Raw genomic sequence first — 144179 nt, 5'->3', positions numbered from 1 at the left:
CAATCAAATGTTAAAGAGAGAGACGAAGAGTAAGACTCCTTTAGTAAAAAAAAAAAAAAAAAGGTCATTTTTAATGTAGAGTGGTCCTTATTGATGAGAAAGTGAGGAAGATTCTGTCAGCCCACATACATCTATTTACAGCATTCATGTCAAACTATCTATCATTGTAATTAATGTGTGCTGAACACTAGAGGTAACTGGAGATAACCATAGAGAGCCAAGAAGTATTTTTTCAAAAATCCTCTCAAATCTAACTTATTTTCTATTAGAATCATGAGTGACAACTATAGAAAAGTAGAAAAAAAAAGAATCAAATTAATTAGTAACTAGCTAACTAGATAATTAAAATGACTAGAGTAAGCCATAAGGCTCATAGTGATTTTTTAAATTTTAATTTTTATTAGTACATGTTTGCAGTGCATAATAATGGATCACGTTCATCATGAGGAGTTGTTGGTCCATGCACATAACACATCTTAATTCTTTGTTTTCATCCCCTTCCCCATCCTTTCTCCCCCCTCCTTCAGTCCTTTGGTCCCTTTTCCTCTTGCTTCCACTTTACCCTCTTATAAAAGATCTGTCTCCCTGTTTCCTGTTACCTTTCTTTTATTTTTCTCTTTGATTTACTTTTATTTTGGGGTTCTCATATAAGAGAAATCATGTAGCCGGGCATGGTGGCATTTGCTTGTAATCCCAGCACTTGAAAGGTTGAGAATCACTGGGAGTTCAAGTCCAGCCTGGGCTGCATAATGAGTTCAAGGCCAGCCTGAATTACATAGTAAGACTCTGTTTAAAAAGAGGGAGAGAGAGAGACAGAGAGAGAGAGAGAGAGAGAGAGAGAGAGAGAGAGAGAGACCATGCAATATTTAAGCTTGTGTATCTGACTTATTTAATTTAACATTTTTATCTCAACTCTAAATTTTCATTTCTTGCTTGGCTAAGTGTAACTAGTGTTGACTACATAGCTAGCTAATTATAATAACTACAATAATTACAGAAAATTAAACCTCTAAAAAACTCACTATTTTCAAATCCAACTTCTTATTTCTTGTTAAAATAGCAAATGAGAAGTATAGAAAACTAGAGACAGATAAGTTATATAATCAGTTGGCTAGTAACAAGCTAAGTAATAGCTAGATGCTAGAGACAAACAAAATAATAGAAGTCTAGAAGATTGAGATCACATACTCCACTCAATATTAATAGCTCCATTTTTAATAACAATGGGTAACTAGATATAAGCAGTGATAAATAGGTAAATACTTAACAAGAGGAAGCCCTCAAATCTGAAAAACACATTTCTCTCAACTTTAACTCATTTTATTTTATGAATGTTGTTCATGTCTGGATTTCCATATTGCCATAGCATGTCTCCTATGAGAATACCCTATTGTTGCATTGTAAACCCTCATGCAGGGTAAGCAGGGTAAACTTCACCCTACCCTGACGCAAAAGATCCATTTCTTCACAGGACAGCCATTTCCAAAGTTTTTGCTCCACTACCACTTGAAGTCTAAAATTTCTAGATTAGTGCTCAGTGGTGGTGAGCCACAAAGCATTGTCCTATTTACCAAAAAGAAGGAGATGAGTCATGTGGAAGAAGCCGAATCAGCCCGCTGCAGACAGGCAGGTCTGTGCACATCCTGCCAGGTCTGTGCACATCCTGCCGAGGTCCCCAGTCGCGCAGAACACAGGCCAAATCAGCCCACTGCAGACAGGCAGCCACCTGATTCCACATTAACAAGGCGCAGAGGACACCAGGCCACCAGACCAAGGTACTGAGTCCCACTGTTCCCGGCCCAGAGGTAGGGGCTTCTGAGCCATCGTCCCACTGCTCCTGGTACAGAGGAAGGGGCTTCCAGGCCACCATCCCTCCGGCTGCTGACAGCCCACAGGAAAGGGCTTTTGGGTCACCATCCCTACCGCTGCTCCCGGCCCCTGTCCCACCTCACCCACCTCAGAGGAGATAATCCGTACAGGCCCTAACAGCCCCCCACCCCAGTCGAAATGAGAAAACACATAAATAAGTCTCAAAACCAGACTTCCAGATCACCTACAGCAACCCCAAAAGGAAATGAGATGGAACACTCTGATACTCAACCACCTGGACCCACTGAACTGGCAACAAAAGGGGATCTGGAAAAGTGAAATCAGAAATAATTTCTCAGATAAAAGGAGAAATTGTGCCCTTAGTGCAAGACATGATTAATAAATCTAGAGAGGAGCTCAGGAATATGATGGAATCCCAACATGAGAAACAAATGAAATCCATAAAACAGATGCAAATAGAGTTCTAGGACATGAAAAACTCCATTGAAAGTCTACACAGCAGAATCAGCCACTGTGAGGACAGAATTTCAGATATAGAAGATAAGATTGCAATTAGTGACCAGGAAAAGAAAAATTGCTTCAAAATTGTAAGGAAACATGAGAAATCAATCCAGCAGCTACTAGATGATGCAAAGAAGAACAACATAAGACTGATTGGGCTCAATGAAGAAACAGGAGAGAGTGGAGATGACAAAAAAATCTCTTCACAGAAATAATGGCAGAAAACTTCCCAAGCAGGGGAAAAGAGCTTGCCATACAGATAAGTGAGGCATACAGGACTCCAAATAGCCTTGATCAAAAAACATCTACACATAGGCATATAATTGTTAAGATTCCAGAAACACAACAGAACAACAAAGTTCTCCAAGCAGTCAGAGAAAAGAAACAAATCACATACAAAGGAAAGCCCATCCGAATCACAGCAGACTTTTCAACACAAACCATCAAGGCAAGAAGAGCTTGGAGAGACATATTCCAAGCCCTAAAAGAAAACGGCCTCCAACCCAGATTGATGTACCCTGCAAAACTATCTTTCAAAATGGAAGGAGAAATAAGATACTTTCATGACAAAGAGCACCTTAGGAACTTTGTGAATACCAAACCAGCACTACAAAGAATTTTGCACAATATCCTAGAAACAGATATTGAGGATCACAACCCCAGGAAGCAAAGCAGAATGAACCCATCTGGCATGACAAGAAATTAAATGCAAAGGGAGAGAACGCAACAAAAAGAAAAAGTCATGGCAATGACAAGTCACTACGTTTCAGTTATAACCATCAATGTTAATGGCCTCAATTCACCAATCAAAAGAAATAGACTGGCAGAATGGGTCAAGAAGCAAAATCCAACAATATGCTGCATACAAGAAACACACTTAATTGCAAAGGAAACTCATAGACTGAAAGTTAAAGGGTGGAAAACAATACTGCATGTGACAGGAACCCGAAAAAAAGCAGGAGTAGCTACCCTCTTGGCAGATCAAGTAGATTTCAAACTAATACTGATTAAGAGAGATGAAGAAGGACACTACATCCTTGTAAAGGGAACAATCCAACAGGAAGAGATGACAGTCATAAATATCTATGCACCAAACACTAGTGCACCCAACTATATAAAACAAATACTAACAGACATGAAAAGTCATATATGCACTAATACAATTGTAGTGGGGGACCTCAACACCCCACTGTCACAAATAGATAGATCAACTAGATTAAAAAAAAGTAATGAAATACTAGAACTCAATCGAACTCTTGAACCAATGAACTTAACAGATGTTTACAGAGTCTTCCACCCCACAAAATCAGAATGCACATTCTTCTCAGCTGCACATGGGTCATTCTCTAAAATAGACCACATACTCACACATAGAACATGTTTAAGTAAGTGCAAAGGAATTGAAGTTATCCCCTGTATATTATCAGACCATAGTGTGATGAAATTGGAGATCCATAGCAAAAGAAACTCAAAAAATTTCATAAACACGTGGAAATTGAACAACACATTTCTGAAGAACCAATGTGTCATAGAGGAAATTAAAGAAGAAATCAGACAGTTCCTTCAATTAGATGACAATGACAATAAAACATATCAGAATCTATGGGACACAATGAAAGCAGTCTTATGAGGGAAATTCATAGCAGTGAATATGTGTATTAGGAAAACAGAACGAGCCCAATTAAACAACCTGATGCTGAACCTCAAGCTTCTAGAAAAAGAAGAGCAGGACAACCCGAAAGCTCATACAAGGGAAGAAATTATAAAGATCAGAGGAGAAATCAATCAATGGAGACTAAGAGAATGATACAAAAAATCATTGAAGCCAAGAGTTGGTTCTTCGAAAGAATCAACAAAATTGATAAACCTTTAGTCAAGCTTGTCAGAAAAAGGAAAGAAAAGGCCCAAATCCATGCAATTAGGAATGAAAAAGGGTGAAACTACAACAGACCCAGCAGAAATCCAGAGGATCATCAATACCTACTTCCAGAACCTATACGCCAATAAGATGGACAACACAGAAGAAATGGACAGATTCCTAGATACATATGAATTACCAAAGTTGAATGAAGAAGACCTAAAATTTCTGAACAACCCAATATCAACCAAGGAAATTGAAAATGTAATTAAAAACTTATCACCTAAGAAAAGCCCAGATCCTGATGGCTTCACTGCTGAATTCTACAAGACATTCAGAGAGGAACTGCTGCCGCTACTGTTTAAACTCTTCAATGAAATTGAAAGGGAAGCAATACTCCCAAATTCATTCCTGGAAGCAAGCATCACCTTGATCCCCAAAGCAGAGAAAGACCCAACTGAAAAAGAGAACTATAGGCCAATCTCACTAATGAACATAGATGCAAAAATCCTTAATAAGATACTGGTAAACAGAATGCAAAAGATTATCAAGAAGATCATACACCCTGATCAAGTGGGATTCATCCCAGGGATGCAGGCATGGTTGAATATATGAAAATCAATCAATATAATACACTATATCAATAGAGCCAAGGACAAAAACCATATAATTATCTCCATAGATGCAGAAAAAGTATTTGACAAAATCCAACATGCATTTATGATAAAAACCCTACACAAAATTGGAATACATGGTCTCTACCTCAAACTGATAGAAGCCATCTATGAAAAACCAACAGCCAATATCATACTAAATGGTCAAAAACTGAAATTCTTCCCACTAAAATGAGGAAAAAGACAAGGATGTCCACTATCACCACTCTTGTTCAATATAGTTCTGGAAACATTAGCCACAGCAATTAGACAAGAGAAAGAAATAAAAGGAATAAAGATGGGTAATGAAGAAGTCAAATGGTCATTATTTGCAGATGACATGATAATTTATATAGAAGACCCCAAGAACTCCACCAAAAGTCTTCTAGACTTAATAACCAAATTCAGTCAAGTAGCTGGTTACAAGGTCAACACACAAAAATCAATAGCTTTCCTCTACAGCAATGACAGACTCACTGAGAGAGAATTAGGGCAAATAATTCCTTTCACAATAGCATCCAAAAAACTGTAATACCTAGGAATCATCCTAACGAAAGAAATCAAAGACCTCTTCTCTGAAAACTATGGCACTCTGAAAAGAGAGATTGAAGATGATATCAGAAAATGGACAGACATCCCCTGCTCCTGGATAGGAAGGATCAATATAGTGAAAATGACCATACTTCCAAAACTGCTATATTGATTTAATGCAATTCCAATTGAGATCCCAGCAGCATACTTCATAGACCTCGAGAAAAAAATCCAGAAATTCATTTGGAACAAGAAGAGACCCAGAATAGCAAAAGTGATTCTAGGTAACAGAGACATGGCAGGGGGTATCACAATCCCCAACCTGCAACTCTACTACAAAGCTACTGTGATAAAAACAGCATGGTACTGGCAAAGAAACAGGCTTGAGGACCAGTGGAACAGATTAGAAGATGCAAAAACAATGCCAGACACACTCAGCCATCTCATCTTCGACAAAGGAGCCAAACACCCTCACTGGAGGAAAGGTAGCCTCTTTAATAAATGGTGCTGGAAAAATTGGGCTTCAACTTGCCAAAGATTAGAACTAGACCTGTATCTCTCACCATGCACTAAACTAAAATCAAAATGGATTAAAGATCTAAATATTAAAATAGAAACTCTGAACCAGTTGGAACAGAGGTTAGGTAGAACCCTTGAAGACATCGGTGTAGGAAAAGATTTTATGAACAAAGCCTCAGTTGCCCGTGAACTAGCACAAACAATCAACAGATGGGATCTCTTCTTATTAAAAAGCTTCTGCACAGCAAGAGAAACCACCAGCAGTGTGAAGAGACAACCCACAATGTGGGAAAAAATCTTCACCTGCTCTTCCTCAGACAAAGGTCTACTATCTCGAATCTGTAAAGAACTTAAAATGATCAGACTTCCTAAATTTAAAGACCCAATCCAAAAATGGGCATCTGAAATGAACAGACATTTCTCAGACAGAGAAGTAGAAATATCAAAGAAATACATGAAAAAATGGTCAACATCACTTGTCATTTGAGAGATGCAAATGAAAACAATGCTGAGATTCCACTTCACTCCAGAAAGAATGGCTGCTATCATGAAATCAACCAATAACAAATGCTGGAGGGGCTGTGGGGAAAGAGGAACCCTGCTCCACTGCTGGTGGGACTGTAGACTGGTGCAAGCACTGTGGAAATCAGTATGGAGAAACCTCAAAGAACTAGGACTGGAAGTCCCATTTGACCCTGCTATTCCACTGCTGGGATCTTCCCCAAAGAATTAAAAGAATCATACCACAGTGATATATGTGCACCCATGTTCATAGCAGTGCAGTTTGTAATAGCTAAAACTTGGAAACAGCCCAAATGCCCATCAACTGGAGACTGGATCAAGAAAATGTGGTTTTTTTTATAAAATGGAGTACTACTCAGCCATAAAAAATGAGAAATTAGAGACATTTATAGCTAAGTGGATGCACATTGAGGCAATACTCTTAAGTGAAATAAATAGGCCACAGATGTGTAAATACCAAATAGTTTCTCTGGTGTGAGAAACTGAAAGTGTAAATAAGGACTAAACGTATAATAGGTCATGTGAAATAGGAAGAAAAGGGGCAAAGGGGAAGGAAGTGGGAGGGCTAGGGGAAAGGATAGAAGGGAATGGGATTAATATGAGAAAATTGAAAAATAGGAACAAAATCTTTGTAAATAGGGAGGAACAGAGGGGTTGAAGGGAGGGCTGGGCAAGTGTGAAAAATAAGAACCAAGAGAGACTATGTAAAGGTGCAAATTTCCAATGATGCATGTCATTATATTGTATACCTAAAATGTACCAATTATTAGAATGAATAATTGATAATGTAAAATAGGAAGAAAAGGTCCAAAGCGGTAGGGGTAGTGGGAGGGGCAGGGGAAAGGAAAGAAGGGAAAGGAAAAAATGATGAGAAATGGAAAAAATGGAAATAAAGTGTTTGTAAATAGGGAAGGGTGGAGGGCGTGAAGGAAGGGCTAGGAATGGGGAAAAAATAAGAACCAAGATGCATCATGTAAAGGTACAATTCCCAATGAGAAGTGTAATTGTGTTGTATACCTACAATGTACCAATAAAAGAATTTAATACAAAAAAAAAAAAGAAGGAGAAGTTGCAGAAACACAGAACATATCTGAGGTATAAAGAGAGCCAGGTAACCAAATTGATGGTAATCATTCTAACAGTGCAATTACACAAAGCACATCAACAAGTAACAGAAACGCAAAGCAAAATCAGTTGAAGAAACTGGCCATTGTGACACATGCCTGTAATCTCAACATTCTGGGAGCATGAAGTGGGAGGATCTCAAGTTCAAGCCCAGCCTGAGCAACTCAGCAAATCAGTAAGACCCTGTCTCAAAATGCGAATTTTTTTTTTTTTTTGTACTGGGGATTGAACTCGGAAGCTCGTGCTTGCGAGGCAGACGGCAGAACTACTGAGCTAAATCCCTGGCCCAATATGAGAAATTAAAAAAAAAAAAAGCTGAGGATGTAGCTTAGTGCAAAGGCCCTGTGTTCAACCCTCAATACCACACACACACACACACACACACACACACAGAAAGTCACTTGAAGAAAAAAGAAAGTTACTGGTTTATATAACTGAGAAATCCAATGCACATTGAGGCGATACTCTTAAGTGAAATAAATAGGACACACATGTGTAAATGCCGAATAGTTTCTCTAGAGAAAATTAAAGTGTAAATAAGGACTAAAAGGTATAATAGATAATGTGAAACAGGAAGAAAGGGGGCAAAGGGGAAGGGGAAGTGGGAGGGTTAGGGGAAAGGAAAGAAGGGAATGGAATTAATATGAGAAACTGAAAAAATGGAAACAAAGTCTTTGTAAATAGGGAGGGATGGAGGGGTTGAAGGGAGGGCAGAGGAATGGGGAAAAAATAAGAACCAAGAGAGATTATATAAAGATGCAAATTTCCAATGATGCATGTAACTATATTGTATACCTGAAATGTACCAATAAAATTAATAAAAAAAGAAATCCAAGGTAGATCTGGAATACCTAAACCAAACACTTAAATGATAACATTAAAAATATCTCTGTCCATCTTTACCTTTGCTCTCTTTTGTCGGCTTTATTTTCTTCTACTAAGATAGGGTTTTTTTACGTATGGCAGGAATGATTGGTTGTGACGTATTTTCTTCTTCTAGATTTATGACCTGACAAGCAAGACCATTTTTCTCTAGCTCAAAGTGGAAATTTTCAAGAAAGGGGTCTTATTGGGTAAGGTTGGCCACATATTCAACCCAGAGCAATCAATGTAGTTAGAGAAACTGAGTTCCAAGTTTGGAGTATTCTGGGTCAGAAACACACCTTTGTTACCAGTGAGGTAGGGCATTGTGATTAGCAGCTGTTCTACCAGAATCACACTGAATAAGAGGAGAAGAAGTTCCCAAAATATGTAGGAGTGTGGGACAGACAAATCAAGATATATCAACTATGGGATATAGGCACTTGTATTCTAATTTTATGAGCAGAAAGATCCAGATTCAGACTAATATTCAGATGTTCTCTAGGGGTTTGCTACAGATTGGAACTAAGCCTATTCTAAGCTACTATCTAGTAAAGGATATTTCTGCCATTAAAATCTTTGTCACATAATCATCTGTAATGAAGACAGCAATAGGCATGGTTGGTATTGAAGATACAAAAGTGAAAAACATATTTGATGTACAATGGAATATGCTTGATAGAGATATAATATGTGTCAGACATTCAGTGAAGGTGTTAAGGCTACTTGCATAATTTGCTATACCAGGTATAAAAATGAAGTCATTGTTCAAAAATTTGGAAACAATGTAAAGAAGAGAATTGTTATGAGTAAGATACCAAAGATAAATCTTTTAGATTCAGGAGATGAATTTGGGTCATAATTGGAGACTTACTGGTCATGGAAAAAACATGGAACAAGACATTTGCATAAGGATGTCTATTTGCCCAAACTACTTTTGAGAGAATTAAATTTCAGGACATTATAGCTCCAAGTCTGTGACACATTCATGCTCAAATATGTAATTATAAAGGCTCATGTACAAAATGGTGCTGGACACATTAAAATATATAATGTGTATCAAATGCTTAACACAATGAGTACATATTAAATGTTCCACCAATAGTTCTATCATTATTAGTATTGTGTGGATGGTATAATATCAGGAATTTTATATGCATGATGTAACAATAATCTTGTCTTGACAGAAATCAACATTCTATTTTAAATGATTTCCTACAAAACAGAAATGGCCACTGTGGAGATGGAATTTAAACAGGTTTATCTGAATCCAAAATTTATGTTCTTTTTATGCCCCATGCCACATGTTGAATCTTAGTAGTATCCCATGAAACCTAGAAAGAATAGGCAATATTTAGTCTATTTTTGATGATAATTGTGTGACCCTTTGTAGTTAACATTTGGGATTCCTTACAAGATGAGAAACCTAATGCTCAGAAGGTAAAATTGACATTTCTGAAGTTTTTCATTGAATTGATGCTGTCCCTAGATCTGTACAGAATAGGATGTTCTATTCAATCAAGCAAAAACATTGCAGGACATCACATTATTACTAAAGTTAACTGAGAATCCCACGCTGTTCTATTTCTTAATAAAATACAAGGTTCATGAATCTGTGAAAGATTTCAGGGCTAATACAAAGAGTAAAGTGTCCGACCTGGCTTTCACATTGTGCCTATTGAGTCAGAAAGGTAGTTCTCTCTATCTTCTTTCTAAATTTGTATCAATTTGTGTGTCTCTTAGAGACCCAGGTAAGAGAAAACACAGTCTAGGAAATGGTGTATTAAGAGGTATGAGACATCAATCCTGGACAGTGATGGCACTGAAGCTCCAATAATAGTTATGGAACTGGAGTGAGAAGTAGAAATTAGTAGGCTGGTTCTCTGCAGTAGAGAACTTGAATTTATAGGTTTGAAATTAAGTTAAACATTTTGGCAGAAATCATCATTTCAAACATCTTGGAAATAGTCTAATAGTTACCTGAGGATGAGGACATCGTCTTGACTTCATGCTTAGAGAACCAGGTTCTGAATCTTGCATACCTGTTGCTGCCTTAGGGAAACCTTTGTAGAATCTCAGATGATTGATATATGCTTGCCAATATGCTGAACCACAGTGCTTCTGGGTCCATAGAATACTAGGGTCCTATCACATATATAGATATTGCTAGGGAGAAAAATATGTATGGGGGTCAAAATATCTGAAAAATAGACATTTAAATGCTCAATAGATTTATTGTTTATTACAGACTTCTCAGAAGTTGTAATAAGATGAATTGTCTTATAAATCTTATGAGAAAAATCTAGAATGAAGTGTATCCAAATATATTTGACAAGGAATTCTTTCTGATTTTTTTTTAAAACTACATAATAACATTTTATAAAAAACTAATATGTTTAAAGAAATACAGTTTAGGGAATGCTAGTCTGGGGTAGCATAGAAATAGACAGATACAAGTCAATTAGTGTCCATACTGGAAGGTTAAAGTGCTATCAGAAGTTTCTAGGACCCAACCCAAAAATTTCTAAATTAAGCCAGGGAGAGCTTAATACAAGTGCTTTCCTAACCAGGAAGCAGGTCTGACAAGAATTTTTCAAGCTCATGAACAAGGGTATCTAAAGAGAGTCCTGTGAACTCTGGGCCTACATGGGCTACCTGTCCTTGCTCTGCTCCTTTCTGATGCTGGGTTTTCTTGGCCTCTGAAATACACTTTTGTTCTCTCAGACTCACAAGCTCTTTCCTACATTCTAGCCTTCATGACATTAACCCTGACTTCTTGCTTAATTCTTGTCAGACTCTTCTCCTGGGGAACTTTCAGTGATTAAATAATAAATTATAGTTAGTTAATGAAATCACACGTTTTAGGAGGTAAATTAAATTACATATGTAAAACACTCAACACAATGTTATATGACATATACCTCGTAATGTTAGCTCTTAAATAGATAATGCAAAAATCTCTAACAAAATCTTCCATCCATTCTACATTTTTGCTCTTTATTTTGGTATTACTTGGAGTTTTCTAAACCACAAACAAGTTGACTTCATTGTGGTGGCACACACTTGTAATCTCAGCACTCAGGAGGCTGAGGCAGGAGGATCGCCACAAGTTTAAGCCCAGCCTGGACTACATAGTGAATTCAAGGACAGCCTGAACTGCATAGTAAGACTCTGTCTCAAAAAACCAAAAAGAAAAAAAATGTAAAGTAACTAGGCCAGACACAAAGAAACCAGTACCGTATGATTCCACTTATGTGAGGTACCTAGAGTATTCACAGAGACAGGAAGTAGGATAGTAGTTGCCAGGGCATGCAGAGAGGAGGAAGTAGGAAATGAGTGTTTAATGGGTATAGCATTTTAGTTTTGCAAAGTGAAAAGAATCCTGGAGATTGGTCACACAAAAATGTAAATGTATTTAATATTACTGAACCTAACAATTAAAATGGTTAAAATGGTAAATACAATGGTAAAATTCTCTGACTCTCTTTTTGTCTCCCATTCAATGTCTTTTAAACACTGCAACTGCAATGCTGAATCTGACCACAGTATTTCCTAATTATTTCTAGCGGAGAAAATGCAGTCTTCCAACCTAAGTGTGGTGGTGCACACCTGTAATTCCAGCACTCAGGAGACTGAGGCAGAATGATCGCGCTCCCCCCACCCCCCGCCCGAGTTCTAGGTCAGCCTGGGCTACATAGTGAATTCAAAGTCAGCCTGCAGTGCACAGCAAGATCCTTTCTAAAAAAGAAAAAAAGCAGTCGTCAGCCTGACATGCAAGGCTCTTCATCTAAACACCTACTTAGTCCCACCTCCTAACATTTCCTCATTTTGTACTTTTGACCCAGCCATCCCAAACCACTGTTATTTTGCAGAATGTGGTATTCTGTGATTTCTGTGAGTTTGTCTTTGCCTAAAATGCTTTCTTGGAGTACTTCATCTGCCTGCTGAATGCCTCATCCTTCATGACTAGGCTTAGCACCTGCTTTCTGGAGCTTTTTTTGACCAGGCAGAACACTGCCTCTTTTGTCCCACACCCTACCTGATAGAACACTCTATCACCGCAGGGAGCATGCAGCATTGCAATGGTTTGTTTAAATGTTTATGTCTCTCAGTGGACTGGAAGAACCTCAGGGCTCATTCATTTTTGTATTCCCAGAATTTAGAGCACAGTATCTGCACTATCCAGGACTTGGTTAGTGCATGGTGGTTGAGTGAGTAAATTAACGTGGAAGTACAAACACAGACCTGAGAATTTCTACCTCCAATTCCACTATGGCTATCAACAAAAATTCTGAAATTAAAACATAAGTTCTCTAAACAAGCTATGTGCTGTCAGTGCAACAGGCAGAGCAATACTTGCTGGTGGAAAAGAAAAGGGGTGGGTAGCCCCAAATGTTTAAGGGTCTCTGCCTTCCTTCCTCTTTCTTGTTCTTGAAAAGCCAAACTCTGTCATAGAGCCCAAGTTGTTCTCTTTCACATTCCCTGACTGAGAAAGGATTGGGTGTTAGGGCAGGGAGCAACACTGGGGAGGAGACATCCAGGAAAGGAGCATTTATTATGGTCTTCTTAGGTAAAACAACTTTATTCTTCATGGAGATGTTACTATGTCTAATGTACAATAACTTTTGCTGTGGTGGCGCTGGGGATGGAACCCAGAGCCTCCTTCATGCTGTACAATCACTCTACCATGGAGGTAAAGCCCAGGCCATTATGAGCAATACTTTACTTCAAGCATATTATGGGTTAAGTAGACTTGGGTTGGACTGGTTTGGGAATATGCCCATAATTTATAACATTGTTTATGTGGAAAAATTGTTTCTGAATTCAAATAAACAAACCTTTGGAACTTAACTTGAGGACTTCCTGAATTCTTTTTGGAAATACATCAAGTATATCAATAGAAATCTAAAGATATATGAAAATGAAGAGTTTTGATTAGGAAAAAGTGACCGTGACAATATTTAGTTGTACCATTACAGACTTTATGGCTTGATTATACCAATCCTGCTCTGTAATGCTCAAATTCTCCATTATTGCAACTAGTTTTAAATTCTATAACAAGGCAATTTTACTCAAGTTGAAAACTGCAAGTTTCCATTTTAACCCAGTATCATAAAGGTACAGCATCCAATATAGCCCAGGTTGTGACACACAAGATGCCTGCAACTTGTTTCAGGATGCTAGCAGCCTATAAAAGTGACACAACCTCTCTCAAGCATTTTTACAGAAAAATCTCAGACCACGAAAATAACTCACTGACTTACAGTTTGTCACAGGATGAAATATTCCCTGAAATAAAGCAGTCTTCAGTAGGACCCTCTCTGTGTAAACAGATGCATCTGAAAACCCGTATGACCTAACTGGTTATTTTTGGCCATTTCCCTTCCCATATCTAAATGTTTGTGATATATTGCTATGCAGTTGAAGGCCGCAAGGCAGTATGCATGATTTGAGAGGAAACGGTTCATTTACTGACACTTCATGGAAAAGTGGAAGAAGGAGGATTAAAGAAAACAGATGAATCTAAAACTCCTTCTAAGAATCACCCATTTTCCTGTTAGAAAAACGATCATGAATATCTATCAAATATTAATAACAGTCTGTCAATCACACCCAACCCTACCTCTCCTTGTTTTCAAAAGCTTGTCTTCATATTGTAAAAGTAGTTTTTAACTATTTCCCAAGTAACAGAACTATATTGGTGTTATGTGTGACTAAAATGTGTGACAGGTTGTTTGGATTATAATTCCAAGGTCCCAATTATGACCTACTAGCTAACATACTTTTTTCTTTCAATAGAGCCTTGTCTCTACATAATGTCAAACAAATGGTAGGACACTAAACAAATGAGCTGATTCACTAATCTGTGGAGTATCTCAGATTGTGCCTACACCATAAGTTGGCAACTTGAAATGCTTGTGAGAGGTACAGTGAGGCCTGCCCCATGGCAACGTGGTGCTGATGAGGGCCTGTCGGGGCCATTCTCCCACATCTTGTCTCGGTACACAGCACTGAACATATTTGAACACATTCATTTGCTAAATATTTACAAGAATGAACCCTTAAGAAACACTTTTAGATCCTTCTGAGCACTAAATTCACCGAATTTTTTCCTAATATAATTATCTGATTCACACCCATTTAAGCTACTCAGATATCAACAATATTTTCTTAAATGTTTCTCCATGAATATCTTAGGATATGGTAAATTAGGAGCATTATTTTGTTTGAGGACTCAGACCAGGGCTGCATTCAAAGAAAGCAATATATTAAGGGGCTGGCAGAGTAGCAGTGGGTAAAGGGCTGAAGTGTTCTGAGAAGGTGAAAGAGAAGATTTGAGGCTTGGGCCTTGCTTACCACTCCCTCTGCCACCCCTACCCCACAGCCCCAGTACTGAGGATTGAACCCAAGGCTTTCACACTGAGCTAAATCCTCAGGCTTTTTTAATTTTTTATTTTTAGCTAGTAGGGCCTTGATATATTACCCAGGCTGGTTCAAACTTCTAATCTTCCTGCCTCAGCCTCCCAGAGTGCTAGAATTATAGGTGTGTGTTACTATACTAGGCTGGATCTTACTTTTTAAAATGAGAAAAACTTGTCTTGAAAATCTGCTTCCCTCTATTTCTGAATTCATTCTTTTATCTTTTCCAAACTCAAAACAAAATGTTCACTGACTCACTGTCCAACCTTACCCCTCTTGTCCCTTCCTATAAACGTTTCTAGCACTTACTCACAATTAGCATGGACACACTACTAATACAGATGGTATCGTGGCTTGTCTTTAACACTAGATTATAATCAACCTAAAGAGAGAGTCCTTGTCCTTTTCTTGGAATAGCTGTACAATACTGCACATCTCTTTTCTTTCTGCTGAATGTTTTAACTCTCTCTTCTTTGGCTGGGAAAAATGTCAACAAAAACATGACTGTTAGTCAGCTTTTCATTGCTGTTACAAAATTCCTGAGAAAATCAACTTTAAGGAAGAAAAGTTCATTCTGGCTAATGGTTTTAGGGGTTTTAGTCTGTGGCCAGCTGGCTCCATTATTTCTGACCTGTGATAAGGTAGTATATCTTAGAAGATGAGTATAGCAGAAGAAGCTGCTCGTCCCATGGCAGCCAGGAAGAAGTTCACCTGGGGACAAGATATAGTCCCTAAGGACATATCCTCAGTGACCTACTTCCTCCAACTGGGCTCTACCTCCTAACAGCACATTTACCTGTGAACTCATTAATGGTTTAACCCATTGATGAAGCTGTATCCAAAGGATTTAATCACCTCTCTAGTCCTTGTCTCTGAAAATCACTATTTTGGATCAAGCCTTTGATACATGAGTCTTGGAGAACATTTCATTTTTAGACCATAACATTCTGCCTTCCTTAAGGCTTAATCATCAACCTTCTTATTTTGTTAATCTATTCCTTTCCCTAAGTGTTAACATTTAACTCTCAGGATTTCAACTATCATCTGTGAAGATGATCTCCAAGTGGCAGTCTCCAGCTCTGATATTGCTCCAGAATTCCAGTCCTACCTCTCAAAAGTGACTGATGACACAGATGATCTGCCCTCATCTCATACCTGAGAACAAAATTCTCCTCTAAATCCCAAAATGACTTTTCTTCCCTATGCCAAGATTTCTATTAATGGAGTACAAGTCTTCAAATTATCATAAGTTCAGTTTATTTCACCAAATATTAATTAGGTACTTACCATGAACAAGATGTTGAGTACAGAAATTTTGCTCTCTTCTATATATCTTCTCTCTCATGACCTGTCAATCTATCCTGAATTTCAGTAAGTTTTTCCCTTGAAATTTCACTTATATCCTAACTTTTCCCTCTATTTTCTTTGCCAAACACTCCAAGAGTTCTAGGACTGGAGATCTTATGCCTATGTCAGATTGCCTTCTGACTCATCTCCATGCTAGTGTTTCTCCTTCTTCTATTTTAGTGGTTCTCAAACTTTGCTATTAGGAATACCTTAGGATCTTTTTAAAATCTTAAGTCCCTGGCTCTATCCTATGCCATCAAATCAGAATCTCCAAGGTTAGGAGCCAGGCATCAGTAATTTGTGAAGCTGCCCAGATGATTTTAATATGCATTCAAGTTTGATAACTGGTGTTTATTATTTCATTCTACTCACTACTACCAGAACATCTACAGACTCTTGCTTTCGTTACATAACTTATTAACTTATTGGCTCAAAAATTTTTTTTGTCTTTCTTTTCTTCTTCTTCTTCTTCTTCTTTTTTGTGGTACTGGAGATTTAACCCAGGGCCTTCAAACTGACAAACTGAGCCTCTTTTTGTATTTTATTTTCAGGCAAGTTCTTCCTAACTTGCAGAGTTGTCCAGGCTGGGCTCAAATTTTCAATCTTCCTGCCTCAGTCTCTCAGAGTTCTGGGATTACAAGTCTGCACCACTATGCCCTGCTTCAGAAACCTTTATTATCCCCCATTGAACAGCTTCAAAGCTCTACAGTCTCATTCAGTACTACCTCAGGGAACTTGAGCTCCATGACCATTTATTTGCTGGAATGCCTCTTCCTTGCCTATCCAAGTTGTACTCATCTTTCAAGATCTAGCTTGTCCAAGAAGCTTTTTCTAAGGAATCCAGACCACAATGAATATCTCCCATCCAGACACCAATAACCCTTTTTTGCCTATATAGTCCTAAATATCATCTTGTATTGTAGTAATATTTTCTGCTTATGTAGTAATATTTTCTACTCATTTTCCAAATTAGTTCATATGTCCTTGGGAACAGAGTCTATGCCTATCATGTGCTCCCACTATATTTAGTATAGTGCTCCAAACATTCAAAACAGTCAGAGCCAGGGATGGTAGAAAATACCATAGTCCCAGATGCTCATGAGGTGAAAGCCAGAGGATCATTTGAGCCCAAGAGTTCAAAACCAGTCTGAGCAACACAGTGTGACTCTATCTTTTAAAAGATGAAAAAGACAGGGCCAGGGATTTAGCTCAGTGGTTCCACTGCCTGCCTTGCAAGCACAAGGACCCGAGTTCGATCCCCGGTACCAAAAATAAAAAATAAAAAGATGAAAAAGACATTCAATAAATATTTAGATTTATTGATATCAATCCTATCATAAAGGATGGTTCAATCAACATGTAACTAATTTTATGTACTTGTCATGTTATAGTATAATAAAGTAAAATAATATCTTAATTTTTTCTACTTTTCCCAGTAAACAAGTTGACAGAAAATGTGACATCACTTTCAGATGAGGCTGCTTTCTTTGAATAGCTCCTGAGTATAGCAAAAACATGTAAACATACTGTATTGCAGGTGCAGAGAACAGAGACCACCTGGGGAGGATTTGTGTGAGCAAAAAGGCTTTTTATTCCACTTGGGTGCGAGTGGGATGAGTCTGAAAAAAAGAGTCAGCACTCCTCCAAGGGAGAACAAAGGCTTTAAAGGGGAGATGGCTGCTGAGGGTTGGTCCAGGGAGGAGTTACTGCCTTGAGGAATTTGGGGGGTGGAGAGAGTGTGATCACTCTTCTTGGAGCAGGTGGTGCAGGTGTAATCAAGTTTCCTGGAACTGAGGAGTTGGGACATGGTGTCTTGTCTTTGTTCTTCTCTGAGGTTTCGTATTGTGTTTGCCAGGAATGGTCTTACCTATCAGGCGTGACACATACTGTATATAATAAAGCTCAGGAAAGCTATTAACAATTCTACATCCCCTATTCATGTGAGGATTCTAGTTCCATTTATCAAATGTTATGGCTTGTGTTTAGATGTTCCCCCTAAGCCTCATGCTTTTTCAGAGGTGGCTGAATCTAGAGTGTGTCATTGATTCATGGTGAGGCTAGGCCCAAGGGCACTAGGTTTAAGCGGGTGAGTGCTACTCACCCTAAGTAGTCTAAATAAGATAAATGGGGAAGAAAGATGCTGTCAAGGTCCCTTGTTGCTTTTGCTACCTTGTGAGCACCCTGAACTGCTTCTCCTTTGCAATGCCCCTCTGCCATGTGCCACTCTGCCTTGGAGCCAGCCAATTATGGACTGAAATCTGCACAGACTGTGAGCTAATAAACCTTTTCCTGTTAATTTAGGGTGTCAGGTATTTTGTCTCAGCAATGAGAGAAAAATAACTGAGACATTAAACAAAGACAGAAAGATTATTCTTTTATTCTGAACCTTCCTTCTGGACTTCTCTGGGTCCAAGGCTATAAATGCTAATAGAACTAGAGAAAAGAGAAAACCCTCCCACTGGACTTCTGTGCAGTGGATCATAAAGTCAATCTGCCAGTAATGATTTCCACATTCAGAAATGTGGAAATGGTTCATTTATAACTAGAGGTGTCTGTGGTATTGTGTAAAGAGCAAGACACCCAGAGTTAGAGGGATCTGTCACTTCCTGGTCTTTTGACATTAAGTAAATCACTGAGCCTCTCTGGTCCTCATTTTTTCACCAGCAAAGTTGGATCAGTAATAAATAACATAGTGATTTGGGGGTTATTAAATAAGACATTACATGTGACTATCCCTAGCACATAGTACTCAATAAATATTAGCAAAATTGAACAATGCTAAACCATGTTATTTGCAAACTTAGAAAAATTGCAAGAATGAAATAGCATAAGTACCCACACAGTCTTTAACCAGATTCTACTGTTAACATTGTACTCAACTTGCTTTGTCATTTTTATCTGTCTATTTTTCTAAATTCCTGGGCCATTTGAGAGTAAGTTGTTACATTATGGCCCATTGTCCCTAAATGCTTTGATTTCTTAGCTGTAAGGATATTTCCTAACATATCAAAGTACAGTAAACAACTTCAATAATATTAAGATTCAAACGGGGCCGGGGATTTAGCTCAGTGGTTTCACCGCCTGCTGTGCAAGCGCAAGGACCCAAGTTCATCCCCGGTACCAAAAAAAAAAAAAAAAAAAAAAAAGATTCAAACAACATTTTATCTAAACTATCATCTGCTTTCTAGTTTGGTCAGTTGACCCAATAATGTCCTCAATAGTATACTGTCTCCCTCACATACAGGACCCTAAGGTGAGGTGATTCATTCAATTGTCATGTCTCTTTAGTTTCATTTAATTTGAAAAATTTCTACAGCAGTTCTTTGTCTTTTATTATAATGGATGTTAAATAAATTTTAAAATTGAAAAGGGTTGTTTCACAAAGTAGATCAGTAAAGTTCGTAGGCTCTGATATCTATGTTCTACGGCTGAATTAGAATCCTAGTTCCACAGAGTAACTTCAGGCAATTTACTTAATATCTCTGTGTTTTAGCTTTCCCATGAAAAATAGGGTTAATCAAATCATGTTTACTTTACCAATTACAGAGTTGTAGAATTTTGGATTTCAAATGGTCTTAAACCTGGACATAATGGTGCACACCTATAATCCAAGTACTCTGGAAGGTCAACACAAGAGCAGTGTAAGTTCAAACCCAGCCTGGGCAATTTAGTAACTTAGCAAGACCTGTCTCAAAACAAAAAATAAAAAGGGATGGGATGTAACTCCATATGAAAGTCTCAGGTTCAATCTTCAGCACAGCTAAAATGAATGAATGAATGGCTTAAAGAACTTGAGTTCTTGGGGCTGAGGGTTTAGCTCAGTGGTGCCATTGCCTGTCTCACAAGTGCAAGATCCTGAGTTCGATCCCTGGTACTAGAAAAACAAACAAACAAAAAAAGAACATGAGTTCTTAGTTTTTCTTTGTATCACAGGCCTTTGAGAATCTCATAAAAAGTAACAGAGTACCCCCTAAATGACACAGTAGTGTGTTGAACGGTGGCTCCCAAAAAGAAATATTCATGTCTTCATCCTCTGAACCTGTGACCCTAATCTTGATTTGAAAAAAGTTTTTGTAGGTGTGATTAAATTAAGGATCTTGAGATAAGATCATCTTGGATAATTCAGGGAAGGGGATGCTAAATCAAATAGCAAACTTCCTTATAAGAAAACACAGAGGAGACTGGGCATGGTGTTGCACACCTGAAATCCCAGCATTTCGGAGGCTGAAGCAGGAGAATTGCTGTGAATTTCAGATCAGCCTGGGCTACATAGTAAACTCAAGGGCAGCCTGAACTGCATGGAAAACCCTGTATTGAGAGAGAGAGAGAGAGAGAGAGAGAGAGAGAGAGAGAGAGAGAGAGAGAGAGAGAGAGAGAGAGAGAGAAGGAGAGAGAGAAGGAGAGAGAGAAGAGAAGAGAAGAGAAGAGAAGAGAAGAGAAGAGAAGAGAAGAGAAGAGAAGAGAAAAGAGAAGAGAAGAGAGGAAGAACACAGGAGAGATGGGAGTGGTGGCACATACCTTTAATCTTAGCATTCTGGAAGGTGAGGCAAGAGGATAGCCATGAATCTGAGGTCAGTCTGGGCTACATAATGAGTTTGAGTCCAGCCTGAACTACATAGTGAGACTCTCTCAAAAAACAAAAACAAGAAAAGAAAATATAGAGGAATCAGAAGAGGAGAAAACAATGAAGATGGAGGAAGAGATAGAAATGATAAGATCACAAGTGAAGAAATGCTGGCAGCTACTAGAAGATGGAAGAAGCAAGGAACAGGTTCTTCCTTAGAGCCTCTGGAGGAAGCTTGAGCCTGCTGGAGCCTTAATTTAGATTTCCGGCATCCAGACCCATGAAAGAATAAATTTCTGTTGTTTTAAGTTGACAACTTTGTGGTAAATTGTTATGGAAGCCACAGTAAAGTAATATGCACATATTTACTCATGGTGTTGTAAATTTCAGTTAGCTTGTAGATCCTAAGTTGAGAAACTTTGCTGTACTTTATCATTCACTGATCAGGAACCAGATACTTAGGTAGAGCCACAGGTAGGTATTAAAGTAGGAGGAAGGCAGTTTTATGGTATCAACCCAAAGGCCTGCTGTGGGATGAGACTTTGCTGAATGTCAGGGAACACAGCCACAACTGCTAAGCCTAGTAAATTAAGGAATAGGAAGTTTTTCCCTGTACTCCATCAGCTTGTCAGTATTTTCTGCTTCTTTAAGAGCTCTCTTTTCCCCACCCCTAATATTTGCAAGCTAGAGAAAATAAACATAGTCACACTGAAAGAATTTGAACAAAGAGCACTTTAGAAAGGAAAGTAAGCAAACCTTATAAAAAGGGAGTGGGTATGCCATTTGTCCAAGTAAATTAAGAGATTGAAAACATGACCATTCAAAAAAGATTGTGTAAAACTTTTTTTTTCCTGAAAAAATGAAGTGGGGGAGAAGAAAGTGAGAGCATGACCATGGCAGAGATCAAACCTGAGGGAATATTTGTGATCTCCTAATTTAAAAACCAGGAAATGCTGCTAGGGATTAAGGCTCACTCTTTGGGGCCTTGTAGTTGGTTGAGTTATGCCCCTAAAAAGATTTGTTGAGGTCTTAATCTCCAATACCTGTGATGTGATCTTATTTAAAAATTGTCTTTCTGATGTAATTAAGATGATGTGCTGGAGTGAGCCCTAACCCTAAATATGGCTAGTGTCCTTCTAAGAGACAGAGAGAAAGAAGAATACTATGTAGAGACAGAAACACAGAGAAAGAAAGTAGAGGCAGAGATTAGAGGCAGAATTTGGAATGCCAAAAGTCAAAGAACACCTGTGGCTACTAGAAGCTAGAAGAGGCAAGGATGGATCCTCCCCTTCAGGTAGAAGCTTCACAGTGAACCTGGCCTTGCCAGCACCTTGATTTTGTGCTTCTGGCCTCCAGAACTGTGACAGAAGAGATTTCTATTGTTTTATGCCACCTAGTTTGTGTGACTTTGTTATGGCAGCTGTAGGAAACAAAAACAGCCTTTCATTTAGATATCCAGGACACATTTACTAAATAACTACCATATTCCAGGCACTATGCTAGGTCTTGGGGAAATACCAAGACAGGTCCTTTTCTTACTTCACAGCTAACTTCAATTTTCTACAATAGATTAGGCCATTTCTAGGCCCCAAAGATGCTCTCCCCACACTATGATGTAGCAACCCCTCTATTTTTTTGTGTGTTATTAACTCATATATAGAGAGTATGTAGGTGCTCTAAACACCAGCTTTCTCCTGGCAATTTTGACTATTCCATTTATCCAAGAAAACAGTTATTCACACAGCTTCCCTTCCTTCTGTGATCCATCTCCAGAGAAAAGGAATGAAGAGATGAAAAGGAAAGATTTCAGGACAGCTTCAATTTTGTTTCCTGCCTGTATATTTCCTGGTGAATTAATTTGTATTCTTAATGACATCTCCCCTCCTTTCAAATGAGGATATCCTCATACACTTTATAAACGTCTGTTCAGAGACCACACTGTGGCACTGTTTCATTCTCAGAATTTAATAAAATGCACAGTTCATTTTATGTCACAATATGAAGCTGTCACATCGCAGTTTATTGTAGGAGGAATGTATATTTAGGACTGATTAAATGTAAACCTCAGGGTTGGAGATGTAGATCAGTGGAAGAGCATTCACCTAGTAAGCACAAAACTCTCCAAAAAGTCAGCCTCAGTGACAGAGTTCACTTAGGTGTTAGACTCTTGCTGCCACCTCCATGGTAAGCCCTTAGCAAATTGATGAAGTAGGCTGTATTTGTCCACCCCCATCTTCATAATTACAAACCTCATTTCCTTTCTTCTTTTATATTTTGTGATGCTGAGGACTGAACCCTGACCTTGAGCATGCTAAGCAAGTTCTCTACCACTAACTACACCCCCAGCCTGATCCTCCATTTTCTATCATAATCTTCCCTCTCTCCTCTTTCCACTCCTAGTAAGCTGCTTCCTACTTTAGGTCTTGTGATGGTTGATTGATTGTGTTACTTGAGTAAGTAACACCTAACTAAATTGGCTCAGCATAGTTCTGGGTTTGGAAGATCCACCTAGGGAGGATTGTCAACAGAATGATATAAAAGGGAAATGAAGAAGGAAGGATTGCTTCTGTCTTCTTCAGAGGAGCTTTAGCGTTTGCTTTCACACTGGATGTCATCTCCTGGCTTCCAGCGCAGACCCTTCAGCCTTCCATCACAGACCCTTTGGCCTCTTGATACACACTGGCACGGGACACTACACTGAGCTCTAGGCCTTCAAAGGAATCCTTCGGATCCCCAGTGTACAAACAGACTTTCTTCCATGCTTGACTCTGTGGGTGGCCACTGTGAGCCAATTTTGTAAATTCTTATATATTTGTATATCTTGTATTAAATCTGTTTTCTCTAGAAGCAGTGACTGATACAGGTCCTGATCACATTCTTCCTTTGCTTAGCTGTGGTAACTGAACTATATATATGATAAGATACTGATAGGAGATTAGAGTATGACAAAAGCTGGCTTTGGAAGTAGGCATGACTTGTTAACTACACGAACCAGGACATATGCACAGAACAGTTCCCAAAGCCCTGCATGTGGACTTCTCCTGAGAACTTGGGCAGGTTTTCAATAGGATGGCCTAGACCTGACGTCAGCCTGAGGTGTGGAATCTCAGCACCACCTTTCAGGGCCTAGATGTAGAGGTTCTCATATGTTTCCTTGAGATTTAGACACTATAAAAGAAAGGCAGCCATGAAGAGCTGGTGCTATCGTGACTTTCCACAATAGCCAATGCTGTGTTTCCCAGATGTAGTGTGTGTTTTTATCTTTGTTCTTACCCCCTTTTCTCTTTACTCAGCCCAAGCTTGCTCTGCAGAGCCAGTTTCTCTCCCACTCTTCACTTTTACTTTCTTGAATAAACTTTGCCACTGCTTTTCATTTGTTTCATTCAATTCTTTGTTCAAGATGAGAAGAACCTGGAATCCAACTCTGGAAGAAGAGGTAAACAACCCCAAACCTGGTAATGTTAAGTTGGTGAGCTACTTTTTAGAAGCAAGCTACTCAATAACAATACTATATGGTAAAGTGTCATCTTGAGTTATGCCCCTCAGAATAGTAGTTTCTTTTTAAAGGAGGATATCTTAGAGATCAGAATTAAAAGGAATTTAGCTCTGATAATAGACTGACATGGAGTAGGTGAATCCTTTGAGGCAGGGATCTTGAACCCTGTCATGTTCATTCATTCATTTCCTGCAGACATGTGTTAGGCATATACTCTGTCTGATCATGCCACACATTTTCCTTCACACAGTGCATTATATTCTTCACAATAATCTTGTGATGTTGACCTCCTAATTTAAGGAAAAGAAAAGGGCCAAAGAACTGAAATGACTTGTCCAAGGGCAGACAGCAGGAATGTGTCAAAGTTAGAACTAATTCTCCATGTTTTTCTGATTCCCAATTCAGTACTCTTTCTTCCATAGCACACTACCCCTTTTGCTACGTTATAGATGGAAGGAGTGCCTATTTCTTTCTGTGGTATTAGGGATTGAATCCAGTGTCTTCTCCTTGAGCTATATCCCCAGCTCTTTTTTATTTTTATTTTTAGACAGAATCTCACTAAGTCATTAAGTTGCCCAAGCTGGGCTTTAAGTTGTGATCCTCCTGCCTCAGGGTGCTGAGATTACAGGCATGTACCACCATACCTGACCAAGGAATGTCTCCTGTGTGCAAGGTTATGCTTTCAGTTTTAGAAGATGATGCAGAAGTCAGTGCAGTAGCCCTCCCTTGCCTTCAGACATATTCCAAGAACTCTAGTGGTTGCCTGAAACCACAGATAGTTCCAAATCTTATAGATTCTATACATACAGATGTATAATAGGTTCAATTTATAAATGAGGTATAATAAAAAAGTAAGAATAATTACTAATAAAATAGAACAATTATAATAATATACTGTAATAAAATTGCAAGGAGCACTACTTATTTACTTTGGGGCCATTATTATGTAAAATAAGGGTTACTTGAACACAGTCTCTGTGATCTGATCATCATGATGACTACTAAGTTACTAACAGGTGGGTAGTGTACATAGCCTGGATACATTGGCCCAAGGGATGATTCATGCCCCAGGCAGAAGAGTGGGAGATTTTATCACATTATTCAAATTGCACAATTGAAAACTTACGAGTTTTTTATTTGTTAAAAATTAAATTAATATTTTTAGACCTAAGTTAACCATGGGTAACTGAAACCATGGTCAGCAAATTGCAGATAAGGGGTGACTAGTATACAGCATGTCCAAGCTCTCTAAAAACTTAAAATCTATACTCATCAAATCATATCATGTAGTCAGTGCCTCAAGCAAAGCCTATATTGCCAGACTATATCATAAATTATTTTACCCAGGTCTAAGGAGCGTTGATTCAGAGAGTCACTCAGAGTTAGGGAGGGGGTTGATGATGTTAGAGTAAAAGTCTAAACATCTTTTTCCTACTGTAAGGAATGTCCATTTCCCCATGGGTAAGCAGTAGCTTTCCATAACCCCCAGCATCCTGTTAACTTCTAGTTTCCTAGGAAGTCAGCTGTTTTTCCTATATTATACTGGATTATTTCTCTATTGGAACAGAAATTCCTACTTTGTCACTGTGTGCTCTCTCCTGTGATGGGCAATTTCTGTGAGACTTTCATTGTGACTTTTACTTTGTTCGTGGCATCCTTTGATGTTTCACATAAAAGTATATGCTCTATATTTTAGATCCTTTGCCACTTTCATGCTTCCCTTGCTCTGTATCTATCAAACCAACTTTCCAGAAAGGATTGATCAGATATTAGCCTTTCATATGTCACTTTGAATATGTTCTAATTATTCATCCATCCACTGTATTTTCACACTTTAAAGGATGTACTATATGTGGACATTGTTGATAGAAAAAAGACATGATCCTTTTCCCTCAAGGAACTCATTGTCTAGTGAAAGACACAGACAGACTATTATAATATAGTAGAGTATGCTAGCTTTATATTCAAAGTATGACCAGAATCCTGCAGTTAACACAGAGGAAGCTATAACCTACACTAGGAGAGTTGAAGAAAGGTTTCTCAAGGAGATGATGGCTAAAGCTGTCTTGAATGAGAAGTAACAAAGAAAAGCTAAGGGTGGGTGGAGAAACAGAGACAGAGATAGAGACAGAGACAAAGCACTGGGGCATGAGCAGGAATATAACACAAAGCACAAGTTCAGAAGAGTGAGATATGCTAGAAGCCTTATGAAACAAACTGAATTTGGAATTCATCTTGAAAAGTATATGGAGCACTATTGAAGATTTGTGCATAAAGTAGTGATGTTGAAGCTCAGAAAAAAGACATCCCTAAAATACAGCACTTTGGTACACTGAGTAGTTTCAATTAAAGGAGATGGAAAGGCCGGAGAAGCCAAGTCTCTCTCTGACCACTTCCTACTCTCCTGTCTTTCTACCTTCTCTCTCCCTTAAAGTAAGTCATAGAAACCAAAATTCTTCTTCCTCAAGATGAGTTATAGAAACTAGAACCCCTCTCTGGCAAAGCCAGATATAGCACTTAGATATGGTTACTATCTCTCCTCTCCCTTCTCCCTTGAAGATTCTCATTCCAAAGAGGTCCTGGTCCATCCTAGGAGGAAGGAATATTACACAGAGAGGCCAAAAAGAATCTGAACACAAAGGCTTTGTTGAGTTTCATCTTCAGTTTATTACTATTTGATCATTCCTTTTTGTCCAGTTACAGGTCTGCATAATTGTCCATTCTTCATGAAAACTAAGCATAAAACAGGTCTGCATGATTGTCCATTCGTCATGAAAACTAAGCATAAACAGTTTTACCTGGTTTGGGTCTTCATTTTTGAGGACTTTCAATATGATACATTTGTTATGCCTTTCTCTCATTATCCTGTCTTGTTATAGGACTGTCAGCTGTGGTGCTTATTCCAGGTGAAGAAAAGGCAGTAAGTACATCTCCTAACCCCTACAGCAGCAAGATCAGGTTTGTGTTTTAACAAGATGTTTCTTTCAGTGCTTCTGTATGATGGAAAAAAGACACAGAGCTGGGAAAGCCAGAAGAGATGGAGGGCCTAAAGGAGGACAGTTACAGTGGGAATAGATAGATGAGTGACTTGAGATACTTCAGTGATTGGTAAGCAGTAAGGGAGAGGGAAGACCTTTGTAGATCTCCTGTGATTTTGACTTGGGTAACTAGGTAGATGGTGTTGTCATTCATGGAGATGGGGGATAGAGCCAGAGGCAGATGAGAATGAGGGGTATACATGAAAGCAGCTGATAGGTTTGGTTTTATTCATTCTAAACTTCCAGAAAGGGTTCCAGCAGGCAGTTTGATACATGGATCGTAGAAGAGACCTGGTAGATGGTATTGATTTTGGAATCATCAGTCACTGTGTTACATCGTCATTCTTCCAAACAACAACAACAAAAAGTCTTTGGCTTCTGAATTCTGAAGAACAGCTGGAATAGGCATTTTTAAGGGGAATTAACTTTCAGTTATCTGTGGAACTCTCATAGTCTTGGCCACTAGCTCAACATAACCCTTGAGCCCAGCCTAGCTGCTCTTGACCCAACATAGGTGTGCAGATTTTGTTGCAAAATGTGATATATGCAGCAATGAAGGTATTCTTCAAGGGGTGGTAGAAGATACAAAAAAGTCAAACTTAGCATTTGTCAGTCTTGCTCCCAAGCTAAATAGCATGTGTGAACCAGGAAGACCTGGACGGTCTCCAAAACCTCCAAAAGAACAAAATTTAGTCCTAACTTCCACAGCTGAACTCGACTTTTCCACATTTTTACAAACTGTCTGCTCTGATCAGGCCTTGTATTGCAAACAAACCACCCTTTTTAAGATTATTAACCTTTGCTAATGTTATTATTTGTTAGAACAGAAAGGTATGCTACCTTTCTTCATTTATAACCATCACTGCAGATACTCCTATAAGAAGACAGGTTAATGAGAGAAAGGCATAACAAATGTATCGAATAGAAATTTTCTGTGACATGGAAGACTTCAGAAATGAAGACTGAAACCCCAGGCAAAACTAGGTTTATGCCTAGTTTCTATGAAGAATGGATAATAGTATACATATGTAATGATCAAAAGAAAATATCAATATAATGATCAAAATGGAATGTTCAAATAGTGATAGACTGAGGGGGAATTTCAGCAAAGCCTGTGTGTTCAGATTCTTCTTGGCCTCTCTGTGTAGTATTCCTTCCTCCTGGCATGGGGCAGGACCTCTTTGTGATGAGAGTCTTCAAGGGACAAGGGAGAGGAAAGATAGTGACCATCCTAGGTGTTATGTCTGGCTTTGGGAGAGGGGTTTCTATGAGCCCCCTTGGGGAAGAGGAATTCTGGTTTCTGTGTTTCACTTCTGCGAGAGAAAGAGATGGGGTAGACAGGAGTGCAGGAGAAAATTAGAGAGAGACTTGGCTTCTGAGGCTTTCCAGCTTCTTTCATTTTAAAGTACTTAACATGCCAAAGCACCGTAATCTGGGGGATCATTTCCTGAACCTCAACATATTCCATGAGCTTGGAATGTCCTCCTTTAACCACTCTTCCTACAGCCATTCAAGGAATCTGCACTGCACACGTACTGTGTATCTCTTTTGCTAATCAAAGTTCATACAGACACCTTCCTTCTGTATGGTTGCAGTAACCAAATATTTAGAATAAAATGACAGTTTGAAAAAAATATATCTGTGCTATGGGACACTCAGGAGAGACTATATTGAATTGGTGCTATTCATTCAACTGAATTTTGTCACAACCCCTTGTATAATTCTACAAGCATTTTGTCTCTCCACTACACTGGAGGCTGGGTCTGAGTTTAGACTTCATGGCACCAATCTCATGCTACATATCTAATAGTCCTTCAGTAAGTATTTGTGTTTGGACTAAGGGATAATGTCCTTTGTTTGAGTTCCACAGCATTCTTTAGGTGTGGCCCACCCTCAGTAACTATGAAGTTAGTGCACAAGGAAAACCAATAAGAGTAAGACCAAATTTGGCAGAAAATACATTTTAACAGAGATTAGCCCTTCTGCTGAGTAAGCTGAGCCCTAGTAAACTGATCCTGCCTTCTTCCAAAGAGCTATGGAAATAAATCACCTTGTGGATGAAATAGAGTTAGTCTCCATTTGCAGGGGGATTTTAAATGTCTCCATGGTTTAGCTGTCCACAATAATCTCCCATATTTAACATCTGCTCTGTCTTCAAATTACCCTGAGCATTTTTCTGAGACTCTGCGAAAATAAGCAAGAAGCTCTCACTTTCTGAAGTGTCCACCAAAGCCAAAGGGATATTAATTAGAAGTGGAGGGGAGTAAGTAGGGAACTGGTCTTAGGGAAGGAAGTTAGTTTATTCCCTGGAAAAGAAATGAAATATGAGTTCAGGAGTTAAAACAAACTTTTAAAACTATTCATGGCTAGATTAGAAATTGAGTGGAAGGGGTAGATGAGTTAGTACAATGAGGCAAAAAAAAAAAAAGTCAGAAATTTCCTGTAACCTTGGAAGAGATGATAGGGTCAAAAGTGCTTCAAACTCTGTTTTTGGATACCAAGCAAAATCATAGGAGTTACCAAACTTTCTCTGTAAAGGGTCAGATAGTAAGTATTTGGGGCTTCATGAGCTACAGTTCTATAGTGTCTAGCACACGTTTTCTGTTTCCAACAACCCCTTAAAATATAAAATAAATAAATCTTAACTGGAGTTGCACAAAAATTAGCCACTGGTTGGCCATGATTTGCTCACCCTTGCTCAAGGGGATGGTGATTGTGTACATTTCAATTCAATTTCAACTTAAAGAATATTGAGTACCTACTGTGGTTAAGTGTGCCACAAAATTAGTGGAAGTCAAAAGTAAAATAAAAATGATTCAGAATAAGGAAAAGACTAACCCTGACATTAACTAATCAGGACTCCTGGACTGCAAAATGGCAACTTCTCGCAGCAGGAAGAACCAGCTGGAGAGGAAGTAGGTTTGAGTGAACCTAAGGATCTGTGGGAAAGCTACTCAAAGCGAAGAAAAAAAAATGAGTGTGATTTGAGCAGAACACTAAGCATCTGGCCTGGAGAACTATCTCAGGAGCTTAAAGACCAGATCCAAACTCAGGCTGGAAGCTGAAGTCAATGGCAGGTAAACACTGAGGGTGGTGTTTTTTTGTTTTGTTTTCCTTTGCTTTTTTTAGTACCAGAAAGGCAGAGAAGTCCTGGTTTTTTAAATTACCAAGCAGCTGAGACTTTGGGAATAAGTGAAATCTCTGCAAAATGTAACTTTCCTGTTTGGGATTCATCTTAAAATACCACATAGGGTAGATCTTGATGGATATAAAGAAATTATGCCTGGAAAATTGATGTCTCGGGACACTGAGCGTTCTGGTGCCAAAGAGGAAAAGGTTGAAAATGCTTGCTTTCCCCTTCCTCACACAAACCACTTTTCACTAGGGAGGACAAAGCAGGGTTGAAGGTAGAAGCTGCATAATGTATCCTGATAATAAGCTTTTGAGAAGTCAGGGGAGTGGTTCCCCCTCCCCACCACCACCTAGTCTGAAAAGACCTGAAGGCAACAAGCCTTAAACTATGATCAACTTGTCAAGATAGGAAGAACAATGCTTACTCCACCTAGCAATGGCCCAGGGCTAGAGGTTTTAAAACAGAATTAATGCTTGGTACCTAATTGGGAGGGAAGGGAAGGTTAGACCACACTAACCACAAGTGTTCTGAAAATAGCTGTATATTTCACTTTCCTAGTTGTTTTCATAACTACTGCTTGATATGAAGCTCACAACAAGCCAGTGTACTACCAAGACATGACAGTGATTATTCTCTCAATTTTCACAGATGAAGTAATTAAAGCTCAGATGGGTTAAACTCCTTGCCCAAGTTTGCAGAGCTTGTAAGTAGCAGCACCAAAGTCAAATTTCACTTTTTTAGTTTTGTTTTTAATTGACGAATAAGAACTGTACATATTTATGGAATAGTTATGTGATATTTCTATGCATGTTTACATTGTGTAATAATCAAATCAGGGTATTTAGCATATTCATTATCTCACACATTTACCTTTTCCTTTTGGTGAGAACATTCGGAATCTTTTATTTTGAAATACCCAACACAATACTGAATATTGTCACCTTGCTATGCAAGAAAGCACCAGAATTTATTGCCCCTCCGTAACTATAACTTTGTAACATTGAACAACCTTTCCCTAGATTACAAATTCAATACCAATTTTACACCAAAGTGGTAAATGACTAGCAAAGAAGAGCATTCTTGGGAGAGGTAAACTAGTAGGGAGCTGGGGTGGGGATGGGGATGCAAATGGGAAGATAAGGATGTTGGAGTCAGGAAATATTTGAGGCTTTCAGAGGATCATGAGTCAAAAAAAAAAAACCTTTTAAATTGAAACAGTACTGAATGCAAAGTGTGTGTTCCAAGGAAGCCAGAGCTGAGTTTACAAAATTATTGAGGATAACCTGGGAAAGACACTGAGATGGAATTGGGATAGCTTGAGGGGTTTTCATCCAAGGCAGAGCAGTATTCCAGATCAAGGACTTTGCCGGCTAAGTTAGACATAGAGAAAAAGTTTCAATTTTGGATTTCAATGCAAAGTAGAATGGGAAATTCAAAAGACTTATAAATGGCTCACAAAAGCCTCTGTCATCATGAAATACATGTTTCCTTCATCAACAAATCTCTACTAATACTTACTTTATGTGAGATACAGCATGTACTAGTTGTGGGGGTTACAGCAGCAAATCAAACACTGTCCATGACCTTGTGGGAACCTACAGTCCAGTTGGCAATACAAAGAATAAATTGCTACAAAACAATGTGATAAGTAATTGGATAGCGATAGGAACCAGAAGGAGAATTGAAGCCTAGGGAAAGGGAGGAAGCTATGAGACCATAGGCAGCACGCCCACAGCATACTCTGTCTCTCTGAACACCCTGACCTAGAGCCTGCCGCACCCCTGTGGGAGGCAGGGAGCCATAATTGAAATGCTGGAAATGTGATAGTACATGAAGCATGACACTTGGTGAAATTAACCACATAACATGGGAAACCGAAGCCATGGTTCTATTGTTGTGGAAGAAGATAAAAATTGCATTAAAAAATCCCCAAAAACCTAGAGCTGCCCTGATGCCGTATGCGTGTAGTCTCAGCACTCTGGGAGGCTGAGACAGAAGAATTGCAAGATCTTTTCTGAAAATAAAAAGACTGGGTATTACAGCTCAGTGCAAAGGCCCTGGGTTCAATCCTCAGATCCCCAGTACTCCAAAAACAAAACAACAAACCTGCAAAGCCTTTTCCTCCCCTTTTGACACACTGTGTTTCTGCAAAAGGAACTGTAGAACTAGAGGGATTGGACATGGAGCTTGTGTTAAATATTTGGTTGGTCAATGTCACCTAAGTAATAGTATGACAAGAGTGGTTGTAGGGCAATGTCATGATTCTACATTCACGCTCTTTTGTTTTGTTTTCTGAGATAGTGTCACACTAAATTGCTTAGGCTGGCCTCATGATCCTCCTGCCTCAGCATCCTGAGTGCTAGGACTAAGGAATGCAGCAACAGACATTGGCCTCACATTCAGGCTATTGATCTCCTAGAGATAACAAATGAGCAAAGTTTATCCAACTAGAGATTAAACCAACTGCTCAGGGCCACCTTGGGCTAAAATTTACCACAGAAGGAATTGCTACTGAGGAAAGTATAGTAGAAAAAACAAATAATAACATTCTGGATGGAAAAAAATTATATAAGCCACCTGTTATTGCTATATTGCAAGAATCTCAAGTACTTTGTTTAAGCCATGTATTGTCTCTTGTAGAGAAATTACCTGACTTAATTTCATTTTAACAAGGTGATCATTGCTCTAATAAAATATACTACTTCTATTACCATAGCCACTATTACTAGTAGTTACTATTTATTGAGCACTACACTTAATAGGACTCTAAGGGTGACATCAAGAATCCTCATAGATCCTTAAATATCTACCTATCATTCCTACATCCCTCCAAAGTATAATGCCATAAGTGCAGAGTTTTGCCTATTGTGTTCACTAACACATCCCAAGTACTGTTAAACAGTACACATTTGTTCAATAGGTTAGAAAGTTGAAACTTGAGAGATTAAGTAATTTTCCAAGGTCACACAGCCAGTTGAATGTGGGAATCTTAATCCAGTTCTATCTGGTTAAATATCTTTTTTTCTTCCACTATATTAGGCTGCCTCTTGGAAAATCTGCTCCTGATTTACAGTTCTGACAGAGGTACTGGAAGCGATGCCATCCAGATGCCATCTGGAACCTTCTTGCCATCAAAAGCATTGAGTAGCCAGTCACCCTCTAACCTACTCCCTAGCACACATGACTACACTGTCTTTCTCATTTTCTATGTACCATATAAACTGTCTACCTTCAGCTTAAATAGCTAACATTCATATTTTCTAGTTATAACTCAAAACTCTCCATTATACACCAAGATCAAAGAAGAAAGATGTGGATGACGCTTCTGTCATCATTTGCTTCCCACTCCAGCATTCAGAAAATTTGTCAGTATTCTGACAACTGTCTAAAGTCAACACTTGCATGGAACTCTAATGATCATTTGCTCAATCCCTACCTAATACTGCAGGAATAATTCAAAAAACTCACTAACTCAGGCCAGCCTGTGAGCATCCTTAAGGAGTACACAAAGCTGCAGGGATAAGCATCAAGTTTCTTCCAGGACCAATAATTTTCTAGATAAATTTCTAAGGCAGGGGAAAAGTGTGGAATCCAGAGTCAGAAGCCTGCGTGCCCCAAGCTCACACCCATGTCATAGATGTTGTCCCAGGATCTCCTGTGGCACCTCTCAGGAGTCCATTTTTTTGTTCACATCCTTCCCAAACATGGAGTATCTTGAGAGGAAGTTCCACACTTGGAACTGAGATCTCTATAGCTGTCCCAGCGCCACTCCAAATTCCTTAGACAAAGTCAGGAAGTTAGGAATGTATAGCTGACATTTACTTAGGAATTGTCAACATGTAAAAGCTTGCAACCCCAGAACTCTGGGAGGCTGAGGCAGGAGGATCACAAGTTTGAGCCCAGCTTAGACAACTTAGTGACTTAGCGAGACCTTGTCTCAAAATGAAAGATAAAAATACAAAAAAGACCTAGGCAAGTAACTTAGTGTGAATGCTCTGGGTTTAATCCTCAATACCAAAAAGTGTTTTTTTCAACACCTTTACCAAAACTATTCACTACTCTAGATCAGAAACTGTATGGTAGAAAAAGTAAACTCCAGCCATCCTGTCATACACAATATTACAAATAATAGGACCAGCTAATATTTGCATACGGCCTTCATTTTTTCTTTACCAGAACTTGGAGATTGGTGCTATTATTATCCTTATATCACAGATGAGGGAACTGAGACTCAAAAATTTGCCCAAAGTCACATAAATAGAGCAATAGAACAACACTAGGGTACTAAGTCCTTTGGGTGCTGAGGGCTGTGTGCTTAGTTAGCACTACACCATTCTGCTGATCAGGGTCAGAAAAGAAAAGTGACTAGGAGGTCCTTATGATAGGACTTAGCAGATAGGTGACTTTAATCCCTGTAAGCCACTAAGAAAACCATCATCCTAATTTCTGAAGTTGATTGAATGAAGTGGCATAAAGAAATAAACTCCCTTACTATGCCAAGCATTATGATAGGCCCTCTATGTTATTTCACTTCATCTTCACAGCAACCTCTGAGGTGCAGAAATTCCTCCCATTTTCTAGATGAGGGAACTGCTGTCCAGGCTGGTTAAATAATTGACTTCTTTGGTAAATCGTGGAATGGAGCCTTGACTGGAATCCAGGCTTGAGTAACTCTGAAAGCCTACACCCTGATGGTTTACTATCTAACCCTTCCCAGGTTAGGTATTTGCACTTTAACAAGGGTCTTTCCTGTGCAAATTTCACAGGACAGTGGCAGACCTGAAAAGATGGCTGATTGGGGCCTGCAAGGTGGGCCTGCCTTAAATCACACCGGAATGGCATTGACCTGCCTTCTCCCCAGAGTTCCTAAAGTGAGGCAGTGAGCCAAAGAAGATAAATCTCTACTCCAGTCACAGCCTTCTCCTTCAACTGGGATAACAACTCTCAGACACTCTGGCAACTACAGAAACAAAGAGAGCACCGAATCAATCAAGAGTTTATTTGCAAAGGGTAATGTCAGAGGATGAACTTCCTTTAAATCCTGCTAACTTTGTACATTTAATGTGCTTAATGGTTCAGAAATTTGATTTTCCTCTGACTTGCTTTCAGAAATTTGTTCTTTGTCATTGACTAAGTATATTCTCCCTCTCGGCCTTTCAGAGTGCAGACTTTGATATGCGTGCCTTAACCTCCTTACCTCCCTCTTGGTCCTGCTAACCTAGGACTTAGCAAACAAACCCTACTAAGAAGTATGACCAGTCTGAGCTTTTCCAGAAACTCAAGCTGCTGAAGGAGATATGGTATTTAGTTAAGCTGAAGTGAAGCTCTGAATAAATCATAAAGAGGCAAAGCCAGGTTACTCAAACAGGACCCAAGGAAATGCTCGGGGAATAGACTTGCAGGCAGCTTTATTTTCCTACAGGGGATTTATTTCCAAAATTTTGGGCCCCACAAGCACCCTGTGAGTAACTTGGCTCCCAAAAGCTGGAGTAGGTCTTGGCCTTGGAGCAGTTGTGGTGCTGTTTCCTGAATTCCCACATTGCTGCTTTCCACACATGGATCGGGCTTCAAACTTCCTGTGTCTGGGCCGTGTATGTGTGTGTGTGTGTGGGGGGGGGTTATATGCTTGGGGAAAGTGGGAGGGGGAAGGAAGGGGATCCAAAGGAAGAGCATTTAACTCAATGCTTGTATTGCATATGAACCCTTTTATTCCTTTCCTGTTCAGATAAAGCTGTTCTCTTCTGGTCAGCTGGCTTATGCATGTGCAGGGCTAGTGTCTTTGGGAATAAATAAGAGCCTGGCTTTAGGAGGTGTCCTGGTGAAGGTGGCTTTTCAGTGTTTGATATATCTTCAGGGAATTTTTTTGGGGGGGAGAAGAGTTATGTATAGGGACATAAATCCTTAGGATTAATCTTCCCCAGTACATGCGATTGCCTCTGCTTTTGTTCCTAAATGCATTTAAATGATTTAGTTGTTCACCAGGCAATTAGAGGAAGATGTGCTCATTTCACACTCTCAGTTGACTTGGTGGGTGGGGAAGAATGTCATTCAATGGAAAGCATTATGGTTTTATGGTCTTTCCTTCATGAAGAATCTAGCCAGGAACTGGGAGATAGACAGAAACCACATTCTCCTTCCTACTTCTCTGTAAGTTGGGCAAAAATTTTGGACACAAAGGACAGACTAAGGCAATAGTTGCCAAAATTAAAAACTAGGAAAAAAAACTAGGAGATTTTTTACATTTACATCAAAATACATTTGATTTCTGTGTTCTATTGCAAAATGTTAAGTTGTGGCTACATGGGGCTGCCTTGCCAAGTGGTGGGGTCTTGGGTCCTGCCTTCTCTTTCTTGGGAGTTCCTATCACTGGTATTGACTTTGAGGACCATCACCACTTTCTGTTTTTAAACTTCATCATCCCAAACAGAAACTGTCCCTGTTAAATACTATCTTCCCATCCCCTTCTTTCAGCCCTTGATCACTACTACCCTACTTTCTGTCTCTGAATTTGCCTATTCTAGGTCCCTCATATAAGCTGAATCATACATTTGTCCTTGTGTATCTGGTTGATTTCATTTTACATGTTTTCAAGATCACCCCCCCCACACCCCCCGCCATACACACACACTGGTACTGGGCATTGAATCCAGGGAGTGTTGAGCTACATCCTCCACTCCTTTTATTATTATTTTGAGAAAAGGTCTTCCTAAGTTGCATAGGCTGACCTCAAACTTATGACTCTCCTGTCTCAACCTCCTGATGAGCTGGGATTACAGGCATTTGACAGTGTACTCAGCCTATTTTTTATAGACTTTATTTTTTGGAGCAGCGATATTAATTTTATTGCACTTTAAAACAGGGGGTTCATTTAAAAAAATCTAACAGCACAGTTAGTTTGGGATGGAGATTCTTGAGTTCTGAGCTTAAAATGAGTCTCCTTTTTTCCATATCACTACATGAAAGTTTTAAATATGCAGTACTAAGGCAGCCCAGTGTCCACACAGGTGTTTTACTGCGAGTGGTTAATTCTGGTATCCCCAGAGGGCTTTCCATATTTTATAGTCAGGATATGAAGACATGGGGATGCTGTGGGGATTAGTTAAATGTGTGTGGCATAGTTTACTGTATAAACTCACTCTCTGGAACAGTTTTCACTCCTTTCTCTTAACTTCCACAGCTTTTATTGTCAATACCATTCATTTAGCACTTAGCATATGCTTGTTAGTTGGCCCTTTAAGTATATGTCCTGGAAGGCAGGTGCCAAGTCTCAGACTTCTTTGTTTTTTCAGTCCTGCCTATAATAGCAGTTCAATAGATGTTTGTTGATTTTGGCCTCCCCTTCCCCCTCCCTTTTAAGTAGAGCAGTCAACGCATAGCTTTAAATGCAAACTCAGTTTAAACAAACTGAAAGATTTTCAGTGTAAAAACATGGAGGAACTCTTGCATGCCAAGAGAAAAGGAATACCTAAGAAGCTTAGAAGAACTTGGTAAAGCTGAGGTACCAGGAAACTTGTTTACTACAGGCTAAGAAGTAACTCACACATGACCTCATTCACCCTTAAATTCAGCGCTCTCCTAACTACTCCATCAAAATTAAAATTTGAAAAATAGTCATGCCCAAAGCAGTGTTTGAGAAGGGGTATTGAAAGAGCTGTGCTTTAGGGGTTTTCAGTAGCTGTGGGAAGACATGCTGGAAAAGTCTTTGAGAGGGCAACTTCAGGGTGGGGGCACACATATTACAAAGCCACTAGGCCTTTACTACCATGATTTTCTTTTTCTAGTATCTTCTGCAGAGGCACAAGATGGACAATGGCCTAAATCTCCTCTTAATAGGGGAATGAGTAAAGTAATTTTTGCACACCTTTGTAATGAGATACTCAGCTATCATATTAAAGGTAGTGTTGTAGTCAGGGTTTTGGCAAGGGCATACATTTAATACAGGACACATAATTTATAGGATTATTTTATGATATTTACCCAAAAAGTCAAATACAGAGGAGTGTAAGAGATTAGCCACACACTAGCCACACCAAGGGCCTGGATTCCACAGCAATGTCCCACACAAGTCCAGCTAAAGGCTTAGAGTCCAAGGCAATGTTCTCCACGAGTCCAGCCAGTGGCATAGAGCCCATGGCAATGTCTCATTCTTGTCCGTATTGAGGATCTGCACCCAGATGGTGGGAGCCAGTACCTACATCTGTGGTATGAAGGATTTGTGCCACCAGGCTGAGGGATCCACATTAGAGCCAGGAAGTGATGCTCATGGTGAAGATCAAAGCTCCCCTGAGGAGAACAGCAGCCATTCCCAGAGATAGCCAGGCCCTGAGCTCCTACTCAACCTAGAACAGCCAAGTTTGCATCAGGAAAAACCATCTACAGCAAACTTGTAGAAAATCAACAGCCCACAGTCTTCCCCTCCAGTTCTCTTTATGGCTATTGGCAACAATCCTCAGGTGGATCTTCCATGCCCAGATCACACTGATTCAGTTCAGCTGGGCATTACAAGTTGACCATTAGTTAATCCACCACAGGTAGTTATCCTGAGACAGAAATATATTTAATACACATTGAAGATTAAAGAAATATAAGGTCTACAGTGAGTGCTGATCCCATATGTAAGGGACAGGAAGGAAATCAGGGTGGTGGAGAGGAACTTGACACCACATACCCTCTCAGTACTGTTTTACTTTAATTTTACCATGTGGATATTTTCTCTTTCCATTTTAACGACATTGTCAAGTTTAGCAAGTATCCTGTTGCCATTATGATCAATAATAACTCTCTAGAGCCACGCAATCTAGCTCTCCTGCCTTCACCTCCACAAGACTGGAATAATCTCTCCTCACCAACCAGGTGTCTCCAGGTCTCAAATACTCAAAGACTCACCATGCTCATGAAAAAATCACCCAGGTTACCTCACTTCACACATAAACAGAATTATACCTAGAATTCATTTTGCTTATGGTCCTGCTTCTGAATCAGCAACCCCTAGCAGAGTGCATTCTACTGTGCGCCATCTGCCCAGTACTTTTTCTGCATCCAGAGGGATATTCTGAGACCTTGCTCACTATGAGATTGTGTTGCCTTTGAGTACACTTCCTTTTGCGTGCCTTGATCCATGGCCTCTCAGAAGGCTCCCAATAGACAGGCTTGAATTGGGTGTCAGTCTGTCATTGGTGTGAGTTTATTATAATAGCTTTGAGTTGTCAAGGCCTCTACATTTAGACTTGTTTCCTACTTGAAATGTTTTCTAGGAAATATGGATCTGTAGAGAATGGTGGTTTCCATGGTAAATGTTTCCTCATATTTGTTTTCTCAAGTTCAAATCAGAGATACACAGCATGATTTCCTCTTTGAGTACTGGCACCACAACAGATTTAGGTCAAGGCACAACTGCAGAACTGTTTAAAAAAGAAATCTCATCCACCCTGATTAGAAGAGGGGTAATTTATTATTCTAACTGCAGGGAGCCAACTGAACATTCACTCCCAAAATTGTAAGAAGAGTTGACTTTTTAAAATAAAGCCACAAAAGCTACACAACCTTGGATATAATTGCTTAAAACAGATGAGCAGACTATTTAATTCTCAAACACATGTGAGACTGTCCACCATGTGCCATAGACAAGCAGAAACACATACATGTGTGGAGTGCTTTGTGGTTTAGAGTCTCACATACATTTCATTTTATTTTCACACCAGTGCCATTAAGTTAATAGGGCATGTCTTATAGCATTATTTACAGATAGGAAAATTAAGACTCAAAAGTTAAGCCACTTAAAAGTCACACAACTAGCTAATAAGTGCCAGAGCCCACAACGAATTCTTCCTTTGGTTCCAAATTCCATGTTATTTTGCTACCCCTACACTGTTTCTTTGTGCTGTCATTTTCCCAAATGTAAAATGGTAGATTTTCTGTGTTCCAGGATGCTGTTGTATTTAACCTTCTAGACTCTTAACCAATATCATTTTTCTCAGCCAAGAAATGTGAGTACTACATTGACACTTCATGTACTTTTTTCTCCTGGTTTAATGAATTAAGAGGGAAAAATTACCTATTCCCAGAAGGCTGGACAGTGCAATAAATATGAAGGTGTACTAGAGTCAGCCGACACACTGTCACAGTCTTTTATAAGACTGAGAAGTGAAGCGTCTCATCTTTCTATTCCCAGCAGTACCTGGGGGAGAACAGAGAGGCGTAGACAATAGCCTCTTGTTTAGCTTTATTAATTTTGAGAGTGGGTGGGAAAAAAGGATCAGATTGGCGGGTCAAGGGACCAATCACAAGCGAAATTTAGCCAGGACTGGCCAAGGAGTAGCTGTAAAAGAATGGTGGGTGGGTGGAATTCACACTTCAAGGTCCCCTCCTCCTAGGCCTGGCGCTCCCAGTCCTCCCAAGAGGCGGGGCCTCCTCAAAGCCCCTCCCACGTCTTCTCCAGCCTCCCGGCGCCGGGGCCTGAAGAAGGCGGGGAAGGAGGAGGGAGAAGAGGGAAGAAGGGGAGGTCACAGGGAGCAAAGGAAAAAACGGAGGGTGTCTCCCCAGAGCTGTGACCTGGGTGGGGGCCTGCTGGTAATAGGAAGCTGGAGGGGAAGGAAAACGGAGGAGCGCTGCTCCTTCCTGAATTATTTTAACAAGGCTTTGGTAGAAGCTGCTTTTCAGCATTTCTATTATTTGTTTTTCTTCCTCCCGCTGCGGGGCGGGGAGCTGCAATGGCTCTCCCACGCGGCTCTGCTGTGCTGTTGCCATAGGTTATTATTGTAGTCTGCAGAACACTTTCCTTCCTCCAGAACAGTCCCTGGGTAGACTCCCCGGGCTACCCTAAGCAAGTCAGCAGCGAGGATCTCCCACCTTTGCCGAGCTCCTGGACCCCGCCATTCAACTGTTTGAAAATTCCCCGTCCCGAGGCCCTGCTACTCTTCCGTGTCCACCTACCCTCACCCTCACCCTTACCCTCGCCCCCCACCCCGAGTCCGGGCGGGCTCCCGCCCTTCTTTCCCCGCCCTTCTTTCCCCGCCCTCCGCTCCTCCTCCCTCAGAGTCCACTCCCCCTCCCTCTCCTGGGCGGTCCTAGCCGCTGGTTGCCAGAAGAAAAGCCACCCATTCCTCCCCCTCTACCTCCCATCCTTTGCCCCAGAGCTGCCTTCATCGCAGTCACGCCCCTTCCTTCCGAGGAGCTTTCAGGCTGCCTAAACTGGTAGACCCCTGAATTACTCCTCCATCTCTGCTCTCTTTCCTTTGGCCTCGTCTTCCCTTAGTTCTCCCGCCTCCCCCACACTACCACTACCTCCAGTCTGTCTAGCCTCCCACCGTCCACTGCTCCACCCTCTGGCCCAGTATCCTGTCTGTCCACTGCCACCAAGAAGAGCCCGGACGGAGCGGAGAGGAGGGGAGCTGCCGGGAATTGGGGCTTCCCCCTACCCATCCCTGGCCGCTGGTCCGGGACCAAAGCCACTTGAGCAAGCAGAGTCGTCACCTTGTCTTCGTTGCCTTCAGGGGTAGGAGACGCGTGGTTACTTTTCGTGGGGAACTTGGGCAGGAATCTATGGTGGCATGAACTTGGTCGTGCCTTCGGTGTGAGCCGATCTAGATGTGTGTGGGGATGACCGTGTGTTCCACTTTCTGCAGCTGGCCATGAGTTTTCTGGGATGTGTAGCCGGTTAAATTAATTAAAGAGTGTGCGCCCCTCTTGTCCTACTTCAGCGAGGAGATGCTAGAGGGTACCACTACTTGGTGGCACTTTTACCTTCTTTGACTCCTGGGGTCTCCTGCAGGTCTCTAGGTCTAGGTAATTAGTCATGTGAGAAACTAAAGACCTGAGGCAAGCTGAGTTTTACCTTTAGCCAATCACCAAATGCTCCTGCTTATCTTAGATAACTAGATGGCTTTCTCCTAAGTGCTTAGGAGGCTCACCCTCCCCCGACCCCGGGGCCATGTATGAATTCTTCAAATTTTAAAATCTGGGAGTAATCTACAACATATCAGGACTCTTTGTTTGTGTGATGGTGGTGGTAGTGAGGAGGGGGTGCCTTCAGTTACTTTATAAGATCCAAGGCACAAGTATTTTGGTGGATCAGGCAGGTGTTTAGCGGATCCAAGGTTGTGCCCCTGTAAATTGCTGCTTCAACAGTAAGATGGGTCTTATGGATAAATAAAAAGGAAGAGAAGGAAACATGGGAGGGAAAATGACAGTCTTTATAGACTGTGAGTAATCCCTGGTAAATTGCCACTAATAATATTATACTAATCATTTGCAAAAGGATAGTGTGTACAAACTAGTGAGAGGAAAGCGAAAGTTTGAGAGAAAGAGTATTTTCAATTTACAGTATTTCTTGTAGCAAGAATTTTTGGACAACCTCAGGTGTTCAGTTCTCTTCCTGGCCCTGAATAGTAGATGTTGGCAGGCAGTTTAAAATTCAAGAATATAATCTTCTCTCATTCAGTGAGGAAGATAATTAGCCACCATAATCTTCAATGATGAAGGGCTAAAGGCATTTAAGTCTCCTTGAGCTAGGCTTTGTGAAAAGTTCTTTCTCAGGCCAGCTTTTGTGAAGCCTCCTCAGTTAGACCTTTCAGTATCCTCAGTCGCTAAGAACAGTCTGAAATGCTATTTTGGACATGGGATAAATTTTCACCCATCTCCCACCTATCTTCAGTTGGACAAGTGCATCAAACTTGTAAGAATGGTAGTGTTCGAAGACCTGTTACTGAGATATCCTGACCCGTTGCTTATTTGGGAGCAAATTATTTACTTCTAGTTTAAAATAATTTCTTTGGTTGATTTTAATGGGGTAAAGGAAAGCAGAAAGGTAGAGAAGGAACTTTACATGGCAGCAATTTTAAAGGCTATCATGTTTCAGATCAGCTGGGAGGGAAAAGCTGGCCTGACCAAACTACATTTTATAGCTGGCCTGGGACATTTTAATAGCCAGGTGGTTGTAGAGTAGTTGCATCTATTTACAGATGATAACTCAGGTTCCAGAAATTCTGTATGGGTTTATCCGGTGTCATTTACAGATACTTTCTGGTGCTACATCATACTTCATTTTAAGCTACTTCTTTCTTTGGAAAAGTTGTGGCTCTGTAAAATTGAAAGTACATTTTTCTGAATTTGTAATCTAGGTGTGAAGTAAACTTGAGACCACATTTCTATGTAGAGTAACTTTTATGTGACCTTTGTGGATCTGCTTACCTATTGAAACAGATTTTAGAAAAGGATTTTAAAAATTCATATTCAATATTGTTTGGGATTTGGAAGTTAAAATCTCATTTCTAGTTTATGAAGTTGCATTTATGAGACTGGTGCATAACTAAGGCATTTTGTGGAGTTGCTTTTTCTGAAGTCCTATAAAGAATGAAGCTGACTCTTTCCAGAATGCATAAAGAATCTTCTAATGGGAAGGCGGAGAGATGGATGCTCTGACTTTGAGGTCCCATTGAGTGCCAGAATCCTAAGTGGGTACATCTGCTTCTGGGCCTCTCCTAGGAGCCCTCTCCCAGGGCCTGGGCCTTCTTTAAAAGGGTGTCTTTGTAATTAAGCAGCCCTTCACCCCCATCCCCCTTTCTTCCTTTGATCCAGCTTTTTAAGGCCCTTTTTTCCATTTGGAGATAAGAGGAGTTTCTCACACTCTTTTGCCCCCCCCCCCCCAACTTTTCTTTTCCTTTACCCCAGAAAAGTCCCCCAAGTTTCTCAGGATGGTTAGAAGTTGCTTTGTTTGGGGCAACATGGTGTGTGTGTGTGGGGGGGTGTTACCAAGGAAGAAGAGTAGAGGATATATCTCCTCTTGGGAAATGCTTGTGACCAGGTAGCCTCCTCCATGGAGACTGAGCATTTGGAATGCATGAGAACAGTCTATTCTTAGGGGCTGTCTGGTAGAAATTGTCCTTTGTGCCCAGTAAACCCAGCTAAAACCCACTGAAAGAGGTGGAAAGAGGTGTGTGTGGTCGTGGCTGAGCCTTTTAGGATGATAAATGGGTAAATGTTTCCAAATCTCCTATTACATCACTTCTTTCTCCCATGGATTCAGTGGGTTTAGAGATTTGCTTGACAAGTTAATTAGCTGGGGACTAAACCAATTTGTTTAGAATTGTGATCCATTGATTTCCTGTCTCCAGGAATTTTTGTTTGTGTTTTTCTATGATGTGTTGTCTTTAGTCTTACTTTTCATTTCTTTCTGCCTTTTGTGGACTTTGGTCCAAAATCTAGGGTTCCACCCCCAAGTCAAAGGTTAGAATTTGGTTCCCGGGACTAAGGGAGCATTAAACAGGTTGGCCATACTGTATCACTCTCCTCCATGGTGGGCTTCTGGCCCTTTTCAACCCAGAGAAAGGGGGAAAGTTGCCCCTTATACACACACATGCGCACGTGCACACACACAATCTGAACAAGAAAAGAGAAAGAAAATAAAAGGATCCATAACAGGTGTTTTTGAAAGAACTAGCTTTCCTAGTTAGTGCCTTTAAACTATGGTGTGATATATATAAAAAAAAATCACTACAACTAGGCCTTATCAGGAACATATTTATTGTGTAAAGGAATACATTAGAGTTTGTTGTAATGATTACTGCTTGAATTAAAAGAGGTCGCTATTTGGATTTTGAAGTCTTTTTGTTATGTGAGATAGAGATAATTGTCTAAATTATTCTAGTTTGTAATAATACTGGCCACAGTAGCACTGGCACACAAGTGCCTGTAGAAGGGAGCTAGCATTACTTTCTGGAAATAAATCAAACTTCATGGATTTTAAATAAGTCTAAAGATGGGACTAGCCACCTCATTTAAGTAAAAGATTCTATTTCCAGTTGTTGTATTTGACCCAACGATTCAGAAAATTGTTTCTAGTAAATAATGGCAACTGATGCCATTTTAAGGCTAAGAATCTATAGTAAGCTTTCTCAAGTGAGCCTATTGGTAAGAGGGACCTATGCTCTAGACCCAGCTCTAACCTGGCTTACTACCCTTGGCAAGTCTTCTCTACTGTAAGTTGTAGAGGTCCAACAGGATGATTTTCAGAAACAGTTCTTAAAACTCGTAGTTCTCTTTCTGGGCTTCAGTATCTGGTGTTAATGTAAATGATTGCTATTAGAATGAGGTGCAATGGTTGTTAGAAATACAGTCATGTAATCATCCTGTTTTTTTAAAAAAGGAGATTGTAAGGATATATCCATATAAATGCATTGTGTTTTATATTTTAACAACATAAAATTAAAAAACTAAGACCCTGTCCAAAACGTTATCAAGAATCCCATCATCCTAACAGATCACTTACTTTCATTTTTCTCAGTTTCTTTTAAGTCTTTGTTACAGTACTCATATGAATTTTACATAGCTAAGGCCATAGGGATATAGGATGTCGCTTTTAAATAAGAGCTCACCTAAGACATAGATTTTTAAACCTGTAAGGAGAAACCTGAATGAATATTGGTGAAGAATCCCATTTGTTTCTTGAGTTCCAGGGGAGACTAACAGATTTAGTCAGTAATCCCTAGACACTTTCTGTGATGGGGTTGTTTATGTACCTAGCAAGGCTGCTAATTTTATTCTTTTGACCTCCTTTTACCCTCCCCATTCATTTTTAACAACAAAACAAAACAAAAACTAGGAGCCCACTGTTTACTTTGTCTAAATAATTGACAGTGATTCTTAAATCACTGTCTCATGATATCTCATCAAGAGAAATTTAGGTAGAGTGTGAAATCTCCAGAAGAAAAAAGAAGTGAGAAAGCACAGATATGCTTATTGTATAGCTTTGAAAATAATATAAAATTTAAATCATGAGAAGGGGATCAGGTGGAAAGGGAGAGGGGGCTAAAAAGATTGAAAATGGTCAAGATATGTTATATGCACGTATCAGTTCCCCAAAACAAACTGCAGTGTTCTGTAATACAAACATGTAGACAAATAAAAGACATGTAGATATAGTATAGTGTCTCTCACACAATGGGAACTTCATTTGAGTTCTTCATGGTGTAATGAAAGTTTAGTTTCATGGACTTTTAATTTTTCCTTCGAGAACATGGAATAGCATATATGAGATCTCCAATTTTTGATGGATTCATGCTTGGTAACCAATGGCTCATCATAAATTTAATAATTTCTCTATACAGAATAGAATAGTGAGATATGGGGTTTTGTTTGTTGTTTTGTTTTTTTATTTGATGAGACAGGGTCTCGCTATGCAGTTCAGGCTGGCCGTGAATTCATTATGTAGCCCAAGCTGGCCGAGATACAGTCCTTGCTGTTTATGAAGCGCCAAATGAAGTACAGGAGTATTTTTTGTAATAAATGTTCATGGGTAAATACAAATAGATCTATTTGCTAATACACCCTCAGGCAGTTCTTGAAAAATGTACTCTTTTCAAAATTCAGTAGGCTTGCCTAGATATTTGTGAAGTCACTTTCACTATTGTCCCAACCCCATGAAATGATATTAGCCTATATTACTTGATGCCAGGATCTGGATTTCTCTGCCCAGTCCCTTTCTTACTTGCCATGTGATCAAGGGTACATGAATTAGCTGCTCTAAGCTCCAGTTACCCTTCTGGGAAGCAAGGATATTAATACTTCACAGAGGTGTTTAGGCATGCTTCATTCTGGGCACATGCTTTGAGGTCATTGGATGAAAGGTGTTTGTATGATGGCAGAGCGGGATTATTACAGGGTCCCGAGCAGGTGTTCACTTTTAATGAGCTTTGCTCTCTTATAGTGTTCAGTGCCCTTTGGTACTCCATTGCCTTACTGGCTATAATTAAGATTGGCCCCAGATTTGTATTATTGACCCTCTCAGCTTTTAGGAAAACAATTAAACATTTTCATACTCTGCGGTAATTTGAGGTGCAAATGAGAAGACGCTAGTGACAGCCAGGGTGATAAAAAAAATAGCTTCAAAAAGAGACACCGGCTGGAATGCACTATAGTGAGTCAGTGGTCAGCGAGCTCTTCAAAGGTCTTCCAGAATGTTAAAGAGTAAGGCAAACTTCTGTGTATGTTTTAACGAAGAAAGTTTTGAGTAATATTTGCCTGTGACAAATACTGATGATAGCCAGTAACTGAAACCCAGCCATTGTAGTGTTTTTTCACAGCTGGTTTTTATTAATGATGGAATATTTATGCTTGCTGCACAATTCATGGCTCATTTCCATGTGTATGTCAGAACTTAAATACCCCCCCCCAAGGCAACATTAAGATAACATTAAATATAGATGTTGCGAAACTAGAAAGGGTGAATTTTTTGCGGGGGCTCCCTTATTCTTATTGGTGTTGCTTCAGATCACAATAACTGTCCCCTCCTTAGGGAATTGATGCAGATCTTTTTTCCCCCTTGTAATGTCTCATAGCAAACTTTACATTTTGATCCTTTTGATATGGACAAATGATCCACTCTCCCCCATTTTAATGCAGATGAAACTGATGTATGTGTTTTTAAGAGCATATTTTCCCTGCACATGCTTCTCATTATCCAAGAGGCCTGGACTCAATCAGTAAAGGAGCAGAGAAACCACATAATTGAAAGGAGAATGATGGTGGTGCATACTTGGAATATTTGTGGGAAGGGGATTGCTGACATCAGAAAATGTAGTGGCCTGAGTGGTAACAGTATTGAAGAGAAATCTGCTTTCTGTGTTTCTGTGTATTGAGAATTATTTTTAAGGGGATAAGAATATGGGCCAGGTTTGACATCCTTTTATGAAGTTGCCCTGGAAACTTTGATGAAGGTTGTTATAGAATAGTTCAATTAAAACATTCCCCATTAGGAAGCTAATTAGTGAATTCTTTATTCATTTTGATCCTTTTCAAGGGGCATAGATTTACACTGAATTAGTGACATTTTTTCATGTGATAGCAAACGAAGATAAAAATCACAGATGGGGAAAATTATTTAGATTGCCTATTTTGAAGGAATCTAATTTCATCTTTATTACATTTAGCTTTTTAATTCAGACTTTTGCTTTATTCCATTTATATACAATGATCACATTTTAGTTTAGTAGCCACTTTTACTTTATAGACCATGGGCCATAAACTAAAGCTTATTAAATTTTTGTTTTCCTTGAGACTTGGAGAAATATCATTAATCATAATAAACAATTTTATTAAGGTAATATTTGATTTCCTTTCCTTCTACAATTACTTTCTCTTTGCTCTGTGTAGGAGAATAGTGGAAGAGAGGGCTCAGGGGAAGGTAGATTGTTTTTAAAAAGCAAATGTTTGTTAGGGCTAATAAATACTGATGACTCCCTCTGCCCCCAGGAGCATTCTGGGCTCCTCAGTCTGCCAGATAGTTTTGTGATGAGTTTTCTGACGTGGTGTTTTTTGTGAATAGACTATGCACTTCTCTCTTGATAGTCTAAAGAAGAGGGGTTATGGTGGAAATAAGATCACAGGATTCCTAGCAGATTCTTTCTATTCTACTCATCATTTTTAGGGGAATGAGTTTAGCTTCTGAAGTTTCAGGGTCATTTGCAACAGAGTCGATGCTCTTCAGTGCAATGTATAATATGTGTCTGCTTGTGGTCTTCCTTTGTTCCATAACTTGTACAGGATGGTCATTCCGTACATATGCTCCCTGATACATTCCCATGGTATGTGCCTACATTAGTTTCTGCAAGTGGGAAAGTTGGCTGGTTATATGATTTGTGGCTTCGCTGATCTCACTGTAGTTCTTCTTGGGAAGGCAGGATCTCCATTCAGTTTTGCAGTTGCAGCTCAATCAAGGCAGGGTGCAGGTGCTCCAAGATCAGCAACAGGAGGAGGAGGAGCTGCTTCTGTCTTGGGAGGGTGACTCAAGCCCTTTGGCATGAAGATATGAAATGTTGGCTCCTGTCCATGCACCTGCTGGATGCCACACCTGCAGTCAGCATCTGAGCCCCAGTCAGACACAAAACTGAGGCTGAAGGTAGATGGAGCTTCCTAAAAAAGGGGTATAGCAAAATAAGAACTGCCCTATTATGTCACTAGAGCACCCTGGGGAATTACATTTAGCCATCCCAAAGTTGGCTTGGGAAATGTCTTAGATAATTTTTTGCTAGGTGTAGCACTCTCACTTGTTCAAGATCCTGTAGGAATGCTGAGGGAGGTTGCTTTTGGAATGAATTTCTCTCATGAACTGGTCTCTTAAAAACCAGAGACGTAATCTTTGGAGGGTTTTGTCTTATAACATGACGGGACAGGAAGTTACAAAACCCGGTTTCTCATCCTGACCCTACCAATGAACAACAGTGAAACTCTGGTGAAATTAGTTATTGTTAGCTATCTGTTCCAGACTTGAGCTTCTCCAGTTGTTAAATGGAATTAATCACATATGCCTTTATTTTTGCACAGAGCTGCTGAGAAGAACAGGAGGGAAGGGGCTTTTGGATCCTTAGAAAGAAGGCTGAGAAACTAAAGGTAATATTGTTATTCCGTATCTTTCATTCCTTTTCTTCTGATACTGCCTTTAGCAAAATCTTTGGGGATTTGTTATTCACTCAATATGCAACTATTAAGCAGACTGTATGTATCAATTAATGTTTTAGGTATTGGGACAGATACAGTGAAAAATCACACAGGCAGCCCATGCCTGATTTCACCATCTAGTGATTTCCACTTCCATTTCTGGTTCAACTCATTACTGTGATTTCTGCCTGAGCATTTAGAAGCATAACTGGTAAGAATTAAATTTTGTTTCTCTCTTTGTATTGCAGCTGGGACTTCTGTCTCTGAAGCAATGCATTAGTCCGGGTCTATATTGAAGGTGTATGGAGAGAAAAGCTATAGAATCAATAAGGAATTTCTCTCACCAGCACATTTGGAAAGTGCCTGATCCTTGAATGATCATTTTTTTCAGGGTTTCATCCTTAGTTTTATCCTTGATTCTGTTCTCATTCTACTCTGTAATGTCCAGCCCCCTCTTAGGACCTTAGCTGTCACCAATATACTAATGACTCCCAAAGATATATCTCAACCTGTCTTTGACTTCAAGTTGGTTACCAGATTCCATGTCTTCTGCTAAGCTCAAAAGTTTTTTCCCTCCAGGAAGCTTTTTTTGGGGAATGCAGAGTCTTCCACATTGCCAGAACTATGAGCTCAGAACTCTGTTTATTCATCGCATTGTGCCTCCTCTGTTTGCCTGGCCACTCCTGGAGGATTGGACTCTGTTTTCTTGAGTTTTTTCCTGTGTTTTTTTTCTTTTTTCTTTATTTCTACCTAAGACAGTGTCTTTTTATAGTAAGTGCTCACTAAATGGCCTGTGGAAAATATGCTGTGATAAATGTAGCAGTGGAGAGAAAGAAGAGAGTCCAGAAAAAAGAGAATTCATTTTCCATGTTGAGCATAATTGTGGTAAGAGGGATTGAGCAGGTTAAAAGCAGAACTTCTCTTTTCTGAGAGTTCTGGCAAAGAAGCAAAGGAAACAAGTGCCTGTCATGGCTGCTTTCACTAAGCCAGAGGTACCTCTAGTTTGCTGCCTCCCCTTCTCCAGGACTGGATGGCTTTATAGTTGAATCTGCAAGGAAACCTGTCTATAACACATTGACCATTTAAGACAGGTGCCACTTAGTCATATAATATTAAAGATGTATTTTTTTTTTTTGATACCGGGGATCAAACTTGGGTCCTTGTGCTTTCAAGGCAGGCGGCAGAACCACTGAGCTAAATCCCTGGCACAGTCATATAATATTAAAAGGGCTGACTTTAAATGTCACCTTAACTGAGGCTATGAATAAAGGTACACACATAGCACACAGGCTCATTGATCATGTATGGTTGGTTCTATAGAGCAAAATGCCTTGTAGGATATGTTGAGAAGATCTGAAAACAAGCTAAATTTTCAGAATGGAGCAGGTTGGGTCACTAGAACTGAATGTCTGCAAGCTGACTATCAGATTTATCCAAGGGCAAAAATGAAAGATGATATAAGCCATTACAGGCTGTGACCCTGCTTTCACCCACCTGATGCTTTTTCTAATTAGCTTCTTGGCCAAGTGGCAATTTGGGGCAAGTGCATGCAAGCTGGATTCACAGGGGAGCCCACATTCCATTCTGTCATTTCGCAAGCTACTGGGATACTACACTGCTTCTCTTGGCCTCTCTCCCTCTCTCCCTGAAGCCTAACTCAGCCCTGGTTGAAATGGAAGCAGGAGAGCTTTTCATTGTGAGGAAGAGATTTCATGGAGCTTTGGTGTTTTGGTAGTTTTATTTCTCTAATGGGTTGTCTAAAAACAGTCATACTCCTTGACTCATTAATTTCGCTTCTGGGATTCCATCATTAGGAAACACTCCAAAAATTGAAAAAAGCTAAATCACAAGGTGGGTTTTGTAACATTATTTAGACTACCACAACATTGGAAGCCATTTCAGTGACTTAATAATTGGAGATTGGGTAAGCAAATCTTGATGCACTCATTTTATGGACTATTACACAGCCATTAGAATGTTTGTTAGAGAGTCTATGCCACAACGTGGAGAAAGTACTTATGATAAAGTGAAATAAATGTAGGATCCAAAATTATATGTACATTATTTTATTGTTTTGTAAAAACACATAGGAGGAAGTGAAGGGAATGTTCTGTTGTTAACAACGTTTGAATTGAACTGTTGGGATTAGAAGTGATTTATTTTTTTTGTTATAAATATTTGCATGCTATGCTTATATTACTTGTAAAATAAAGTAAGAATAAAAAGGGGTATTGTACCGTTGGAGTCAAGGGAAAATGTGGCAAAGCATGAAGTTTCTAGGCATAGTCTTTTTTTTGAACAGGATTTTGCTGTGTAATCCAGGCTAGCGTGGAATTTGCAGTCTTCCTACCACAGCCACCTGAGTGCTGGGATTACAGGTGTGTGGTACTGTGGCTGGCCCTAGGTATATTCTTAAATGTTTCTCATTTTATGGTCAATCTGATTTTGTAGATCCCTTATATGTTTTCTGACATAATAAGAAACAGGGTGTGACAGTGTGTGTGGTATGGTCCTCTGGAATGGATTTGTGTGTCAGAGCATGAAATGGGGCTGGCAACAGGTTCTCTCTCCTACTTTGTATTTCACTGCTCGCATCCACTTTACGGTCAGTCACCTTTGTGACCTATTAACATGTTCAAGTTATTTGTGTAGGAGCACAGTTATATGAGATTGGGACCAACAATGACCAAGCCTTTGAATTACCATTGTAGAAACATATCTCTGACACTGACTCTCAGTAAGATTTGGAAATGCAAAGGCCTTGTTATGTTTCTTAAAGTAATTTTCCAGCCTAATCTAGACAAATGTAGAGATAAGAGCAAAGAGTGGGAGCCAACTCTTTCTTTAAGTCTTTTTTTAAGCTATGGCAAGATTAAGAGCAAATGCAAAGCTAATATCATGGATTTTTGAGACCTAGAATAGGGCCCTGGAAACATTGATCAGTGAAAATTTATGCTGCTTTCATATCTACCTGTACATTTTGGCCTGAAGAAGAGAGATTTTGCAAGGATCTTTCATCATACTGATAGCTAAACACTTCCTTTTTACCTGTTTAAATTCCCCCTCCTACCATTGCATTTTACTTCCAACAGAGCTGGAAAATTGGTGGGATCATTTAGCCAGTTTATAGTCTCTTAAAGCCAAGATTAATTCAACTTAATATACATTTATTAGGCATCTTATGTGTATAAGCTGATGATGCTAGATAATATACTATAAGGAAGGGCTCTTGCCCTAAAAGTTATAAAACCTGCATTCTGGTGCTGGCTCTGAACCCTTTGAAGCATTGGAATGGCCATCTTATAGAAAGAAAGGAGTGGATGACCAAGTCATCTCCCAAGAGCCTTTCCAGTTCAGGTCTTTGATGATCTAAGGACCTCTACACAGAAGACTGAGTTGTAAATAAAGGTTTCCAAAAAACAGCTTTACTTCATATCATTGCTATAGCCTTCTAAAGAAAGGCTACTTAGGAATTTTATTTACAACAATTGCTAACTTTTATTGAGCCTTTACTATTTTCCAGGCTCTGTGCTTAGCACTTTACATGGATTACCTCCCTTAATCTTCATAATTACCCTATGAGGTATGAGCACCATTGCCTCTATTTTCTAGATGATGAAATTGAGACTGGGGAGGTCAAGAGATGTGTCTGAAGTCAGTGAGTAAGCCACAGAACCAGGATTTGTACTTGAGCAGTATGACTCTAAGCCTCTTAACTATGATACTTATACTGCCTAGCCATTATCCATCAAATGTTTAGGGATAACCTACAAAAAGACTATTGTTTTTTACTTCCCTAAGGAAGTGATTTGTATCCTGGGTTGAAAAACTGTCAGGAAAGGAATTTTCTAGGACACTTCAGTCTACAACTTAAGAGGGCATGAGAATTTACTGGGGCTTCTCACTTTCTGTGAGAGGGTGTTGTGTCTGTGTATGTGCGTGCATGCATGTTGGTGTGTGTGTGTGTGTGTTCGTGTTCATAAATACATGGACACAGTTACAGGGAAACTTTGAGTTGGCTCTTTTCTGTTTAGCTGGGAATAAAATTGTGTGAAACCAGTTCACCAAGATTTAGTGGAGAAACAGCTTTTCTAGACTTAGAGTCTCCATGCTGGTTGGTGGAATGAGGGGTGGCGGAAGAATAGGAAGAGGAGGTGGCAGAAAGAATAGAAAGGAGATCTTATAGGCATATTGCAAAAGTTATTTGAAGGTTGGAAATTTGTTTTGTCCTAGGTACCTTGTAATGTTGATTTTTCAGGGACTTTGCTTGGGAAACATCTGGTCTCTCACTAAATGTGTTTTTGGCTCAGCCTCCCAGGTATACTGGGAGAGGCCAGTGGCTGCAAGTGGATACAAATTTAGCTTGGCTTTGCTCCCCTGTTGTTGCAGAAGAGCTGAATATAGATTCACATTGCACTTTTAAAGACAGAAGTACACGTTAATGTGTCTGTGTATCTAGACATAGACTTTGGAATACTAACAATTTTTAAGTGTTTTTTAAGTGTTATGGTGTACATTACCAAAAATATTTTGAAGCCTTTAATTTGCCTTATAAATGATATAATCATTATATATAAAGAGCTTTACCTTCAGTAAATATCAATATTTCAAACTCTATTATTGGCTTTATGTCTTTTTTACTTTGAGCCTTAAATTCTTCTCATTTGCTTGCTATTATTTTAGTAAATTACTTATCTATAAAAATTAAAGATTCATTCAGATCCAAGCTGGAAACTAGAAAAAAAAATTAGACAGAAGTACAGCTATCTTTTCTTCTTCTATCTGATACCCTAAGGGGCAGCCTGTATGTCCAGGAGAAACAAGGTTATTTTATTGATTGAAGGTGATGTCAGATCCCTTTTAGTGACACGATTAAAGGTGTGGGTGGATTAAAAGTTGCAAAATTCATGCCATTTTACTTTCTGTTCATGAGACAAGGAATCTTTTTCTTTCCTTTCTCTAATAAGTAAATGAAGTTGTGTTTTCCTTCTTAGGTGACTTGTGACATATAGGAACATAAATTCTTTAAGAAAAAAGCAGTAAGCTGGAGAGGACTCTGTAATGTTGCTTTCTTGTGCTGATTTCTTTTCCTCTTTTAAACAGAAACCAAAACTTTCTGGAGCGTGTGTGTGTGTGTGTGTGTGTGTGTGTGTGTGTGAACAATCTGTGTCCGGTTAACATAAAGCGATTTAGGTTTTAAAAAGGATGTGGAGGAGAGAGAGGACAATTAAAGGAATAGTAAGACTTTGGACAAGAAAACATTTCCCATTGAGGAGCTGCTGTCATAAGAAGAAAGTCACAGTCGGCATAAAGAAGAATCTAAGTAGTTCTCGGAAAGAATTGTATGGTGGTTTCTCTCCAGGGACTGAAGTTTAAAAGATTTGCACTGTTTTCTGGTGTTTTTGTTAAAAAAAACAAATGTTTTGTTCAAAATCAGACAATAGAAACACGGTGGTTATTTACTATAGCTCTGTTAACAGTTCTGCTTTGATTCCAATTAAAAGTTGTTCCGCTGCTTTGAAATTAGGGATAGACACCCTAAAATAATTACTTAGCAGATTAAAAATGATTTTACCTTCAATTCAGACTTTACATTGGACCAAACAAGATGGAAAGACAAATTTCCATGTTTGTTTACCTTGTTTGCTCACTTTATCTTTGGCAACATTTGTAAGGGAAATTATGTTAAATTCATCATTGTGTGGTTTTGTGATTTTTTAAAAAAATCTTGAACATTTGGGGCATGTCTCCAGAACACAGAGATGTTTGCTCCTCAGATGGAGACTTTGGTGCTGACTGAAGCTTTTCCTTTAAGTGAGATGAATAAGTAATGGCTAGGTCAGAAGTGGTTCATGTGCATCTCACCTACACAAACTCATAAGTTTTATAACCATTTGATTGCACCTGGAGGGCTTTTCAGAGGTCAAAGTAGAAATTATAAATGAGGACTACTTCAAATACATATCTTAAGGGCTCTTGCAGCTCATCTAACTTACATGAGTCTAGTAGATTTCTTTTGCTGAAATTCTGGGGCAGGAGAAGTGCTGAGAAAAGCAAGTAGAAGCATCTTGTTTTTGGAGAAGGGTTGTAGTTCTAGGTTTGGAAGGGTAGTCAACTTTCCTACACCAGCAAGAATGGGTGGACCATCAATCAGGTGATCAGATTGTAAGCTCCATGAGGGCAGAAACTATATTTTGTGTGTCTTTGTATTTCTCATTGTGCCTTGCATGAGGCTGGCAAATATCTGGAATAGTCAATATTTTAAAAATACTACATGACTTTACTGAAAAGAAGTTTTGTTTTACTCTGCGGATCTGAGACCAAGGCAGTCAAATCAGGAACTTGACTCACAACCTATCTTATGATGACTGCCTTCCCTGCCGGGACTTAGGGCAGTGAGCCTTATAAACAATGTACATTTACAATGTAAACGTTGTACCCTAGCACGACAGCAGTTATAGCTTTTGACATCACCCAGTATTCCAACTAGGATAGCTTTCTAGGGCTGTGACCTTAGAAAAGAGCAATTCTTTTCCAGTGTCAGGCCTGAGCATTTCCACCACCTGGAGACTGGCATGAACTTCTGAAAACAGTTCCTGGACAGTGAGGTTTCTTTTCTGTTGTAGTGGAGATGGATTCTGCCACTCATTTAAAAGCCAGGCACCTTGGGAAGACAAGTCATTCCCTTGGAAAGAGAGGTTCAGTTAACTTCTGGCTGTTGGTGGCAATATAGAAACAACATTTTTATTTCTCCCTCCCTCCCCCTCCTGAACATTTCAGAGTGACCAGTGGTTGGACTCTTGGCGGCGCTTACCCTGAACCTGAGTGTTAGGGGAGAGGGAATCTGCCACTGCGGTTTCTGGAGCTGCTCATAAGCAAGAATTCCCTATCCTGATCAAGGCTTTAAGCCTAAAAGAAAGCAGAAATAGGTATGGACTATTGGTGTGTACATGTGTGTGTACATGTGTGTGTGTGCGTGCGTGCGTGTGTGCGCCTATGTGTGTGTGCTGGGTGGGGTGCGTGTGGCATGGGAGGGGGTGGCACACTTTTCTGGGCCTGGGACAACTCAATATCTGCATTTTCTGCCTTGTAGAAGGGAATTGGATTTGCTTGAACTACAGACATTTCTGTTTTTATTTTGTGTGTGTGTGTGTGTGTGTGTGTGTGTGTGAAAAGAAAAGTAGTTCAGTAGTCTTCTCTCCAGTTTCATGCACCAAATAATTTATATGTTATGAATGTGAGCCCGGGAGAAAATCCTACTTTGACAGTTCAAATGAAGGAATCCCAGAGGATCACTGGGAGGCTGGGCAAGGAGATTAGAGGGCAAGTTGCTCAGCTTTTTGGTGATTGCCATGCACTTTCCAAAAGAGTATGATGAATGGAATTTAAAAAGCTTTTCTGGAGGGCTAGCTGTGGGGTCGAACTGCTAAACAGAATTGGAAACTAGGGAGTGATACTCATCAAGAAATGAGAAAGGAGAAAAGGCGACCATCTACATCTGCCACACACATATTCTCGGTCATTCACTGCATCACTAAGGAAGGGGTTTCATGTTTCCAGAAAGATTGGAGACTGCTTAATATAGAAGTGAAGACCTGAGAGCCAGAAATCCAGGGTTTTCATTAAGAAACCTAAGGCCAATTAGACCTTTATTGTGACTTTTTGTGTGACATTATGTCTATTCTTAACCAGTAACATCAGATCTTTAGAGCAAAAGTTTCATTATTTCACATTAGCGTTTAATTGCAGTACTTACCATGACAGATTCCCTCCAATGCATTTTCGAGTTTCTAATAAGCGGGAAAGGCATGTGTGTCACCCACCACTCATTTTTCAGATAAGAAAACGGAAGTCAGGGAAAGACAAATCATTTGTTTCGGTTACCCTGTAAACTAGTATTATATTAGAATTTGAATCTTAAGTTGTGTTACTATCTTACCTGTTTTACTCAGCCCATGTTACATCCTTAGAAGAATTGGTGGTGGTAGTGGGGGATATTATATCATACCCTTTCCTGAAAGATTTCCAAATGTTGTCAGAGGTTCACTTCAAATGAAAGAGGCACTTCTCCTTTAAGCTTCTCTTACCCAACAACAACAATAGCAAATCTCAGTGACTGTCCCTGGATGGCTGAAAGAGAAACTTTGTCAGTAATAATTGTCCCAAGGCATTCTCTGACTAAGCCACAGAGCATCTAAAATGCACAATACCAAAAAGGAATTTTTTTTTAAAAGATATATTTCATAGTCAAATGAGATTTGAGAAAAACATTTGCATCAATTTAAGGATCAGTTGTCTCTGGTCAAGGTCTCTTCACCTTTAATTAATTTTAGTTCTTATTTATCATTTTATAGCTCACATCACACACCAAACTGCTTTACAAATCCTGTCTGTGGGATAACTCTCCCCACTGTCCTGCCCTTACCTCTACAGCCATAAGACTTGGATTTTTTATTTAAATACAGTACAGAGAGATGAACCATGTGAGTAAGGACCTTGGAAAATTGCCCACCCTGATCACTCTTCTTAAACTGCCCTAGATTTCCTCATTCCTCCTAGGAATTAAGTCAAGACTGAGTATATAACTCAGGCTAAAAGTGAAAGAGGAGAGCTCTTATGCCTCCACATTCCTCATCATATTGGTGCTAAAGCCAGGAATCCCAGCAATTAATCTGTTATTTCTAGATTCAATTTTCTACTTTGTTTCTGCAATGGAATCCTTGCCCCAAATACCCATTTTCTTCCCCCTTTAGAGGATTGATTTATCCATCAATTGGGTGTTAAGCTTCCTGTTTCCCCTTCCCAGGTCAAGGGCAGCCCAAGTGCCCAATTTCTCTCTCTCTTCACAAGGCACCACCAGCGATAGAGATGAGAAATTCTGAAGAACAGCCAAGTGGAGGGACCACAGTTTTGCAGCGTCTGCTACAAGAGCAGCTTCGCTATGGCAATCCTAATGAGAATCGCAATCTTCTTGCCATCCACCAGCAAGCTACAGGGAATGGCCCTCCTTTCCCCACTGGCAGTGGGAATCCAGGCCCTCAGAATGATGTGTTGAGTCCCCAAGACCACCACCAACAGCTGGTAGCACACGCTGCTCGCCAAGAACCCCAGGGCCAGGAAATCCAATCAGAAAATATCATCATGGAGAAGCAGCTGTCTCCCCGAGTGCAGAATAATGAGGAACTTCCGACCTATGAAGAAGCCAAGGTCCAGTCTCAATATTTTCGGGGCCAACAGCATGCCAGTGTTGGAGCTGCCTTCTATGTCACTGGTGTCACCAACCAGAAGATGAGGACCGAGGGACGCCCATCAGTTCAAAGGCTCAATCCTGGGAAGATGCATCAGGATGAAGGACTCAGAGACCTTAAACAAGGGCACGTCCGCTCCTTGAGTGAACGATTGATGCAAATGTCACTAGCCACCAGTGGAGTTAAGGCCCATCCACCTGTTACCAGTGCTCCCCTCTCCCCACCACAACCCAATGACCTCTACAAGAATCCCACAAGTTCCAGTGAATTCTACAAGGCCCAAGGGCAAGCTCCCAACCAGCATAGCCTGAAGGGCATGGAACACCGAGGCCCCCCACCAGAGTATCCCTTCAAGGGCATGCCACCCCAGTCTGTAGTGTGCAAGCCCCAAGAGCCAGGGCACTTCTATAGTGAGCATCGCCTGAACCAGCCAGGGAGAACAGAGGGGCAACTGATGAGGTATCAGCATCCCCCTGAGTATGGAGCAGCCAGGTAAGAGTGTTGCCTTTCTGTCATTTCCTGATCTCATCCCCAACCATATTCTTCTGCTATGTGTTGGGAATCTTAAGGGAAGGAATGGGCAGGTGTTTGGTTTAACAAATTCTGCAATGCATATTCCCTGCTAGATGAGTACATTGCCTGTCAACTTGAATTTCTAGCCTCTTCAGCCATAATTAGCACTGTATTAATGGTCCCTTGACTTTACAGGATGGGCCTGGCCTCAACTGCCAAGGGGATGAAAAAGAACAAAAATCTTGATTTTAGTAGCTATTTGTTGTTCTGTCTCCAGGGGTATTGAGAAAAACATTTTCCTCTTCTTGTGAGTTATTAGGCCCTTCCTTGAGAAACAGAAATACATTATCTTGAATTTAATTAGTCTGCAACATCCTATCACTTCCATGCATTGCCCTCCATAAAACTATCATTACTTATATTTGCCAACAAATCTGTTTCCTGTTAGTTGTGCGTTTTCTCTAGAATTATTGTGATTCTCTTGGACATTAAAGAAATAGCTAGATATTATGGTAGGGGGAACTACATACGTGTGCACCTTCACAATATTCTACATGCCTTGTACTTCCTTGTTGTTGATGAAGTCTGCTTTGACTTTCTTCTTCAGAGAATTTGTTAGCTATCTGTTGTGTTTCTAAATATCTAAGCATATCATGTAGAAGTTTTGTCCAAATGCTAAAATACATGAAGAAAAATATTCCCATGACTTGTGTTTCATATATTCAGTTCTTTCTAAATATACTTCTTAAATATTCCAAATACCCTTACCCTGTTGCTCTATTCACCATACCTTATGAATCTGTGATTCTGTTCAGTATCTGAACTATTAGTCTTTGGGCTATGTTGCTGATCAGTAGTATTTCAGCCTGTGGAGCAAGGGAAGGTTGAAACCATGAGCAGCAATGATGGTGGTTATGACTGGTATTCCTGTTTTGTGCCCATGGGCAATGATGGGTGACCGCAGGATTTGAAGTCCTTATCCCTATGCTAGCCTTCTTCCACAGGTAGCCCACAGACTAGATCTGGGATTCCTTTGGTCTCTTTGATGATCCTCTTAGCCTCCTGTCCTCTCCTCACTCATTTGGGAAGGAAAAGCTTCTAGATGATATGGTGATCTGGTGACTTATAAGAGAAGGCATTCAAGGGGTGGAGTAGGGTGGAGAGAAAAGAAAGAACCCGGCATTTCCTGGTATTTAATTTTTCCCCTTCCAGGTCCTCCCCGCCTTTTCTTTTTAAACAAGAGGCTCACTTGGGCTCCATCCCTAACTTTTGGGGGTTTAGGATTTTTTCCCCCTTATCCCTCATTGATTTCCTAACTCTTTTCAACCTCCTCTGCAGCTTGCAAAGGACCAGAGCCCAAGTTCTGATATATGTCTTAGAACAGGAAATGGGTAAGGACAGGGCCATTCAGCTTTAAACCAGAGTAAGAACCCGGTTCCCATATGCTCAATGAAGACCCAGGGAAGGGCTGCTCTGTTGGACATCACAGCTTAGTGGAAACGCATTCAAGCCAGCAAAATGTCAATGAAGCCTGGGGAAGGGTTGTTTTGCTCTTCCTATCAGTATGGAAAAGTATGTGGGACTCCCTTATGTGGAAGGGCTGATGGCTTCTTCCTTGTGGGAGGGGAGTGTTTCGGCTGAGGCGCAGAGCAGAAGCCAAAGCCCCACTCAGCACATGGCCCGCCTTCCCAGGAAAGCTATTTTCAGAACTCATTCACCAGTATTGTTTGTGATCTGAAATGACTCCCACAGTGTTTGAAGCTGGATGGAGAAGCCCTTTGATCTGCCTAAATAAATAATAAAGAGACAAAGAGGGTTTTTTTTCCTTCCCATACTGATTAAACCACCAGAGAAATTCAGTTGCATGTATTTTACAGGAAGATATATGTATATTTTCTCTTCCTTCCTAAATTATTTGTGAATCTCATCCTTTTTCTGCAACACAGCCCATGCTGACCTGCCCTCCTCCCTTCTTTCCATTTTTTTCTTTTTCTTTCTTTTCTCTCTGTCTGTATCTGTCCATCTCTGTCTTCCTGTCTCTCTCTGGTGCTGAGTATAGAACCTAGGGCCTTGAGCATGCTAAGCAGTGCTCTATTACTGGCTACATCCCCATCTTCAGCCCCTCTCGAGCAGTAGTATTTTAGCACAGGGGTTTTCTCAAACAGTTACTTCTCTGTGGGACAGGAATACAGGGGTTGATGTGCTTAATTGATAGGTCCTAAGGCGGAGGAAGAAGTTTGGGTCTGCAGTAGGCAAATTCTAACTGTGAGCTTCTGCGGGCCCTAGTGTGAGGGAGTGGCACCTATTGACAGTTTCTTGGCAAGAGAAGGTAGTTGAACAGCTTTGCTGAAGTGTACTGCTTTTAGGTGGTGACACATTATCTTTACTTTATTTCCTTTAAGCAACTAGCTGTATGGTTTGTGAGTACCCTTTCAAGTAACTTCTGCTAGCATCAAACAATTGGAAGACTAACTTCTTGGTTCTTAATCCACAAGTTACAGATCAGGATGCAAAGCAAGCTTTTTGAACATATTGCTTTCTAAAACAACAACAACAACCTTTGTTTGCCTTTAGAGGTATAATGAAATGCTAGAGATTTGCTGTTAAAATGAACAGAATGTTATAAACTATTATTTGATTACTTCATCTTCCCTATGTTCTCTTCCCCACTTAAAAAATAAATATCTTGAATGCCCAGAACTCCAGATGGGAAACAAGGCCAAGCCATCTGAAGAATTTTTAAATTTCTGAATCTTTGTCTTTCTAAATGCTGAGCCTTTCTGCATCTGGGGCTTATACATTTATTAACCGCTTTTAAAAATTAAAGCATTTCTGTTTATAAAGCAGCCAGCTCCTTTCAGATGTTGAAATCTTCCCCAGAACTGAGGTTTCTTGAAATCCTTGTTGAGTGGAATCTCAGGGTGACCTGACTCTGTAGTTCAGAGCAAAGCTGGTTGTGAAAGAGGAATCATCCAGAATTCACAGCCAGCTCCAGGTTTCACAGATTCACCATACCAGAGCTTGGGAGAGGCACCGCTCTGGGGGTGAGGATAACCTGGGCTCCAGGCTGTTGGTGGCACCTCCTGTGATGTGAGTGTGCATGAATGGGCTTGTGCATGCATTGGCAGGTGTGTGCATGTGTGCTTATATGTGTGTGTGTGTGTGTATGTGTGTGGGTAGGGACTCCCAGTCATGGATGTGGCAGGATGGAAGATACTGTGTCAGCTGGGTAGAGTGGCTTTCCCTTAGTGTCCTCACAAGCTGTCTTTGGGAGGCCCCCTGCACACTCCCCACCCTTCTGGCCTTGGGGAGGACTGGATTTGAGTCAGTAGCCTCTATCCTATATGAATGGTCATGCTGTCCCTTTTTCTGCAGAGCACCAGTGGCCCAGGTAGTCTTTAGAAGGATCAGTATGAAGGGAGGGAAGTGGCAGGGAGGCATGCCAGGTCTTCCATGGGATCATGTGATTATATTGTCTGTGGGTTGCTTGTTCCCCATTAATGTGTCAGTGAGGAATGATTCCAGCTCCTGTGGGGTGGAGGGACCTGGACAGTGTGCCGCTCACATGACTGCTGCTTTTATTATTATTATTATTACTCTTGTTGTTATTAGTATTTAATTTTGCGTGTGTTTTTGCTTCCTCTGTCATTGCCCATAGTTCTCCCCCATCCATCTTTCCTTTTTCTCAGGGGAAAATTTATCTCAGTGTTAATACTGTCCTGCTTTCTGGTGGTGGGTGGATGTTGGAGTCCAGATGGAATTCCCTTGCTAAGGGGCTTTCTCTCCTTTTGCGACTGTCCAAGCCTTTGCTTATTTGCAAACCTGCCAGTGACTGACTGCCTTGGTTTTCCAACATGATACACTGAAATCTGTTTCCTTTGCCAGTCTGGGGAACCGAGGGGCAGCTGCCTCTTTTCTGCTTATCTTCATTTTGGGCTTATCTGACAGCAGAGACCTCTTTCCAATCTCTTCCTTCCTGAGGTTCCTGAGAGACTGTGTACTTACTGTCTGGGGCCTGGAGAGGCCTTTGAGTCTCCAGGCTAGGAGGGAGGCCAATGGTCTGGCCTGTTTTAGAGAAAGGCCTGGTTTGCTTGACAGGGTGAAGGGGAGGTGTGAGGAGGAAGCCCAGTTTGGACCTGGGTGCCCACTCTTTAGAAGAAAACACTTCCTAGGCTCTGGGCTTTCAAATCCTGGGAATGAGGATAAAATTTGATGTAGTGATTTTTTTCCCTTAAATTTTGAAAGCTTGATTGGATTGGAAAACATGAAATTTAAGCTCCTCTTTTCTGTCCAAGAAATATAAAATCCCAAGACATTATATTTTAAGTCTAGGGACACATAAAAAGGATAATAGCTTTTACTCAAGGAGAAGAGAAAGCACATGCTCCATTTTACCTATGAGGAAACTGAAGTTTCATAGAATGGAAAATGGGAATTATTTACCAAATAAGTTTATAAACAGTTCCCAGGCTTTTGATGCAGTTAGTCTTTTGAGCTCTTGGAAAGAAAGATTGTGTATAAAGCAATTCTTCTGTGCCCAAGTAGTCTGTATGCCCACTTCTATATTCAGTAATAATATAGATACATATATGTGAAATTAGAAGAATGTGTGTACACCAGAGATGTGCATAGGCCTGAGGGATAGACCCAGAGTTTGAACAAGTTTGGAGGCTTTTGTGATTATCTAGTTTATTGGATATCCTGAAATTTAATGTAGTGATTTTTTTTCATTCAACAACCTACCTGTTTAACAACAGTTTGGACTTAAGACCGAAGTGCACTGTTCAGACTTAAAACTCTCTGCACAGACTAATAACCCATCTTTATTTTTTGTACAGTTCTGTGCATCTTGTTTATATAGTCCCAATGTCTTTTTTTTGTATGGCATACTTTATTTATACAGTACTGTAATTTTTGCTGATGTTACTATAAGGTACAGTACTGTAGTTTTATGTTCTGTTATACATTACAGTACTGACTATAAGAGTTATGCAAATAAAAGCAAAGTCATCAAATTGGCATTTCCTTTGACCATTTCTTTGTTGTGAATATTATAATGTACATACTATATACAATTTCTCATTTAGCGACCAATTCATTTAACAACCTAGTTGGTCTTTAAACAGGGAACACAAGTGTTTGGAATGATTTTGTAGCTGTAAAAAGCCATTATATTGAGGAGCTTTGGTAGGGATAATAATGATAACTGGAATGTGGGGAGAGGCATATGCTTTAGCATCTAAATGCCAGTTAAAAGTTAATTGCTTCTGGTGATTTGTCCCAGTTCCACCATGAAATTTATGCAAAGTAGCACAAAGGGTATCCCATAAGTAACATGATAACAAGGTCAGACTGTCTCACTGGGAGATAGATAAGAGGCTGTAATTCTTATTGAGCTAAAAATGTGAAGACCCCAGTATTTTGCAATTCATTTTGCAACCTCTAGAAAGGAACAGATTCTTGCAGGTTAAGTAATTTGAAAGGTTGCATAGCTACTAAGTAGTACAAATGGTGTCCAGACTCTCCCTGTTGGGATCTAAATCCCATATTCTTAGCCATCATCCCTCCCTGCATTGAGAAATGTGAAGTGTAGGACAAGTATCCACAGGCTTTGGGAGCATATTAGGTTAGTTGGGCATGGACTGAGGGGAGGGTGAACAAGCTTTTTGTCTTCAGTGTGCACTGACAAATATTCTTCCTGATATGGTAGTGGTGATAGTGGAAAGTGATCCTTCCACATACTCTGTTTCCCTTACTGGCTAATAGGCATCATGTACAAATTATTTATACCCAGATTTTAGTATTGTGTACCTCATAATTAAATACTAAAGAAGGGAGAGCCATATTAAAGTACCAGAGTTCTCCTTCTGGAATTTTCTATAAGCAGTATGCTAGGGTTCTGAATATCAGTGCATAGGAACCAGTGCATTAACTTACTCTAATATTCAGCAAACCACTTCCCTTCTCTGAGCCTTAATTTCTCCTTGTACAGTGATAGAGTTGGGTGACATAATTTCTTTAATGCCTTTCCAGTCCTTATATTTGTGATCCAGTACATCAAAAATAGGATAATATTATTGCCCATAAACTCCTCCAAGTTTTGGTATTGTTACTACTAATGGGCACCATTAAATCATCAGTAACTGCAATGAATAATAATTATTTTGTGGGTTTTCTTCTGGTAGTGATGGGAGTTGAACCCAGAGAATACTGGATTCTACATGCCCAGCCATTTTATTTTATTTTATTTTATTTTATTTTATTTTATTTTATTTTATTTTATTTTGAGATATGGTCTTAGAAAGTTGCCAAGCTGTTCTTGAACTCCCAATCCTCCTGCCTTTTCCTCCTTAGTATATTTGGTCTATTTAATGTTTTTAAATGAATATATGAATTCTCAAAGGCAGTTGCAGATAGGAAGATAAAGACAGTTGTGATAGCTGTTTGTTTTCCATGCCCTCTCTGGATAAATGAAACATATATTCTAAATCTGAAGTCTTTATGTTTGATGGACCACATACATAATGTTATTTCTAACACTAGGTTTCATTTAAGAAAATGACGTGAAAATTACCTTATTAAAAAATTGCTTGAAATACTTAGGCTTGAGCAATGAATATAGATCCATACATCCTTTGGATTTTCATTTGGTTTAGAAGTCATCTGGTTTAAACCTCCATGGAATCACACCTCTGTCCATCAGGCAGAGTCATGGAAGGTTGGGCCAGGAAAGAACTACAGAGATCTTTGCAGGGATCTTGTAGTCTATCTCTGCCTGCTCATTTGGCAGGTGTCCTGGGGGCACCAGAAGCCTCCATGTGTCACTTTCTTGTTCTACAGTACATCAGGAGAGAACTTAACCAGAGTCTGCCCTTCATGTTTTCCAGGCCAACGCAGGACATCTCATTGCCATTGTCAGCCAGGAGCTCACAGCCTCACAGCCCTACTTCTTCCTTGACGTCTGGGGGTTCCTTGCCCTTGCTGCAGTCTCCACCATCTACTAGACTGTCTCCTGCCCAGCATCCCTTGGTCTCAAACCAGGGAGACCACTCAGTCCACCTGCCTAGGCCCCAGCAGCATTTTCTACCTAATCAGGCTCACCAGGGGGATCATTACCGTCTCTCCCAACCAGGCCTGAGTCAGCAGCAACAGCAGCAGCAGCCAGGAGAAGCCTATTCAGCTATGCCTCGGACCCAGCAGTCTGCTTCTTACCAGCCAATGGCAGCTGACCCTTTTGCCATTGTCTCCAGAGCCCAGCAGATGGTTGAGATCCTCTCAGATGAGAACCGAAATTTGCGTCAGGAGTTGGAAGGATGCTATGAGAAGGTGGCGAGACTGCAGAAGGTGAGCCTCTTGGAGGACTTTAGGGCCCCCTTAAAATCTTACTAGTGGGACTTAATATCCACATAAAAGTTTCCAGTTGTGAAGGGGTGTATTACATATAGGCATGTCTTTAGGGCTTTTGTGTCTGAAGGCTGGATATGCTTAAAACTTTGGAAAAATCTTCTGCTTGTCTCTTTAGGAGAAGTCACAGTTTTATGTTTATACTAAGAGAAAAGGAATTATTAGTTTTCTGGTTACCATAGTTTTTTGTTTTGTTTTTTTTGTTTTTTTTTTGGTACCAGGGATCGAACTTGGGACCTTGCACTTGCGAGGCAGGCAGCGGAACTACTGAGCTAATCCCTGGCATGGTTACCATAGTTCTTAAGAAAACACAATTGATTGTTCTAGAATTCCAAAAGGAGCAGGGATACCACTTCATAAGGTTAAGAATACTGGTGATGCCTGTATCAGTGAAGAACCTGCCAGCATTTGAAGGCTTTTTGTCTTGATTATGTTTTCCCCAATATGAATTTGAAGCTGAAATATAAAACCATAGTTCATAGTTCCTAGAAAAATCTCATCAGCTGCAGTTAGAGCCTGCCCTGCTTTGTTCTGGGAAAGGCTGAGAGTTCTCTTCCTACTGGGAGTTCTCCTAGTAACTTGTTCAACACTTTCCCCCTTCCCCCTTTTTGCTTTGGTCCTTTCCTGCAACTCAGATTCAACATCTGCTCTCTTTCTCTGGTGTATGGGGCGGTGGGGGGGGGGGAGCTTAGCATCACAGCTGTGTAACAGGTGACAGCCCGGGGCTGAGGAAGTAGAAAAAGAAGTGTGTGTCCCAGTGCACATTCTTCCTTGGGCCTCTCCCTCTTCTGCAGCTGAGATTTTAGCTCTTGAATGCCCCAAACTAGGAACCTTACTTAGCTCTTGGCCTCCAGTGGCTGTTTGGTGAATAAGGCTATGCCTTTGGCAGCCACTTTGCAGCTTTTGTCAGTGGAGCTTGTGTGGCATGATATCCTTACACTGTGCACTCTTCAGGGAGGTGAGGCTGAAGGTGTGCGAGGGAGGGGCAGTTGCCTTGTTTAGTAGCTGTCCTCAGGAGACACTAGGAGTGGAAATTTCAGGGGCCCAAATGAGACTAAGAATTTGCAAGCACCAGATCTCAATCCTAAGGGAGAGGGGGTTTATTCTTGCCTAATTATTTTCATGTAGCAAAAAAACTTCCCCAATCCCAATTTCCCCAAATCTGGATGGGGGCTGTTGAAGTGGAATAAGAGCTCTTTCTCTCTGGATTCACCCCATTCTCTGCCTCCTTTCATGCTAACTATGCCCCACATCACATTGATGCAATTAATTAATTCTGTCTGTACACCAGAAATCCAGTTTGGCTGATTAGGTTAACAGTTGAAGTCCTTCTGCAAACTCTTTAATTCAGAGTGGCCCCTGGCCCATCTTTGATGCAGTCACTGAAAGATGAATGCAAATCTTCTATAGGACCTTTTTGCCAGAGAACTCCTGGTGATTTGGGTATGTTTGTGGTGGGGTGTTGACAAGAAAAGCAGAATAGTATTTTTTGTTGCTGTTTGTTGTTGTTACTTGTTCCCTGGGATGTGGAAAGATGGTTCAGATAAGTGTAATTGGCACAGTCTGAGTGTCAGAAGTAGAGGTCAAACCAATATCAAGGTGGAGGACAGAGACAGATAAGGGGGAAGAGGGAAAGGAAAATGGGGAGAATAAGGTAGATACTAGATGATTCTGGAAAAATTCCCCTGAAGCACATGAGTATAATAAGGAGACAGAGTAGGTCTGGAAACCAACCAACACCCTCCCTCTCTCCTGTCCCTGCCATCACCTAAAGCAAGTCAGTGGCTTTGCCCCATCTTAGTCACTTTCTTGTCCCTAAGACATAATACCCAATATCCACAACTCAAAGGAGGAGAGGTTATTTTGCCTCTAGGTTTCAGTCAAGCGGCTCATGTCATGGTAGCCAGGAAGCAGAAAGAAAAGAGAAGAGACCAGGAGGGAGATTACCCCTTCTGTATCAGGCCCCAGTGACCCATCACTAACCAGGTCCCACCTCCTAACAGCTTTTTAACTGTAGTGACTCTATAATCCAGTCACCTTCCTGGAGCCCTGCCTCCAAGCACATGGAACTTTGGGGAGACACTCCAGATCCAAACCACAACATGCCCTGCTGTGAGTTCTTTCCTGGAAGAGGCTCTCCTGGCAGATGTGTGACTTGCCCCTTTGAAGGGTACAGTATCTCCACAGGGACCAAGGGAAGGATTAATAGAAGATCTTCCAACAGCAGTCTGAACACCTTGAGTAAAGGGCCTGCCTTCCAGGTGTGGCATTCTGTGAGGAACTAGGAAGAATCACTCCTTCAAGGCTGCCCAGAGCTGACCAACACCAGCCCTGCTGTTTCAAATGAAAATGTTTACTTTCTCTGCCTAGCACTTGAATTTCATGAGAAAAGCTTCATTAGGCACAGGCTTTGCAGATCTTGTCTCTAAATGCCATTCACCAGTTTTCACCTTCTGTGCTGCTATCTTGGTGCCATCTGTAAGGAGAAAAACACTTTCAAGTCTGCTCTTTTCAGTGGTATAAGCCTCTTTGTTTTTAGGCAGTCCTGTCTCAGGCAGGATTTTAGAGATGGAGGCAGGTTCAATCTGAGTTGTCTGGTAACCCTACCTTTCTCTCCAATTTCCCACTGGGGCCCTGATGTTTCGCCTAACAAAGTACCCTGAGCTTTGTTAAGGAGGATAGTGGAAAACTGAGAAGGACTGCAGAATGGCTGCAGGCCATGGGGTTTATTTGTATTATACAAATTATATGCAAATAATCTCCATGGTTATTACATGTGCAATGAAGCTATACTCATTACAGAAAGACTCTGGAGTCCACTTTCTTGTTTTCTTCCTGATTCTAGTGGATTTGGGATAAGATCCTTTGTCTTTGGCTTTTTTTTGTTTGTTTTTTTTTCCATTTTATGAGATTTGCATCAGTGTCATAAAACACAACTCTAATCATGTATTTCTGTTTAAAATCTGTACTGGTTTCCCACTGACTGTGGGATAAAGTCCAAATGCCTGGCATTAAAACCCTTTTATGATGATTCCAATCTATCTTTGCAGCCATATCTCTCCAACTTCCCTCTGTGTACCCCATGATGTCCAGCCAAATGAGACTACTGGTCATTCTGGGAATGCCTTTGCTCACTCAGAATAGAATACCCTTCCCCTCACCTCTACCCATTGAAATCTGACACAGGTTTCAGAATCTGACTCCAAATGCCACCTCCTCCCTGAAGTTGTTCTTCTCCCTCCCCTCCCCCACTAGGAATAACAGCTTCCTTTTCTTTTTTATTTTTGCACTTTATTAAATTCTTTTATTGGTACATTGTAGGTCTACAACACAATTACATTTCTCACTGGGAATTGTACCTTTACGTAATGCATCTTGGTTCTTATTTTTTCCCCATTCCTAGCCCTCCCTTCACCCCCTCCACCCTTCCCTATTTACAAAGACTTTATTTCCATTTCTCATCATTTTTCCTTTCCCTTCTTTCCTTTCCCCTGCCCCTCCCACTACCCCTACCCCTTTGGACCTTTTCTTCCTATTTTACATTATCGATTATTCATTCTAATCATTGGTACATTTTAGGTATACAATATAATGACATTCATCATTGGAAATTTGCACCTTTACATAGAATCTCTTGGTTCTTATTTTTCACCCTTGCCCAGCCCTCCCTTCAACCCCTCCAGTCCTCCCTATTTACAAAGACTTTGTTCCTATTTTTCCATTTTCTCATATTAATCCCATTCCCTTCTATCCTTTCCCTTAGCCCTCCCACTTCCTTCCCCTTTGCCCCTTTTCTTCCTATTTCACATACCTATTATACATTTAGTCCTTATTTACACTTTCAGTTTCTCACACCAGAGAAACTATTCGGTATTTACACATGTGTGGCCTATTTATTTCACTTAAGAGTATTGCCTCAATGTGCATCCACTTAGCTATAAATGTCTCTAATTTCTCCTTTTTTATGGCTGAGTAGTACTCCATTTTATAAAAAAACCACATGTTCTTTATCCGGTCTCTAGTTGATGGGCATTTGGGCTGTTTCCAGGTTTTAGCTATCACAAACTGTGGTGCTGTGAACATGGGTGCACATATATCACTGTGGTATGATTCTTTTAATTCTTTGGCGAAGATCCCTAGCAGTGGAATAGTGGGGACAAATGGGACTTCCAGTCCTAGTTCTTTGAGGTATCTCCATACTGATTTCCATAGTGGTTGCACCAGTCTACACTCCCACCAGCAGTGGAGCAGGGTTCCTCTTTCCCCACAACCCCACCAGCATTTGTTATTGGTTGATTTCATGATAGCAGCCATTCTTTCTGGAGTAAAGAGGAATCTCAGCGTTGTTTTCATTTGTATCTCTCGAATGACCAGTGATGTTGAACCACTATTCCTTTTCTTAAAGCTGTATCTTGCCCTGTATTTTTTAACTTGATTAGTTTGAAAGCTCCTTGAGGGCAGTGACAGTGTTCTCATTCATATATAAACACCTCATAGTATTTTAACCAACTCTTGTAACTGTTTGGTCCTTCAAATATTTGTTAAATTGAATTAAATTATACTACATGAGGCTGAAGCTTGTTTTTAAGGACTGTCTCTGCTGCTGACTTGCTCTTGAGAAAGGCAGCTTAACTTTTCTCTCTGCTAAAATGGGGTGTCTTTGCCTAGCCAGGTCTCAGCATAAATTGATATAAGCATGTGAAAAACTTTTGGATACTGTGAAATAAAGGTATCTACATACTATATATATATTATTATTAATGTTTTCAAAGCTAAAGAATTTTTTTTCAGAAATTAAGGTAATTTATAATCCTGTTTATGAAGTATATTTTCTTTTTGGAAGTGTATTCTGTCTTACCTACTCTGAAGGCAGAAATTATATATGTGTGTATATCTATACATACACACAGTGCATGGCTCTATACACACATATATGTGTAGATACACAAACATCAGAAATCTCATGAAACAGTGAGTTACTTACTGAACTACAGTTGAAGTCTCCCTGGAAACTTTTCTTTTTTGACAGTGTTAGGCTGTCTTAATGTGTGAGCCCTGGGAGAAGTTATCACTGGGGTTTTGCATATCTGCTTTCAGACCATCTTCCTCATCAACTTTCTCCTATAACCACCATCTTTCCTTTTTATGTTAAGGTGGAGACAGAAATCCAGCGGGTCTCAGAAGCATATGAGAACCTAGTAAAGTCATCCTCCAAAAGAGAGGCCCTGGAAAAAGCCATGAGGAACAAGCTGGAGGGTGAGATTCGGAGGATGCACGACTTCAACAGGGATCTGAGAGGTGAGGGAACTAATTGGCTTATCTTTTATTTCTCAGACAGCTGCAAGGTGGTGACAGGAACAGAGCTGAGGAAGACTGGATCAGGCTCTTTGAGGTTGTCTAACTCATTGGTGAATCAGTAATTTTCAGGGCCTATCCCAGGCTTGTTTTGTGTGTGTGTGTGTGTGTGAGTACAATTTGGGTCTCAAGCTTATTTAATGTAAGTTTAGGGACATGCCTGACTGGCCTTTTAGTCAGTTCATGAGGCAGAATCTTTCCTGGGATTCCCACCCACCCTGACGACTGATGTAGACTTTTTTCCTTTATATGCCTGGTAGAGGCATATCTTTGGATTTTGCAAGCCTGAAATAGTAGTGCCCTCTATTATTTCTAAGGCTCAATCTCTCCTTTCATTTTTACTTTCACCTGACAATATTGAAGATGGTGAAAAATATTTCTATTTTAAACTATCAACACCTTCAAATTGAATTGGGGATGTTATGTTTTTATCTTTGGGTTTCAGTTAATCTTATCTGTAAAATTGGAGTTCAACTAGATGTTGCCGTGGTCTATTTCTAGCTTTGATATTACATGATTTTAAAGACTTCATAATAAATGTGATGTTCTTTTTCCTGGTTGATGAAAGCTTTATAAATTCAGGAATAGATTATTTCATTGATAGTTAGAATTCTTCACTTGGACTTTGGCAGTGAGGAGTGAAAGTGTTAGGTGCCTACCCCCTTCTTCCCTGCCATGGTCTAGTTTTTCTTTGGAATTCCCATTTGCAAACTTGTGTCTATGTCACCCATTCCTGTTTAACAAGAAGAAGAAGTCTTGTTTTGCTGAAAGTCAGTATTAGAGAGCAAACAGCATGTGCCTGGAAGTTTGTTTTTAGGGCTCAGTTAATTGTCTCCAAATTCCACAGAGCGTCTAGAGACAGCCAATAAACAGCTTGCGGAGAAGGAGTATGAGGGGTCTGAGGATACCAGGAAGACCATCTCTCAGCTCTTTGCAAAAAGTAAGTCCAAAAGCTTCAGGAAGAGGTATGAATGTGTGGGTGGGAGTGGTGCATGTAAAGAGGTTTCCCATTTTTCTAGAACGATCAGGACACAGTGAATGTCATCTAGGGCTTCTTTTTCTTGCGCAAGCATGAAATTGGAGGTGTTCTGTTCTTTTTAGTTTGGGCCAAAAAAGCTGCTTACCACATCTAGTGACATCAAATCCCTCCCTCTATATTCAACCAGAGAACTTCCTTGGAATCTCTGCTGTTGTCATGACTAGCTGAAGAAGTAACCTTAGTGAATATGGGGTTCCCTTAATATAGAAGAGCTTGTCTATGTGCTGGCTCTGGTAGAGATGGGATGAACCCACAGAACTGATTATTAGTTTTTGGAATACCTAACATGCACATGGGGCTCCTGTAGTTAAACACTTAGTATCATATCATTTCATTGCACACTGGCAGGTTGCAAGGTAGCTGAGCAGGGAAGGCACTGCTATGGTTTGAACTAGTGACTCTGGCTGCAGAGCTGGAGGGTGTGGGGCAGGGCAGATCTATGTCTCGTAATAGTGTTTCTTTTGTCTGGAAATACTCCTAGAATAGTGACAATAAATTAATCCTCTTCTTTATCTGTCCCTAATGGACTCTACTCAGCTAGACAATGTCTAATTCTTTCCAATTGCCATAATAAAAGCAGAAATAAAAATTTCATAGTGGATTGAGTCCACAGGGAGAATAAGTTGGGGGGAAACAGAAGAACTGCCCTCATTTCTGTAGATTCCTGAATTCAATTCAGTTTCCCCTACTCCCAGCCTCCACTTTGTGGTTCCTGCTTTAATGCTTGGTAGGGACTTGTCAGTCTCTTTCATTTTTGCTGGGCCAATGACCCTTTCAAGTCATTCCATGCAGCTTCCAGTCAGCTTTTATAAGGCTGTTTAATCCTTACTTACAATATTTTCCTCCCTGACTGGGTTGCTCTGTTATGCTCCGGTTTCAGAACAGAATTTTTCTTTCTCTTTTCCCTAGCCTCTTGTTTCTTTGTCAATAGTCTTAGAGCAAGGAATGTTGTTTTTCTGGTGTCATCAGTGCCTAGGGTGATTTGTAAAGCTGCTTTTGTGCTGTCACAGTTACCCTGGAAGCTTGTTTGGTGGCAGAAAGAGGGTGGCAGCCTCCCAGAACAAAACAGAACAAACAAAACATATGGATTCATGCCTCAGACCTGTTCGTTTGTACTTTTCTCTGTATAGAGAAGATATTTCAGGTGTTCTAGGAGCTCTGCTATGGGTTTATAAAATGTTGTAATTTACTAGATCAAACCACATTAATAGCAATGTGAAAGACTATCAAATAGCTCTAGAACTAGGTATGAATCTTGGACTCCTCTCCCCCTTTTTGCCTTTGGACATTCACAGAGCCCTGATTGGTTGGAACTGTGGTAAGAGGAAAAAAAGCCCTTCTGGAAAGCCTCTGTGGGGAGTGTGCTCCAGCTAGCTTAGAGACCAAACCAACTCAACCCAGAAGGCTGACAGATGTAGTAGAAAAGTGGATAGAATATATTGGGCTTAAGTATGGATTCTACTTTTTATTTACCATTTGTGGAACTTTGTGCAAGTTAGTCATATCTCCAAGTCTGTTTCCTTTTATGTAAAATAGAGAAGAAAATAATACTTGCCCTGAATGACTGTTCTGAAAATTAAATTAGTAAAATACATGGTATGTGGTAACCCTTTAACAAATGTTCAGGGCCCAAGGATGTCCTGTGAAGAGGAGACAGCCATGTCATCTCTCCTACTCATGGAATAGGATGTAGGTTCACTGATATACATCACAGAAGAGAATTACAGGATGCATCCGTGAGAGACATTAGAAAGATTTATTAGAATTAAAGAATTACACATAGAATAGAGTGCAGGATCTCAAGAGAGAGTTGCATTACAGTCAGGACTGGGAGTTTTTCTGTGATTTTGAGATGTTCTCAAGATGGATGACCTAGGATTTATATTCTTACTATCTAACAGGCCACCTATTTGTTGGGGTAGGTTAGAATGTGAACCATTTGTATGTGTTTGATGTTTAGAGATATGCTACCTACTTAATAGTGCTGCTTCCTTGAAGATGGAAGTCTGAGAGGAAAGCACAGGCTCAATTTATAGGCTTATTGTATTTTTAAGACACTTTTTTGGAGTGTGTTCCCCAGAATGGAAAAAGACATTGTAACCTCGTATGTTTGTGTCCCGAAAGTGCAGTTTTTCCTAAAAACATAACTTTAAAATTATCACTTTCCTTGTCTCTTTTTTATCTTTATTTCTTTTATCTTACCTCATTTCCTATCCCCCTGAGACTTTGATCCCTTATGCTCCCCCCACCCAGTATTGGGTATTGAACCCAGGACTTTTGCACTGAGTTAACACCCCTTCCCATCCTTTTATTACTTTGAAAGATTTTGCTAAGTCACTAAGTGCCTCAAGCTGGGCTCAAACTTGTAATTCTCCTGCCTTAACTTCCCAGAGGGCTTGGATTATAGGTGTGCAACACCATGCCCAGGTGATTCCTTATTCTCAAGAGATGCTGGCGATCAAAAGTCTGTCTACTTATGGCTGCTTCAGGCTTACAAGGAGGCACTGACCCTGCTTATCCAGGGATCAAAAATCTCATCCTGACTTATCTAAAAAGAAACATAGGAAGATTGAGGGTTTTTTGTTTGTTTGTTTGTCTGAAGAACTATTATCCTTTGATAGTTTGCAAAAACCTTTCTTTCCAAAGTGCATCTATTCAGACTGATATATGGAAAGTCGCAGTGGGAAGGAGAGTGAAGCTGCCTTATGGAAGCTTCTCCTATAGCCTTAAGGTTCAAAATCTCAAGAAGAATGGTGCTTGCTTGACTTCCAAATCCAAACCAGAACTGCATGTTTGAGTTTTTGGTGTGAGGTCTGCCTGGTTAGGAAGGCAAGGGACATAACTCCACATGTCATGGTTCCCAGTAGCTATAATGTAATCCTAGATTCAGGAATACAGAATTGCTAATTTTATGAGATTTTAAGTCTCAAACTTCTCGTTCCAAAAACTAGTATAAAGAATGTCACACATCAGTAACAGGCATATTTTGAAGCTACAGATTCCCTCTGATCATTAATTATGGTGATGATCATCATCCTCTTTACGAGGTAAGTTCCTTTGGTTTTCATTATGCTTTAGAATGTTTTTTTCATTTCTATAAATTCATTGTCTCATTTGATTCTTAATAAATAATATGTGGTTAAATAAGATGATATTGTTACCTCTGTTTTAATATCTAGCAGTTTTTATTCTTTCTTAGCATTTCCATCTTTTCTATTTTTATTACTCATTTATTTTTGGGTGCTGTCTACTTCATTAAAACCCTTAGTGTATCAGTCAGAGTTGTTCTAAATTCATGATGTGATAATTCCAGCATCCTGAGTCTAATTCTGGTGGCTTTCTCTGTCTTTTCAAACTGTGTGTTTCACCTTTTAGCATGTCTTATCATTTGTTGTTGTTGTTGTTGTTGTTGTTGTTGGATGTCTGACATGATGCATAGGCTAAGAGGAGCTGTGGTATACAGGTATTTGAATGTCACATGCCTTGTATGGATGTTCTGAGAATAGTACTCTTCTCTGGTGTGGCACTAAGGTGTAGGGGGGAGGGAAGTGTTCTCTAGTCCTATGATTAGTGGACCTGTGGACTGTGGATTTCACTAGTACCCCTCAGTTTTCTTCCCACTTTAACGTCATATAAAATAGCCAGAGAAGGCTAGAGGTAGGTATTTCCTTCTCTCATGTGGAAGGTTTGAGCAGGCTAGAGTTGAATAATTCCCTTCACCTAGGATAGTTATGATCTGGAAAAAAATCCAGTAGGTTAGGCTCTAGTTAAATAATTTCTCTTGAGAGTCAGGCATGGTGGTACATGCCTATAATCACTCAGGAGGCTGAGGGAGGATGATCACCATAAGTTCAAGGCCAGCCTGGGCTACACAGTGAGTTCAAGGCAAGCCTGAACTACATAGCGAGACCCTGTCTCAAAAAAAAAAATTCTCCTGAGGGTAAGCCTTGTTAAGAACAGAATGCACTGGCATATTTCATAATGGCTACTTTGCCCCTCCCCCTGCTAATAATAAAAGAAGATATTTCTCTCATCTTTAACTATGAGAAGCTGGTTGAGCTCCTGTAGGTAAAACTCAAAAAACCATTGCAGCTTCATTATGATTGTGGTACCTTTTGAGTTATCAGTTCATCAGTCACAGTTTAGGATTTCCTACCCTATTAGCAGTTCCACTGAAGTTTTTGCTCATGGATTTCTTTTTTTAAAATTAATTTAATTGGTACTCTTTTGATATACATAATAATCATCACAGGGAATTTGTACCTGTGCATCCCCTTCCTCCAACCTTTTTTGCTCTCCTTATTTTCAAATGCTTTGTTTCCATTTTTGTTTTTCTATTCTCTTTTATTGTGTGTGCTTTTCTCTTCTTTCCTTTCCCCTACCCCCCTACCTTGTTCCCCTTCCCATTTGAATATTTTCTTCTTACTTCCCACTATCTATAATACATTTTGGTTCTTATTTACCCTTTCAGTTTCTCACACAAGAGTAACAATGTGTTGTAAAAACATGTAAGTCTGATTTATTTCACTTAAAATTATGATGCCAAGGTACATCCATTTACCTAAAAATATCTCCAGTTTATCTTTCTTTATGGTAGAGTAGTACTGTATTCTATAAAAACCCCACATATTCTTTATTCATTCATCAGGTAATGGGCATCTGGGCTGTTTTCAAGATGTACTTATTACAAATTGTGCTACTATAAACATGGATATGCATATATCACTGTGGTATGGTGCTTCTAACTCTTTCAGGAAGTACTAAGATGGGGAATAGCTGGGACAACTGGAACATTGAGTTTTAGTTTTTTGAGCAATCTCCATACTGATTTCCACATTGGTTGTACCAATTTGCAATTCCACCAAAAGTGGAGAAGGATTCCTTTCTCCCCACAGCGTTGCCAGCATTAGTTATTGCTTTATTTCTTTTTCTTTTTTCAAATTAATTTTATTGATACATTTTAGGTATGCAATATAATGATATTCAACATTGGAAATTTGTATCTTTACATAGTCTCTCTTGGTTCATATTTTTCCCCATTCCCCTGCCCTCCCTTCAACCCCTCCATCCCTCTCTATTTACAAAGACTTTGCTTCCATTTTTTCATTTTCTCCTATTAATTCCATTCCCTTCTTTCCTTTCCCCTACCCCTCTCACTTCCCCTTCCCCTTTGCCCCTTTTCTTCCTATTTCGTATTTTGATTTCTTGATGTTAGCCATTCTTTCTGGAGTGAGATGAAATTTCAGTGTTATTTTAATTTACATCTCTCAAATGACCAGTGATGTTGATGATTTTTTTATACATTTATTTGATGTTTCTACTTACTCACCTGAGAAGTGTCTATTCATTTCAGATGCCCATTTTTGGACTGGGTCTTTAAATTTGAGGGGTCTGATTTTTTTGAGTTCTTTATATATTCTAGATATTAATCCTTTGTCTGAGGAACAGTTGACAAAATTTTTTTCCTACTCTGTAGGTTGCCTTTTCACTCTGTTGCTGGTTTCTTTTGCTGTGCAAAAGCTTTTTAATATGATAAGATCAGTCATTTATTCTTTGTGATATTTCCTATGTGATCAGCATTTTGTTCAAAAAGTCTTTGCCTATACCTAAGTCTTCAACATTTCTATTTATTTTATCTTTCAGCAGATTTAGTGTTTCTTTCAATATTTTGATCTTTGATCCATTTTGATTTTAGTTTAGTGCATCCTGAGAGACATGGGTCTAGTTTTAGTCTTTGGCATGTGGAAAGCTAGTTATTCCAGCACCATTTATTAAAGAGGCTGTCTTTCTTCCAGTGAAGGTGTTTGACATCTTTTTCAAAGATAATGTAGCTGAGTGTGTTTGGAGTTGTTTCAGTATCTTCTAATCTGTTCCAATGATCCTCAAGTCTGTTGTTTTGCCAGTACCATGATGTTTTTATGACTAGCTTTGTAGTATAATGTCAGCTCAGGGATTGTGACGCCCCCTGCCTTGACTTTGTTGACCAGAATTGCTTTCACTGTTCTAGGTCTCTTCTGGTTCCAAATGAATTTCCAACTTGTTTTCTCTAATTCTGTGAGGCATGTTGTTTGTATTTTGATTAGGATGGCATTAAATCGGTATACAGTTTTTGGAGTATGGCTATTTTCACTTCATTGGTTCTTCCTATTTGAGAGCAAGGGATATCTTTCCATTTTCTGTTATGTAAAGATCTTTACTTTCTTCATTAGATTGATTCTTAAGTATTTCATTTTTCTTGATGCTATATTGAAAGGTATTGTTTCCCTAATTTCTCTCTCATTGAGTTTGTTATTTGTGTACAGGAACACTATTGATTTTTGAATGTTGACTATGTCTCCAGCTACACTACTAAATTCAGTCATTAAATCTAGGAATCTTTTGATAGTCTATGTAGTGTATCATGTCATCTCCGAATAATGATCATTTAAATTCTTCTTATTCTTATTCCTTGTATTTCTTTCTGTTGTCTAATTGCTCTAGCTAATGTTTCCAGAACTATATTAAATAGGAGTGGTGATAGTGGATGTGCTTGTATTGTTCCTGATTTTAGAGTGAAAGCTTTTAGGTTTTGACTATTTAGTATGATGTTGGTTGTTGGTTTATCATAGACGGCTTTTATCAGATTGAGATAAAGACCATCTATTCCAATTTGCTGTAGAGTTTTTATCATTAATTTATGTTGGACTATGCCAAAGGCTTTTTCTGTGCCTATTGAGATAATCATGTGGTTTGTCCTTGGTTCTGTTAATGGGTTGTATTACATTTATTGATTTACATATGTTGAACCATCTGTGCATCCCTGGTATGAATCCTACTTGGTTAGGGTGTATAATCTTCTTGTTGATCTTCTGCATTGTGTTTGTGAGTATCTTATTGAGGATTTTTGCATTTATGTTCATTAGGGATGTTGGTCTGTAGTTCTCTTTTCTGGTTGGATCCTTCTCTGGTTTTGGTATCAGAGTAATGCTTGCTTCCAGGAATGACTTTGGGAATATTGCCTCCCTTTCAATTTCATTAAAGAGTTTGGGGCATAGTGGGATTAGATTTTCTCTAATTTCTTATAGAATTCAGTGGTGAATCCATCAGGACCTGGGCTTTACTTTGTTGGTAGTTTTGAAATTACTTCTTGGATTTCATTGGCTGATATTAGGTTATTTAGAATTTTTATATCTTCTTGATTCAGCTTTGATAATTCATGTGTATCTAGGAATTTGTCTATTTCTTCTGTGTTTTCCGTCTCATTGGACTACAGGCTCTCTAAGTAGATACTATGGATCTTCTGGATTTCTGCAGGATCCATTGTGATTTCACCCTTTTCATTCCTAATTGCATGAATTTGAGTCTTTTATTTTTTTGATAAGCTTCACTAAGGGATTTTTATTTTATTTAATTTTTCAAAGAGCCACCTCTTTGATTCATTGTATTGCTTTTATTTTTTAAAAATTTTATTGGTATAATTTAGATTACATAATGATCACATTCATCATAGGGAATTTGTACCTGTACATGATACATCTTGATTCCTCTTTTTTTCCCATTCTTCACTCCTTCCTCAAGCCCCTCCTTATTTACAGAGCTTTGTTTCCATTTTATCATTCTTTTCTCATTTTTATCTTTTTGCTTCCTTTCTTACCCCCCTCCCTACCTCCTCTTTTCTTTTGAACAATTTCTTCATATTTCACAATATCTGTTATACATTTTGGTCCTTATTTGCACTTTCATTTTTTTACCAGAGAGACAATGTGATATTTACATGTGTGTCCAATTAATTTCACTTAATGTTATGGTCTTGACGTGTATCCATTTACTTAAATTGACTCATTTATTCTTTTTTATGGCAGAGTAGTACTTCATGGTATATAAATATCACATTTTCTTTATTCATTCATCTGTTACTGGGCATATGGGATGTTTCCAAGATTTACCTATTACAAATTATGCTGGTATAAACATGGGTACATATCACATGCATATGTCACTGTGGTATGATGTTTTTAACTCTTTCAGGAAGATGCCTAGAAGGAGAATAGCTGGGTCCAATGGGACCTGTAATCCTCATTTTTTGAGGAATCCCCACACTGATTTCTATAGTTGTTGCACCAGTCTACACTCCCACTAACAATGGAGAAAGGTTCCCTTTTCCCCACAGCCTTGTCAGCATGTGTTACTGGTTGATTTCTTGATAATAACCATTTTTTCTGGAATGAGATAGAATCTCTGCATTGTTTTAATTTCTATCTCTCAAATGACCAGTGATGTTGAACATTTTTTCATACATTTATTTGCGGTTTGTACTTATTCATCTGAGAATGGTATATTCATCTCAGATAACCATCTTTATATTAGGACTTTAAATTTGGAGGGTCCTGATTATTTTCATTTCTTTATATGTTCTAGGCAGTAGCCCTTTGTTTGAGGGACAACTGGCTAAAATTTTTTCAACTCTGTGGGTTGCCTTTTTATTCTGTTTGTTATTTCTTTGCTGTGCAAAAGCTTTTTAATAAGATGAGATCCCAGTTGTAGTTTCTTTGTAGTATTTCGCTTCTGATTGGGGTTTTGTTCATGAACTCTGCCTACACCTATGTCTTCAAGAGTTCTACCTATTCTCTCTTCCAGCAGATTTAATATTTCTGTTTTAATATTTATATCTTTGATCCATTTTGATTTTAGTTTAGTGCATCATGAGAGACATGGGTCTAATTTTAGTCTTCAGCGTGTAGAAAGCCAGTGATTCCAGTACCATTTATCAAAGAGGCTGTCTTTCTTCCAGTGAAGCTGTTTGGCCCCTTTGTCAAAGATAAGGTTGCCGAGAGCATTTGGGGTTGTTTCTGCATCTTCTAATCTGTTGCTTTTCTTCTCAGCTCTTTTGTTTGTCAGTAACATGCTGTTTTTATGACAGTAGCTCTGTAGTATAATTTCAAGTCAAGGATTGTGTTCTCCCCTTCTTTGTCCTTGTTGCCTAGAATTGTTTTTTGCAATTCTAGGACTCTTCTGGTTCCAAACGAATTTTAGGAATATTTTCTTTAGCTCTGTGAGGCATGTTAATGGTATTTTGATTGGGATGGCATTAAATCTGTATAACAATTTTTGGGAGTATGTCCATTTTCACTATGTTGGTTCTTCCTACCCAAGAACAAGGGATATCTTTCCATTTTCTAATATACTCTTTGATCTTTTTCAAGGTACTGTAATTTTCAATGTAAAAATCTTTTACTTCCTTTTCTAGATTGATTCCTAAGTATTTCACTTTTTGGTGCTATTGTGAATGATATTGTTTTCCTAATTTCTCTCTTAATGAGTTTTTTATGTGTGTAGAGTAATGCTATTGATTTTGAGTGTTGACTTTGTATCCAGCTACGTGACTGAATTTTGTAATTAAATCAAGAAGTCTCTTGGGGTCTTCTATGTAAAGAATTGTGTCATTGGCAAATAATGATAATTTAACATTGTCCTTTCTATCTTTATTCTTTTTATCTCTTTCTCTTGTCTAATTGCTCTAGCTAATGTTTCCAGAACTATATTGAATAGGAGTGGTGATATTGGGTATACTTATCTTTTTCCTAATTTTAGAGTGAAAGCTTTCAGTTTTTGACCAGTTGGTATGATGTTGGTTGTTGGTTCCTCATAGATAGCTTTTTTCTGATTGAGATGAAGATCATCTCTTCCAATTTTCTCTAGGAATTTTATAATGAATGGGTATTGGACTATGTCAAATGCTTTTTCTGGGTCTATTGACATGATCATGTGATTTTTGTCTTTGGTTGTGTTGATATGGTGTATTACATTTTTTGATTTTCGTATGTTACTCATCCCTACACCCTTGGATGATTCCTACTTGGTCATGGTGTATAATCTTCTTGACAATTTGCTGCGTGCTGTGTGCCAGTATTGTGAGGGTTTCTGCATCTGTGTTCATTAGGGAGATTGTCCTGAAATTCTCCTTTTTGATTGGATCAGTCTCTGGTTTTGGTATCAGGGTAAAATTTGCTTCCAGGAATGATTTGGGGAGTATTGCTTCTCTTTCAGTTTCATTAAAAACTTTGAAGAGTAATGGTTTTAGATCTTCTCTAAATTTCTTGTAGAATTCAGCTGTGAAGCCATCAGCACCTGGTCTTTTCTTTGTTGGTATGTTTTTAATTACATTTTTTATTTTATTGACTGGTATTGGGTTATTTTGAATTTTTATACCATCATGATTCAGCTTTGATAATTCATATGTATCTAGGAATCTCTCCATTTCTTCTGTGTTTTACAACTTATTAGAGTACAGGTTCTTGAAGTAGGTATTGATGACCTTGATTTCCACAGGATCCATTGTGATTTCACCCTTTTCATTCCTAATTGCATGAATTTGAGTCTATTCTTTTCTTTTTTTGATAAGGTTGGTTAAGGGTTTATCAATTTTATGTAATCTTTCAAAGAACCAATTCTTTGATTCATTAATTCTTTGTATTGTGTTTTTAGTCTCAGTGGGATTAATTTCTGCTCTGATCTTTATAATTTCCTCCCTCATATGTGCTCTCAGTTTAACCTGCTCTTCTTTTTCTATATGCTTGACGTTCAACATTAGGTTATTTATTTGAGCTCCCCCTGTTTTTCTAATGTGGAGATTCAGCTCTATAAATTCTCCTGTTTTCCTTGTATCCCATATGTTTCAGTATGTTGTGTTGGCATTATTGTTTAATTGTAGAAACTGTTCAATTCCTTTTTTTTTAATTTCACCTGTGACCTATTGGTTGTTCAGGAGGGTGTTATTTAATATCCATAATTTCATGCAGTTTTTGTTTTTTCTTTTTCCATTGATTTGCAATTTCATATCACTATGATCTGACAGTATGTATGGGATAATTTCACTTCCTTTGTATTAATTTAAGCATGTTGTGTGAGCTAGTATGTAGTCTATTATTTTGAGACAGTCCCATGTGCATCTGAGAAGAAAGTATTTTCTTTTGTTATGGGTGGAACACTCTGTAGACATTGACTAAGTCCACTTGTTCAAAAGTTTGGTTCAGCTCTGGTATTTCTTTGTTGATTTTTTAATGTAATTGATCTGTTTGTGACAGTGAGGTATTGAGCTACTCCATTACAATTGTATTAGTGCTTATTTGATTTTTCATGTCCATTATTGTTTGTTTTATGCAGTTGGGTACACAGGTACTTGTGGAATATATATTTATGATTATTATCTCTTCCTCTTGGATACTTCCCTTACCAAGTATGTAATGACTTTCTTTGTCCTCCTGATGAGTCTTGGCTTGAAATCCACTTTGGTTGCAAATGGAATAGCCACTCATGCTTTTTTCTAGGTTCCTGTTGCATGGATTATTGTTTTCCACCCTTTGACTTTCAGTCTATGAATTTCTTTTTGAGTTAAATGTGTTTCTTGTATGCAGTATATTGTTGGGCCTTTTTCTTGGTCCATTCTGCCAGGCTGTTTCTTTTGATTGGTGAATTGAGGCCATTTATATTGATGGTTATAACTGGTATGTATTGACTTATCCTTGTCATATTATTTTCCTTTTGTTGGTTCCTTTTCTTTCCCCTCTGTTTGTTTGACTAGCCTGGTGGCTTCATTCCATTGGGTTTCACGGAACAGTTGTCTTTTTTTTTTTTTTTTGTACCAGGGATCGAACTTGGGACCTTGTGCTTGTGAGGCAGGCAGCAGAACCACTGAGCTAAATCCCTGGCTATAGTTGTCTTTTTGTAGAATATCTTTCAGAACTTTTTGGTGTGCTGGTTTGTTGGTTATGAATTTTTCAGGTGTTCTTTATCATGGAAGTACCTTATTTCTCTGTCAGTTTTGAAAGATAGTTTTGTGGGGTACATCACTCTGGGTTGGAGATTGTTTTCTTTTAGGGCTTGAAATACTTTACTCCAACCTCTCCTTGACCTAAGTGTTTGTGTTGAGAAGTCTATTGTGATTCTCGTGGACCTTTCTTTATAGGTGATTTGTTTCTTTTCTTTAACAGTTTTTAATATTCTGTTTTTGTATTACATTTCTGGAATTTTGACTGTTATATACCTTGGTGTCGTTTTTTCTAATCATGGATAATTGGATGCCCCGATTCTCTGTATGTCAAATTATTTTTCCATGCTTAGGAAGTTTTCTGCTATTACTTTGGTGAACAGGTTTTTTTTTTTTTTTTTTGTACTTGGTATCGAACCCACAACCTTGCACTTGTGAGGTAGGCATGGTGCAACTGAGTTAAATCCCAAGCCCTAAACAGGTTTTTTGTTTGTGCTATCTTCTGCTTTTTAATTGATTTCAATCAATCTTATGTTATTCTTTGCATCATCCAACAGCTATTAGATTGATTTTTCATGGTCCCTTGCTGTTTTTAAGAAGTCTTTCATTTGATGATCTCTAACCGCAGACCTGTCTTCTGGATCTGATATTCTTTCCTCACATTGGTTGATTCTGCTGTGTATACTTTCGTTTTGTTGTTGTTGTTGTTGTTGTTGTTTTGTACCGGGGATCGAACCCAGGACCTTGCAGTTGTAAGGCAGGCAGCGGCACCACTGAGCTAAGTCCCCAGCCCTGCTGTGTATACTTTCAATTGAATTTTTAATCTCCTAAATATCTGTTTGAATATGTTTCATGGAATCCAGTTCTTTCTTATTTTGGCATTCAATGTTCCATCACTTTCCTAAACTCCTCTTTTTTTAAAAAAAATCTGTATCTACTCTAGATTTGCTAAACATAGCCTTCATTATGGTCATCATATCTTTAGTTTTGTGTGAAATTATTTCTGATTTTTTTCTGGAGCCTTATTTATCTGCCTTGTCTGTCCCCTGCTACCATTTTAGAAAGTTCAGTTAGGTGGCTTTTGATTTCTTTCATCTCAGTGTCCCCTGAATTTGCCTTGGGTGAGCTAGAGGTCTGGGGTTGCACCTTGCTTCCATGTGTTCTCATTTTCTATTTTTAAAAATTTGTTTTCTACATTGATGCTTGTAAATTGTTTATGGTATATAGCTTTATTACTAGTATTGAGACCTCCTTAGGAAATAACTACTTTTCAAAGATGTCTTCTTGGTGTAGCTAGCTTTTGGCTTTTTAGTCTCTCCCAAGATCCTGCCTTTTCAACTTGTTAAGGATGAGAAGTTGCTGCCTATTTGGGCTAGCTCTCAGTTCTCTGGTATTGGACTGTGGCATTTTTTTATGATTCCCAGACCATCTCAGAATTGGCATAGAAGGAAGAACAATGGATCACAATAACTATGTTACTTTGTCTAAAGTAGTATAATCAGTAATCACAATAGTATCAAGTACAGTGTAGAAAATCACAAAATGTTGTATCTGTTAATTTGCCACCTTTAAATATAAGTATGAGATTTTATAGTTATATAACAAAATCTAAAATAAATCAGAAAATTATATACAGTAAATATCCCCTCAATAGTATTTTTACCCTCGGGGGACAAAATTTAAATGGGATAAGTGTAAATAATAGAAAAATAAAGCAGAGAAACTGATTAGAAGCAAGGCTGAAGGAGAAAGGAAGATTCCCCATGCTTTGGGAAACTGATGAAGACAGGAAGGAAAGAAAGAAGAAAAAATGAAAACAAGTACTAAACAAAAGAATCTAAAAACAATGTTCACACTCATGAACAAACAAAAACAATCAAGGAAAAAAAGCAAAGAGTAAAAAAAAGTGATTTCTCTGTGATTTTAAGCCTGTGGTTATCTTCCGGGTTTTACAGTTTTGTGGTAGTGTTGAATTCAGGCTGTGCCTCCACTGTCTCTGCTAGACAAAAGAGGCAGACAGAGCCCAGATCCTTGCTGGCTGATCACAGTATGCCTGTAGTAGGATTAGAGTGGGGGTGCTGGATAATCCCAGCAAGCCTGCAGTAGAAGTAGAGTAGGGTGCCGATTCTGGTAATTACAACTCCACAGAAGTTCAGGCTGATCCTGGCCTGTGTTTGTGGGGCTGGAGTGGGAGTTGTTTGGCCTACTACATTCTAGGTGTCTCTTGCGGGCCTGACTTTGGCTCCCTGACCCTGAATGTCTCCCACAATTGTCTCTCACCCAGTCCCCGGGAGCCCTGAGAGGAAGCCAACAAATAGATGCTCTGAGCCCTGGGTTCAGTTGGCTCTTCCATAAAATGGCATCTGGCCAAGCACTCTCTCTATGGAATGCTTGGAATGGTGTCACTCACCAACTGTTGGAGCTCACAGCATCTACTACTCTGTTCCACTATGTGGATGCCACTGATCACCCAACTCCACTGTGTCTTTGTAGACTGGGGCCTCCTCTCTCATTTCGTGAGCCAGGAGTCAAGAAGAAAGTGCAGTTTGCCACCTCCTTTTGCTGCATTGAGGTCTGTCTCTTCATTTTCCCTGTGGGTTTCAATTCTCCCTTTAGATCCTTCCTGGGTCAAGGGAATCTACCTCCCTTCTTTTTTTTTCTCCAAGTTGTTATATTACAGAGTCTGAATTCCAAATCTCAGAGAGCCTGATTTGCTGCTGTTTACTGCTCTCTCATGGTTTTCTAAATTGGTAAATTGTGATTGTCTATATCTACTGGTCTGTTTTTGCAGGTTTGTTTTGTTACTTTAAAAAAATATTTTGGTGCTGAGGACTGTACCCAGGACCTCATGCTTGCTAGCTCGGCAACACTCTACCACTGAGCTAAATCCCTGATCCCTGTCTTTCCAGTTTAAAGGACAGAGGTTTGTTCTATAACCTTACTTCTCTGATGAATCACGTAGAGTCATTGGTTTTTCAGTTTGTTTAGCATTTTGATTTTTGTTTAGGATGGAGTGGTAACTTCTAAGTTTTTTATAAGGTAGAAGAGAACCTAGAAGTCCTCTTTTTCTATTTTAAGAGAAGAGAAATCAAGACAAGGCAGTTGGATTTACTGATGTGTTCAAAGTTAACAAAATAATGTAGGGCAGGGGCTAGAATCACGGTCCTATTTAAGTTATCCGGAATAGATTCAGGACTGATATTTATTAAAACATCTTTTCATTGCTAAGATAATCACCATCTCATTTTTTATATATCATTTCTTAGTACAAATTTTGACAGATTATATATTCTTAGAAAAACTACATCAAGTGTTCAATTTTTTTTTTTTTGGAGACAGGTTCTTGCTATATAGTTCAGCTGGCTTTGAACTCTTTATGTAGCCCAGGCTGGCCTCAAACTAGCACCAGCCTTCTCAGCCTCCTGAGTGCTAGGATTAGAGGTGTGTATCACCATGCCCAGCTCAGGTGTTCAATTTTATCTGAGTAGAGTTTTGCAAAGAACTTCCTCAGGATTATTTAATTTCCTCTGGTTCTGGTGCTCTTTCTACCACTCAGTTCTAATATATTTTACTTATCCTGCATGATGAGACTCTTCACTGATTTACCTGTTTCACCTTTTATGTATATTGCTCTGCTTACCTTCAATGAATATGCCTGACAATTCAATTAATAGGATTGACTTCTTTGCGGGCCAATGTGAATAATACACTTCTAAACCAAGACCTAACAATGGAATCTTTAAATGATCATTGAGAATCACATCATTGAGATTCAGTGATAATCACTTCAGGTGTAATATTCAAATGTTCTGATCAGCTATGGTTACTAGAACAAGGTACAAGCACTATAAGAGGGCAGATTACAATAAGACTATACCAAAGTATAAAATCTGTTTAGAGATGACTTTTAAATCTGTATGAATTTATTCAAATACTAATTTGTGACAGTGTTCCTTCATTCTCCTGAGAATTGTAGGTTTAACTACTGTTTCATCCTTGTGTTTTCTTCTTCTACTCTTTATATCCAAGTCTTCATAATATAGGTGCTGCTTAACTGAGCTCTCTATAGATCCCAAGCCAGAAAGACCATTATCTGCCCACTAAGCTCTTCAATTTTGAAGTCATAGACACATACACACATATACATATATATTACACATATACATAGGTACACATGTGTATATATACATGTGTGGAATATATATACACACACATTTTTAGCACACGAAAATATAGGATTACTTTAAAAAAAATCTAAACTTTCAAACTATAATAAGCCTTAGTCTATGAAGTCAGCAGAAAAGAATGTCAAGTAGAGAATGTCTTTTTCAGGTCAAATAGCTGCCTGTATTCCTCTGATATTGATATTTTCCCTCTAACTCTACCTTGTCTTGCCGACAGTTCCTCTACACTCAGTCTATCCTACAGAGGGAAGAATACCAAAGAGCATAACATGCCTTGCAATTTTATCTTACTCTCTTTTTTAAAGGCATTGAGTTCCTAAAAGAAGTAGATTCTGAGACAAACTTGGTTAAGTTAAGGGTAATGTTGCATTAGGGTTTCTCTGGAGAGGGCATGTTGTTGAAGAGGTGTGATCTAAGAAAATAATGTTTATGTGTAAGGATTTGATTTGAGGTTTTATCTATTTGATATCATTTTATTGATATCTATTTCAGACACTGTTATAAGGAAAAAAATTGCTGGGTTCAACTACTCTTGTGCCAGTACAAGAAAAACTTTAAGGAATAAAATTGAGACAAGCTTACTTTCTCTTCTGACATGTGTGTGTGTTATACATCCTTTTTTGTGTAATACTTTATATTTTTCATGATACTTTACATCTATATTTTTATTGCTTCTGCACAACCATTAAATTTTTTACATGACTTTTTCAGAATCTACACAGTAAGCTAGTAGTAGAGAAAGTAGGAGAGTCCAGCTCTTGGGTATCATGGTTCTTTTAGCTGTGTACTAGAACTGTTAAGTAATAGGTTTGATTTATCAGTTTTGCTCACATAAGGCTCTTGAGTGAGCTCCTGGATGGCAGTATTGACACTTCATGTCTTGACAGATAAAGAAAGCCAACGAGAGAAGGAGAAGCTGGAAGCAGAGCTAGTCACTGCCCGTTCTACCAATGAGGACCAAAGACGACACATTGAAATCCGAGACCAGGCCCTGAGCAATGCCCAGGCCAAGGTGGTGAAGATGGAAGAAGAGGTATAGTTTCCTGGTGGCATGTGAGCCCAAGGGTAGGAGAGCTGGGAAAACAAGGGCACTAGGGCTTCCCATTGTGGTGAACTGGCAATTGGAAGGGGGTGGTGCTGTCTTCTGCTTCTAGCTACCGCTGTGCTGATGTGAATGAAGTTTGATTTCTTCTCTGTAAATTTCTTTCTTTTGCTGTAGAATAGGATATCACTAGGGTGAAGGGGCAATTACCATTTGCTCATTCATATAAGTTCATCACCCTTATGCACAAAGTTCTTCCTATGTACCAACCCCCCTTCCTTTCTAGGTAGATGATAGATAGATAGATAGATGGATAGATAGATAGATAGATGGATCCCAGTTCTTACGGAAATTTAAAACTTTATTTTGCAAGAACTATAAAATGATTCCAGATTTTTAAAGTCCTTCAATGATCTTGAAATTAGAATGATTGTTGTCTCTTCACACTTAGTGGGAAGTCAGTCCACTTACAGGTAATAATATATCTTTTCTAATTTCTTTCTTTTTTTTTTTTTGGTACTGGGGCTCGAACTCAGGTCCTTGTGCTTGCGCAGCAGGCAGCGAAACCACTGAGCTAAATCCCCGGCTTCAAGTAATAATATATCTTGATGACTATCCTTTTTGTTGTTGGATTTGGTAGATTGGTTTGGGAGATCTGGGATAGGATAAGACCCAGAGATAGTTTGCAATTTATGTCTAGAAAATGCACTATGATAGCTACTATGGTTTGGTGACTAGTTTTTAGAGTATAATTATTTGATGTGAATGAATTTGATAGTCTTATGTACAACGATGGAGCCTTCCCTTGACAAATGCAAAGACTCCCAAACTACTAAACATATGATAAATATGTATCTGAACAGTCCCATGTACATGCTACTCGACTGCAACAATAAACTGTTTAGGTAAAATATAGGGAGCTTTGCTGCTAGATTATCATTAATAAATCTTGGATCTCAGTTGTAATTGTACTGGGATACAACTACCTTATAAGGTGCTTTGCAGTTCCACAAATGAGTGTATTCTAGCCAAATGTTGATGTTAAAGTGTAATTTGGTTAATTTTTTATATCTAATTAAATTCTTCTGGATAATCTGATTTTTTTTTTTTTTGTACCGGGGATCGAATTCAGGACCTTGCACTTGCGAGTCAGGCGGCACAACCAGAGAGCTAAATCCCTGGCCCTAATCTGAATTGTTTTAAGGGGAAAGATATACTTCACTTAACAAGTTGAATGTTTTAGAAATCTAAGACAAAATTAAAATGTTAGTGGCCAAATAGCATTCTGGCTATTTTAAGTGAGGTATCTTTCCCACGTTCATTCATTGCCTGTTTCCAGTCCCACAGTAAGAATGTTTATATTTTCTTGGTATCTTCTTTTTTGTTTGTTTGTTTGTTTGTTTTTTCTCATTGGGAATTGTACCTTTATATAATGCATCTTGGTTCTTATTTGTTCCCCATTCCTAGCCCTCCCTTCACGCCCTCCACCCTTCCCTATTTACAAACACTTTATTTCCATTTTTTCCATTTCTCATCATTTTTTCCTTTCCCTTCTTTCCTTTCCCCTGCCCCTCCCACTACCCCTACCGCTTTGGACCTTTTCTTCCTATTTTACATTATTGATTATTCATTCTAATCATTGGTACATTTTAGGTATACAATATAATGACATTCATCATTGGAAATTTGCACCTTTACATAGTCTCTCTTGGTTGTTATTTTTCACCCTTGCCCAGCCCTTCCTTCAACCCCTCCGTTCCTCCCTATTTACAAAGATTTTGTTCCTATTTTTCAATTTTCTCATATTAATCCTATTCCCTTCTATCCTTTCCCCTAGCCCTCCCACTTCCTTCCCCTTTGCCCCTTTTCTTCCTATTTCACATGACCTATTATACATTTAGTCCTTATTTACACTTTCAGTTTCTCACACCAGAGAAACTATTTGGTATTTACACATCTGTGTCCTATTTATTTCACTTAAGAGTATTGCCTCAATGTGCATCCACTTAGCTATAAATGTTTCTAATTTCTCATTTTTTATGGCTGAGTAGTACTCCATTTTATTAAAAAAACACATTTTCTTGATCCAGTCTCCAGTTGATGGGCATTTGGGCTGTTTCCAAGTTTTAGCTAGTACAAACTGTGCTGCTATGAACATGGGTTCACATATATCACTGTGGTATGATTCTTTTAATTCTTTGGGGAAGATCCCAGCAGTGGAATAGCGGGGTCAAATGGGACTTCCAGTCCTAGTTCTTTGAGGTATCTCCATACTGATTTCCACAGTGCTTGCACCAGTCTACACTCCCACCAGAAGTGGAGCAGGGTTCCTCTTTCCCCACAGCCCCGCCAGCATTTGTTATTGGTTGATTTCATGATAGCAGCCATTCTTTCTGGAGTGAAGTGGAATCTCAGTGTTGTTTTCATTTGCATCTCTCGAATGACCAGTGATGTTGAACATTTTTTCATGTATTTATTTGCTATTTCTACTTCTTTGTCTGAGAAATGTCTGTTCACTTCAGATGCCCATTTTTGGATTGGGTCTTTAAATTTGGGAGGTCTGATCTTTTTAAGTTCTTTATAGTTTTGAGATAGTAGACCTTTGTCTGAAGAAGAGCAGGTGAAGATTTTTTCCCACATTGTGGGTTGTCTCTTCACACTGCTGGTGGTTTCTCTTGCTGTGCAGAAGCTTTTTAATAAGAAGAGATCCCATTTGTTGATTGTTTGTGCTAGTTCACAGGCAACTGAAGTTTTGTTCATAAAATCTTTTCCTACACCGACGTCTTCAAGGGTTCTACCTAACCTCTGTTCCAACTGGTTCAGAGTTTCTATTTTAATATGTAGATCTTTAATCCATTGTGATTTTAGTTGAGGGCATGGTCAGAGACATAGGTCTAGTTTTAATCTTTGGCAAGTTGAAGCCCAATTTTCCAGGACCATTTATTAAAGAGGCTATCTTTCCTCCAGTGAGGGTGTTTGGCTCCTTTGTCGAAGATGAGATGGCTGAGTGTGTCTGGCGTGGTTTCTCCATCTTCTAATCTGTTCCACTGGTCCTCAAGCCTGTTTCTTTGCCAGGACCATGCTGTTTTTATCACAGTAGCTTTGTAGTAGAGTTGCAGGTTGGGGATTGTGATACCCCCTACCATGTCTCTGTTACCTAGAATTGCTTTTGCTAATCTGGGTCGCTTCTTGCTCCAAATGAATTTTTGGGTTGTTTTCTCGAGGTCTATGAAGTATGCTGCTGGGATCTCAATTGGAATTGCATTAAATCTATATAGCAGTTTTGAAAGTATGGCCATTTTCACTATATTAATCCTTCCTACCCAGGAGCAGGAGATGTCTGTCCATTTTCTGATATCATCTTCAATCTCTCTTTTCAGAGTGCCATAGTTTTCAGAGAAGAGGTCTTTGATTCCTTTAGTTAGGTTGATTCCTAGGTATTTCAGTTTTTTGGATGCTATTGTGAAAGGAATTATTTGCCCTAATTCTCTCTCAGTGAGTCTGTCATTGGTGTAGAGGAAAGCTATTGATTTTTGTGTGTTGACCTTGTAACCAGCTACTGGACTGAATTTGGTTATTAAGTCTAGAAGACTTTTGGTGGAGTTCTTGGGGTCTTCTATATAGAGTATCATGTCATCTGCAGATAATGACAATTTGACTTCTTCATTACCCATCTTTATTCCTTTTATTTCTTTCTCTTGTCTAATTGCTGTGGCTAATGTTTCCAGAACTATATTGAACAAGAGTGGTGATAGTGGACATCCTTGTCTTGTTCCTGATTTTAGTGGGATGAATTTCAGTTTTTGACCATTTAGTATGATATTGGCTGTTGGTTTTTCATAGATGGCTTCTATCAGTTTGAGGTAGAGACCATCTATTCCAATTTTGTGTAGGGTTTTTATCATAAATGCATGTTGGATTTTGTCAAATGCTTTTTCTGCATCTATGGAGATAATCATATGGTTTTTGTCCTTGGCTCTATTGATATAGTGTATTACATTAATTGATTTTTGTATATTGAACCATCCCTGCATCCCTGGGATGAATCCCACTTGATCGGGGTGTATGATCTTCTTGATGATCTTCTGCATTCTGTTTGCCAGTATCTTATTAAGGATTTTTGCATCTATGTTCATTAGTGAGATTGGCCTATAGTTCTCTTTTTCAGTTGGGTCTTTCTCTACTTTGGGAATCAAGGTGATGCTTGCTTCCAGGAATGAATTTGGGAGTACTGCTTCCCTTTCAATTTCATTGAAGAGTTTAAACAGTAGTGGCAGCAGTTCCTCTCTAAATGTCTTGTAGAATTCAGCAGTGAAGCCATCAGGGCCCGGGCTTTTCTTAGTTGATAAGTTTTTAATTACATTTTCAGTTTCCTTGGTTGATATTGGGTTGTTCAGAATTTTTAGGTCTTCTTCATTCAACTTTGGCAACTCATATGTATCTAGGAATCTGTCCATTTCTTCTGTGTTGTCCATCTTATTGGCGTATAGGTTCTGGAAGTAGGTATTGATGATCCTCTGGATTTCTGCTGGGTCTGTTGTAGTTTAACCCTTTTTCATTCCTAATTGCATGGATTTGGGCCTTTTCTTTCCTTTTTCTGACAAGATTGACTAAAGGTTTATCAATTTTGTTGATTCTTTCGAAGAACCAACTCTTGGCTTCATTGATTTTTTGTATCGTTCTCTTAGTCTCCATTGCATTGATTTCTCCTCTGATCTTTATAATTTCCTCCCTTGTATGAGCTTTGGGGTTGTCCTGCTCTTCTTTTTCTAGAAGCTTGAGGTTCAGCATCAGGTTGTTTAATTGGGCTCGTTCTGTTTCCCTAATATGCATATTCACTGCTATGAATTTCCCTCGTAAGACTGCTTTCATTGTGTCCCATAGATTCCGATATGTTGTATTGTCATTGTCATTTAATTGAAGGAACTGTCTGATTTCTTCTTTAATTTGCTCTGTGACCCATTGGTTATTCAGAAGTGTGTTGTTCAATTTCCACCTGTTTATGAAATTTTTTGAGTTTCTTTTGCTATGGATCTCCAATTTCATCACACTATGGTCTGATAATATACAGAGGATAACTTCAATTCCTTTGCACTTACTTAAACATGTTCTATGTGTGAGTATGTGGTCTATTTTGGAGAATGACCCATGTGCAGCTGAGAAGAATGTGTATTCTGATTTTGTGGGGTGGAAGACTCTGTAAACATCTGTTACGTTCATTTGTTCAAGAGTTCGATTGAGTTCTAGTATTTCATTCCTTATTTTTAGTCTAGTTGATCTATCTATTTGTGACAGTGGAGTGTTGAGGTCCCCCACTACAATTGTATTAGTGCATATATGACTTTTCATGTCCATTAGTATTTGTTTTATATAGTTGGGCACACTAGTGTTTGGTGCATAGATATTTTTGATTGTCATCTCTTCCTCTTGGATTCTTCCCTTTACAAGGATGTAGTGTCCTTCTTCATCTCTCTTAATCAGTGTTGGTTTGAAATCTACTTGATCTGCCAAGAGGATAGCTACTCCTGCTTTTTTTTGGGTTCCTTTCACATGCAGTATTGTTTTCCACCCTTTAACTTTCAGTCTATGAGTTTCCTTTTGAATTAAGTGTGTTTCTTGTATGCAGCATATTGTTGGATTTTGCTTCTTGACCCATTCTGCCAGTCTATTTCTTTTGATTGGTGAATTGAGACCATTAACGTTGATGGTTATAACTGAAACGTATTGACTTGTTATTGCCATGACTTTTTCTTTTTGTTGGGTTCTTCCCCTTTACATTTAATTTCTTGTCATGCCAGATGGGTTCATTCTGCTTTGCTTCCTGGAGTTGTGATTCTCAATGTCTGTTCCTAGGATATTGTGTAAAATACTTTGGAGTGTTGGTTTGGTATTCACAAAGTTCCTAAGGTGCTCTTTGTCATGAAAGTATCTTATTTCTCCATCCACTTTGAAAGATAGTTTTGCAGGGTACATCAATCTGGGTTGGAGGCTGTTTTCTTTTAGGGCTTGGAATATGTCACTCCAAGCTCTTCTTGCCTTGATGGTTTGTGTTGAGAAGTCTGCTGTGATTCTGATGGGCTTTCCTTTGGATGTGATATTTTTTTTTCTCTGACTGCTTGTAGAACTTTGTTCTTCTGTTGTGTTTCTGGAGTCTTAACAATTATATACCTGTGTGTAGATTTTTTTTGCTCAAGGTTATTTGGAGTCCTATATGCCTCACTTATCTGTATGTCAAGTTCTTTTCCCCTGCTTGGGAAGTTTTCTGCCATTATTTCTGTGAAGAGATTTTGTATGTCATCTCCACTCTCTCCTGTTTCTTCATTGAGCCCAGTCAGCCTTATGTTATTCTTCTTTGCATCATCTAGCAGCTGCTGGATTGATTTCTCATGTTCCCTTATAATTTTGAAGCAATTTTTCTTTTCCTGGTCACTAATTGCAACCTTATCTTCTATATCTGAATTTCTGTCCTCACACTGGCTCATTCTGCTGTGCAGACTTTCAATGGAGTTTTTCATGTCCTGGAAATCTATTTGCATCTGTTTTATGGATTCCATTTATTTCTTATGTTGGGATTCCATCATGTTCCTCAGCTCCTCTCTAAATTTATTAATCATGCCTTGCACTAAGGGCACAATTTCTCCTGTTATCTGAGAAATTATTTCTGAATTCATTTTTTCCAGATCCCCTTTTGTTGCCAGTTCAGTGGGTCCAGGTGGTCGAGTATCAGAGGGTTCCTCTCATTTCCCTTTGGGGTTGCTGTAGGTGATCTGGAAGTCTGGTTTTGAGACTTATTTATGTGTTTTCTCATTTTGACTGGGGCGGGGGGCTGTTAGCACCTGCATGGATTACCTCCTCTGAGCTAGGTGAGGTGGAACAGAGGCCAGGAGCAGCGGTATGGATGGTGACCCAAAAGCCCTTTCCTGTGGGCTGGGAGCAGCCGGAGGGATGGTGGCCAGGAAATCCCTTCCTCTGGACCAGGAGCAGTGGGATGGTGGCTCACAAGCCCCTCCCTCTGGGCTGGGAGCGGTGGGAGGGATGGTGGCCCGGAAGCCCCTTCCTCTGTGCCAGGAACAGCAGGACAGAAGGTGGCCCAGAAGCCCTTTCCTCTGGGCTGGGAGCAGCGGGAGGGATGGTGACCAGGAAGCCCCTTCCTCTGGACCAGGAGCAGTGGGACAACGGCTCTGAAGCCCCTACCTCTGGGCTGGGAACAGTGGGACTCAGTACCTTGGTCTGGTGGTCTGGTGTCCTCTGTGTCTTTGTAGTGTGGAATCAGGTGGCTGCCTCTCTGCAGTGGGCTGATTCGGCGTGTGTGCCGCGTTACTAGGTACCTCGGTAGGGTATGGGCAGACCTGCCTGTCTGCAGCGTGGTGATTCGGAGTCTTCTGCGCAACTCAGGACCTTGTTAGGGCGTGCACAGACCTGCCTGTCTGCAGCGGGCTGATTCGGAGTGTTCTGTGTGACTCAGGACCTCGGTAGGGCATGGGCAGATCTGCTTGTCTGCAGCGGGGTAATTAGGCCTGTTCTGTACAACTCAGGACCTAGGTAGGGCATGGGCAGACCTGCCCGTCTCAGCGGGGTGATTAGGCATCTTCCGCGTGACTCAGGACCTCGGTAGGGTGTGCACAGACCTGCCTGTCTGCAGCAGGCTGATTCCTCATGGTATCTTCTGATGTACAGATTTCCTCTGTTTTCCTTTATGGGTATTAAAAATGCTTTTTGGAGATGGGTTGTAATTTCTTTTTTTTTTCCATTAAGTTTTGTGGTACATTTTAGGTATACAGTATAGTTACACTCTTCATTGAGATCTTGTACATTACATGAGTATCTTGCTTCTTATTTTTTACCCCATTCCCCTGCCTTACCTTCACCCCCTCCACCCTTCCCTATTTACAAAGACTTTGTTTCCATTTTTTTCTTTTCTCATATTTTTTTCTTCTTTCCTTTCTCTTTCCCTTCCCACTTCCCCTACTCCGTTAGACCTTTTCTTCCTATTATACAATACCAATTATACATTTTAAAATTACAATATCAAGATTCAGAGGACATTAGCACAGATTTTACAGAATTCAAAAGGATATAGAAAGCATATTACAAAACTCTTTTTTGAAATAAATTTGACAACTTCTATGAAGTACCTTGGAAGACAAATTAATGAAACTGACTCTGGAGGAAATGTAAAATTTGAATAGCATCTATTAAAGAAAGTATATTCCTAGCTTGAAAACCTACCTATATGACAACAACAGGCTCATATACATTTTAACTGATGCATTATATCAAACATTTAAAGCAGAAAAAAGAAGGAACACTTCTGCCCACATTTCAGGAAATCAACATTTTGCTAATACTAAAACTAGATAAAGATAATAGAAGAAGAATGTATGGACATAGATAGAAATTTGTTTAACAAAACAAACTATTAGAAATCAGATTTGGCAGTATGAAGAAAGTGGTTTTGTTATAGGGATGGCAGTGTTAGTTCGGCATTGGAAGATCCACCCCCAAAAGTCATCATTTTGCCAGAGGAAAGGAAAAAGCCATATGAGCCTATCAGTAGCTGCAGAAAAAGTATTGGACTAAATTCTACAGCTGTTCATGGTAAAAGCTAGCAAGAGACTAGAAGTAGAACAGAACCTTCTCCACAGATAAAAGACATGTACTCCATACTTTCAGCAAAAATGCCTTATACAAATGGAAAAGATATAATGGTTTCTCCCTAAGGTGGGGTACAAGGGTGGATATGCCTACTCTTCATCTGTCCATTAAATTTTGAAACATAGGCCCAAATCAAAATAGTCTGGGGATAAAAAGAAACAAATAGCATAGGATTGGCAAGGTAGAAGTAAAATCTTTATATGTAGATGAAATGATCATATACAGAGAAAATACTAAGAAATCTCTAGAAGCCCCTAGAACTTGTATTTGAATTTAGCAGGATTAGAAAACTCAAAGTATATATAAAAATTCAGGTCTATGTATACTTGCTATAAATGAAGAATTGGATATTGAAATTTAAAAGTTATGTAGGAGTATAAAGTACTTCCTCGGCGCTGGGGTGGGGGCTCTGCTCCTCAGCACTCTGGGGTGGTGGTATGGTGACCCAAGAAGCTTACCTCCTCAGCACTGGGCGGGCGGGGGGGGGGGCGCTCTGCTCCTCAACTCTCTAGAAGGGTTGTAGTTTCATACTTTACGGAGCCATAATGTCATCTAATTCCTGATATCCTTTAGCCTGCCTTGCTAAAGTATTAACTAGCTTTTATAAAATCAAGTTAATGCCTTGCTTTATCATTTATTTATTTCATAAATATACTAAGTTGCTTCATGGAAAATGAGGAAGATTTGTATTTGCCTGATGTCTAGGTCTAAGGAGCAGAGCACACCCCTTAGCCTTTTGCTACACTTTGCAATATATTCCCTTTCTTCCTTCTTCTTCCTTTCTTTGCAAGGAAATTCCAGAGTGAATCACAGTCCAGGATAAGACTGTATTCTTTTAGTGAAGGGTGAACTGAGATGTACTAGCTTGTTGGTGGTCACATGGCAATTCTTTGGTAGAGCGAGCAATAAAACTGGTGTTTTATGACTCTTCCTTCCCTAGGCCCTGCTGCCTGTCTCCCACTCTGAATCATCTCTTGGTTCAACTCCCCCCCAAAAATGTGGGTGCGTTCACATTTAACAACTATCCCTCTTTTTAAAATTATATTTTATCAACAGATAATGCTTGTATAACTTTATGGGGCACAGTATGATCTTTTGATACATTTTATACATTGCATATTGATTGACTCATGATTCTTAGGTTATCCATTCATCTCAAACATTTTTAATTTTATTGTGATGAGAGAATTCAAATTCCTGTCTTCTTGCTATTTTGAATTATGTGATACAATATCATTAACTGTACTCACCCTCTGTGTAAAGGACTACCAGAACTTAACTCCTCCTATTTTGCTGTGACTTTATACCCATTATGCAACTTCCCCCACCCCTGTATCCTTCCCATTCTCTACTTCTTTTCATTGCTTTATCCTTTAGGCCTCTCTAAAGACTATGAGCAGGTTCTCCATACTGCTTTCAGATTAGGATTTTTTTTTTTTGATACCAGGGATCGAACTTGGGTCCTTGTGCTTGCGCAGCAGGCAGCGAAACCACTGAGCTAAATCCCCAGCCCAGAGATTGGGATATATTGATAGCCCTGCTGCCCCTCTAGGAAAGGTACCCATCCAACTGGAAATAAATGGGCACAAAGACTATATCTTTCTTGATCTGCAACATCTAAGGACACAGTGGTAACTGCTTGTTAGTCATGGAAATAATATCTGTGTAGGAAGATGTTCACATGTAGTTCCTACAGAACAGCCCTTGCTGAAGCAGTTGCCTGAACAATATTTCTCACTTCAAACTTCTGAGGCTTTGCTGGGCATTTGTTCCAGAGATTTTTAGTAGTTTTCCAGAGGCTTGCCTGAAAAGATGTAGCTTCACTATTTAAAGAAACTCTAAATATTGTTTGAGATTAAATGAATGATGTCTAGTGGCTAGATATTTTAAATAAGCTCATTATTCTTTATTTTTTCAGTCTTCATCCAACTTGTACTTTCATATGAAGTCTAATTGTTGGGAAATTCTTAGTTTTTCTATTACTAAAAGAGATGGAACCTTTGACTGGGAGAGCAGGCTTACAGCCCTCTCTCTAACCTAGGGAAATCTTAGAGGCCATGTAATATCTTCTTGACTCTGAAGCTAAATCACTTCCATCATATATAAAGGCTCACAAGATTGTGCCCAAGGAAAAATAAACTGGGTTTTTTTAGTTGTTTTAGTAAATGAGGAGAGCTCGATTTGCTCCTGGGTAGTGTTTGCCCTGTCTCCCCAATACTATTCAAAGGAAAACTTCCCTTTCTTTCATTCTCAAATAGAGGAATTGCTTAGTGAAGTTTTGCTTTTTTGTTGTGACACAGTCTCCACTATGCTTTGGTCATTCTGAGGTAAAATTTCTAAGTTGCAACAATGATAGCTCTGGAACAGACCTCGTAAGGAATCTTCATTGTGGTTCCTTCACAAAATCAGTGAACATTTCTAATCCAAGAAAAGTGGTGGAGATGGTTCAAGGAAGGTCATGTTTTTTGCTTTGTTTTGAGACAGGTGTGTATAGCTCAGGCTGACTTCAAACTTGCTATGTAGTCCAGGCTGGGCTCAAACTTGCAATCCTCTTGCTTCTATTTCATGAGTGCATGAGTACTAGAATTGTAGTCATGTACTACCATTCCCAGCTTAAGGAAGGCCATGTTTGAAGAGATAGATTGTGCTAGATGGCCTCCTTATGTCCCATGTAAACACATAATTTAGTTATGGTTCACTAATGAACCATGAACTTTTTTTCAGGGCTTCAGAGTTCTTCAAGTGAAAACCTCTGTAGTCTACTTAATAAATCATAATTAGAAGAACCTTCTCAAAATAGACATTTGGTGGGAGGAGTGTTTTCTCAGTTTTCTAATTTCAGGGTCACTCAGCTAACTAGTTTTCATTAAATCAAGATGATCAGGGAAAGAATAGATGTATTCCCTGAAATTCATCCCATCTTCTTAATCCCATTAAGTCTTTTGCCTACAGTTCTTTATAATTACTGCAATCTAAACTCCACAAGAAGTGTTGCCTCAGACACAGAGCTTTTCTCCTGAAATCACTGCTTTCATCCTCTTCCAAGTTCAATGCAGATTCTTTCAAATGGACCCTGCTTTAACTGATGTCCAGGGAGATATCTTGCTTGGGAGGCAATAGACCTATTTCCTTTGTGAGTCCCTGTCATCTAGGCCTTGACATCAGTCTACAGCTTGTGTAAAGGCAGCCAGATGAAGAGGTAAATGGTGCCTTTCTGTTCTTGCCCTTATCTTTCAGGACACGTAGGTCCTATTGAAGTAGAGGCTCATTAAACTCCAAATCAAAAGAGCTCTGTGTTCTACAGCAGCCATGGTATTCTCTCTACCAATTTAAACTCACTGGAGGATTTCCACAAATGCCTGGCATATCCTCTCAAAAGGCTCAAGGCAGCCAAGGCTTCTGGCTGCTGTCTTATGAGAATCCAGAGTTGAAGCCATCGCTTGGGAAACTGTTTCAGGGATGGTGGGAAAAAAAGCCTTGACAAGACCAAAGATGGAAGATGCTGCGGGTGGGCTGCTTATTGAGCAGAGAGCACAAGAAGGGATAGAGCAGAATGTGGAAGGACTGGCAGAAATACCTAGTAAGTCTTGTTCTTTGGCTTTAGGCTGGAGCAAAAGCCATAGAAATTTGTGAAGAGACCCAATTGTTAACCATTTCTGAACTGTAGTGTCTGGTGATTATCTAGACATCACATTAATAGCTCTAGTTGCTACACCTAGTATATTTTCCAGAGTTCTATTACTACCCTACCCAGTTCTTCAAAACTAACTTTATCTTGTTTTACTCCATTTCCACTATTCCTCTTAAAAACTGACATTTTTTCTGCTTTCTAGGTCCCTTGCTATTTACTTTTTTCTTAGTTTTAAAGATGCATAATTTTCTGCTACCACACCTATCCACCAAGTGCCATAAATATTCCTCCTTAATATTGGAGGAACACATCCTAGGCATAGACATTTATATTTCTAATATTCCTACATAGTTTTCAAAAAATAAGATTTTGCCGGTGAAGGTAAAACTTACACAGGGGTCATGATAGATAATCGATTTGGATGGGTGATCTGAGAGTGAATTATGTATGCATTTAGATTCTTGATAAGATTTAGATAAAGAATATATCCATTCTTCCAGGCATCTTACCGGATGTTTTTCTAATGAATTGTGGATTTGCTTGAAGAGCATTTCATTGAAAGATGCCAATTCTCATATTTATGGCAGCATATTTTCTTAGTAGCAGGTATTGCTATATCCATTAGATTAAAAAAAAACTACAATGCCAACTTCAACTCGAGAAAAGATACACTGATTTTTCTGAGCTCATTTTTTCCAAGATTTTCCTATGATTTTTGCTTTTTGAATTCCCAAGATGGAAACCTTGTAAATTTTTCTTTAATGTTCTTTACAACATGAGCTCCATTCCTGAGGTAGCCAGTTTTAAGGGGTGGCTTTTTACTCTTCAATTCTTTTAATATCCACCAGTGGACCATATAGCCTCTTGGCAGTGATCATAGCCAGCTTGCTAATGCCAGGTACTGTTACCAAATTGCTTCAGTGTGAACCCTTACTTGGAGCCAGGGCTTCCTGGGTAAGACTCTAAGTCAGATCAAACCCAAATCACTAAAGGCTCCTGGAGCAACATAGAACTAGTTATATGAAAAAGAAGAGCAAAGAAACTACACTTCAGTTTTGAAATTTGTGATACACTGAGTGTTTTCCAGATGTGAACAATAGAAGGGAAGAGTCAAATCAGATGTAATGAAGTCACTGGACTTAGTTCTGTATTATTGGCTTCAATATTCTTTAGCAGATGGAGTATTTGTATATATTAGTGATCAACCATATAGTATTAATAGTTTGCTCCCTCTACCTACCTATCTGTATTTATTAATCTTTAAGCATATTTAAATTTAAATTTATATCATTATATCCCCCTAGAAACTGTGCAAGTGTTATCTTTAGACCGACTAAGAAATTAAAGTACAGATAGATTAGGCAATACAGTTAGTGATAAATCTAGGAGAAACTCAAGATATCTCACCCTGTTCCTTGTCCACCGGTGAATAAATGGAGAGGTTAATGATTAAGCCATATCTTTACAAATGGCTGAAATAAATGGTTAGCTTTAGGAGCTCTAAAAGTAATTTTGTATGTAGGCATCCTTTAAAAAATAAGTTTGAAAGACACCTGAAGTTGTTGGAAGGAGGAAAGAGATGCCCTCATGTGGTATTCATTCACAAGGATCAGATTTTCCTGAGTCAGAAGAGGATTAAAGGATCTGCCAAATGTTTGGGAATAGGTTCAAATTATTCCAGAAATGCAATGGAAACATATGATTGATTGAACTCAAGTATTTACCTTATCCTTTGATAGAGTGCCTTCCTACTGTTCTTTTTCCTCATTTTATGATTCCCATTTGAAAACTAAACCTCTGAAAAGGAATGATTTGAAACCCTTACCTTGGTCAAGCGAGGTAAATACATTTAGGAAGGCATGTGTTTATTGCTTTTATATTTTCAGTGTTGTAGCAAAACTATAGTATGCTCACTTTTGTTCTTGTATGTGATAGTTATTTAATATTAATTGGCCACCAAGAAGTAGTGACCAATGAATTAAAACTATAATTTAAGACAGCTACCAAGAAAAATAGCAATGCTCTGACTAAGTAGTTTAAAGGATGCTGTCCCTGCAATGGAGCTAGGACTTTGTCTTCCTTTCCACTACACCACTCCTACTTTCAGATATAGGATAGAGCCTGGCACATAAAAAGCATTTAGTAAATAACTGGTGAAAGAAAGAATGAATCCACGCATGAGTAAAATATGGCAAAATGCCCGATAATAGTGTATACATGATGAGAAGTTACAGAGAAAAGCAGCAATCCCAGGGTCAAGTAAGATTATTCAGGAAAAAGCTCTTGGTGAGTTTAGTGATTTTTGTGAGGAGGGATAGATAATAGACTACAAAGTTTAGTCATTTACATAATAGAACTGGTAGAATTTTAAAGCAATAGGAACCTATAACAAGCATAAAGGCATTTTTTTCACAACGCCTTTTGAGACAAGTTCTCACTGTGTAATTCAGGCTGGTCTTGAACTTACTGTGTAGCCCAGGCTATCCTTGAACTTGCAGAGATCTTCCTACCTCAGCCTCACAAGTGCTGGGATTGTAGGCATGTGCTACCACACCAGGCTCCATAAGGCATTTTTAAGAGCCATATCTAAGCTGGATGAAAGACAGTGTGATGATAGACTATGTAGTGAAATGAAACACATTGAATGGTTTGAGATATGAATAATAGCAGATCTGGTATAAAAAAATGAGAAGGAGTTGGAAAGTTACCTTGGATATACTTAATACCTAATAAATACTAATGAAATGGATGTACTAGCAGTAGATTGCTTCTATTTTTAAATTTAAGGCACCATAGGAACTATATATAAGATGAGTGTGTGCACATAAGCATGAATACATGCATATATATATATATATATATATATATATATATATATATAGGGAGAGCAACTGAATAACACATTGTTAATGTAATAATTTAGTTGTAAAATAAAGAATTTTTAATTATGTTGGTTATGAAAATAGAGAGAGAATATGAGAGATGTTACTTAGAAATAAGTTACAGTGATAGATTGGATAAAAGGAAAAGGGAATTACAATAATCCCAATATTCTGAGATTGGAAAAATGGGGATAGGTGATAATCTTGACTGAACTATCAAAAGGATGGAATTTGGGAGAAGGAAAAAAGCAATCCTGGGGCAAATTAAATTTCAGAATGAGAAACCTTGCAGTAAGCTAGAGGTCTGTCTAAAGACACCACAATAGCATTAAACCATGAATACACTTGATCTTAGTCAAAAGGCCAAGAAGCAATGAAAAGCATGAATATAAGCAGTTATGAAAACTGTGGCATGAAGAAGATATCCAGTAGTGCTAAATGTTGACTTAGGTTTCTCAACCTCGAAATTATTGATATTTGGGACTGGATAAATCTTTGGTACTGGTGGGAGGCAGGGGCTGTCCTATATATTATGAGATATTTAGCAGCACAGTGTCTGTTCACCAGATGCAACTCATTCCTAACTGTGACAACTAAAAATGTCTCCACACATTGCTAAATATCCCTCAGGGATGATTCACCCTCAGTTGAGAACCACAGGCAAAATAGTCAACTTTCATATGTATGGGTTGGGGTGGAGTGGGGTGAGGGAAAAAGTGGATCTAAAAATCAAGATAAAGGGTAAAGATGGTGTGAGGAACCACATTGAGTGAACATGAAGAAAGCAAGGGAAGGGAGTCTTTAATAAGTTTATTGAGCTAAATCCCTGGCTCTTCAATAAGTTTTTAAAAATTGACATTTGGTTAAAATAAATAAAACCTTAAGTAGATGGAATGATTGCTTCCATTCATCTAATACTCAGGGTGAGATTGGTTGAAATGCTGGAGTTTTTACTTAGCTTCTTCTTGGGGATGGGCATGGGTCCCAATTAGAAACTCAGAGTAACTAATCTGTTTTTTTGAAAACTCAATTTCCATGTGAAGATCCGAGATACTTCTGTGGCTTTGGGAACTATTTATTTATTTATTTGTACCTGGGATCGAACTCAGGACTTTGTGCTTGCAAGGCAGGTGGGGGCACCACTGAGCTAAATCCCAGGCCCATCTTTGGAAACTTTTTGAATGACTCTTCACCTCCATAAACATTGAAGACAGAAAAGTAAATATTCTAGGATCCTATGGAGAGTATACTTATTATATGGTCTATCTCTTTTACATATATACACACAAACTAAAGCAATACTTTTGTTTTTACGTCCAAGAACATGCCTGTACAGAATTCTAGGAACTTACTTAGCTTCCATGGATATTGGTCAGTGTTGAAGGTGAAAAGGAAACTCTTTGAATCACAAAAGAATTTGGAGGTTCAAAGATCTTTGGAGATCATCTTAGATTATGTCTAAGCCAGTGACTGTTTTATGTTTTCATTTTTAACTTCTTAAAACCCCCTAGGGCAAAGCATTCCTAAGAGAATATTATGTCCAAAGTCAATGAGGGGTGAAACACCAAAGTTTATTTGGGAACCTTAAGTGATTTAATCATATCAATGCACCAATTATGAAAAGATTATGCAGAGATAAGGTGGGAGGCCCATTCTCTAGAAAAGATGGACAACACACAAAAAGAATGAGTATAAATACATACACGTATACTCACACACATACATACTACATATACAAAGCTGTGGCAATCTTTTTTTCAAATCAAGTTTTATGTAGAACCCTAATATATAAAATACAACACAATAGAGGAGCCATTTAACACAATCCACTCACCATAGTGGCTCCTTAGTCACCCACCCCCACAAAATACTAGGACTCTGAAACACAGTTTGCAAACCTTTCCAAGGGTTAGCAAACTTGCTTTCTGTAAAGGACCCAATAGGAAATAGTTTAGGATTTTGTCAGCCATGCAGTTTCTATTGCAAGTGCAACTACTCAACTATGCTATTGTAACTGGAAGGCAGCTGCCAACAACATGTAAGTCAACAGGTGTGGCTACATTGGACCTGCTGCTGACCATTTTGATTTGCTGCCTCTTGACATCCCCCTACTCCCATTCTTTTTTTTTAACAAATGAAGACTCTTAAGGCTGAGAACAGAAAAGCAAGTTACCATTAACAGTAGAGCTAGGCCTAGAACCCCAGTCTCCTGATTGCCATCTTGTTCATTTACCTTGCATTGTGTTGTCAAATAAAAATTTTTGATATGTGTGTGAGAGAGAGAGGGAGAGAGAGAGAGAGTGAGAGAGAGAGAGAGAGAGCGACAGAGAGAGAGAGCCCTGAGTACTTTTTGTACCAGACACTCTGCTAAGCACTTCATCTGTTATCTCATTTGATCCTTATAGAGGTACATCGCATTATCATTATCTCCATGTTACTGATGAATGACTAAATGCAAGCTCAGGGGAGAAATTTTAAAAGTTAGCTCCAATAGTTTTAAGTAACCTGCCTCAAGTTGGGTAGTTAGTGAGTGAGAAAGCCAGGATTTGGACTTTAGTGATCAGAAACCTGAACTATTGACTAACCATTTTACTATTCAGCCTTTCTCTTTTTGTTGGGGGGGGTACTAGGGATGGTACTTGTGACATTTTGCTTACAAGGCAGGCAGTGGAACCACTGAGCTAAATCCTGGCCCAGCCTTTCTCTTTACATAAGAAGGAAGTGCTAACATTTCTGATGGCATTGGGAGGAAAAGTTGGGCTGTGTCAATTACTGATCTAATATTTGAAAAGCTTAGCACCAGAGATAAATTTATAAAAGTAGGAGAGAAGAAAAGGGATTCATCGTGATGAAGGTAAAAGTGAAGAATAAAATGCAGGATAATAACAGAATTAAACCATATGGATATTGTTCCTTTCTGTGTGTATATGAGATCTAGAAAACAGAGTCTGTAACTTAGAAGATGGCTGACTTTGTTGGTTGCACCTATAATGTCTTATATTGGTGGCATCCAAGAGTTGTCCTTTCCTGTACTAACTTTGGGTCTAGGGATGAAGCATTTACGAGGTAATTGTAGTGTTTATAGATGAGCTATACACCTTTTGCTTCTAAAGGAGGTAGAGTAAGTATTCTGGCTATGGTGGTCATAGTACCTTGGGGAAAATCAGCCCAGTGGCAAACTAATGGAATTTTTCTTAGCCTGCTTTGTGGAATTTAACTAACTTGCATGCCTATCTTCAGCCAATTCTGAGAACTTCCTGGGTCTTTTCCCCTTCCAAGAAGTTAGCCTAGTGACATCTCTTGCTAGGAGTACTTTTGCTAAAATGTTTAGGTTTCCTTTTTCAAAGACAGCATGGAATGGAGAAATACACCTGGCCCTGGACTGCTTATTTTAAGTTTTCTGAGCTTATATCACAATACTTTACCATCAAGGCAAGAACTACATGCTATCTGCATGCTATCATGCCTTTAAGTATAACTGCTGTAAGCCTTCGTAATTATAGTTAACATTCTCTGCATTAACATTGCACAGCTCCCTTAGGCTTTTCAGAGTGATTCATGAATAAATGCATTCAACTTTAAATAGCTCATGAGGATTATAGAACCCCAAAGGTGAAGGATAGAGAATGCTTTCTACTCCCCAATTGTTTAAAGCTTAGCAAAAGAGAAAGGCAGAGGCATCTATGAACTTTAAGTTTTGGTTGCCCTAGTTAGTATTGTTAACCAATAGTCATGTACCCCAGGAAAGAAAGATTTAAGCTCATTGAGAGAAAGTGTATGATGATTTTTTTGTTTGCTTCATTTCCTTGGAAAAAAATCTAATGAATAAAAACAGGTAGGCTTAGAATTTATCTCAACTAGTTTGTAAGGCTAGATTGAACTAGTCCTGCAATGAAATGAAATATCAAGCATAGAAAAACATTTTTAAAGTTTTTATTTTATGGTCACCTAGCTAAAACATACCACAGGCCTGGTAGGAAAATTTAAGATAGGTTTCCTTCCACCTGGACAAAGTTAAAGTTTAGCAAGATTTTTTGGGAACAGAGGCAGTTCTGAGACAAGGAACATTTCCCTACCTGTACATGCCAGTGCCATCTCACTGGAAGTTCTAGACAACAGTGATTTGGACTCACAGTCATGAATGAGTTACCTGTTTTCTGCAATGGGAGAGTCACATTGATCCTGTTGGCTTGGCCCCAGCTAAATGAGTGTGGCCAGTGGTGCTACTGTGGGTAACTTCTTACAGTGCCGTTGTCTGTCTAGGTAGCTCAAAGGCTCTGGGATTTGTTGAAAAGTCAGAGTTGAATTCCAGAATTTCTCCTAAAGCAGCTTATTGGTAATAGTTTCAATTTTAATCTACCAGTGGCGGTATCTCTAACTTTAGCTTCTGTGAGAATGATAATGACAGATGTGCCCCACTTGGAAGAATTTCTGCTTTAGAAACGATTTACAGGTTGATTTCTTAGCACTGAGGGTGACCCAATTGTAAGAAGCAGAATCTGTTCTTTTGCTAACAAAGTGGGAAGGCTGGCCTTTCCCTATCTTCTTGGGTGTTGAAAATATGGGTAACTTCTTTAGAGGGCTCTGAGAGCCTCCTCATTCCTTCATTCCCATGGAACCAAGATTTGGCTTGTAAATTACATGGGTACAAAGAACTTGCATTCTTATTCCTAACCTGCTTCCACTTTTGCTTTGGGATATGGCTTATAGGCTTGCAAAGAGGAAAAATCACTTAGTCATATAATTATGTTTTTTAAATTCCATCAAGTTTATTGGTACTTTAGGTTTACATCATGATCACTTTCATCATTGGAAATTTGTGTCTGTACATGATATATCTTGGTTCTTGCAGTAAATAAGGACCAAAATGTATAATAGATAATGTAAAATAGATATAATTCTTTAATTTGAGACTTTAGGGATTTCTGAAGGTCCCAGAATAAAGCTGGGAGACTATAGTCTAAAATTACAAACATGGCGTTGTGAAACTGCACATAGCCTGTGACCTTTTAATAGAAAAAACAAGTGGGGCAGTGATCTGAACCACTGCATGGCAGCTTTTCTTTTGAAAAGCAGGACAAACTTTCCAGGTGATTAATGATGGATTATATCGAGTAATTACTGGGGACAGACTTGAAAAAGACAATTCTGGCCTCCTTGTACCTTCATCAATTGCCTACTCTTTTTTTCCCAACTGGAAAAGAGACAGCTGTATAAGAAGGGATAGACTTCCTTTTCATACAAAATTAAACCTTTCTCCCTGGAAAGCCCTTTTCCCCTCCCCATAACACTTTTGTACTGTTACAACGCAAATAAGATATACTTTCCCAAAAAATATTCAAGTTTACAGTGAAGAAGAACAGAGGGGGCCGGGGATTTGGCTCAGTGGTTTTGCTGCCTGCTGTGCAAGCGCAAAGGCCCGAGTTCGATCCCCGGTACCAAAAAAAAAAAAAAAAAAAAAAAGAACAGAGGTGAGGACATCCATAAGGGGGAATGTGAGAAGCTTGCCTTCTAAAACACACCATTCTGAAGTGGGTAGACTTAGAGAAGACAAAAAGGTAGGGCAGGACAAAGAGATTAAAGAGGGGCTCTTAATTCCTTTCTCTCTTCACATTCTATGCATGAGAAATACAAGGCAACATAAGACAGGTTGAGTTCTAAACAGAAGGCTGGAGTTGAGGTCTCTGTAAATGACCCTGTTGCTTTCTTTCTCTCCATCTGCAAATCTCCCAACCTGGGTTTCTAGTTGAAAAAGAAGCAGGTATACGTAGATAAGGTGGAGAAGATGCAGCAGGCCCTTGTACAGCTCCAGGCAGCATGTGAGAAACGGGAGCAGCTAGAGCACCGACTCCGAACAAGACTGGAGAGGGAACTGGAGTCTCTCAGAATCCAGCAGGTATGGAGAAATAAAAAGGAGTACAGGGAGGATGATTCCTGATTACTCATTTTTCAGTTGGTGTTTGACATGAACACAAAACAAATGTATGTTCATCTTTATACTTTTTGCCCTACCTCATCTTATGCCAGGCTGTTTTCTCCATTGTAAATACAAAGATTGCTTCCTTGGCTTCCTGTCCCACCAAAACCCTTAATGGTTATGGTCTTCACCTTTTATTTTCATAAGATCCAAAACTGTATATCATATAAGAAATAAAGCGCTACACAAATACACTCTTAGGTGTTTGAAAATTGTGCCTGTTTGTTTGTAGTGCTGGAGATCAAACTCAGGGCTTCTTTCATGTTAGGCAAGCACTCTACCACTGAGCTATATCCTCAGAAACATTTTCAATTGGAAATGGTCATTAGAAATCATGTGACCATACCTGTTCTTGGGTTCAGAGAAATATCAAGACTCAGAAAAGGTTACGTGATTCATGATCACACAAGTTAGGGACAAGTTAGGAACTAAATCTTAGATTTTAAAAATTACTATTTCATAGGGACAGCAGATTTTACTCCATTGATCCACTTTCTGAGCAGCATGACAATTTGATGTGGCAAGCTCTTTCTGACAAAAGGAATCTCATAAACAAGCCCAAGTCCTGTGGCTTTAGGAAGAGACCTGCATTTCCTCGTTTCTTTCTGAATCAGAAGTCAAACCAGGGGTTGGACTGTAGCTCCATGGTAGAGCACTTCCCTATAGCATGCATGAGGCTCTGGGTTTGATCCTTAGTACTGCCAAAAAAAGAAAGGTCCAGCCTGATATAATTAGGGCAATACTCCCTTATTCCCTTCTTAAAAGTAGGGGCTCTTTAAATGGGGCTGAGACACCGATGGTGATTCTATCATTAAACTCAGAGGTCTTTGTATCTCCCCCAACAGCGCCAGGGCATCTCTCAACCCACCAACATTTCTGAATATAATGCCGCTGCACTGATGGAGCTCCTTCGAGAAAAGGAAGAGAGGATTCTGGCCCTGGAAGCTGATATGACGAAGTGGGAGCAGAAGTATTTGGAAGAGAATGTGATGAGACATTTTGCTCTGGATGCTGCTGCAACTGTGGCTGCTCAGAGGTAAGTAGTTGGCTGGGAAAGAGGGAGTGGGAAGTACAGATAATGTGACTGATTCATAGATTTTCCAGTGTTTCATCTTCTTTAATGTGTTTTCTGCAGTTTTTGCATAAACATGGCTTATTTTTTTATCAGTACATGTTTGCAGTACATGCAGTTTATAATCATCTTGGGGAGTGGGTACATGTGCATAATACAACTTGTTTCTTTTTTTAATCCCCTTTTCTTCCTCTCCCCCCTCCTTTAACTCCCCCTTCCCCAATTTCATTCTTGTTGATATTATTAATCTTAGCACATGTTTATGGCATATACTGTTTACATTCATCAAGGTTATTAGGTTCCTGTACATGGAATATCTTTATTCTCCTTATTTCGCTTTCCACTTGCCCTTACTCCTCGCCCTTGGTCTCTTGGGCCCCTTCCCATTTGCAAGAGATCCATCCCCTTGTCTCCTGTCCATCCTTTATTGTTCATCTGGTTATGCAGGAACTGAATAGCTGTGGGAACAGATGGTCAAGGATTTGAAAATCCAAATTGCTTTATGGACTTACAGGATTCCTGGTTGAGCCTGCTTTGGTAGCCACAATAATTGCAAATGGGCTGAATATTTGTATACCTCTTTCCCCAGAGCAGCAGATTATTTCAGCACCATATGCATGTTGTTTACCCCCAAGACTAGAGTGAAAGCCCCTCCAGAGAAATGCCACTCAGAGACTAAATGTCACTCAGAAGTGTCTGCTGCCATTTGATAGCTCTGGCTCATGTCAAAGGGTGTGCTGAACATGAGTCCATCCCTGCCCTTTGAGAAGGGCTATATTTGAAGGCCACATTCTCTGTGTGCCTGAGGTCATCATATGTAAGCAGCCCCATTCCATCTGGTACAAGAAAGTGGTAGGAAGATTTTTTACTTTTTGTTTCTTATTTGTCCCTCTTTACATACTATAAAAGTTAATTATTGGCCTTTGGAAGAAACAGTTGCTTTTCTTTGTCTCACTGCCATTCGTAACCATCAGCTGGAAAGAAATAACCAAAAATAATCAGGTGATGACTTGGGTTGTGGTGATAACAGACAGAGCATTACTCTGGAGCTGGTTGTCAAAGGTGGGCTATTGGTATATTGCACCCAGAATAGGTTTCTTTCTATCCAGAAAGTTATTAAAAATATGTGTTATTTTTAACATTATCCCAATCATGGTAAGCTGATAGAGCCTACAAGTGCTTGCTAAACTTTGGCTGGGATATGTGTGTGGAGGAGGCAGTGGATACATTTACTTTTGAATCCTAATGCTATATCAGATCCAGAGTTTGATGCTTAAGAGCTAGACTGGCACCAGCCATTGTGGTGGACTCCTGTAATCTCAGCTACTGAGCAGGGTGAGACAGGAGGGTCACAAGTTTGAGCCCAACCTGGGGATTTTGGTAACTTAATGAGACCTTGTCTCAAAAAAAAAAAAGGCTATGGATATAGTCTAAGTATCAGAGTGCTCTTGGATCCAATTCCTTTGTCTTGGAAAAAAAACAAGAGCTGGACTGGACCTTTATAAACCCATTCTTGATTCTCCAGGAAGACATCTGACATTGCTTTAATATGATCAGCCTGTTTCCAGATAGATCAGTATCTTTACTAGATTGAAGCTGCCTATGGCTTGATTTTAAGATCTTTGTAGGGTGAAGCTTGGTGGCTCTGTTTCCTGAGAAGTTTGTTCAGTACATGCCAGTGTGGAACTAGAGAACACAGAAACCCCAGATGTACCAGAATATGGTCACAAAGATTATAGGCAGATTCCAAGCAGAATGAAGTGTTATTTTACCTGCCACCTGTTACCAAGGAAGCACCTGTGCCCAGCACTTGTTCAGAGGTTATTCCTGAAACCCTAATGTGGAAACATTGTTATTATTGAGAGGTTAGGAAATGTAGGGTAAGAAGCTTAGAAAGATACAGCCCAGGCAGGAGCATAGAAAGGTACAGCTCCCATGGGTGTGCAGTGTGAGCAAATGAGAAAGCAGAGGTTGGTGGTGCTGACTTCTTTTTTTAAAGAGTTTCCTCCTTTGGTATTAATTTATGTCTATAATGCACAATACATTTATGGGGGTGAATTGGTACATATATATACCACATCTTGATCCTTTCTATTTCCCCTTAGTCTCTCCCTTCTCCCTCTCCTATCTCCAAATCCTCTTCCTATCTCCAAAAAGTCTACCCTTTTTCTACTATCTTTTATTTTGTTCAATAAATTATTAATATTTTGGGTTTCTCATATACAACATGGGATATTTAATCTGTGTCTGATTTATTTCACTTAGCATTATGGTAGACTCCAGGTAAAAATGCAAGAAAGCTAGGGAGGGGCTTGTCACTCAGTAGGGTCTTACGTAAAGAAACTATTCCTTCCTTCTTCTCTCCCTTTCTGTCTTCCCTCCTTCCCTCCCTTCCTTTATTTCTATAAAGCATTGAGAATTAGGGGAAACCTCTTTCAAATGGATGTCCAGAAGTTGTTTGCTCCCACAAGGTAAATTTAATTTACATTGAATTCCTTTAAATCAACAGATAGAATTTTTTCATTTAATCACTATTTTCAGCAAAATATGCATGATTATCATTTGATATGCTAAAACATAGCCAGGGCTAATCTAGTAGGAGCCCCTTCTAATAGTTCCACAGGCAAATGTTCCAGATATGGACTGTACACCGTTTTTGTATACTATTAATCCGGCCCACAAAAAAGACTGAAAGATAGGATTCTAATTCCTGTAAAATGGGAGAACTGGACTAGCTGGTTCTTCAGCTCCTTCCATTTCTAGGATTATACTATGTTTCTAAGGATAGTACCTCTTTTGCTTTGCCATAGAGTTTGGTTTACTTTCCTCTTTTTTTCTTTACAGATTCATTTCAAAGTTCATTTCAAAATCTATCAGCTCTTCTTCTTTTCTTTCCAACTTCTATTCCCATTCCTTTTCCCTTTGTTACCTTCTTCCTCCTCCCAGCTGTCAATGGAGGTGTTGACCCAGGTTCTGTCTTTTGTCCTTTTCTGGGGGAAAAATATTTATATTTTCTTTTCTTTCAAAATAATTTTAAGTGCCTAGGCCATTGGCTAAAAATAGAAAGTGCTAAAAATTTATTTGAGTAAGGAAGAAAATAAATAAAAAAGAAACGAAGGAGAAAGAAGAAGTGAAAAAGGGAGATTTTCAAGTATATAACTTATACGCCTAGATTTGGTGGCACATTTTAATGGCCTGCTTGATTTCTATGTATTCTGCTGGAATCTGAAAATTAATATATTCCAAACCTAACATCTCACAGGTAAATGACAGATTTCACCATTAGGACATCATTGTTGGGTGATATCAGTGTTAGTTGTAGAGAACAATTTTTTTTCAATTAAAGTACAGTATTAATTACACTTTAAAAAAGACTCCTCTTTTAAATGTACAGTTAGATAAATGTTGATAACCGAATATAATGTTGTAGCTCCCAGTAGAGGCAAGATAGAGGAGGGCCGAGGATTTAGCTCAGTGGTGCTGTCGCCTGCCTCGCAAGCACAAGGTCCCGAGTTTGATCCCTGGTGCCAACAACAACAACAAAAAAGATAGAGAAGGACACATACTAAAGTGTCCTTGTGCTTCTTGAACTTGATCCTTTCCTCTGTAGGCAGGGACTGATCTTCTTTTGGTCATGAAATTGTGTTTTTCCTAGAATGTCTTATAAAATAGGACTCATATTGTGCTTACCCTTTTTATTTGACTTCTTGTACTCAGCATGATTTTGAGCTCTGCCCAAGCTGATGCATGTATTAATAGTTTATCCATTTTTATTACTTAGTAGTATACCTACTCACCTGATGATAGATATTTGAATTGTTTCCAGTTTAGGGTCATCGTTAATAATAAAACAGATTTTAGCATAAGAAAAAACAAGTTTTTTTCTTGAGTGGGAAGGTATATAAGGTGGTCCGTTTATACCCTTTTAAGCACTTGGATTCTTTGGAGCACCTCTTGTCAGTGGGCAAGTGGTTGATCCAATGATTTCAGGCAGGATCAGAGTGTGACAGACTGGATTTGGCCTTAAAGTGTCCAAGAATGGGCATTTCATTCAAATGGAAGGTGTTGACATTCCCCTTCATCCTGAGGTGCACATAGGTATCAGATACACCAACTCTATGATATTGGTCAGTTATGTGCTTAGAACTTGATGAAAAGTTAAGGGGGGTATAATGAGGGAGAAAAAGAAGAAGAAATCAATGAATTTGTAAACCAGGGAATTTTTGCTTATTTCAGATGGATATTTGGTACTTAAAATATTTGTTTTGTTTAAAGGGATAATAGGAAGTTTACAAAAAACATGTAGTGTTTACTATTCAAGTGCTCTTAGCATTTTACACTTATTATTTATCCTCATAATAATTTGAGCTAAGTATTACAAAGGCGAAAACAGAGGCACAGAGGAGTTAAGTAATTTACCCATGATAGTACCTGAATACTAAAAGACAAAAGAACCAGGATTTAGTCTACATTTTTGTCAATTTCATATACTCTACTACCTCTAAAATATGCTGTGGCTCAAGGATGGGAAAAAAGGGAAAATTAACTGCTCAATAAGATGCTATTTGGGGCTCATTATTTAGTCACTTGGGAATATTATAAATAATCAAAATAACATTGCCTACATTATAGCTCCATGTTTGTGTCCCTAGAGAGTCTTATCTAGGTGCTTAATATACATGAAGGGAAATCACTACCAAGTAAGAGTCTCTGTTCAATCACAAGAGACCCAATTAGGCAAAGCAGATTTTGAATTTTAGTTCGCAAACAGTTAATTTAACTTGGAAGAGCAGCAAAAGGATAAAAGGATAACACACCCAGGCAACCATGTAATTTATAATTTTGCATTTGTTGAATCAATTCAGTTTGTTACCTTTCTCTCAATCTGCAGTATTTCGTTTTTATTTTGGCTGAAGTAAATCTGGGATAGGAGGAAATAAAGAAAAGGAGAGAGGGTAGTAGGAGTTCTTCATATGCATCACATATGGCTATATGTTTCTTCTTTGTCGACATCTCTCAGTTTCCATCCTCTGCTTTCTTCTCATTCTACATTTTTAGTTATCTTATTCTCCGCTGGGGCTTCTCTGTAATAACAATGACAGTAACTCTGTACTAGTAACTGTAACATCTCTAAGATTAAAGTTAGAAACTCCAACAACTTGTTAGATATTGTCAAATGACTATTCTGAAGACACTATCACCTCATTGTACCTAAAACCAAAACTCATCACAGCACTTTCCAAACATTGTCTCCATGGTTTCCCATTGACAGCAAATGGTATGCCATCTTTCCTAGCCACTTCAATTTGATATAACAAAGTTCTCACTCATTCCTTCCTTTCCCTACCCCTTGCATTGAAATAGTCTCCAAGTTTTATCAGTTTTGCCTCTTACCACCTGTTTCCACTTCCCTTGCCACTTCACTGGTTCATGTTTTCAATATCTCTTTCTGGAATCATTACATTCCCCTCTCCTACTGATCTACCTGATTCCAGTGTCTCTTTCTTTTGAATACTACATCCCATTGCAGCAAGAGATAATGCTAAAATACCAAAGCTCAGTGCAAATCATTCCACTCCCCTTGAAAAGTTCTAATAATTTTCTATGTGTATTGGAATATAAGTCCATACTCTTTCCTACAGTGCTTAATTATTTACTTTTTGTCTTCCCATGCAAGTCTCCTTCAGTTGTGGTCTAGTCTTTTCATGTCTCACCCCTCTTCCCCTCCCAGTAATTTCAAACACATTGCTTCCCTTGTAGAAGAGTTCATGCACCAAGTAAACAAAAGGATGCTGCCCATAGAAAAGATGAAATTGAATTTTAAATGGCCAATAGGGATTTTAATTAACAGGTCTTGGTGACTTTTTAAAGAGGAATTTGACTAATATGATTGGAATAACTTAATCCAAGAAAGGAAGGAGAGAGAAGATGACTGACGGATATTAAAGAAACTGTTTCCTTAAGAATTTGAGATGAGGAAATGTCAAATGCAGGGATATGCAGTTCAGGGTTTGCAGGCTGTTTTCAGACTGTATCCAGTATCTCTCTCCTGATGCTCTTACGCATAGTCTGAGAATATTAGAAATTGTTCCATCAAATACTGTGCTTGCTTGCTTGCTTCTAAGCCATTGGCTTAGTAACTCTAGTCTTCTAGAAGGAAGATTAATGCTGAGGGCTGTCCTGGCAGCCCTGTAGGAATTCATTAAGTGCCCTACATTTACAGGGTCCATTCCTGAGGAGTTCACAGTGTCCATATCAATTAGCTGGCAGGGCTCTGTGTACCCCAAATGGGCTTTTATGCAGTGAAAGTGGCAGTAGGCCAGCACCAGTTCCCCCAGTGATAAACTGTATGTTCCAGTCCCCGTGGTGTCCATAGACACCATGCACTTTTCAAGCGGACTGGCTCTAAAGCCTCAGCCATTAGTTCGCATTGGCGCTCTGCAGTATAGGAATCACCTCCAGGATTATACCAAGGGCTGCCATTCTGTCAAGTTGTACTCTCTTGAATAATGTTCTCCTACCTATGTGCCTCTCCCTTAATAATAAATAGCTTTGTTGAGTGTTTGTACTGTGTCCTATGCTGTATGTTTCTCTGTGCATACATTTGGGGTTTTTTTCCCCAATGAAATGAAGATACAATTATGGTTCCCATTTTGCATATGAGCAGATGGAGGCTTAGAGGAAGATACTGACTTTTTGAGGTCATAAAGTTCGTTAGTGGTAGAGCACTTGTAAACTGGGACTTGACCTGGTGTTGTCTCTAGCCAGAGGCTTCTGGCAAGCACCAGGAAGTATGGTTTCCTCTTGGAGTATGCAGCAAGACTACAAACAAGTGAATTGCACTAGAGTAGGTGTAGAATTCTGATGTTAAAAATATGTTGACAAATATTGACAAAATTTAGTAAATGACAAGATCAATTGTATCCCTCCCTTTTCTTGCTCTCATTATTTCTCCATGCCAATAAATGGTTAACCATGCATATAAAGTACTAGCATTTGGGAGAGCAGTGGTTTTGCAGAGGCTCAGCAATATTTCCCCATCCTTAATATCAGCTTTCTACCCATTTGTTTCCTCATCACTTCACCACTATCAGCATTGGTCACAATCTTGAAGCTAAGAGAACATAGCTATCTGCTAGCATAAAATGCACCTGAAGTTCAAATTTCCTGGATGACCTATGTAATTTCATCAATATTCTCATTAATCCTAATACTTATCTCTCTCCCTTCTCCATCTCTGTCTGTCCCTTTGTGTCTCCATCTTTGTCTCTGTCTTTCTGTTAGGCACACACACCTTTTTCCTTATTAATTGTACCTTTGCGCTAATAGCCTGAGATACTTTTAGATGGGACACGATGGTCTCTTATACAGCTGGGACTCTGCCAAGAGAGCAGCCACTTTACAATAGTTAGGGTAGACTCATTGATTTGGTGCTAGAATGTTTCTGATGTAAATTATATAAGGAATTGAGTGGCATTGAGTCAAAACCCCCTTTTTCAGCTCATATGGCCAACCTGATCTTACCTGTTGAAATATCTGTTGTTTGTGTCTTGTACTCAGGTGTAGTTACTCATATCAATCTGTCACAATAAACTACTTAGGACACCCTCTGATTTCTTTCAGAATTCTATCCTTTCCCCTTCATGACTGTCTTAAGGATAAAGTAAATATGTACATAGTCCTCTTACTTGGTCATGATCTAAAAACTCGAAAGGGACTATCTGCCGGAAAGTTTGAGGAGGATGTCTGTCCAGTTCTGCACATTCAATAGAATCCTTTTATAGTCATGTTCATGTCAATAACCTCTTTTACCCTGAAGGCTGAACCTTCCTATTTTGGCAGCTCTTACCAGTAAGTCATCCAGAAACCAACAAGATGGATTTCAGCTTACAGCTTTCCAGAAAAGCCTCCTTTGATTTAGGAGAGAGGATAGAATTCATTGATTTTGTTGCCTGCCCATCATTATCACTGCTGTCGTCCTCCCCAGGGATACAACAGTCATCAGCCACTCTCTGAACACAAGCTATGACACAGCTCTAGAAGCTCGCATCCAGAAAGAGGAGGAAGAAATCTTTGTGGCCAACAAGCGTTGTCTGGACATGGAGGGCAGGTAAAATGTGGATCTGGGTGCTGATGGATCTGAGAAGTTGGTATAGAGACAGATAGGTCAGTAGGGAAGGATCGGCATCTTTATGCCAAACTGGGGAGCCAGATCATGCAGCCGTCCCCCACCACCTTCACTCCTGCCATCCCATTACTTAGTGTTTGAGATACGTTGACCTTTATCTTGCTCATTCCTACTGTGAAATTCCAAATAGAATTGCAGCCCACTGGCCATCCAACTTGCTTTCCATTTACCTTCTGCCAGAGCTGAATTAGTGACATTTTTACCATGGTGTATTTTTTCTAGAACTACCTCTTGACTCTGTGACACAGTGAACTTCTCATCCATTCACATTGAAAGGTGGGACACCTGTTGCTCAGGATCATTGACTTACTACTTGAAGGTGGTGGCTCATTCAGAGGTTGCTTCTCTCATATGCAGCCTTTCTTTTTGCCAAGACTTTACTTTGACCTTGTAAAGTGAAAACAGCATTTCCTGGATGCTCTGTTGTATCCATTTGGTTGTACAGAAGGACATTTTTAAAAACTGGTAACAAAATTCCTTGTCTTCGGCTTAGAATGAACTAGACCACCACTTAGTTGAAAAGATAAAGGATGCTCAAGTCTATGTAGGCTACGACACCAGAACACAGAGATAACATTAAAAGTTTCGTGTGCTCTTTGTCTTTGATTCCTAGGATCAAGACCCTCCATGCTCAGATTATTGAGAAGGATGCCATGATCAAAGTACTCCAGCAACGTTCCCGGAAGGAACCAAGTAAGACAGAGCAGTTGTCATCCATGCGGCCAGCAAAGTCTCTGATGTCCATTTCCAATGTTAGCTCAGGCTTGCTCTCCCACTCATCCACCCTGACTGGAGTGCCCATCATGGAAGAGAAGAGAGATGACAAGAGCTGGAAGGGGAGCCTAGGTAATGGCAGCAAAGGGAAGATCATAGTGACACGTTTGAAGTGCTCCACACAAAAAAGAAAGGGGATAGTGGTTCAGATTCTAGAGAGGAAGATGTACTATATTGGGTTTTTCTCCTCCCGAGGGGCTAGCTGCATATCCAGGAGCTCTTCTACTCTGTGAGATCTCATGGTCTCATGGTGAGAACATTGAGGACAAAGCTTGAAAAAAAAAATAAGAATCCTAAGTTCTATTTGGGCAGAAAGAAAGATAAATTTCAAATAAAAATTTCTCAGATTTGGCCTTTGCCATGTGGGACCTTTGTCCAAAGCCCATGTAAGCCTTCATGTTGTTCAAAATTTCAAAATTTCATGGGCCAGAGATTTAGCTCAGTGGTTCCACCACCTACCTTGCAAGCACAAGGTCCAGAGTTCGATCACCAGTACCAAAAAAAAAATCAGAATTCCAGCATTTGTGTTCTTTCCTCCCCTACAATAGGAGGACCCAGAGTTCTCATTAAGTTAAATGGAGTCTAGTGGCAGGGTTTTGCTATGAGAATATTATGATATTAGAACAGAATGTACTCTTTTATTCCATTTTTGTCCATTTTGTCCCCTTTAATCAAAACCTCAAGAAACATTGTAGATATTATGAGGCACATTTTTAGAGCCTGAGAAAGCATGCTATACATATGTGTGTGTATAATTTTATTTTCACTATTTGTTATTTTTAATACTTTTCTTGGTCCTTGTAGTGGCCTCTTGTTAGAATAAACATTTAGGGAAACGATGGTCATGGTCAGAAGGTCTTATTCCACAATTATTAGCATACTTGTGTATCCACAGATTTCTTCCCCCATCCCTGATCCTTTGTTGCTCTCTGGTAATGTTTGGTGTTGGTTAAAGCTGGAAGCACGTAGAAAAATTCTGACAATCCAGTGAAACTCAATCATTGAAAAAATAAATCAAAACAGATACTGAGGACACCTAAGGTTTAATATGTAGTGCTGGGTTTTGAATAATGAGGACCAGAAGGGATCTTCCGAGCTCCAAAGCAACTTTTTTAGCTTGGGAGGTGCCTGATTCCTCGTTCATTGGAGACAAAAATAAAAAATTGAGACCTTTCAAATTTCTCCTAAACTTCGACAAGGGATAAGAGCCAGTCAGATGTCTAGATTGGAATCACCTATTGGTTTCTGCCTTTTACCTCCTTCATTTGTAGGTATTCTCCTGGGCGGAGACTACCGTGTAGAGCCTGTCTCATCCAACCCCTCACCTGTGCCTCCGTCGACTCCCCTGCTCTCAGCGCACTCCAAGACAGGCAGCCGAGACTGTAGCACTCAAACTGAACGTGGAACGGAGCCCAACAAAACTGCAGCTGTTGCTCCCATCTCTGTTCCTGCTCCAGTTGCTGCTGCCGCCAGTGCTGCCACCATCACCATCACTGCTGCCACCAACACTGCCACCACTGCCACCAACACCATCACTATGGTAGCTGCTACTCCAGTTGCTGTTGCTGCTGCTGCTGCTGTTGCTGCTGCCCCATCTCCAGCAATAGCAGCAATTGCTGCTGCTGTTTCTCCAGCTGCTGCTGTTCAGATTCCAGCTGCTGCATCTGCTGCTGTTGCTCCTGCTGCTGCTGCGACTGCTGCTGCTATACAGGTTGCTCCAGCTGCTCTGGCTCCAGTTCCAGCTCCGGCTCCAGTTCCAACAGTGGCTCAGGCTTCTGCTCAGGCTCAGACTCAGGCACTAACTTCAGCTCCGGCTGCAGCTCCTACTCCAGCTCCGACTGCAGCTCCTACTCCAACTTCAGCTGCAACTCCAGCTTTGGCTCAGATTGAGGCTCCTGCAAGTCCAGCTACCAGTGGTTCTGGAACATATCATTTATCTGTACCAAGTTTGACCTGCAATCCAGACAACACAGGTAATAATAGTTCTTTGTAGCAGGCAGCTTTGAGTTCTGCCCTCAGATACAGATTTGTGTACTGAGCTACCATGCCCCATGCCCTGTAATTCCAGCTACTGAAGAGGCTGAGGCCACAGAATTGTAAGTTCAATACCAGCCTGGGCAACTTGGTGAGATCCTGCCTCAAAATAAAAATTAGAAAATAAAAATGGCTGGAGTTGTAGCTCAATGGTAGAGTGTCCTGAGAATCAATCCCCAGTCCCAGAAAAAAAAAAGAAAATTAAAAAAACCAGATTTTTTTGTTTATGCCTACCATTTAGATAGAGTTGTTCATTTGGACTGAGTTACTCATGTTCCAAAGGGATTTTCCAGAAGAATTCATAAATGAATTCTTTTTATTTGCTGAGATGGGAACAGGCACGAGAGGCTGTTCTTACAGTAAAGTGGAGCGGGGGTAGCAAGCAAGTCTCACCTTGCATTGGATTCATGGGGGTTCTAACGTTATATTTGTAGGAAGATGGGTTTTTACTTTGTCCTGAAGTGTGTTTTTTTTTAACCCCTTATTTCCATTTAGATGGTCCTGTTTTGCACTCCAGTACTCTGGAAAGAAAAACTCCTATTCAGATCCTGGGACAAGAGCCTGATGCAGAGATGGTAGAATATCTCATCTAACTGGCCCGATCAAGAGCTACAGTTTATCAGCAAGAATGCTTTTACTCATGTTCCCTTTTCATTTGTTCTTATTTTGAGGGTGAAGACAAGGGTTGGGGGAAGGGGATGTTTTTAAGGGGACTTTTTATTGGAACAATATAATGCTTAATTAATACCACATGAACTCTGATACACATAGGGAATACTTCTAAAAGATAGATTAATCAGAGTGTGCTCTGAAGTTTATTGTTGGGGTTTACACAAATACTGGGACAGTTAACAAGTAGATATACATTGATATTTTCAATGTGCTTAAATTTGTTTCAATTTTTCTATATGAGATCATTTTTATTGAAGAGCACAGTGTGTGTGGAACACAGTGTGTAATATGTAGTGTGGAAGTGGGAAGCCAGAGAGAGTTTGTGTGTGTTCTCTTTGTCTAGTTACTATCTAGATAGCAGCCACAGAAAGCTCTCACCTCGGGCTCATGCAAAGGAATAGTTTTAAGAACTGTATAACCTGGAGGAAAGGTAGGGAGTATTGGGATATGGAAGAGTGCTGGAGCTAATTTTTCCTTCCAATGGCCCAGCTACCCTCACCCCAGTGGACTGCATTTATCTTCATTTCAGTGGTGCTTTGAAAGTGGATTCTTTTGGTTCCCTCCTGGAGGTTCATATATCCATATATGTACTCTGGAGTAATTTATGGATTTGGATAATTAATATATTGCTTTCAGATGCTAGGAGGGTAAATTAACTGAGTGATGCACAACTTCCTCTCTTGTGGAGAGTTAGGCATCAGAGACCTTGATTGAGAGTTGCTTGAGCTGCCACATGCAGATTTCTGTAGTTGGGTGTAGCCATGAGCATACCTCACTTGCCTTTCCTAAGACCAGTTGGCTTAGTGTTTATTTCTTCTAGGACACACATTCACAGGCTGCATCACCAGTCTCCAGTGGCCAATCATTTGCAAAACAAGGAAGCATTTTTGCTGACAGGTTGGATGCTTTGAATTTCTGATGACTATTTTGACTCCTCCGATTTAATTTTCTCCAATTCTTAGCATATGTCTTAAAAGGCATATGACTGTCACCCCCAAGGGAGTAACATCCGAAGTCCAAAGTACTACGCTGCAGTCAGGGGAGTGGTTGATTGCAGCCGGCTCCTCAACTACCTCTTTTCACCACTAGTGATTCCATCTTGGGATCCCTTTGGGAAGCAGTGAGAATATGTATGTGGGTAGGGACCTCGGGAGGCTTCAGCGATAAGACTTGCCATAGGGCTGCCTCCAAGGTGTTCCAGAGGGATGCAAGTTGCCACAGGTCCTTGCCCTGTGTCACCTCTCTGCCCTTCATTAAAGAGACAAATCTACAGATAGTGTCATTAACATTGATTTCCAGGTATTTAAGGAGGGTGAAGGGAGTAGGGTTGTAGATAAGGATGGGGGGTTAGAGGTTTTTGGGATGTGTTAGTTAGAAACCAGATTATAGAAGAGTAGCCTGATAGATTATGTCATGAGCCACAGCAGCAGGAAGGAACTTTAGCAATATAGTCCTATCTCCTAATTTTAGTGATGAGAAATCTGAGACTTGGAGAGGGTCAATAGCTTTCTCAAGATTGCACAGCACATCTGTTTATCCTGCCAATTATCATGCTCTTTTGGGGAATCTTTTATACAAAAAGGAAGAACCTGTTTTAAGAAAAGGCATCTTCATGGTCCAGGTTATCTGCACTTACAGAGTATCCATGGCTTGAATAGTTTGTCCAGGGTTGTGAATTCCTCTTTTCTCTCTATTGCAGTGCCTTGTACAAGGTTTTCCCTTTCCTGATCCCCATTTCCACACTGAGTCATATGAAATATTCACCTAAGAAATCAACTTCACTTTTCTCTCTCTCAGACTGGGTGCCTCAGGTCATCTTACAGGGTTACACTGTCAGTATAGGAATAGTGTATTTACCAGTATTTTTTTTTTTGTAGTTCCGAATTATCTTCCAAAGGAATTATTTAGTGTTGGGGAGGGAGCAAGAAGGAAGGCAGTGCAATTTTCAGCCAGTCTTTTCACATTTTCAATAATAAGGTGATCATCCTACACATTAATCTTCAGTTGTAAAATGAATACCAAGTAGAAACTCAAAGTGCAGTTGTATTAATATTCATTCACACTACCTTTAGTCGTAAGGTAAGCTCAAAAATGAAACAAGATTTCAGGAGTTCTTACTTTTTATCTAAGCAAGTAAATAAAAATAAACCTTTCATGGTGATAACACATTGCTAAAAGTTTTGCTGCCTCTAACAGCCATGATTGTAATCACATTCTGTAGGGTGATACATATACATTCCACACTGTGTGGCAGCCATCTCTTTAGGCTCATTAGTTTTAAGGAAAGGAGGAAGTACTTGCCTAAGTAGTATTTTGAACTTTCCAGAATTTCTCTGGCCTTTCATACCAGAGGCAATCTGTCTCTGCTCAGCTTTCAGCCCTAGGTAATTTGCTAAATTAACACTGTAGATCTAAGAGATGGAAGAAGAGCATGTCAGTGTATCCTGTTGTGGTGAAGCTAGATTCCAACTTTTCAGAAAATCTTTACTAAGTACCATTTCAAAAATTCAGGCTTATGGGGGAAATCTGACGTTAATCACCTTTATGCAACTGTGGATGTAACATTTGGGGGATCTTCTGGAACTTCCACCTATCTATGCATTTTACTGGTACCTCAGGATGGGAGGGTAACCTTGTTGTCTTAACTTGTACTGCCTGGTGGTCTATGGGGACCTTCTAATTCACTTGTACCCCAATGTCCTATATATAGGAAAACTTCATTAGATTGACCTTTACTTGATATAAAACCCTTCTATTAATGTTTTGGAAATAAAAGTAGCTTGAGCTTTATTTTAAAATCATGTATCTTGATTGTTGTCTTAATGAAGGATTTAATTTCAATGCTGCTTTTGAGCTTCAGAGTGATGGGAGAGCAGGAATCTGAAATAGTTGACATCATCTGCCATAGGAAACAGCAAACACATGTCATGTTCTCTTTTTGTTATTACACTGTTGGGTGGGTATAACAATTAGAAAATGAACAAACTGATTGTACAAACTATTTTTAATGAAGAACCTAAATACTGCAGCCGCTTAAAGTGTATACTAACGCACTAATTTCATGTCTGTTAGTCATACAATTATGTGTTATCTCAAATGTCCATTTATATACGGAATATGTTACTTCCCATGTATGTCATTTACTGACAGTGTTTTCAAAGGAAGGCATCAGCTGTGAGCTAATTATCACCAATTTCAGCCCACTAAGATCCTTGGAAATATATCTTCCAAGTACATTCTATCATCAGTAGGGCAAGTGTCAGGAGTTTGTTTATTTTCTTCTGGTAGCAACAATAGGTTACATGGAGCTATCAAACCTCCTTCTGGCTTGTCTTGTGATTAATGGCATGTGTTTGTAAAACAGATAGCTGGGACGGGCAGATGGCTAGAGAAGAATCACCTGTAGTTTAAAATATATATGGTCCCATAATGATTATGATCCCATTCTGTAATCAGCGGAGCTAGTTCCAATAAAGTTAAGCAGGTTTAAATCCATTTTGTGCCTATCTTTTCACTGACAATAAAGTTAGCTATTTTAAAATGCCGTATTGTGTGGAAAGTGCTTTGGTGTTTACCCTACAGGGGCTTTATTTGTGCTATATTGAAGAGTATTTTCAATTTAGTACTTAGTGAAATTGCCTCTCAAGGACAGCATGCTGTAGCATTTCCATTTGCTTAAAGTATGAGCTGTGATTATAGATTATATAGTATTAAGACAACACCACAGGCCACATTCTCTAATTGGCTTCTTTATATGCTCAGGAAGCATATACAAAAAGCTTTGCATCTTTTTATACCCAGGTTCCAGGGCCGGGATTTAACTCAGTGGTTCCGCTGCCTGCCCTGCAAGCACAAGGACCCGAGTTCGATCCTTGGTACCAAAAAAACAAAAACAAAAACAAAATTCTTCTTTGCCTGCCCAGGTTCCAAGGAGTAAAACAATGGCCTCCCAAAGCAGAGAATTCATCCTTTGGTTAGCATTTTGGAAGGCCCCTTGATATTCCTTTTGTGTCCTTGTTCTTATACCAATTCATCAGTTTTGGTTGAGGGAGCATGTCGTATATATGTATATATATATATATTTTTTTTTTGAGGAAGCGTGTTATTAAAAGCAAAGCAAAACTACGAACAAGTTGGCCCTTAACTGAAAATGTTAAGGTTGCCTTTACCTTGTGCTTTGTGTGCCTTCTGTTTACTGTGAGTTCCAAACTGGAGTAGTAAGGAAAAGATTCCCCAGAACTTTGAAATAACACATTTTCTCATTGTAATTGTCTTGATGAGTGTTGCAAAAGGGATGAGGCAGGGGCATATAATACATTCAAATGTAAATTTGATTTTTATTTTGGATCGAACTCTGGTCCTTGCGCTTGCACAGCAGGCAGTGAAACCACTGAGCTAAATCCCCAGCCCAGATTTGATTTTTTTTATACTGGGATTCATTCTCTCCATTTTTATTATGAGTTATTTGAAAACTATATGGATGAAATCTCATTCCTTTTTTGGGGGGACCTGGAAGATGGTATTAAGTGAACCATACATTCTTACAAAGCTTTGCAAAACATTCCTTTCAGAAATATGTTGTGCCTTCTTCTAAATGAGCAGTCACTCATGGGAAGAAAAAGCAAGTGTTCTTTTGAAATGTATGACATCACATTGTAGCAACATTTCTAGATATTATCCAGTATGGTAATAACTTGATTTGGTATCTGCCTCTTACTTTATTTCCCTTCCTGTGGGCGTTCCCTACTGAGATCAGTGATCCACATAAGTTTATGTGAATTACGTAGTCAGGGAAAAAAAGCGCTCCTCCTTCCCACCTCCTCCACCTTCGTCTTCCTGTATAGGAAGGCTTTTATTGAAGGAAAAGAATGTAAATGGTTTGGTCTTAGAACACTTTGTACATTGATATTTAAATGAAGAGCCCTTGGTGACAAACTTTATTTTCCAAGAAGAAAAGCATTCTCTAGGAAACTAAGATTTTATACTACATCACAAATACTCATTCCTCATATGTACGAACAGACCAAGCCCACTGTGTCTATTTTGCTCCCCATAGTTTTTCATTTGCCAGTCACCACTACCACTGGATTTAGGCATGTGTGTTGATGAGTAACTACTTACTGGATGTTGCCATACTGGAAAAAGGCCTAGAACACAATGGTTTAAAAAATACTAGTTTATTAAAGAAAAGTACATACACACATTTACAGTTCATTGTGATATAAGAAATGCCAAAAGTTCGAAAAAGATATAGAACTAGTGCAAAGAGGGATGGTACAGGGCAGTGGAGAGGAACTAACATGAGTTCTGAAGAATGTGTGGATGGTTACCTGGAGTATGAGGTGCTGGAGATGAGCATTTCACGTAGAAGGAATAGATGTGCAAAGGAAATTTCACTTTGTCAGACCTGTAGTCAAATATTGAAGGCCCTAGAGAATTGCTCTGAATTTTAACAACCTCCTAATGGCAATTTACAAACTCAATCAGGTACTAGTGTAGAAGGCACCAGAGCCTGGAGTACTAGTCCTACATCTGGCACTAAGCAGATGTTTACCTGTGGACAGATTCCTTAAACAGGATGTGAGAGGTTTACCAGTAAAGCAAGAATAAATACCTGTCCCTGTGGACCTCATGAAGAGGGGATAAGAGAACATCACAAAGTGAGAATATAAAAAGATGCCAGTCAAACAGTGGGCTGAGAGCTGGGTGTGGTGGCACATGCCTATAATCCCAGCACTTGGGAGGCTGAGGCAGGAGGATCGCCGTGAGTTCGAGGCCACCCTGGGATACATAGTGAGTTCAGAGCCAGCCTGAATTACAAAGCAAGACCCTGTCTCAAAACAAAACAAAGCCAATGGGCTGAGTCCATAAAGAAGTGGTTTATTTAACCTTTTATTATGAAATATTCCAACATATATAAACAGAATAGCTAAGGCACCTTAAGGACCCATTACTGGGCTTGCACAATTGTCAATGCATAGCTAATCCAGCTTCATTTAATGGTCTCCACCCACCTACTTTTGATTATTTTGAAGCATGTCCCGGACATAGCATTTTATCCATACATAGTTCAATATGCATAAATATGAAATTTTTAATATTGAAAAAATGTAGAGTGCTAAATCTGAAACCAGACTACATAACCCAACAAACAAAATGTGATAGCATGTTTGTGCTCTGCCACTTAATGTGCTTCTTTATTTGATCCTCAATATTTGCCTATGGTCTCAGAAAACAGAAGGGTTTGTTCTTTCACAATCCACATATTGAAAGGCAGGATATTTTCTTTAAAGGCTTCCCATTGTAGGTTCCAAGCCATTATTTCTCCACTCATACAATAAGCTCTAGTTCATTTAATGTTTCTGTCATCCAGCTGTTCCTTATTTATCTTCATCTACTAATTTGGACACAATCCCCACAGCATTGATGATTTTGGCCCCTGGGCCACAGTTATGACTCCACTCCGATATGATCCAACTAGTATTCTGGCCTGTCAACTTCTTGGCCTCTCCACCTCCCCTGACCTTCACATCTGCTCTCTTCATCCCACTGTGCTCATGTCCAAGCCAGAGCTGGTCTTCATTCAGCACTGCTCCACTGTGGACATCTCATGTATTTCAGTGCACCACTCACTAGCCAGTCTCCTAAGTTCGCCTACTCTGACTGTATCTACTTGTCAGGTTCCCTGATGCCACCACTTTCCAGGATTTCAGCTCTCACCTGCCTGATCTGGGCTTCATGTTCTATCACCTGAATCCTCAAATCCATTCATAGCCTCTACAACCTTAACCATTTATCACAAGTCAGAAACTCATGAGTCATCCTTGACACGCTCCCCTCCCTCATAACCTATATCCAATCCATTACTGATCATACAAAAATAAATGTCAAAACCAACTAATTTTCTTCCTGTCAACTCTTGTGAACAACCTCTTCTAAGCCATCAGTTTTGACTGTTTGCGTAGCCTATTTACTGATCTCTCATGCCTATTTTTGTTTCACTCTTTTATTTCAGTCTCTACTCAGTGACAGATACAATTCATATAACATCATCCCCTTGGTTAAAATTTTTCAAAAGCTTCCCATTGCAATGTAAATAAAATGAGGCCACAAGAGTTCAAACATCTAACCAAAAACTTTATAATTGATGAATGTGGATCTAGGTCACAAACATTTTAGTCTCATTCCATTAAAATCATTTTCATGCTCTGTTCTAAGTATTTTCTTTTTCTTTTGCTCAAAGGACACAACATGGCACATTATATGATATTTATTACTATAATAGTTATATTCTCTAACAATCTAGAAAAAAGTTTTTAAAAACTATTTTAAAATTTATTTTTTCACATACATAAAGCAAAAATTATGCATATTAATAGGATACCATGTGATATTTAAATATATGTATACATTATATAATGTTGAAATCAGGGTAAACATGTTCCATCTCCTCAATTATCTATAATTTTTCATGGCAAAAACATTTAATATTCTTTCTTCCAGCTTTTTGTGATATAAAGTACATTATTGTTATCTATATTCACCCCACTGTGCAATAGCTCACCAGAGCTTCTAGCTCCTGTTATTATATCTTAGTGCCCACTGATAAACCTCTCCTCATTCCTTCTTCTCTTCCTCTTCCCAGCTTCTAATAACCATCATTCTACTCTCAAATTCTATGAGGTCATGATTTTTAGATTCTACATATGAGTGGGATCAAGAGCAACATTTCTTGAAGTCCTCTCTAAGTCATCTATCTTGGGATCACCTTAGGTATATACTGTATTTAATGCACACTCCCAGGCCTTGGCCCTGGATATGCTTATTCTGTAGTTCTAGAGTAAGACCCAGGAATTTGGACTTCAACAAGTTGTCCAAGAGGTTTTTATTTAGCTCCTCCAGAGACTACATACTAGGAGAAACATTGGCCAGGGATTTCCTGGTATTTATCTTGCTTCCTTTCCCATCTTCAGTTCCCCTAAAACATAATAGAATCTAAAACATAATAGACTTTGAACTGCATATGGTGAAATCAGTAAATCCTGTTTGAGTATTAACTATCATACACACCATTATTTCAGTGGAAAACTGTTTTCTTTTCTTTCTTTCTTTCTTCTTTCATTTGTTTTTCTTAATATGGGGTCTTGCTCTGTAATTCAGGCTAGCTTTAAACTTACTATGTAGCCTAGACTGGCCTCAAACTCTCTGCAGTCCTCCTCCTCCCTCGGCCTCCTGAGTGCTGGGATTACAGGTGTTCACCACTACACCTGGCTACCACTATTTTCTTCATTCATCCTTAGTACATATTGCTGCCTATTCTCATGAGATATGACTATATGGTTGGATTTACTGCTGTGATTAAACAGGGAATTTTGTTGGTCCTTTTGTTATTGCTTTACATGGCTTATCATCTTTGTGGTAACCACAACCACATTTGTGATTTTGAGCAGTTCATTTAGCTCCAGGGACCCTTCTGTAATATGAGGTAACTGGATTATGATCTCTAATGCCGTTTCTGGCTCTTCATGAATCACTCTATGACTCCATGAGGCTAAATACTGCTGCTGAGGTCATAGATTTTTCTTGTGTATACAAAATTGACTATGAGATACAGATTAAAGACATTTTAAAATCTGAATACATTGAAAATATTTAACAGACCTGTAGGTCCATTCATCAAGCCTCAACTTCCTACTGGTTCTGTCTACACTTGACACTTTATTCACCCATCTTGGCTATACTGACTCTTTTCTCTTACTATGAATATCATTTTCAAAGAAAACAGGTCCACAAGAACAAATTTTCTGGAATTTTTTGATCTGAGATCAAAACAGAAAAGTAGGATAGTTAACGTATTTTTTAAACCATAAATATGTAGTAATTTGCATTTATCCAGTTGTAGGTAACAAGTGGCACAAACAAGGGAGAGTAAAAGGGAAATAAGTCATGTATAAATAAAATATAATGTATTGTGTACATTGTATTATCGAGCATATTCCTAACTAAAGAGAACTTCTGTGACTAGGCATTAATTCACACCTGAACATTCTTCACACCTTTTTTTCAATGCTAGAAATTAAACTCAAGGCCATCTCACTGAGCTACAACCCCAGCCCTTTTTCATTTTTTATTTTGAGATGGGGCCTCACTAAGTCACTAAGGCTAGGCTTGAACTTGCGATTCTCCTGCTTCAGCCTCCCAGGGTTCTGGGATTTCAGGTGTACATCACTACACCTGGCTAGAAAATAGCTTCTTAATCCATACATTTCAAATTTTGTTTCTCTTCCAGTACCACATGCTTTTAGTGCCAAGTACCATAAGACAGATTCATATAGTGATAAGACCTCTGACTTTGCACCTTAGTATTACCAGGTTGGATAAGTCAGCAGAGCAAGCAGTAGCAGTATTTCTGGAATCAATTCTTTTACTGAGATGGTTTAGTAATGATTAATGTATGCCCAGGTCTGACAGAAAACTACATAAAGCACATTAATATCTCACTAAAGGTAAATATATGTCCAACTTGACTTCCCTTTGTTGGATCTCAAACATGAGAGAAAATATAATGGAAGGAAATCAAATTGGACAGCCCCAGATAGGGAGAGAGATGAGAGAGAGAGAGAGAGAGAGAGAGAGAGAGAGAGAGAGAGAGAGAGAGAGAGAGACTGAACTGTCTTTCAGGAGTGCCTGGAAAGACTTTGGGAATCCAGTCTTTTGAGCCCTTTAACTGATCAGATGAAACCCATGTAGATTGTGAAGGTTAATCTTCTTAATACAACTTCTACTGATTTAAATATTAATCAGATCTAAAAATATTTTCATAATAATATCTGAATGAGTGTTAGACCAAACAACTGAGTACCACTGTTTAGTTAAGATGGCACATAGGGTTAACGGTCACAGCCATCTTATTCAATTTTAATCAATAAGTTAAGCTTTCCTATTTTTACAAATTTTACAGAAACATAAAACCATGTGAACTCATTCCTATGGACCCTCTCAGGACATTGGAATGGACCCATAGAGTTTATATCCCACATCCAATCCACCACCAAATGTCATCCATTCTACCTGGGGATACATCCAAAATATATTCTACATGCCTGTTATCCCACCACTCTGGGAGTCTGAGGCAGGATTGTAAGCTTGAGCCAGGCTGTGCAACTGAGCAACTTATCAGGACCCTGTGTCAAAATAAAAAGTGTTGGGGACCTATCTCAGTGTAAAGGCCCTGGGTTTTCAACCCCCAGTTCAAGGTGTGGGAATACCCAGAATCTGACCATTTCTATTAATTCTGCCAGTTAAAGTTTCACCTTATTTCTGTTGTATTACCATGTCTTGCACAGTTTATTAATCTCTGCTTTGTGCTCTTCATTTATAGAACTGAGCTGGGGATTTAGCTCAGTGGCACTGTGCCTGCCTTGTAAGCACAAGGTCCTGAGTTCGATTCCCAGTACCCCAAAAAAAACAGTGTTTGAAAAAAAATGCATCTGTACTGAACATGCATGGACTTTCTCTTGCTGGAGATTTAGCTCAGTGGCACTGCGCCTGCCTCACAAGCGCAAAGTCCTGAGCTCGATCCCTGGTACCAAAAAAAGAAAGAAAGAAAGATTGATTACTTCAATTTTGGATAAATAAAGAGCAAAATTAAAAAAAAATAAAAGGGAACAAGATAGATCTTTTGGAAATGGGAAGGAGACCAAGTGATGGAGGAGGGAGGAATGTAAAAAGAATTAAGATGTATCGTGTATGTGTACCAACTACTCACTATGAATGTAATTCTTATGTGTCACAAATATGAATTAAAAAAATAGAAAAAGGAAGAAGGGAATCTAAACATGAAGGGAAGGAAGAGGAAAGGAAGGGGAAGGGAAATAAAAGGACTCAAAATATGTAAATACATGTACCTACTTTCTAAGATGAATGTAAATATTATGTACTGTAAACATGTACTAATAAAAAAGAATTACTTTATTTTTATAATTTTTTATGGAGGAATGTTTTAGGTACAATTTCATTTACTTAGGGACAAAATATTCGTGGTGTTTTTGTTGTACTCTTTCACCACTTAAAAATGGTATACTTTTATCAATACTGTGCCAGTTCTTTTTAAATTACCCATTTTTGAATGATTTGAAAGATCCTGGCCATGCTATGTGTAGGAGATAGAAAATGGGCCAGGATAGCGTTCCCTGCTTTACAGTCTGATAAAAACTTGAGACAAAATAAATTTAAAAGTTTGTCTGAGGAAAGATAAATCAAAATTAAGCAACCCTCAGAATACAAGAAGTTCAGAGAATTCCACTCTACAACATGGGCAGTAGGTATTTACAGACATAAAAACAACAAAAAATGGATTGGTTATTACAAAAGTTACTTTCCTTGTTAAGATTAAAGTAGAGGGTACTTCCTTATCATGCTGGCTAAAATTGGGCTGTTAGATTTAGCTAGTATCTGGGTTTCGAGAAAGGAAGGTAGGGTGTGGTCAAAACTGGCCCGGAAAGGAGGAAAGAGGGAGTGACAAGATTTCAGGACACATGTGCAGAACAGTTCCAAAAGCCCCATATATGGACTTCTCTGGAGAACTCAAGCAGGTTTTTGTTTTTTGTTTTTTTTTTGGTACCAGGGATCGAACTAGGGTCCTTGCGCTTGCATGGCAGGCGGCGAAACCACTGAGCTAAATCCCCGGCCCTTCAAGCAGGTTTTTGATAGGATGGCTGAGAGCTGATGTCAGCTTGAAGAGTGGGTGATACAAAAAAGATAGTCCACATTGAGTTTTTGCCACTGTGATCTTCTTGCATAGTGGCCCACACTCATGCTGTAGGCTATACTTCTTTTCCTACTTTTACTTGGCCCAAACTTGCTCTGCAGAACTTGTTTATTTTCCTACCTTTAATAAAACTTTGCTACCATTTGTGCTTGTCTTAGGAAAGAAAGAGTATAGAAACCACCTCTAGGAGACTGCAGCACCTCAAAATCTGGTAACACAATTGACTTAGCCAGCCAAGAGAGCAAGTAAGGCCCTTTGGGCACATTTTTTGTTTGTTTGTTTCTCTCTAAAATGCCATAGATTGTTTTTCTTCTTTCCCTGCCTTTCTCCCCTAGGCTAGGGAACCCAGAGACTTTTCTCCATGGTGCTGGGAACACCTTCCTGTTCCCAGTATGTCCAATGGTATGGGATGGGGGGAGGGGAAATGGATGGTCTCTGTGTTTTTCCTCTAACTGTAGGAGGCCTACAGGTCTGCTTGAAGTTTATCTCCTCTTTTCTTCTCTTTCCTGTTTTTGGAAACTTGTTGCAGATACAAGTCAGTAAAGAACAGCCAGAAAGGCTGTTATTAACCCAGTTGCAGAACAGATCATTCAGGTACCATATTTGTGGTCTAGAGTTTAATATGCATTTTTGATCTCATTTTTCTGTTCTCTGTGACACTTTGCTCAGCTTTCTCATCTTTTGGAGAAAAATAGCTGTTGGTAACTTGGTATCCTATCTGAGTAGCTGCCTATCCAGTTTACTCTTTTTGGTGTTCAAAGTCTCTCTGGACTTTTTACCTGGATGGCCGTTTCTTTCTCAGGGTCACCATCTTGTCTCATCACATGACTAGTTGTCATCTTGTCTTGTAACATGACTGCTGCCCATTTGGGATCACTATTTGGATTCTACCATGTTTGTTTCCTTTCCTTGTTTCTTCTAACAAAATATAGGTAATTTAGAAACATTTCTGACAGTCTGGGCAGAACAAAAGAATAGCTAGTAAAGCTTCACTTAAGAGATTCTGAGTCAAAGGTAGAACCATCCTCGTTCTTACAATTTTTAAAGTTTTTTCTTTGAAAAAAACATTTCTATCTCTACTGCCTTAAACAAAGTACCAAAGTTTTTACTATCAGGGAAAATGCAAGAGATTTGTTTCTCTAGTGGCTGCACCCTGCTCAAGTAGAGCCATTAAGTGGCTTAACGTGGCTAAGGGGGTCCTGATGGGGAGGGACTCCGCCCTCATCCCATGGGAGATCCAAAGGGCTAGGAAGAGCCCAAAGGGCTAGGTATGAAATGGCAGTTTAAATTATGAGACTATTTTTCAGTTAAACTGTTTCTGCTTAAAACAAAGGTGGAGTGAAATCCTTTATGTTCAGGCTTTTTTGACTCTTTATCTAAGAAAAAGCCCAGAAACCATGGTATTTAGAGTGGCCCTTGAGAAAGAGAGAGACATCTTGGATCATCCTGCCCATCGATCCCCACATGTCTCTCAGGGGACTATCAATCTCTCTCATCTGTTTAATGAAGAAACTTCAGATAGGCCCCTAGAAACCTATCACCCAATTGCTGGACATGGCCTTTTCTGTGTTCAGCAATCAGAATCTGGAGAAGGATCAAATCAGAAAAGCTAAAATTATAGCAGCTGCAATTGGCAATGCTTTAAACTGAACCAAATTTTCTAAGGGAGAACCAAAGGACAACCGAGGTTCCTGTTTTAAGTGCAAGAAGTCTGGACACTGGGCACACAACTATACCAAGTAACTTCCTGGGCCCCACTCCAAGTGTAAAGCAGCCAATGTCCTGACTCAGCACTGGAAAATTGACTATCCCTGCTCCCAGAGAGGGACTAGGCCAGCCAAAAGCCTTGTTTCTTGCTCTGAAGAGACCCAAGGGAACTTACAATGCCCCTGTGAATGGACATTACCATTTCCTATGAGGAACCTTATGTAACACTGGGCATTATGGGTAAGCCAATTCAGTTTTGACATCCTTCTCTGGAAAATCCTCCTCTAGATATATAAGCCATAAGTTGGGGTCAAGGGGATCCCTAATTGGAGATTCTTTACTTCTGCACTGATGTGTCACTTTGAAGGCCAAATGTTCAACCATGAGTTTCTAATTGTCCCACAGTGTCCTACTGCCTTGCTAGGAAGAGTTTTACTACCAAAATTGGAGGGCATTTCTCAAATTCCAACAAAGGCCAAAATGAATTTTACCTATTGGGACTATGCCAGTTTTCCCTGACCTAATTAAACAACAGGTGGGGACTGCTGCATGGTATAGTAAAATACCTGACTTAAGAAAACCCTTCTTTCTCTACATATCAGAAAAGAGAGGAATTGCTTAGGGTGTCTTGACTCAAAGGCTAGGACAAGAACTCTGCCCAGTAGCATACTTTTCAAAAAAGTTTAATGGAGTGGCTGCAGGATGGCCACCCTTCCTGAAAGCAGTAGCAGTTACAGCTAGGATAATGGGTGAAACTGCAAAATTAACTTTAGAATAGAAACTAGAAGGCCTGACTCCCCTCCAGGTTGGAATGATTCTTGAGACAAAAGTTACTTGTGCTTAACAGGGAAATGGCTTGCCAAGAATCAGGCAGGCCATGCTCTTAGATACCCCTAAGGTTATTATAAAAACTTGCACTACTTTTAATTCTGTCTCTTTGATCCCTACAGCCCTAGAAATGACTTGTCCCTCCAAGACCATGAAGAGATGTGGTTCACTGATGGATGTAACTTTGCCCAAGAAGGACATCAAAAGAAGGGTTATGCAGTTGTCAGTTCACAACAGGTCACTGGGGAGAACCCCTTCCCCCTTTTGCTCTGCTCAAAGAGCAGTGCTCATGGCTTTCACTCAGGCATTGATATTAGGAAAAGGCAAAACATTAAATATCTATACAGACTCCAAATATGCTTGTCTGGTGCTACATGCCCATGCAATAACCTGGAAAGAAATAGGCTTGTTCATTAATAAGCAATGATCTATAAAGCACAAGGAGGAAATTCTACAACTCTTAAAGGTACACTATCTTCCCAAGTAGGTTGCTGTCATTCATTGCAAGAAATCTCAAAAAGACATGTCTAGGGCTGGGGATTTAGCTCAGTGGTTCCGTCGCTTGCCTTGCAAGTGTAAGGACCCGAGTTCAATTCCTGGTACCAAAAAAAAAAAAAGACATGTCTAAAGTCTCTTTGGGAAATCAAAAAGCTGATAGGGAGGCAAGAAAGGCAGCCCTACAGACCCTCAGACCCTAGCCTTATTCTCAATTCCTGAGGAACAATTCTGGTACTTCCTCAAGAGATATAGCAACAAGCTTTAAAAATCCTACATGGAAAATGGCCACTAGAGTTTTTACAGGACTAAAAAGAAAGCTATTCCTGAGAACCTCAGAAGACCTGAGGCTCCTCTTCAGAAAGCAAGACTCCAGTATTGCTCTGGATGCAGATAAGTAGTGTCACTAATAACCCTAATTCACTACAGCTTAAATGGGCACCTGTATTAAAATTCCCATTTTAAGTGAGATCAGTTATGTGGGTAATCATGCTAAGGCTATGGCTCTCAATAGTTTATCTAACCTCCCTCTTTGCCATATTTTATCCTCCACAGGAAGTGTGGAAATATGACCTGCTCCTTATATTTGGATGCTACATCCCCAATACAATAGTAAAGTTACTTTGTTTCTACAATTAAACCAACAGATCAATAGTCACTCTTTTCTCATTATCTTCTGACAGGTTTTCTCTTCAACCCAGCCAGCAGGCCACAACACCCCAAGTTAGTAGACAGCACGTAATTCCTAGTAGGTAAGGTCTACAGCCCCTTCCAGCCAGAAGAAGCTATAGAAGACAGAGGCCTCCACTCCCTTAGCACCTCATAAATAATTATAGGGCTATGTGTCTTTCAGAGGGAAATGAGACAGGAAAGGTAGGGTGTAGCTAATAACTGGCTGGGAAAGGAAAGGAGGCATGACAAGGTCCTAGAACACATGCACAGAACTGTTCCCAAAACTCTTCATGTGGACTTCTCATGAGAACTCAAGCAGGTTTTTGATAAAAGATCCAGACCTGACATCACTGTGAAGAGTGGATGATATAAAAAGCGCAGTCCACATTGAGTATTTGCCACTGTGATCTCTCTTGCATGGTGACTCACATTCATATTGTAGGGTGTACTTCTTTCCCTACTTTTATTTGGCCCAAATTCACTCTGTAGAGCCTGTTTCTTTCCCTACCATTAGTAAAACCTTGCTACCAAGACTTCTGGGAAGATGGTGGAGTGGTGAGCAGCAGCAAGTCAGCCTTTTTGAGACTGGGAGTCCAGACTCTGGAGTATAGCAACTTGGGGAAGAGAAGAAGGAGGGAGGATCTCTGAAACCCAAGAAAGTTCTGAAGGGTGAATTGGAGTCCACAGGGATAGCAAGATGGCTGAAGAGGGAGGTGGCAAACTGCACTTTCAAGGCAGAAAACGGAGGTGGCAAACTGTACTTTCTCATGACTCCTGGCTCATTGGCAAACTGTGCATTCAACCTGACTCCCAGCTAGTGTAGTGGTGTGAGAGGAAGCTCAAGCCTACAGAGGTGTGGAGATGGTGGTGGACCCTGGAGGCCTCCTGGGAGAAATGAACCAGTTTAGTGGAGCAGTGGATGCTGTGGGCTGTGGTGGCTGGTGAGTAACCACATTCCAAATATCCCCAGGAGACAGAAATTGACTGGATGCCATTTTGGGGTGAGGCCAGCTGAACCTGGGATACAGAGTAGTCATAGGTTGGCTCCATCTTGGGGCTACCAGTGTTTGGGTGAGGCACAGCCATGGGACATACCCAATGTTGGGTAGCCAAGATCAAGCCAGAAAAACACCCTTAGTTTTGTGGACTGGACAACTCAGGTCACAGGCCCAAAGCCAGAAACCAGGATCAGCTTAAACTTGAATCAGCACCCCACTCTATTCCTACTGCAGGCTTGTTGGGATTACACAGCACCCTGCCCTAATACTACTGCAGGCTTATTGGGATTATACAATACAGATCTGGGCTCTGCCATTTTTGTCTATCAGTGATTGTAGGAAACAGCCAAGGAGGACGTTACTAGGACCTCTGCAGTAAGTCCTAGTCTCCTGCAAGCCATAGCACCACAAGGTGAATTAACTTATTATACAGAAAAGGTAGAAAAAATGAGACTTTGAGAAGAAGCTAAACTTTGGGCATGATCAGTACTGCTCTGGGCAGCAAAGATGAAAGCTCCCAGTTTACCACACCTTTTATTCAGTACATTGGGAGAAACACACGTAACAAATGACTTGCAGAGAGTTCAGTACATCAGCATAACCAAAGTGTAACAATCCAAGAACAATGAGGAACTGAGGAGATGAAGATTTTGTTCCTCCCAGGATGTCTTCAGCTGGTTTAATCTTGTCCTGGAGCATCATAGTATCACCGGATCATTGAGGTCTCAGTTGTGACCAGGGGCCAAAATGGAATTATGTCTCAAAATGCCATGGCTGTCCTGTAGGCAGGAGAACTAAGCCTAATCAAATGGTTTTTCCTTAAAGTTATGTAGCATTGCTCCTGACATATGTCCCTTTCTTTTTGTTTCATGTGAGGGTGTTTTTAGGAAAAGCGAGCACACCCAACAATGGCTTGTCCCTATTTATTGTGAGGATCTATAGTGTGTTTGACTGGCTTAGCTGTCTATAATAAGCATAAGTTCTTTTAATTGGGGCTGGAAAAGTATTAAAAATGTAAAAAAAAATTTAAATGTTGGTTAAAAAACTTAAAACTTTGAACTCAAATAAATATTATTTTCTGTTATACTTTCCTACTGGGTGTTTAAGACCAAGTTACGGTGAGACCTATATTAAATAAAATCAACCTTTTGGTATCTAACAAGGTCAATTGAGTCTCCTCAGGCACTGTCTTGGAACCATGCATAGAGCCTCTTAGCTCCTCTGTCAGTGTCAGCCATCAGGGTATGTCACAGCTTTGCTTGACCATGTTGCTTCCTGCAAAAGCATGGGAGATTTTTTTCCTCCAGGTGACATTCCTTTGGCACACTTTTTGTTGTATCTTTACTGTTTTGGTGTTCAGCAACCTCTCTGCTCAGGAGGTTGGGTGACTCACCAAAGATGCAGGATCTTGGAGAAATTTCCCTCATGACCTGAATCTTTCTGCTATTGTTGTTGTCCTTGGAGGGCCAGGGCCAAAATATTGGCTGCCTTCTTAGCCCAGGTACCTTTTTAGTTTTGATCTCTAAACTTTGGTTGTTGAACATCCAGAAGAGAAAATCAATAACATTAGCATTGTAAGAGGAGTAGTGAACTCAACTATTATAATTTTACCTGGATATTAAGCATTTTGGAATAAAAATATAGTTAAAAACTGTTATTACTGCCAATTATGGTTGTTCTTGTGGTTGAATCCCTAAGTATATATCTTTTTATATGATGTCATCTAAGGAAAATAAATCAGCTTACAAGTATGCTTATTATCATAGGTGGCTGGAGCATAAGAGAAAGGCAAATATCTGAATCCAAAGGTTGTTACCATAAACAATATGTTAGAAGACCCATATAATTAGAGGGCATAAATACACTTTGTACACCAGAAAAGGAGCAGTAATAAATGTCACAATTATATAAAACCTTATGTTCTTCGATGTAGTTTGGTACCAAAAGCATCTTTCTAATAACACTCATTTGTTTATGCCACAGAAATTAATCTTTTGAAGATGACCAATGTAGACCTATCACAATAACATATTTAGAACTTAACCAATGTAAACATTTTATAATACCATATTTAGAACTTAAACTTCAATGATAACAATGTAATCAATTTATAATAACAAATTGAGACAATATTTGTTGCTGTGCATATTCTATAAGATTATGAAAATTACTAGGGGGTCCCTTTAGTGAATTAAGACCAGAATATTTATTTTCTGGGCAGCCACTTCTTTATTCACCAAAGGGAGTACCCACGGTCTCTATTTACTTTGACAAATAAATCTCTATGGCACTTTGATCAGTTAGCAACCTGGGGGAAGAAGGGCATGCCTTTAATTTAATAACATTTATCTGTAAGCCAATTTAATAATAGGTGAATATCTTTTAAGAAAAAAAATGTTTTTTCAAAGGGTGAAAAGGAAAAGAGAGGAAAAAAATTTTGAACTCAACTGTACAGACAGACAACAGACAAACATATAAGACAATTTATAAAACTACAGTGCACTCAAATATATTTGACTAAATTAAATTATAATATCCCTTTTATGGTTTTTAGGTTTATTATTGTATATAAGACTGGTCAAAAACTTTTGTAGTCAATTAACAGAGATCTCTTGAGATTAGAATCAGAAGGAATGCAAGTGCTTTTATACTTGTAAATGTAAAAAGAACATTTTGAAGTTGTCCCACCCCTTTTTTTAAGTATAAATCTATATTTATTCTTCTCCTGGGGGCATCATCTCAGTCCTGGACCCCGCTGTGGATTTGTTGTTCATCGCTGGTGCGGTGGGTCGCCCAGGTGCTGCTGGCTCATCGCTCTCAGCTGGGGTGCTATCCCTGGTCTCTGAGATGTTGGCAGTTCCACCAGCGTGACCCATGATCACATGTTCCAGGAGGGCAGCCACAAGGTTTCATCCTTATCTGTCAGCACACAGGCAAAAATCTCTCCCCCAATTTATTACGGCAGGAGCAATTTTTTGACGTATGGCCTTTTGTGATCTTAAAAACAAGTTTAAAAATTTAGGTTCTAAGGTAGAGCAGACCATAGCTCCTTCCAGTCTTTGAGTCAAACAAACCACGTAAGAGGAATTACTTAAAATATTAAGAGGTTGGGAAGGGAAGTTTTCAATCACAGATAAAATGGCTAGCAACTCTAACCTCTGAGCAGAAAGACCAGGTGTAGGCAACACATAACTAAAGGAAGAGCTCCAAATTGCTAGTTGGCCCTTAGAGGAGCCATCGGTGAAATAGGTTGTGGCACTTTTCAATGGCTGAAATTGAGTAATCTTGGGGAGAATAAACTCATGTCATGAAAAAAACTGAAACAGAGGATCACTAGGGTAATGATTATCTATCTGTCTGATGAAATCTGCAAAGGCTACTTGCCAATACAAAGCAGTTTGTAGCAGCATCTGCATTTGATCCTTATCAATTGGGATAATGATGAAATGAGAATCAGCACCAAA

The 144179-nt window shown here is 39.4% G+C and overlaps 1 protein-coding gene across 9 annotated transcripts; it reads left to right on the top strand.

Moving 5' to 3' along the window:
• Nucleotides 1-41459: 41459 nt before the first annotated feature.
• On the top strand, nt 41460-127790 carry Amot (angiomotin). 9 transcript variants are annotated; one of them, XM_021241590.2, is made up of 15 exons: nt 41460-41892; nt 49716-49781; nt 49910-50040; nt 56610-56758; nt 58680-59569; nt 66478-66934; nt 72148-72292; nt 73197-73289; nt 90206-90351; nt 111275-111424; nt 112351-112541; nt 120565-120687; nt 121379-121611; nt 122811-123512; nt 124069-127790. In XM_021241590.2, exons 5-15 carry the CDS (start codon nt 58698-58700, stop codon nt 124164-124166), a joined length of 3210 nt encoding a protein of 1069 aa, XP_021097249.1. In that variant the 5' UTR covers nt 41460-41892; nt 49716-49781; nt 49910-50040; nt 56610-56758; nt 58680-58697; the 3' UTR covers nt 124167-127790. The 9 variants fall into 9 exon arrangements, with proteins under 9 accessions (XP_021097249.1, XP_021097253.1, XP_012933809.1 ...); XM_021241594.2 differs by having other exon boundaries at nt 58636-59569; nt 121379-121458; XM_013078355.3 differs by having other exon boundaries at nt 58636-59569.
• The last annotated feature ends 16389 nt before the right edge of the window (nt 127791-144179 follow it).

This window comes from Heterocephalus glaber, unplaced genomic scaffold (assembly GCF_053883595.1).
Source record: "Heterocephalus glaber isolate CG9 unplaced genomic scaffold, H.glaber_assembly_v1.0 deba00001613, whole genome shotgun sequence".
Taxonomy (NCBI): domain Eukaryota; kingdom Metazoa; phylum Chordata; class Mammalia; order Rodentia; family Bathyergidae; genus Heterocephalus; species Heterocephalus glaber.
This window is presented reverse-complemented; position numbering and strand designations above follow the sequence as displayed.

What these genes read in the sequence shown, in the direction of transcription:
- Amot (XM_021241591.2), top strand. Translation starts at nt 58,698, where the DNA reads ATGAGAAATTCTGAAGAACAGCCAAGTGGAGGGACCACAGTTTTGCAG. An exon ending in CTTCAACAGGGATCTGAGAG is followed by an intron (nt 72,293 to 73,196) that starts GTGAGGGAACTA and finishes CAAATTCCACAG; the next exon opens with AGCGTCTAGAGACAGCCAAT. An exon ending in AGTCTCTCAGAATCCAGCAG is followed by an intron (nt 111,425 to 112,350) that starts GTATGGAGAAAT and finishes CTCCCCCAACAG; the next exon opens with CGCCAGGGCATCTCTCAACC.